Source organism: Gymnoscopelus microlampas (assembly GCF_963454915.1).
Source record: "Gymnoscopelus microlampas genome assembly, chromosome: 10".
In the NCBI taxonomy this organism is placed as follows: domain Eukaryota; kingdom Metazoa; phylum Chordata; class Actinopteri; order Myctophiformes; family Myctophidae; genus Gymnoscopelus; species Gymnoscopelus microlampas.
The window spans coordinates 43510397-43654575 of NC_139947.1; the positions used below are offsets into that span (position 1 = coordinate 43510397).

The 144179-nt window shown below is 40.1% G+C and overlaps 9 protein-coding genes across 26 annotated transcripts; 7 read left to right on the forward strand and 2 right to left on the reverse strand.

Annotated features, from left to right (window-relative positions):
• Nucleotides 1-20240: 20240 nt before the first annotated feature.
• On the reverse strand, nucleotides 20241-26713 carry LOC311054243 (trypsin; the record flags this gene model as incomplete). Its single annotated transcript, XM_084070120.1, has 5 exons — nucleotides 26623-26713; nucleotides 23342-23513; nucleotides 21985-22126; nucleotides 21042-21305; nucleotides 20241-20411 (listed from the first exon to the last, which is right to left on the reverse strand). The coding sequence occupies exons 1-5, from the start codon at nucleotides 26675-26677 to the stop codon at nucleotides 20241-20243; spliced, it is 804 nt and encodes a 267-aa protein (XP_083926246.1). The 5' UTR covers nucleotides 26678-26713.
• An 8366-nt stretch (nucleotides 26714-35079) lies between these two features.
• Nucleotides 35080-40865, forward strand: LOC311053698 (trypsin-3-like). Its single transcript, XM_084069369.1, has 5 exons — nucleotides 35080-35152; nucleotides 36252-36417; nucleotides 38898-39036; nucleotides 39128-39382; nucleotides 39687-40865. The coding sequence occupies exons 1-5, from the start codon at nucleotides 35092-35094 to the stop codon at nucleotides 39837-39839; spliced, it is 774 nt and encodes a 257-aa protein (XP_083925495.1). The 5' UTR covers nucleotides 35080-35091; the 3' UTR covers nucleotides 39840-40865.
• A 5759-nt stretch (nucleotides 40866-46624) lies between these two features.
• LOC311054244 (trypsin-3-like) lies at nucleotides 46625-50905 on the forward strand (the record flags this gene model as incomplete). Its single annotated transcript, XM_084070121.1, has 4 exons — nucleotides 46625-46797; nucleotides 48585-48723; nucleotides 49595-49855; nucleotides 50756-50905. 4 exons carry the CDS (start codon nucleotides 46625-46627, stop codon nucleotides 50903-50905), a joined length of 723 nt encoding a protein of 240 aa, XP_083926247.1.
• Nucleotides 50906-52463: 1558 nt separating this feature from the next.
• Nucleotides 52464-56559, forward strand: cdaa (cytidine deaminase a). Of its 2 annotated transcripts, XM_084069418.1 has the most exons (5): nucleotides 52464-52747; nucleotides 53156-53267; nucleotides 53654-53711; nucleotides 56099-56256; nucleotides 56424-56542. In XM_084069418.1, exons 1-4 carry the CDS (start codon nucleotides 52552-52554, stop codon nucleotides 56234-56236), a joined length of 504 nt encoding a protein of 167 aa, XP_083925544.1. In that variant the 5' UTR covers nucleotides 52464-52551; the 3' UTR covers nucleotides 56237-56256; nucleotides 56424-56542. The 2 variants fall into 2 exon arrangements, with proteins under 2 accessions (XP_083925544.1, XP_083925543.1); XM_084069417.1 differs by having other exon boundaries at nucleotides 56099-56559.
• Nucleotides 56560-58097: 1538 nt separating this feature from the next.
• pink1 (PTEN induced kinase 1) lies at nucleotides 58098-63116 on the forward strand. 5 transcript variants are annotated; one of them, XR_014601606.1, is made up of 9 exons: nucleotides 58098-58547; nucleotides 59331-59603; nucleotides 60081-60184; nucleotides 60285-60467; nucleotides 60645-60808; nucleotides 60924-61051; nucleotides 61254-61484; nucleotides 61746-62180; nucleotides 62245-63116. XR_014601606.1 is itself a non-coding variant. In XM_084068484.1 (8 exons), exons 1-8 carry the CDS (start codon nucleotides 58191-58193, stop codon nucleotides 62007-62009), a joined length of 1704 nt encoding a protein of 567 aa, XP_083924610.1. In that variant the 5' UTR covers nucleotides 58098-58190; the 3' UTR covers nucleotides 62010-63116. The 5 variants fall into 5 exon arrangements, 1 of the variants encoding a protein (XP_083924610.1); XR_014601607.1 differs by having other exon boundaries at nucleotides 61746-62174; XR_014601608.1 differs by having other exon boundaries at nucleotides 61746-62166.
• An 861-nt stretch (nucleotides 63117-63977) lies between these two features.
• Nucleotides 63978-69894, forward strand: agmat (agmatinase (putative)). Of its 2 annotated transcripts, XM_084068418.1 has the most exons (8): nucleotides 63978-64193; nucleotides 64845-65047; nucleotides 66113-66161; nucleotides 66404-66599; nucleotides 67130-67309; nucleotides 67721-67805; nucleotides 67896-67972; nucleotides 68804-69894. In XM_084068418.1, the coding sequence occupies exons 1-7, from the start codon at nucleotides 64096-64098 to the stop codon at nucleotides 67967-67969; spliced, it is 885 nt and encodes a 294-aa protein (XP_083924544.1). In that variant the 5' UTR covers nucleotides 63978-64095; the 3' UTR covers nucleotides 67970-67972; nucleotides 68804-69894. The 2 variants fall into 2 exon arrangements, with proteins under 2 accessions (XP_083924544.1, XP_083924543.1); XM_084068417.1 differs by lacking the exon at nucleotides 68804-69894 and having other exon boundaries at nucleotides 67896-68090.
• Nucleotides 69895-69997: 103 nt separating this feature from the next.
• pfdn4 (prefoldin subunit 4) lies at nucleotides 69998-76180 on the reverse strand. The gene is made up of 4 exons (XM_084068419.1): nucleotides 76127-76180; nucleotides 75035-75139; nucleotides 73615-73755; nucleotides 69998-70466 (listed from the first exon to the last, which is right to left on the reverse strand). The coding sequence occupies exons 1-4, from the start codon at nucleotides 76151-76153 to the stop codon at nucleotides 70335-70337; spliced, it is 405 nt and encodes a 134-aa protein (XP_083924545.1). The 5' UTR covers nucleotides 76154-76180; the 3' UTR covers nucleotides 69998-70334.
• A 2618-nt stretch (nucleotides 76181-78798) lies between these two features.
• On the forward strand, nucleotides 78799-92370 carry bcas1 (brain enriched myelin associated protein 1). 7 transcript variants are annotated; one of them, XM_084068602.1, is made up of 16 exons: nucleotides 78800-79113; nucleotides 79223-79323; nucleotides 79491-79569; nucleotides 81285-81409; nucleotides 81482-81670; nucleotides 83290-83469; nucleotides 84904-84963; nucleotides 85418-85453; nucleotides 86308-86523; nucleotides 87203-87241; nucleotides 88281-88337; nucleotides 88755-88793; nucleotides 89083-89208; nucleotides 89328-89408; nucleotides 90088-90279; nucleotides 91041-92370. In XM_084068602.1, exons 2-16 carry the CDS (start codon nucleotides 79291-79293, stop codon nucleotides 91119-91121), a joined length of 1533 nt encoding a protein of 510 aa, XP_083924728.1. In that variant the 5' UTR covers nucleotides 78800-79113; nucleotides 79223-79290; the 3' UTR covers nucleotides 91122-92370. The 7 variants fall into 7 exon arrangements, with proteins under 7 accessions (XP_083924726.1, XP_083924728.1, XP_083924725.1 ...); XM_084068600.1 differs by having other exon boundaries at nucleotides 78799-79113; nucleotides 81285-81670; nucleotides 90088-90284; XM_084068599.1 differs by having other exon boundaries at nucleotides 81285-81670.
• Nucleotides 92371-97875: 5505 nt separating this feature from the next.
• Nucleotides 97876-104959, forward strand: znf217 (zinc finger protein 217). 6 transcript variants are annotated; one of them, XM_084068345.1, is made up of 6 exons: nucleotides 97876-98007; nucleotides 100217-101581; nucleotides 101930-102043; nucleotides 102132-103506; nucleotides 103601-103725; nucleotides 103823-104959. In XM_084068345.1, exons 2-5 carry the CDS (start codon nucleotides 100267-100269, stop codon nucleotides 103710-103712), a joined length of 2916 nt encoding a protein of 971 aa, XP_083924471.1. In that variant the 5' UTR covers nucleotides 97876-98007; nucleotides 100217-100266; the 3' UTR covers nucleotides 103713-103725; nucleotides 103823-104959. The 6 variants fall into 6 exon arrangements, with proteins under 6 accessions (XP_083924471.1, XP_083924470.1, XP_083924466.1 ...); XM_084068344.1 differs by having other exon boundaries at nucleotides 102132-103502; nucleotides 103594-103730; XM_084068340.1 differs by having other exon boundaries at nucleotides 102132-103502; nucleotides 103594-103725.
• The last annotated feature ends 39220 nt before the right edge of the window (nucleotides 104960-144179 follow it).

A 144179-nucleotide genomic window follows, 5' to 3' on the forward strand; every position in this document is an offset into this window, starting at 1 on the left:
CACACACACACACACACACACACACACACAATAGTCCCTAAACGACTCACAGAGATATCCTCCCCCTCATAGAGAAGCCTATAACTTGTGTTTCATTTTAAGTGACCCATAGAGACACAATATAAATAGGTCTACACCTGCAACAACCAACAGAGTAATCCAGCTGATGGGAAACAATATTGGTTCAGAAACTTGAGAGACATGTTTGTTTTATAAGCCATGATACACAGTTCTACTGGGACGTAATTCTTAAAGTGATGTTGTACTTCGGTTGAACCTTGGGGTGTACACTGTAGCTACCTGGGTAAACGTAACCTCAGTAAAATTATGCCTAAATTTAGCCTTATTCCTAACCTTAACCTCAGTGAAACTATGCCTAACCTTAAACTTATTCCTAACCTTAACCTCAGTAAAATGAATACAAGAGTACAAGAACCGCTGGGGGCTAGCTGTCCGCGAACAAAATGGGGGCGACTGTGTTTTGGGGAGAGTTTTCCGGTTACCACCTTATAGCAAGAGTGAATAGAATCCCTGCTCCCAGGCTCCCAGTTCACAGAGCGCGGAAGCAACAGTTACAAATCAGTCGGCCATATTTGGACTTCTATTATGTCCAGGTATCAGCATAAACACTGCTTAATGTTTTAATGATGAGATCCTGGCACATCAAGGCCATGGTGATGTGTTGAGCTTGAAAACAAAGTGGAGGCTTGCAACTCACTTTTGAATGCTCCAAGCTTTGGAGCATTCAAATACTGTTCAGATACTGCTGATGCGTTGAGAGCTTGCACAGAGGTAAGCTAAAGTTAGGAATACTGTACATTGACACAACTACTCCAAGTGCCTCATGTACTACACAGTAATGCTGTTATCTACAGGGAAAATCCTTAGTGTCAATTTAACTTGGGTGTACAAAAGGTAACCATTAGACCCGTATTTATCAGAGTCACAAATTGATACATTATTGGGCACTGGATGAGTTGTGTTGTGCTAATTACTTTATGTTCTATGTATGAAGTTGTCAGGTTTGAGATTTTGTTTGTTAAAGCTTTCAGATACATTTTCAACATACATGAATTGAATAACCATAATTATAAACATATAAGATCAAACTTCAGCAGTAACATACATTTAGTTTCAACTAGGCCTGCATTACATATTGACAATACACACAACACAAACAATTAAAGCAAATCACAATAGCATACATTTAGTTTCAATAGCTCAGATTATATTTCATACACATCAGAATAGCTCTCTCATACACTGTTTATCAATTCTCGACCCTTCAGCGTAACTCTGAGCTTCGGTTAACTTCGTCGACTCGGGTCTTCTCCCAGCTCCTTCTCTCTGGCTACCTCTGGCGTCTGATGTGCAGGCTGCGCGAACAGCCTTTTTGCATGTAGTTGAAGCGCAAGGGGGCGGGGGGGCGGGTAGCGGGTGGGGAGAGAGCCTGGCGACACGAGCTATGTTAGTGCACTGAGTGGCAGTTGGGGCAAACGCAGTCCCCACAACATAATTTACGATTCTGTGCCTATCGGTACATAACTCGGACGGCGCTTAATAGTCGACTAGCAGACCATCAGACCATCAGCCGGTCGTCGGCGCGCCTCCGTCATGGTCCAAAACTATACTTTATCGGCGAAAAAAAGTAGTCCGCGTTGTTTGAAAATGTATTGTCTCAAGCGGGAGTCGAACCCCCACTCCCAGTGATAGTGGATTTAGAGTTTAATGATTAGCGAGGTGCCCCTCTGAAGCCAGTGCTGAATTCAGGTATTTGGGCTGTATTACATCCTAACTCTTCTAATGTAGAGGAAAGAAGACCCCGCCCCCGCGCGCCCGCCCAATAGGGGAAGCCTCGCCCCTTCCGGGCGAGGCTTCCCAACTAAATGCAAAAAGGCTGTTCGCGCAGGCTGCAGTCTTCTCTTCTCCTTCTACGTTACTCAGAAATCCTTCCTCCTCAATCCCTCTGAGGCTTGCTTGATCTTTGACCTCAACTTGTTGCTCCACGGCATGTTATTGTATTCGAACACCATTTCCACTGTATCCATACGCCAATGATGAAAATAGCTGATCTACAAGCTAATGTAGAAATTAACTGTCCGAAAGTAGCCGATCTACAATCCAAAAAATCAACTTGGGAACAGAGTTGCATATATCTCGCTGCTTGCCGACAGCACCACTGTGACAGGCATGCCACCTCCTCCAGATAGGTCCCCTCTGCGTCATCTGAGATTGGGCTCACCACACCACCACTATGACGTCAGCAAACTTAATGACGCTGGTCAAACTGTCTGGTTGCCCACTAACCACTTGATGTATGGCAGATGGGAAGTCCAGGACACAATCAACCACACACTGCAGATTCCAGTCCCAGGTCAGCCACTTTGCTTACCAGCCTGGTGGGGACTATGGTGTTAAAGGCATAATCATAAAATAACAGCCTAACAGCCAAAGTTTATTAATGGAACAAAATCATTAATTACATTTTTACACTCACAGAGTTACAACTGGATAAATTAACACTTTTCTTTTTACTGCGTCACACAGTCTAACTACAATAACTGTCACATCTAATTCACATCTTTACAGCTATTTCATTTTGTCAACAAGGTCAACAATGTGTAACTGTGATCACACATTCACAAATCTGATTCTGATTCTGAACAAGGCTCCTCAGAAAGCTCTCAACCACAGCAGCGAAAACAGTTGCTTTGTTTCTAACACGAAAGATGAAAGAAAATTCAGTCGTGCACATTTGAAATGACAACTTGGTCGTTGTGGTGATGTATGGTCCCTCTCTCTCTCTCCCACATGATAAAGGCTAATTATAATGGCGAATGGGACTGTAGCCAGAGGAGCCTCGATCCTTGTTTTATCTTTCTGCTAGTCACATTTCTGCTGGTTTGTCCTGAAACAAAGGTCATTCAGACAATACAAAAGTGTGAATAGAAAGTAAAATGAAAGCGAGGATAGAAACAGAAGAGTACTTCAAGCAACAAGGTAGGCCCACAGCAATAAAGCAGTTAAAATGTCATTTTCATTTGGTGATGAGAATATGTGCAGTTCTCATTACCAACCACACTGGATGAAATGTAACATTATTGATTGAGGGCTGTGAGACATCAGAGTCCAGCACATTTCAAACTGGCACAATATAATTGTTTCTCATGAATAATTATCACTGTTAATGCCCCAGCAGTGTAGACAACTGTGGGGATAAAATTATGTTTTGATTTTTAGATTTTGAAATGAATGCATCCACCAATTGAGGACTCAGTGGAAACTTCCACTGAGGAACATATTCTCCAACAGTAAGCATTCTATTTTCTTTACGCTCTGTGTATAGAGCACCGAAGTCTGACATCACTGCCACTAGAGGGCGCAATCTTAGATCGCGTCATATAAGAACTCTGTGTTCCAAAAATAAACAAACAACCCCAACGATTTTACTTATATGGATATGAAGCATCAACTGACGGTGAATAAGTACTAATTTAATTTATTTTGAAAGATACATTTTTTTCTACAAACACAGACGTTATCAAATGTAACTCAATATCATAAACGACACAGAGTCACATACCTGACAAAATCGCCGGGGTGGTTTGTTTAGTTTTGGAACACAGTTCTTATATGAAACAATCTAAGATTTGCCTATGGAATCCCAAAACAAAAAATAACGCTGTGACCCAGGGGGAAGTGGGAGTGACGTCCTTTGTCTGATTTCAGCACATCTATACAACAGTAGATCACAAATATCTTGGCCAAAGTATTTCAAGGATATTCAGTGTGGACTTCTAAGCTGAACCAGCAATATTCCACCCAGACATATATTTTAGCACACTGTGCAGCATTTAAAATACTAGGCCATATCCTATCAGACAACTTCTATAAGATTAAAACATTTGAAACCAAAGCACGACTCGCTTGCCTTGGGCTTGGAAGAATTAACCTGTCATTGGTCACCCTGGTGATTCACGGGCTTGCTCACCACTTGTTGGTTCCCAGAACAGCTATGTTTAGCTGCAGATGCTATTTTTGCTCCTTTCAGGCTGTCTTAGGATCTGGATCGTAGTAACTGAAGTGAAGCATGTCAAAGACATTTTTCACAACAATCACCAAATGGGCCATCCTTTCCACGAGGGTGGAGACGATTCAATCAATGGCCTATGTTCCGGAAGAAATACAGAGGCCTAAGTAAAGTAAGTAAGCTACAACTGTTGGCATGCAAAACAATGCACAACAGAGACATTAGCCTACAAACACAGCAAGTGAGTGTGTGCAAAATGTATGGTCTACAGTACACAATTTGAATACACAATAATCACATTCTCCTAACCAAATTGAGAACAATCTGAAATGCTACTTTAAAAGCCTTGATCTTCTACTGAAAAATGTGGCAGACAACAGTTGAAAGTCAATTTTGTCAAGTGGTGCGGGTGTGTGAAGGTAATGTGACAAATTAGGGGATTTGGCTATACATATACACTGTACATTAGCCATAAGTAAGCTCAAACTCTGCTCCAAAATAACTGAATTTAGCTGAAAGAGGATTTACTTGAATTTTATAGTATGTGATTATTGTCAGCTTTCAGAAAATATTTTAGTTAGACATCAAGTAAATAGTGAAAGCTGACTTGAGAACAGCAAGGTTTGTGTTTTACTGAGAAGGCTCATTAATCCTAATTAGTGTCCTGGGAAAATGTAACAGGCCTACTGTATATTAGCCCTGTTTTGTTAGCCTGGGATCCAGCCTGATTCACTACGTTCGGCGATTTTTTTTCTCTCACTTCGCTTATCAGTCTGGCCAGCCTCCTATTTGACTCGTATTTCAATTACGTAGGCAAGTCAGGAAGTGACCCGAGTTTTACATTGAACAACACTGGTCTGCCCCCCCCCCCCCCCCCCCGAAGACCAATCAGAAGCCGCAAGTCATTTTCACTGTGCACGGAGATAGGAGGCTTTCCAGACTTTATAGCGAGCAAGGGCCCAGCATCCGCCTTTGAAATTGAGTCTATATAGGAAGTGACTGTTCATATGAATGGCCTGTAGTTTTGCTGTTTTACCCCTGCTGGTGTCAGAAGAAATAACTCTCAATGCAAGTGGGTGGGTTTTTGCCAAACTTTAGACTTGATTTTATTACCGTAATAAACATAGTCATAAATACTATATGGTTCCAGTCGCTAGTTTAAAGTCTTCTTTCAATCACGATGATATGCGTTTTGTTAAATTATCGTCCCATTTATTTTAAAATTGATGATAAAGTAGGGTATGCTCTAGGAGGGGCGTGGCTACCTTGTGATGCTTTGATTGACAAGCTACACAACCAATAGCATTAATTCCCCAACCCCGCTCTGGTCCCAACAATAGCATTCATTTCCGGTTGTTTAAGATATGACGCGATATAGAAAGATGGCGGATTTGAAATTGCTGAAAAATAGACTTCATTTACGGTTTGTAGAGTCTATGGGCGTAACGCTGTCCATTCTTTTTTAGTCTATGATAGCGAGTGAGAAAAAGAAATCCGCCGAACGTAGCGAAGCAGTCTGGATCCCAGGCTACTGTTTTTTCAAACTACTGTTATGGCACTTTGTTAGTGTTAACCTATGCGGGTAGACACAACAAGAGAAAACGTCAGGCACCACGGTTTATTTTAAAGTACTATGTTCATATGTCCTTTAGTTTTGAATCTTTGTCAATAGCTTTGGCTTTCATCTAGCAGTACTTTTACTGATAATATTTATTATACTGCCACTGCCATGATGTTAGTGCTGCCTTGGTAAAGACATTTTTGTACATTTCCCACAAATTGATTCTTGGATTCATTGTGGTGGTAAATCTGCATGGCATCATCGTTTATAGTTGTGGTTTGCATGCTGCATTCACAGGAGAGATAGTTGCCCTGTAGGCTGTATAATTATTAATCTATGAAGGACCCAAACCACTAATGAATAAAAGATTGTGTTGCTTAGCTTGGCAATAGTTGTGTCCATATTGCATGTTAGTGGATAATGAAAGTCATTGGGGGAAATAAGCACTAATGTGAAATGCCCATGTGCTACTAGATCAAGTGAATGCCAGAGCATAACTTTAAGTAAACTAATTCATTCAGTACTGTAAGTTGGATTGCAATATGATGATCTTTGCGTAACCTTGTCATCAGTTCTGTGCCCCTGTACTTGCATGCAAAGCATTTAAAGGTACAAGGGGAATTATGATAACCCTGTAGTTTCAAAACAAACCAGCTCTCCTCCAACTCCCCTGCAGCACCTCCTTATGCCCCCCCCCCATGCGCCCCCATCCCCCAAAAAACCTCGCAAAGAGGCAGACTGTTTCAGTTCTCTTCTGTGATCATGTCAACTTAAGAGGTAGGTAAAGGTTACTTGCCAGTAAGGCGGGTAATTTAGTATCCTATTTATAGAAGGTATCTGTACATCAAGTATACGTTTCCCAGTAGGCTACATTAGATGTGAACTGTACATCTACAAGGAACACCCCCTGTAGATGGGTTAATCGTGTTTGTTGGAGCGACAGATAAGCCGGGCAAGGAATCAAACCCCAGTCTCCACGGTAGTGGGCAGGGGGATTAGATTTTGACAACACGTTTTAACATGGAAGTGTTGCGCAAGTTGGTCACTAACATTTTGGGCTCTATTCTGTGGCACGCTACCCCTACCATCTAGGTGTCCCAGAATAGCAACCTTGCCCCTTGCCTAGTCCTAAATCCGATATTAGTGGCTTTAGCAACTTGAAACTGGAATAGGGCGCTATGTCTCAAATATTGCACAATGCACAGCGTTAACACCCAAAAACAGTAAAGAAAGCATTTAACAATTAACTATATCAAACAAAGAAATGTCTTGTCAGTGCTTTCATCTCCGACAGCAAATCAATTGATTAGTCTAGCAGCCTATCAGTGCTTAATTTAGCAACGTTTTTTTTTTTTACGATTTGCATCTTTCTTCTAGAACACAGTCATACAGAATTTGACAGGGATATTCTCGACTGTCTTGTTGCTCACAGGTACATTGCACCTTCTTCCTCGTGGATATTGCTCTTATCATGCCCTGGCAATCAAGGGAAACTCCATCAAATAACAGCCTCTGCATCGCCCAGGGGCCTCATAGCACCTGTCTCTGTTTGGAATTGGATAGGGTCGGGCAGTAATGTGGATCTGTTTTAGATCAAACTGGTGTACTCCAATATCCCATCAGCTCCTTTTTCTCCATATCGATCGCGCCCCCCCCCTCTCCCCGCTGGTGATCACTGGCTGGGAGTGAGAGGGAATGACAGCACTATCCTACTAGATGTGTTCTGCATACGGATGAGATGCAATCTGTCTGCCATCACCAGCTGGAAGTGCTGCTACTGTTGGGCGCAGGAGGGGAAATAACTCCTGCTCTCTTACATCACTGTTTTCTCTTGGACACGGTGAAGAGCTTTTCACACACAAGGAGAACATCTTCAGTTGAGTTCAGTTGAATATACAGGACCCCAATGGAAACAAGCCATAGTGCTTTCTTGGGTTTATCCAATTAGCATCTTTGTATAAAACTGTACCTCTGTGGGTTTTTTTGCGAACTGTTAATAAAGTATTCAATCAATCAATCAAATCAATCAATCAAAAATGAGCAGCATCCACTACTTAACACAGCAACCTCAGCTAAGTGTAACTTCTTGGTCAGCATTGGCCTGGAGTTTACAAAGTTTGGGTAATGAATAATGATAATATGTTTGGTAGTTTCGCGTTGAACATCATCAGCATTGATTATACTATTCTGTCGTTTAAAGCTGCAATCCGGGAGGCCATGCAGTTTTCACTCCTGTTCATGTGTTTGTCCACTGTGTACAGCTAAGCTCAGATACCGCCGAACCAATCTGCATCAACTTTGTATGCACACATTCAGTAGGCCAAGGAAAAACAGCCACACAGAATATTTAAAATCTGCCTCATGGTGGTGCCATAACAGTCAGCCTCCTATTTGACTCGTATTTCAATTACGTAGGCAAGTCAGGAAATGACTTGAGTTTTACATTGGACAACACTGGTCCCGCCCCCCCCCCTGAAGACCAACCAGAAGCCGCAAGTCATTTTCACTCGTGCTGTGCACGGAGATAGGAGGCTTTCCAGACTGTATAGCGAGCAAGGGCTGCTTTACATTTTGGCCTATAACTCTTGAACCATAGGTTGTGCAATCAAAACATTTCCCCTTTGTTGGCGCTACTCCCCATACTGTAAGCCTTTCTGTCTATAACTAGATTGATGGAGGGGCCCGCTTTGGAAAAAAATGTAATACAATTTGAATCACACATTTAGGGTCCTCTAAAAACTTTTTTTCTTTGCAACTGTAACACCCCTGGTTCGAACCTGGGTCCCCAGTGTAGAAGACCAAACATCACCCTCATCCAAGAGGGAATTCCCGCTTATCCAGGAGAGATTATGAGATTCAGGCAGGACTACTTGTCAACCAGCAGGTGACCATTCACAATGCAAGTTTAGGGATTCCACTTCCAACCACTGCAGATGTGCTAGTTATATCGTATTAACATACCATATAAATAGGTTAGAATAAGGTTAATTCATTAAAATAAGTTCCAACTAATGCAGTTCCTGTGATCAGAGCAAGCCATGCGGAACTCCATATTTGGGAAGGCTGAACCCTTTTGTGCCCGTCATTTGCGGGCAACGGCCAATACTGGTTTTGGGCAGTACTAGTTATAAGAATACCACAGGCCAGTCTATGAAGTCTATGAAGAGGAACTTAATGTAATTCACGTACTGTCTCTTATCATGGACCACACCACTGGTTCTCATCTCAACGTTGGGTCTAAGGACCACCAGTGGGTCCAAAGGGATCCTTACAGGTAAGGGGACATTTGGTTCCATTTGTACAGAATATGATGTGTAATTCGTGCCTCAGGAACGAATGCAGTATACGCATTTTCACCGCATGGAGTTTCTTTGACTGGTATGATAGGCTGGGATTAGACAGGAACATAACATTTCTTATGCAAGTGCTGCTGAAAACTCAGATTGTGAGTTGGCTCAACTTCAAGAAGACATTTGGAGATTTCACAGCACACCCACCAGTCACTGTCGAAGCGTCCAATTTTCACTTTTGCATGACAGCCTCCTCTCCATCTCCCTCCGTGGTTTTGATGCGAGTTTGATTGTAGTTTATTCCGACAGCTTCAAGGGCAATCACTGGATATCCAGAGCGGAGATTAATATTGCTTGAGTCCCAACTGGAACAAACAGAATGTAGTGAATGCTGTATTATTAAAGCAAACAAAGGACAGTTATCGACAACCACTGAAGAACATCACTATTAGCTAGTAACACACAGTTCTCACACTGTTGCCAACTCATCTCTCATCCTCTCTGTCTCTCTCTTCTCATCTGCACCGCAAGTGCCCCTCTCCCACCATCCATCTGAGAGTTTCACGTTAATAATATTTATATTTTATTTTACTTTTTTACTTTGTACTTTGTTAGAAAGTACAATTACAAAATATGGTATATATATATATTTATTTATTGTTATTGTTTGTTTAGAGGTAATAAAAAATAGGAAGGTGATCATAGATATGAGAACATAACATTCCACAGAAAGCGAATATATTATCTATGAGATGTAGACCTCTGTTATTTTTGTAGACTTAGAAAACAGGTTGAAAACTGCATGTACACTTAATAGCGTGTCTAAAAACAACTCGGTCTGGTCATCAGGGTTTGTATTCTTGACAAATTATATTAAAGTCAGCTATATGGAGGTATGAGTGTCACATGTGTCACTGCAGTGAGTGTCACTTCCAGGCATGAGTGTCACTTCCATCTCATCAAGTTATAAATTAGTGCTCATGCTTGGCCATGATAATATATAATTAGCTTTTGCACGTTGGTACAGACAAGAGACAACCCCTCGACCGGACGTTATTAAAAACAAATTCATTAGAAGTGCCATGGTGCTAACGCAAGATGACATTTATAATAAGAACCATATCTGCTTTGTGATTGTGTGTGTGTGTGTGTGTGTGTGTGTGTGTGTGTGTGTGTGTGTGTGTGTGTGTGTGTGTGTGTGTGTGTGTGTGTGTGTGTGTGTGTGTGTGTGTGTGTGTGTGTGGTCGGGTGGGGAGTGTGGAGGAAAAGTATGTCAGTGTATGTGTGTGTGTGTGTGTGTGTGTGTGTGTGTGTGTGAGCTCTGATCTGCAGCTAGAGGGGGGTTATCAGCAATATCTTCTCCAGAGAACAAAGCAGACCATCCCTTTGATGGCAGCCCTAACTTAGGAAACATGATTAAAGTGCTCTACTTTCTGTTATTCCTCCGAGGGGAAACTTGATAAATCTACTGCTGAGCACTATAAAGGACATGGAATGAAATGGAAGCAAAAAAGAAAGATGGGAGGTGTGGTTTGAGTGGCCGAAAATTGACTTTTGCCATTTTGACTTGTGTCCTGTCACTGATAAAAAAAAGGTCCTCATGAAAGGAAGATGTGTTTGGGTAATTAATGATGGAATAAATTCAGCCAAATGTTTGCAAAAAGGCAGTTTCCTCCCATCATTGTTTCATTGTCTAAGGGTTGAAAAGGGAGATGAGATGACACACATCACGTCTCTCTTCTCAGACAGTGGTACTGTAAATGCATGAATACTGAAGTGCTGCAAATTATCAGCCTCATACCATGCCTGAACACTAATCATCCTCTCTTTTCCTGCACCAGAAGCTGTTGGGTCTGTTTGAATGTGATCTGCTTAGCCTCCAATCTCTGTTTTACTGTTTTACGGTTCTTCTTTGGGAAGTAATTATTTGCATTTGGGGTTAAACAGGCATCTTTTGTCATAGGATTTTCGGTTACATAATGGCTGTTTAAAGGGGTCAACCCCCCCCCCCACACACACACACACACACACACACACACACACACACACACACACACACACACACACACACACACACACACACACACACACACACACACACACACACACACACACACACACACACAATGTTCAACATGAAGAGAAGCACTGTTCAAACACGCAGATCATAAGCACTTCCACTGTAATGACTTAGGATAATGTGTACAAATGCAGTGGATCCACAGTGTTATTGAGAGATAACGCTTACAATGCATCCATGTCTATAATGCTTTATAAACATACTTACAATGCATTATAATCTACTTAGAACACTGTATAATTATTAGAATAAAGGAATGAGGCGCTGGAGCATCACAGACCGTTAAATGCCTTTTTTTTATTTAGGTGCTATATCAAGATAGCACCTAAATAAAAAAGACATTTAACAGTTTTTGATGCTCCAGTGTCTCATTCCTTAATACTTGACCGTGTAAGTCATTATATAATGCTTTATAATGTATTATTGTTATAAAGCATTTATGATAACTATAATTATACTGTGTTATAAGCTAATTTTTATGCCGTGTTACAGTCATCTCTTACTCAGGTGAAAAAGGCCACACAAAAAAAGTCAATCCCATTTAAATGTTTAAGTGTGAATGTATTATGTCAATTGTCTACACAGAAAAATCCTGAGTGTTAATTTAACTCTGAGAGTGTAAAAACTGACCATTAAGCTCCTTTTTTTTTTACTGTGTTTTTAAGTGTCATTTCTCTTCACTTGTCATCTGGGACAATTTGGTAGGCTGTATAAGCGTCAGCGATATGTACATCTGCACTGTCTCAGGTGTGCACTGCCAAAACTGACAGGACTTCGAGACATTCGTCTCCATTTATCCACAGTGCAAGCTTTTTCAGTGAACAGAGGAAACAAATGAGCCCATTTTAGAGGTAATGGATTACAGCGCTGCCTGGCTGTAAATGTCGGAGAGTGTAGTCCGAGAAATGAGATAAGACAAGTATAAACAGAGGACCCTGTCCTCCTCAAATAGGATCTTCGATTTATTAGCAAATGAGTTGCTCTGTCACAGTTTGGAGCATGGCAGGACAAGATTAGCATTGTGTTGTAGTTTGTTATTAGCTTGTAGTGAATTCTAATTCAGTCACTCTGTAGAAGTGCACTAGACTTAATTATCATTATATGTGCCAAATGTTGAGCGCATCAGTGCATACTTTAAACATGCTAGCTGTGTCAGTTTCACAAAAGGCCTCTTGGGTAATGCCATGCCAAAGTATAAAATACAAAATTGAGTAAAATAAAGTGCATGCATCTCCGCTGCATTGGAGATTGAAAGGGATGACAGCAAAAATACATTAATACAAAGTCTATTAGCGAGGCTTTATGTGTAAATTTAACTCTGAGTTAGAGTAACAAATGGATAAATTAACAAGAACGTTTTAGCGACTTAAAATTCCTCGGTGTCCACATCACTGAGAAACTCACCTGGGATGTACACACCGTGTACAGCACCCTGACTGGCTGCATCACTGCCTGTTACGGGAACTGTACCAAACTCAATTGCAAAGCAATGCAGAGAGTCAAGCGTACTAGTGGATGTGAGGTTCCCTTCATCCAGGACGTTGGGTCAGCAAAACTGACGAGCTTATCACAAGATACTTTCCACCCAAACTACGGACTGTTTCAGATGCTACCAAGAGGCAAGTCTAGAGAGGCTTCATTGCCTCAGAGCCATTGGCAGTAGATTGCTAAATTTCTTCTTCATTGGCCATTGGGCTGCAAATCAACATGGCACTCGTATTAAGCACCTCAGGTAGGCTACCTGAGACTAAAACTATTTTCTGTTTTATAATCATCACTGATTATCCATGTAAGATAGTTTAGGTATGAAACAATATCCTGTCTCATAACATAACTACAAGTCTAACATTTGTTACAAACCAAACTGCTTGAATAACGGCTGAGAATTCAGCGAGTTATGATTATTTTAATTGTGGAGAGACCTCCTGCTTCCATAGACACATTTACACATTTTCATAAACTGAAAAGGGGAGGAGCCAAACGCAAGTTCCTGTTTAACATGAAAAAGGAGATTGTGCCCTGAGAGGCAAAAACAAAGAAACCGAATGGGTTCCCAGATTGGTCAAAATATAAAGCAGGTTGGTATTAAGAGCGCACCATTCAAGTAATATAGGGCGACTGAATAGAACATGGTGGCCACGTCCATTGAGTTCAATGGAGAAGTGACGTCCTGTTCTATTCGGTTCCTCAAGCTACTACCCAGGGGGCAAAGGGGGGTATGCTGCATTTGCTCTGCTATAAAAGGTTGGCCACCAGAAATAATATCTATGACCCCGTAGGATCACAACCTATATGGACAACCCGGTCAATCTTTTGCTGGAAATCCAATATGGCCGCCTCAATATTGGCCCCTATCAGTACCCAGGGGCAAAGGGGGGTATGCTGCATTTGCCCTGCCATAAAAGGTTGGCCACCAGAAATAATATCTATGACCCAGTAGGATCACAACCTATATGGACAACCCGGTCAACTTGCTGCTGGAAATCCAATATGGCCGCCTCAATATTGGCCAAAATAGCTTTGGCAATAACTTTTGAACCAGATGGGCTAGAAATAAAAACTTGGTGTCTATTTCATGGTTTCAGAGCATGAGAAACTCAATGGAATACTTATCTTTATGATTGGGTGTGTCTGGACCTTTAATTTGCATATTTCCAAGATGGACGCCACGCGAAAATGAGTTTTACCATGACTTTTACAGTGACAGCTGTTATGGCAAAAAGTCAGCTTTTTAAGCAATATGAACACATTTGGTCAGTTTGAGCTTTCATTTCTATTTTGTCAATATGGCTGCAGTCACAAATAATGTATGGTATTACATTTTCCCCCAGATTTATTGATTTATAGATCTATAGTTGTGGGGATGATTGCAGAGAAAAATCGAAGAAAAAGCCCACAATGCATCTTATGTATCATTTTAATAAACTAAATACAATATAAACATACATATGCACACTCCAAGACTTGCCAAAAACTTCAACTTTAGGGCTATACAAATTAACATAGTGGTATGCATTCAAGTAACATAACAAAATATAGACTACTTAGTGACAAATAGAGTAAAGGCGGAGTTGAGGTTGCCTACAAAAGGTTAATTTTGACCTCTATGGTGCTGTCTTGCCTGCTTCTAAAGCCAATGATACTATGGTACAATGCTATTCACTGTCACTGTTGTCATGTGTTGCACTGATCCTGCTGCATCGTGTCTCCAGTACCTGGCAACGGCATCCTAAGTAGCATGGAATTGCCTTCTTTGGACAGGAACAGAGGCATGATATTGCCTTGTTCATTGACAAAGGCAAGGCTGGCTCGGTAGATGAAAGGGGGACTGCATTGCTAGCACTGAGAGACCATCCATACTCTGTGAAAGAAGGAATATCCGGCTTGGCGATATGTGCACATTTATCTATTATGGTTGCTAGAGCAGCTCTTCTCAGGTGCAGGTCAAAGGCATTCTCTGTCGGGGGCAGCAGCTTTAAGAGGGTTGATCTATTATTGAGGAACTTGTACACTCTAAGCTTACTCAGGTCAAAATCCTCCGGGTGGTCCGCTTTGGATGTATATACAGCAATTGTGAGGTCTCGTGCCTGATTGATGACGTCATATGAGAGGGAATCAGAAGAGTTTTCACCAAACTCCTCAAGTGCAGGGAGATCCAGACGCATGCTGGCCTTGAACCATGACTTCTTCCCAGTGAAGAAGGGATAGCTGGTGGTATCTCTGCCACTTAAACTATGGATAAAGGGCAGGGCACGACACTGTGCAAGCCCCAGTGCTGATACCATTTGATGGATAGGAAGGTATGAATTTTGTTCTGTTCTCACCCACAGCTCTGGAAGGCATCTGAGATGGGTTGCTGCATAGTAAAGGCACATGATGATGATGTCTGTGTCATTGGCATGGATGACAACTCTGTCAACTTTGTCATTCTGGACACTGTACAGGGTGTGTAGTATTATTCTTGTATCAGCTTCCTGTTGTGTGGATTCTAGTGCAGGGACATCTTCAATAGACCCCTCCTTGATCACCACACTCCTTGTCTCTTCTTTAAACCACCCACCCAGGTAAAGATGTGTTGGACCAAGGGCCGACTTAAGTTCTCATTTTCACACCATTCATCACAGAGGAAACTCAATAGGTTTGCCTTAGCTGACACAGCAAAAACTCCTGAGGATCTGGAGCTGTGTAACGCATACTGACTTCATATTCTGTGGTAGGTTTTGGTCGAGCATATCTGTGTTCTTGCTCAGCTGTCTTAAGACTAGGTCCACTGTACCGGTCACAACAGAAGTGAATGATCTCTGTGCCAGCAGGCACATCATTCAACAGCAGACGTTGGTATCGTTCAGCGATTGTTCCAAATGCTTCACCTTTCAGGAACGACCAATGGCGTATGGCATACATGGCATCAATAACTACTGCTGTTTTTCTGTCTTCTGTAGGCAGGTCAGGGATGCATGCAACTTTGGTCTCCTCTTTCAGGACCTTCACAAGGCTTGCCTTGGTACCTGTTCTCATCCTGCCATCTTCCTGGAAGACGGAAGGGGGGAAGCCACTGCACTCGTGGTTGCCTATAAAGTCAACAAGGTTGAGTTCTCCACCACTGGCTATGATTTGGGTCATGTGCAGGAGGGCAGTAATTTCATTGCTCTTGCCAGGTGCTGAGGTTTTCCCCTTAGATTTTTTAGATTTTGTGTTTTGAGTGTGGGACGTGTTAAGCTTCATTATGCTTGTCTTCTTCTGTTCACTGGACAATGACTCACACAGTGCCTTCAGACCCAGTTCTTTCACACTCATCAAGTGGTCCTTGACTGTGGAATCAGCACACTGTCCTGTAGATATGTTGATCGTGGATGATGTGCTCACTGTAAATGGAGGAGTGGAGGTGGAGCATAGACTTGAGCTATACAGAGACAGCTGCAGTGAGTGGTTTTGTGTAGACCCATTTTGTCCTGGCAGCAGGGCTGAGTGTAATGCCATCCAGACTGCTTGCTTCCTTGGCATCGGCATTATATGTCTGCTCCAGTAGCATGTCAAGAGAAACACTGTTGTGGCTGCCATCTGCTCGTCTGCCAACAAATACACCTGCCATCAGTGCTTCATGTACCTCTGAAGCTGTTTCTGGTAGTTTCTTCATCTCAGCTAAATACAGAGGTAAAGATTGCTGCCCGTACTTGTAGTGGCCTGCTGCAGTGAGGTAGGGCAGTATTCTTGCTGATTCACAGAGATGTCCTGTCCAGTCACCTTCCCGATCGTAGTAGATAAACCTTTGGAGAATATCTGACATCTCCAGGAAGGTTGCCCAGAGGACTGCAGTTGGTTGCCCATTCAATGATTCCTGAAAAAGCAGCAGCTGCTCTCTTAGGACTGGCATCTCTGGACTGCCATCTCTGTTGCCATAACAGTCAGCTGTCACTGTAAAAGTCATAGTAAAACTAATTTTTGCGTGGCGTCCATCTTGGAAATATGCAAATTAAAGGTCCAGACACACCTAATCATGAAGATAAGTATTCCATTGAGTTTGTCATGCTCTGAAACCATGAAATAGACACCAAGTTTTTATTTCTAGCCCATCTGGTTCAAAAGTTATTGCCAAAGCTATTTTCTGATAGGGGCCAATATTGAGGCGGCCATATTGGATTTCCAGCAGCAAGTTGACCGGGTTGTCCAGGTTGTGATCCTACTGGGTCATAGATATTATTTCTGGTGGCCAACCTTTTAGGGCAGGGCAAATGCAGCATACCCCCATTTGCCCCTGGGTACTGATAGGGGCCAATATTGAGGCGGCCATATTGGATTTCCAGCAAAAAATTGACCGGGTTGTCCATATAGGTTGTGATCCTACGGGGTCATAGATATTATTTCTGGTGGCCAACCTTTTATAGCAGGGCAAATGCAGCATTCCAAAAAAAAGGGGGTTTTGCCCCCTGGGTATACTGTATATACCAACACCATGAGGCCGATTAGAACAATGTGGGGTTGAGTCTTACTGGCAGCATGCACAAAACGTTTGGGGCCGAGACGTGGTTTCAATGATTTGTTCCACACACACAGACAGTCAGTCAAACAGACAGACACACACACACACACACACACACACACACACACACACACACACACACACACACACACACACACACACACACACACACACACACACACACACACACACACACATACACACACACACACACACACACACACACACACACACACACACACACACACACACACGCAGAAGTGACTTTTAAGAAGATGTATGTTTTAAGAAGATGAGCCAGACTGACAGTAGCTACCCTGATTCCTCACAGCAAAGGCACTTTATCCCACAAGGATGGGATTGGAGGAGAAAAGGAGGTGTATTTTCTATGCCTCATGGTATAATAAAAAATGCCCCCTAGTGGTATGAGCTAGTTGTGAAAATGTTTTCGTTTTCATAAATCCACATGGAATGTGTATAGGACTGTTTCTATTCTGTCCTATTTAAAAGATTGTTGACTAATATTCAAACATCTGCCTGAAAATAAATACATCTGTTGTCACCATGATCCTTTAATCCCACCCAATACCACGGTGCTGAGAACTGTCAGTCTTGATCACGTCATAATTTATTATTCTTTGTGAACTCCACACTGGCCCCAATATGCCATCTTTCTGCCAAAGGCATTAATGCAAACTTTGTTCTTTCAAAACAGCCAAGATATGGAAAATAATAGATGGTACTAGTGGCCTAGTTTAGGGATCTATTCTCATTTCCAAACAGCTATACAACATGCTTTGTGTTGCTAGCCACAAAGCACTGTCCTTTGGGAGACAGCGTCCAGGGAATGCGCACTTTCTGTGTACGCCAGAATCAATACTACGCACCAACCCACACGGCCAACATTTCCCAATCCTAGTTTACAACCAGGGAGCCTATAGGTAACCATGGATCAGCCATGTCAGGTGATACACCGATGCCTCCCCAAGAGGCCTTGTGACGACAAGACATATACTGTAAGCGATGAGAATCTGTCTTTATGTAACTAACCCTGTAAAATCACAGCCATAAAGGCCGAGTAACACATCAATCACAGAGGGCAAAGACACACCCATCATCACGGAGCCGTCCGACCAAGTGGTGAAACCAGAGATCCTAACCAAAGTAGGCCATCAACTATTCATTCTGTTGTGACTTGTGATGTGGCCAGGCCCTATCAGGTGTGATGCTGTCTGTACAGATTTCACCTGGCAAAATGCAGAGTTTGACTTGGCTTACTGGAATCACTGCTGTTGCTCGTCCTTTTGCCATCCTCCTTGTGAGCAGGAAGAACTCCCAGCAAGGCCCCATGAACCATTACTTAATTGCTCAGAGGGGAGACTGGCTCCATGCATATTTCATAAAGGCATTCCAGTTTGGGGATAATTCGTTTTCGCTGTTTGACTGAGGCTGCTGACAGGCAAACAGTACAGACATGGCATCTACAGTGCTTACACCAAGGCAACCATTCTGAGCTATTAAGGACTACTGTACACAGTAAAATGGGTACATTCGATTCCATTCGTAAACACTGAGTTAAATGTAATAAGCATCTTGTCTTTTAGTTAAGTAGTTCACTGTTTCACTATATTGACATTGGCCAATTGTTACAAACTTTACACAGACGCAATGGTGTAAAGTAATTAAGTAAATTTACTCAAGTACTGTACTTACAATGTTGAGGTATTTGAAAATATTGTACTTTTACTCCACTACAATTATTTGAAAACTTTAGTTAGTTACTTTGTAGATTTTGATTATTATTACAAAACGTACATTAACCACTTCAACTCAAATATACAATTCTGCCATTTGAAAATAGCCGTTCTACAATCTCACAATGTGTTGCGATGCAAAGCATTGTGAGCTTGATTTTTATACATTTTAAAACTTAATAATGAGTACTTTTTACTTTTGGTACTTTAAGTACATTTGTATACCAATACTTTTGTACTTTTACTCAAGTAAATTTTGAATTCCGGACTTATATATAACAGAGTATTTTTACATTGCGGTATTGATACTTTTACTTAAGTAAAAAATGTGAATACTTTTTCCACCACTGCACAGAAGAGTATTTCACCGGTTGTCTACGCAGATAGCTGCATGGTGTTTTTTGGGTGAAATACAGTCGCAGCCTTCCAAGCATGGACATTGGCATTGCAAAGGCAAACATTGAAAGTCATCCCTGTAGTGAAGGAAAGCTGCCACAGGAATTAATTGGTAGTGATTTATTATATAAAACAAGTAAAACAAACAAGTTCACATCATTGTTTTATAGCACACTTTACAAATTCAATTAATTTGATTCTATTCTGTACATTCACTTAACTCTTGAACTTAAAGGTACGTAGTGCTTTGTTGGTAACACTATAATTCCATAAATAACCGACCACATAAACTTGGCAGTAAACAGCTATTTACTAAATGTTCTATCATTATACCAGCTTGGGGCCTCTGTCAAGTTCACACAAAGACACCTTCCTCGCGATCACATATTCACATAACAGTTGTACACACACAAAATCTACACAATCCAAATGACCAAGATAGGGATGGCCAACAAAAAATCCAGTGGGAGTGGTTTGTTCATTACATTCAGGAACCAATTTGAAATCAATATATGTCATCCAAAACTGCTGATGTAGTGTTGATGACGGACAGGGGCATGTGCGAATGGAGTTCCATTGTACCACATCTGGTGCAGCAGCACAGGTGTTGACCAAAGCTCGGCCGATTCGGTGCGGACAGACAGATACAGACATTAAAATGCATGCTTTTTGAATGTCCCTATGGTTCCTGAAGATGAAATAAAATCTTTACCCACAAAAGACACATTCCTGAAGGAAGATCAGGCTGGTGTTGAAGCACCAGTTAGTTAGTTCCTATCTGTGCATGGACAGTTGCAGTTCTTCATAAGGCTTTGTAATAAGGCTTCGGACTGGAAAAACATAATCAGCAATTTGGCACTTAAGTTAGATTCTGTGAAGATGCAAACAATAGTTTCCTGTAGGAAATTGTTGTGGGACAGTCCATTCTTTTTTTTATCAGAAAACCTTTAAATAGCTCATCACTAACCATTTGATAAATATTCAAGCTTAAAACATAACACATTATATATATAATTAAATGTGCAAAATATATTAAAAAGACGAAAGGCTATACATTAAAATGAGAGACATTTGGTCCAAAATGGGTTGAAGAAGTACTCCAAGTTCAGTATTAGATTTGTGTTTTAGTTGAAAAAATGCAGCTGTGGTCTAAGGCTTGTCACATTTGCTGTAGAAGTTAAATATGACACGATCTATCCACCGGCGGACTTTTGACACAGCCGTGTAGACTCCAGGGTACTTGGGATCAGCACAACCTGTTCCCCAGGACACTATACCATAGACGCGGCCTTCACACACCAATGGGCCCCCAGAGTCCCCCTGAAACAGAAGGAATGCAGGGCCAAATACATATGATTCTGGATACATGCTCTAAGACAGTGATTCCCAAACAGTGTGCCGAGGTAGACTGGTGTGCCTTGAGACAAGTTCAGGTGCGCCTTGGGATTTTGTGACAACCACAAATTATTAGTGGAATATATACAACCATGTAACAAGTTGTGATTTTTTTTGTATTGTATTTTCTTTTGTGTGCACTCATACACACACCAATACAGAGGCTAATTCTATACCCTAAAAAATATGTATTGAACCTGGTGTCCCCAAAAATATTGAATTAACATTAAGGAAAACAAACATTAATTACATTTATTTCACAATTTTGTTTTTAAATAGCAAAAATAGCAGATCTACAAGCTCAAAACGCATTGCAATGCGACAACGCATAGTGAGCTTGTTATTTGGCTATTTTCACTATGAATACAGGTGTGCCTTGAGATTTTGACCTGCCCAGTGGTATGCCCTGGACACAAAACGAAAACCACTGCTCTATAGATTAGAACAGGGCAGGACTAATAGCTAGAGGTCTGAGGAACACTACCTCTAAAAACGTTATGTGAAAATATTGCATCTCAATCTCAACCCAGCCATATAGGTTGAACAATGACTTACCTGACAGGAGTCTTTTCCTCCAGCACTGAAACCGGCACAGAGCATGTTTCCAGTGATGTTTCCATTGAAGGACTCACTGCTATTGCATTTCTCTGTGGAGATGATGGGAAGCTTGACTGTACGAAGGGTCGTGGGGGGAGGACCTCCGGAGCTGGTGAATCCCCAGCCAGACACCCGACACAATCTGCCCTCCGCTATGCGGGCATCTTGTCTGGGCAGCGGAGCAATAGTTACATAATTGTTCAGGAGTATTGGGTCTCTCACCTGCATGGGGAGACAATAGAAAGCTTGAGAATTACATCATCAAACACATCCAGTTACAGATGAAGTGTAACAAACAGACATTCACTTTAAGCAGTACAGAATGACAGCAAAAAGACCAGCAGTAACACAGTAAATATTCAAATCTTCATTTCAGACCAAACATCTCCCTGGTTATCCTGTAGTGTGAGCACTGCTTAAAGCAACAGTGCAGCTCTAGGACAACAATAGAGTTCTGTGACTTCTGGATATGAGCTATATTTGATCTTACACTTTTTGTAGGCTATGCTGGAGATAAGAAAATAATTACACTGGCCTTATGCTTAGTCAAAATGTAACTGGGCTAAGTTTCGCATGATATGGCTGAAGCTGTGAATTGACAATGACAACACCAGTATGGCCATTAACCAGATAAACCCTATATACGGCATATACCGGACACCCAGGGGTCTATAATTGACCCCCTTATCCCTTTACACCAAATCTCTTCACCGAAAATAGCAGCTATTTTTGCAGAATGTATGCCCATTTTCAAAGAATGTTATTATGTTATTATGACATGGCCAGAATAGTTCATGTGGTTAAGAGTGGCACTGTCTGACAGGAAAGTTTTTTTTCACATATCACACTACTCTAGACACTGTAGTGTAGAATGTTATTACTTCTGTTAGGGATACTTTACCTTTAGCAGCATAATATCCATGTCGTTGGACGTGTTGTTGTATTGGGGGTGGGGTATCAAAACGTGAACTGGCCGGAACTGCTCGGCTCCCTCATACATGTTCAGGGAGTAATCTCCTGCTACTATCCTCATGTTATCTACCCTGAGGGTGACAAATAAAATTACACTTAAGACGGAATGCAAGAATAGCAGTATGAGGTATTAAATTAGCAATGTAGTCTGTAGCCTACTGTATATTTGCCCTTCAAAGACACACTCATTGACAGGGGAAAATAAAAGGGTAAAAAAATTACAAAACAACTGATGTGTACAGTCATTCGAAACAAATGAAGCCCATTTGTAACTGGACACATTACAAAACTGGAGGAGTGACATTTCCAGACCTGTTTTATCACTGTTGGTGCGGTGATAACAGGTTCAGCTTTATGTTCTTCACAATACAATTTCATATTGTACACCTTAATATCCTGTAAATTGTTTATATGACTACAGTACTTCCTCTTATATCAAGGGGCTTGTATTATGGTGTCTGAGGGTATTTCAGCAAATTAGCCTCAAGCCTAACAGATGTTTGAGCCAGATTTCAGTGATACAAGATTCCATACACAATGCTGAATGAGTCTCTGAATGAGTATCATTTTCATGTACTTGCTCTCAGCCTTGATAGGCTACAGAAATGATAACCTGATCTGCCCTCATGGTCTCCAGAATCCACTAATGAAACCTGCATATACACACTTGCATACACAAGATGTCAAGTTGAAGTCACCTTTGTCAATAGGCCTTTATTTTCACTTTCAACTTCACTTACAATGCTGTGACAAGAGTTCTCAGTGAATATCACTACAGCACTAACTAAAGATACTTCAAACCACTTACCAAGGAAGAACCTCTGCACCAAATCTTTCAAATCGGCCTCTTTGTGGCGCTATAACAGGCTGCTTCACGCTTTGGTCTATACAGTACCTCTTTAACCGTAGGTTGTACAATCAGAACAAAAGATTCCCTGGATTCCTTGGAACATGACACAACTTCCCATATACAGTAGGCCACATCCATTTCTGCCTGTAAAAATGTTCCGCCATTTTGCGTTTTCTTCAAAAAACACTTTTTGCTACAACTCTTACAGATTTTGTTGAAAATAAAATTGCTTTTTAAAATTCAAATGCCCTTTCATATTGTGTTTCTTAATGTGTAAAGCCTATTGTAAACGTAATTGTGCATGGGTGTCATGCGGTGAAAATAGCAGATCTACAAGCTCACAGCGCGTTGCAGTGCAACATGTTGCGTGCTTGTACTATAGATCCGCTATTTCCGTGCACAACTAAGTATAACTCAGGCTTCAAAATCCACTCACCCAATATTACAATGTGCAGCAGTGAGCACCCAGAATTTGTTTATCACAGTGCCCCCACAAATGTGTTGACTGGTGGTTCTCTTCTGTATTGAGACAATGTACTTGATAGAATGTGGAACGGGAGCATATCCTCCCACAATGCGTACATTTGGTTCTTCCGGTATTCCTCGACCTGTGATAGAGATTGAGAATATAAGATTGGATCTTCTAAATTTGTCTCCACCATGAAAGGAAGAGGAACATGTACACTGCAATCCAAGGACACAAACCAGACAGATCTTGTTCAATCACACAGTAACAATATCACAGGAGTTGCAGCAGAAGCAAGATCAGTGCACAGGTCATCAATAAAACACAAGGAGTTTATAGCACAGATGCTCCTTGCTTTACAGATCAATACAAATTTAAAAAAATTATCCCTGGAGTTCTCAGAAACAGAGACAGCATCATGCCCTTTATTTTTCTTTCTTTTCTCCTAATTTATTTGTTATATTGATTCCCAATTCCCCATGTATAGCCCTACTGGTTAGTCTTAGTGAAGGTTTGGACAAGACAACCGCGTGTCTCCTCCGATACACCTGATGTCGCCAGCAGCCGCCTCTTTCTCACCAAGTATCACCAAGAGGATGTACTGCATGTGGAGGAACATGCTATCCCTCTCAGTTACACTCCCCGCTGAACAGGTGGCCAAAATCGCTAATGTACTGACAGAGACCGCTCTCCCCACCTTGTCATTGGCCAAAGGTGTTCTTTGGAGTGCCGGATTCAACATGGATCATTTGAACCACTATAACATCATGCTTGCCTACATATGTCGGCAGTGGTGGACGCTGGATAGTAACAAAGTACATTTACTTGAGTCAGTTTTTTTTACTATCTGTACTTTACTTGAGTATGTATTTTTTGTTGGACTTTCACTCCACTATATTTCGTAGACAAATACATTTCTAGGAAGGGAAAAATTATGAATAAAACATACTCTCTCGCCATGCCTTTCGGCCTGGCGGAGACAATTAACCACCTTATTTAAAAAAAATGTGAAAATAACAGATCTACATTACAAGATCCCAATATGTTGCATCGTAATGCGTTGTGAGCTTGTAGATCTGCTAGTTTCACAAATTTGTATTTATTTATTTCTGAAATGTATTCGATTTTTTTTGGGAAATGTCAAAATGTCGATACAGAAATGCATTGATATTAAAAAGAAAATGCATTTTGTCATTTTGAATACTTAAGTATTTTAAAACTGCTCCAGGCCTTTAACTCAAGTACAAATTTGACAGAGCAACATTCACTTGTAATTGAGTAATATTTGACCAGGAGTATCTATACTGTTCTTCCTACAATTTCACTTAAGTTATTAGTGCTGGACAAAAAATATTTTTCAATTTATATTCAGTTTGGTAAGGAGTGGTTTAGAAGCAGTTTTAAGTAAATGGTTCTCTCTCCTGGTCCTCAAGGGAACTACGTAGATTGTGACGGCCAGATTTCCAGAACCTGAAGGCTACATTAGAGACATCAATACCCTTGTTACAGCCACTCACTTCACTGTTAAGGCTAATTTGTTTATGAAAATATGCAGTTAGTTCTCCAGACATAGTAGTACCTGAGGGATAAAAGAGTACTCTCTATTACCTTCTCAGACATTGATCCTGCTCTATAATTAGCGTCTGGTTTATGTGAAGAGCAGAAAAGGTAACTCTATACAATATACTGAATGTCTTGGGTGTGTGAAAGAAATGCACACGTAAAGGTGCATTTGAAGGCATTATGCAACAGTCTCTTTGAGCTCCTATTGAACGTCACAGGTCTGAAAAGTGGGATAGTACCCACTCTGAACCTATTGTAATCCTGTACGCCTCGGAAAGGGTCCCCTCTTTTGTGATCTTCCCCGGAGGTTCTGTCTTTTCTGTTCCCATCAACCTGTGTATTTTTCCTCATCAGATTGATGGTCTAAGAACAGAGGGTGTCATTTGTTCCCTTTGTTAAATGTGGGCCTGCGATGGCCTAAGTCAAGTGAAATTATGTTTAAACTTGTGGAGTGATTTGATATTGTGAATTCTTAAAATGAGCAAACTCAAAACTGCAGAAGAAACAAATAACAAGGTCTCACTCACTGCTGGTAGTGTATATTTACTTTCAGGAAATATGAAAAGTTGATTCCCAATTAAATTAGATTAAATTAAGTGTTTATGCATCAATTCTTTCCAGTGTAGTCTCCATTGTGATATCTAAGAGTTATTGTTGTCTCCAGTGAAAGTTACCAGCTCAGTTTAGGCCCAGATTCCAGACCCAGATTCTAGATTCCAGACCCACTCAAGATGTTTATCACAATCTCCTTTCTCACTTTTTTCTCTTTGTCATTTTTGTAGTTCATAAAAGGGGTGTTGGCCACAATTACTTATTGTTATTAGCTTTCCCTGTTGTTCTTGTGGGTTCCAATTTCTTCCTACAAGAACAAGTTTAATTTAACTTTAATTTCTAAGGAATCTCAATTCTGCTTTACAATACTATTAGTGTCAGAGACTGTTAGGGAATTCACACTTTGTCCTTTGTGCACATTTTAAGGTTAATAGAAAGAGTACTTTTTATGTATTTGTTATTCTCAATTCTTCATGATCATAAAATAAATACTGTTCCCAATTCTTCCCTATGTGTGTCTGTTTGCCATGATTCGATGGAATACTGACCTCAATTACACAAATGGCTTTGAGACGGAGAAAAGCTGTTTTGTTAGACAATTTCCCAAGGGAGCATCCCAAGAGGACAGCACAGCAGGGTTGTTTGTTTATTTAATAAAGGAGATAGGATAGCTATCACATCCTTTTGTATAAACATTTATGTAAGGCAATGTTTACATAGCCAAGAAGGTAAGCATTGATAAATGATATATTAACATATTGGCGTTTCCCAGAATGCTCTGCTAACTGCCATGTATGCAGTGTATCGCCCCAAATTGCACAGCAGCTTGCCTCAGTTTTTGTCCATGTTTACAATCTCAAAACTGATACCTTTTCTCCAGCTAGGCTAACATTGCACAAAGCTCTATTATACACATATAATACACATTTGTGTGTCTGGTGGCTCAGCCAGTGCACAGACCATATGCTCCTTGTAAGCACAAGGACCTGGGTTCAAATCCGACCCCTGTCTTGTCTCCCCTGCTCTCTGCCCTTGGTTTTCCTACACTGACTTGTATGAAGTAAAGCATAAAATACACAAAATAATTAAATACATATACAGTATATTTTAAATGCAAATGAGTAAAACATACTTACAGCTCACATCCACGAGCTCCAATAGTATACATAGCAAAATAGAGTGCAGATCCATGGTGAAACACTGGGGAGCTCAAGGTACACTGAGGGAGAGTTTACCTGCGCACTCCAGCCGTCTAATCTTAAACAGGAAAGGATCTCACCAGGATGCTCGGGTTTCTTATAGTTCCTATTTCAGTTTCCATGGTCACCTTGTCGTACTGGAACAATATATAATTGAAGCTGCACAGCACGCCCCCTTGCCTCACCTTCTCGTTGACCTTCTGAAGCTATACCATACCATTGTTCAGTATCATAATCCAGACTATTGTTACCTCCTCTAGTAAGCAAAAAGAAGACAGCGACACGCGTATAAACTGTGATCTCAAAACTGTACTCCAAGACCTCCCACTCCACAGAATGGAGTGGGAGGAGATGGTGCTGACTGTAAGTTAAACATACTGTAAACCATGTGCATTTGTTCTGTTGCACTATTCCTATATGCTGCTGTACAGTACATCCAATAATTGACCTGGCTCACATGCTGAAGGTTTATCACCAAAGCATGCATCAAATGAGGTGCTGTCATAAAGAAATCATTATAATAATTCAAGTTATAAAATCTCAGAAAATAGCCAATCTACAATCTCACAACGTGGTGTGGTGCAATGCATTGTGAGCTTGTAAATCGGCTATTTTCAAAATAATTTAGAAAATGTTTGGTTAATCTTTTCGTCTGTGTGCTGTGATTGATTCATTTCACTCTCGAAAAAGGTCTCAAAATCAAACAAAGCAGATTCTGCCACTATTTATTAAAATGAGTTCTGGTACTTAAAGGACCACTTCACCAATTTTCAACCTATAATTGGTCCTCATTAATGCTCATTATACGATGGCACCATTGTCTCAAAAGAGGGCTGTGGACAGTTCAGAAACCCCGCTTACCAGTGACATCATCGGTAGGCAGGTTTGGTGATTTCAAACTTTTACATTTTTTATTACATTTTGTATTAATGCTAGAACAATGGCTTTTATTATAGCATGCTAACTTTCAGAAAGCCTGCAGTTTCTATTAGCTTGGACTCCCCAGCGATATTGTCACTGGTAGGTGGGTTTCTGAACTGTCCACAGCCCTCCTCTGGAACACAGACAGAGTAGTACCATTTTATAATGAGCAATAGTTAGGACCAATTATATGAAGAAAGGTTGAAAATGGGTGAAGTGGTCCTTTAATTGTGGGACAGCAATTTTGCTGTATCCATTTTACAGTACATTACTCTTGACTGAAGGTCTCTAAATCAAAACTGCTAAGTCATCAATGTTGGTGTAACGTGAGCAACTATGTCAACACCAGTGTAGGGGAAATAGGCAGGAAAAAAAGAATGTGCCAGGATTCTGCTTTGTGGGTGTTTATCACATACATTGAGAGAGCCAATGAAATTGTACTTCCAGTTGCTTGCCCACATAGCACAGAAGCAACAGTTTAAGATAATAATATTTGAGCTTACTGAGATTACACTAGCCTATATCATGCCTAGGCAGTCATACAGCCCAATGTTCTACCAAAATTCAACATTTCTTTAATTGTAGAGTAACTGTTTTTAGTCAGCTCATCTCAAACTAGACCTGCTCCTAGGGACAGCTGTCATTAAAATAGAGCACGAATGTGGCTCATAAGTGCCACCCTCCCTTTGTGGACTTCCTGACCTCAGCTGGCTAATGGCCCTCTATGGGCCATGTACTGTTGACTAGCTCGTCTCGCTGTAGCTCTCTCGTCCCTTGGGTGCTGACCAGAGCGCTTTTCCCCCACATGACCTGCTCCTCGACTCCAGTGATGTCACTGCACAACAGGACTGCTACCGCGTCCCTGCTCTCGTGCACGTTCCTCTGCTGGCACTGGAATGATAAGTTGATATATAGCTGTGCCTCTGTGCTCTGAGCCCTGAACTCTGCACTAAATCTTAATAACATTGATTTTGTGTGAGGTACTAGGGCTGATTAATAATTGAGCATAGTCACACGGTGGGCATTTTGCTCTTACTGTACGTCATGCTCGGGGGAATGTATGACAGAGCAAATCGTCCAGAGTATAGATATGGAAAAACTGCCTCATCATTCAGCCTGATGTAGTGCTTAATTGTGCCACTAGTGGGTGAGTGACACTTCTACTTGTATCTTATAGTACCTAAGGTACTATAGTGACTATAGTACCTTAGGTAGTATAAGATACAAGTAGAAGTGTCTGGGCTGGTCTAGGTTTAGTGTAGGTTCGACTGCTGGAGCTGTGGGGAATACTTAGTTAGGCGAGAAATAATATCAGTATTTTGGGGGTCGCGGCCTGAAAAGGTTGAGAACCCCTGCCGTAGAGTGCAGTAGAACTGTCCAGTGATCACTGTCAATCACTCTGTAGATCCTGGTGGGTTAGCTCGCCATCAATTGGAACTGTCACTGGAAAAGATCCAATCCAACAAAAAAACCTGACCTGTCATCAGATCAGACAGGGTCAGAGAAATCCAATCAGTATCATAGTATCTACTGTCTGTTTTCTATTAAGTTTTTAACCATGAAATATGCATTACATGAACTTTTTAAATTAAAAGTTTAAATAAAATACTGTATGCTACACTGTACATACTGTATGCCATTGGTTCTCAAAGTGGGGTCCGGGGACCCCCAGGGGTACTTGAGGGGGTTCCAGGGGGTCCCCAGCTAAATGATGGACAGGAACCAAATGGACCCTTATGGGTCTGTAACTCTGAGAGTGTACAAATGGAACCAAATGGACCCTAACGGTTCCATTTGTACACTCTCAGAGTTAAATTAACATTGGTTTTACAATGTGAATTGGGGTCCCAGAGGTATAAATGCCATTAAATGGGTGTCCGTAGCCTAATGCATGTCAAACTGGGGGTCCTTGAAATTAAAATGGTTGAGAATCACTGCTAGAGAGCCGTGAAAACCTTCTCTTATTGGGGTCCCTGGCTTATCTTTTCAAATGGGGGTCCGCGGGGTAATAAGTGTCAATTAGGGGGTCCTTGACATGAAAAAGTTTGAGAACCACTGCTGTATGCAACACTCTGTGCATACTGTATGCAACACTCTGTGCATACTGTATGCAACACTGTGCATTTTTTTATTTTTGTACAAGCTTTTTAAACAAATGTATTTTAAACAAGAAAACGTGCTCATCGGAGCACAGGTCTCCGCCAGGTCAAGTAGGTTATTTTGGCCTCCTGGTGGCGCTATGATAGGCCAATGTAGGCCCATTGTTCCTCAACATAGTGTGAATGTGCGTGGAAAGTGTCACCGCAATCAGACGCTGCGTTCATGATTTGCTGCATTTTGTTCAAAACAAGCCACTACTGCAAAGTTTAGATGTTAATCTTAGCCAATCAGGATGGAATATGTAAAATCAAACAGATCCATCTTGATCACATGACTATGAAGTTCATGTGTACCGATTTGCGTGAAATTTGGATAAAATGGGAAGGAGTAATATAAAGAAATGTGTTTTACATAAGTCGGCCTCTTGGTGGCGCTATAAAAGGCAGATGTAAAAAAAGCAGGGCAAAGGTTTTTCCTTGGCCTCTAGGGAGTGCGCATACAAAGTTTTATACAGATCGGTGCAGTTATAGGTAAAAACACGAATTGGCCTGTTATAGCGCCACCATGAGGCTGATTTGAAAACTTGGAAGTGGCATTTCTTCCTTGGCATAGTGGGAATTTGCGTGCAAAATTTCAGGTAGACAGACAGATACAGAGATCTCCATATATGGCCACAAAGGGTGTCTGACAAAGCCCCGACACTACTCAGACTATCGGTCGGATCGGGGTTCAACGTAGGTGTGAGGGCCGCATAGCGAACCTCTAGTTTGATAAAAACGCACAATCTTCACAAAAACGTATCATAACATTTTGGGTGGATCTGGTCAACCTGCTTGGAAGAGTACATAAAAGTAATAACTATAACTCAATCTTGGCATGTAGATGTCTTCAAGCTGGGACTCTTATCAAATATGTGATCCCCAGGTTGATTCTTAGTCAGGATGGTGGCCCCTGGTTCAGACTCAGTTGAAAACCCCTGCTGTAGGAGATTGCAGGCATGTTGCAGTAGTCTCTTCCTGAACGTTGGTAAGACCAAGATGATCATGGACTTCTGTACACAAAGCAGAGGTCTTTCATAATGATGCACCTCCTGATCAACGGGGCACCAGTAGAAAGAGAGAGAGAGCAGCTTCAGCCTCTGGGAATAAACTAACCTCGCGTCACCAGGCTTTCCACCACGGAGGAAAAGAAATATTGTGTTCTGGTCGTGGGTTCCGGTTGGCATCGCATTGTTTATGTTCCCCACATGATGCGAATCAAATAGTTTAGTCTCTAGTCACGCTACGAGTTAGAATAAAAGATGGATATACCAAACAATTATTATACCAAAAGATTATACTAAACTAAACAAATTTTAAACTAGGGTAATCCTTTTGGAGGTGCGCTGCGCGTTTGGTTCAGCTCATGGGTTCCGGCCGCCTGATGAGGTAAAGTTATTTACGCTCCAGACCAGATCATAAAACCGAAAATAGTATTGATCACATGCTTAGGAAATAGCTTGTTCCTATTCTGCATCTACACACCCTCTCCAAGACCAAACAGTAGGGCTAGTAATGACAAGCACTACTGTACTGTACATTGGACATTTGCATAAAAACAACTAAATTGGGAGAAAAAGGAAAATGTATATATTATGATGAACTTAAAAAGGCTTTATTGATGGCATATGGCGGGGTATCTGTATTGCCAGCAGGAGATAGCATAGCATTGATAGGCGTTTAGTAGCAAGTGAGGTGAGGATTTTAATTCCAAGGAATTGAAGGAGATATTTCTGATGGAGCAGTTCATAAGCAGTCTCCCTTGTGAGATGGAGGTATGTGAGTGTAGTGCTTAGAAGGCCCGAAAGGAAGTTCAGACAGGTCATTTTGACACAGATAGGGAGATCACATTGCACAGTGTGTGGTAAATGACCGCACCCCCTTCATTGTAAAGGTATTTATTTCCTCCTTCCTCCTTCCTAAAGTACTGTACGTACTGACCTCTACCTTCAATCCTTGATGGTAGAGGGAGCATTGGAAATGTCTGACTATACAAGGTTACAGTGCTCCACATGAAGGGAGTGGGGTAACATAGCTGTTCCTCTCCACCTAAGATGCTGTTAGGTAATGATGTGACTGGGATTCAGGTTTGTGTTCCGCCCATACTGTGGCGGAAGCTATAGGCCTGGGCAAGAGATGTATCTGTCACGCTCATACAAGTATGTGTGTCATTGTGTCATTATGTCATTGTGTACAGTGTGTAAAGTGTAATGAATAACCTCATATTTGCATACATACAGTACACACACACACACACACACACACACACACACACACACACACACACACACACACACACACACACACACACACACACACACACACACACACACACACATACATACATACATACATACATACATACATATATACACACATACATATACACACACACACACACATACATATACACACACACACACACACACACACACACACACACACACACACACACACACACACACACACACACACACACACACACACACACACACACACACACACACACACACACACACACACACACACACACACACACACACACACACACACACACTTCTTTCCCTGAGAAAGAGGTGACAGAGACAGAATATTGTTGTGCAGGTAAGGTAATAAATCCTAGAAGGAGAGAACCTCACTGTTTGCATTATATCACATAACTTAAAAGATAAAAACTAAAAGAACATTAAACAGAAAAACTAAACAAAAACAAAAGAACAAAAACCTAAGACATACACTTGCATGATAAACAAAATAGTGGAACTGTTATAAAATGCTCATAACGGTAGTGTTGATGCCTATCCTCTAATTACCTACTTTGGTGTATAACGCTTTTATATGCAGATAGGCAAGATATGATAGCCACTAGGTGGAAATGGGCATTCCTCAAGGAGACACCTCTGTATTTGATAGAGAACTGCCCCCTGGTGGTATTACATCTGGGGACATGTAAATAGTTTGCCTGCCTAGTAACATAATTATGAATGAAGTTTGGAATTACACTCTAAGTAGGCCTACAGTTGGAAGTGGTCTGGGAGATGGACACTCGGATATTTCGTCTTAAAATGATGAAAATACATGTTTGAAGGATATTTATGTTGAAGATAGTTAATATCTTGAGAGTTGAAAATAGAGATGGAGACGGATTAGTAGGATTAGAATTTGAAGCTATTCTAACAAACCTTTTTTGGAGTATATGTCATTTATGTAGATAAGTGGGATAGGTATTGGCCCACACAATATTGAAATAGGTATGGCAAGGATATACTAAGCTGTAACATAAAGTTAGTAAACAGGCTCCGTTTAGGAAAGGACAGATTTTCCTGATAATTCCCACCGATTTTGAGACTGTCTGATATCAAGTCAACATGGTCCTTCCAACAGTAATTCTCATCACTCCCAAGAAGGGGGTGGAAGCAACTCTATTGATTCACCTTTTTGTGAGTACGGTTTATATTTGACACTGTTCTGTTGAAGTTGACTTGAACAGGTACAAATATCAGAAAATCTAAGTATTAAAATAGAAATAATGGGAGAATTTATAGAACTTTAAAATAGACACGATGGTGTGAATTGGGTCACAGTTATAGTAGGCTCTATTTTCTGCAGACAGAGAGAGGGCTGTCTTCAAGTTATGATCTTATTTCACATTTGTATATTCTCTTGTTGTTTCCTTAGACAGACATATATCAAAATGATCTTAATCTAAATAATGTTAAAGTTTGTCCTACACAAATGTGCACAGGCAGTAAAAGTGAGTCAAGTTATGCAACAGTACTGTTGCATCACTTGACTCACTTTTACAGCCTGTATGTGCTCCATTATGCTCCCTGCCAAAGAGCACCTTCCGGGGAAATCATATTGCTCCTCACCCAAACAGTGCTCCAGCTCTCTGTTACCGCTATACACAGTACCTTGTTTTGTTTGCACATGTAAGACTGAGTGACGGAAGTCATAACCGAAATTCAGACCATCATTATAACATGGCTCACTGCAAGGTCTATGTTGCATAATTAAGACACAACTTCTTATGAGCAGACAAAACCATGAATCAAGAAGATTTTATTTGTCACTAACTTATACAAGTACAAGAAACAAAATGTTAATTTCATGCTGTGTCCTGCAATGCAAAACATGAAATGCAAGCCTTACTTTCTCTACTTTTTATAATCACCGCACTTTTTGTAATTCCCCTTATACCGATTTGATTCGAAACAATTCCATTATAACAATAAAGCTACAGCATGAACTCTTATTCTGCTCATACTTTGGGCATGATGACTTTGGCGGTGTTTAGTTTCCAGCTACCTCCAGTCAACAATATATCCCAAGATATACGACCCAAAAAAAAGAAAAAAGATTATAATACAGTAGACACAACAGTAGGACACCATGGCTTTGTCACATACTAGGTCAGCAACATTGTTCGCTTGTGGGATGTCCCTAACTCATAACGAGATAAAAAGATACTTTAACAAAAGTACAGCAGATATGGATCAGTTACACTATATAAGGAACATGGAGGATTTTGGTGTATAGTCCAGTTGGAGATATCTTGAAGGTTGGTGCATGCATATGTTGGATTATATGTGGTAAATCTTTACAATTGTATCATTATAATTGTACCATTGTATCTCTGACTTTGTGAATTGCTTGACTCCTGTCATTCAATATGATTTTGATCCTTTTTGATACATTTGATTGGACACTTGATTAGCGGCATTGAACTAAAAACTAGCAAATAGGAAGGAGATGCCATCAATAGACAGATGGAAGTGTGTAGATTTGAGGCTATTAGGCAACGATTTTGTCATTTTGTTGTTGAGATATCAAGGATGAGTAATTTGAGGATGGGCTATCAACTTCAACTTTCCTCGACATGTTGAGGCCTATCCTACGTTTCTCTTTGCTGTTTGATTTATTTTTTTCCTTGCTCTCCTTGACCCCCCCCGCTCCCTGAAAAGAAAAACAAAACGATGGAGCCTGCGCAATAACAAATGTGATGTGACAACAAAGTTGATTCTGATTCTGATTCAACTTCAACTGAAGTTTATCGTCACATGACAAGTTTACAGGTGTAAGAGTGCCTGAAAATCTTTTTTTTGTACAAGCTCCAAATGCTTTACAGTTTCAAAAATACCAGTAAGAATAGAGAATAGAGTAAGGAACAAAGGAAACAAGTCAGTTAACAAGACACAATGTCAAATATACTTACGGTACATGGTAAAATTGGCAGAATATCACAGTTCCTTGTGCGAGTACTGTAGATACAACACAAAAAGATTGTCATGTTGTAAATCTATACCTACTATAATTCATGATTATTATGTTACAGGTGGACTGAAAAATGGGTCAGATAGTAAGGTCTTCATTGTTGCTGCTTTTGCCACTCTCTCTCCTTTTAACAGGTAAGCTTCTTGGTTGTGCTCAATCAATGTATTTATTTCATAATTTCTTTGCATTTTGATTTGGATGTCTATTTTTAACAAATACATTTTAAAGATGGTTAAAACAGTTTCCATGAATCAATTACCACCTAAGATATTTTACTGGTTTGTGTGAAAAATCGTCTCTAAACCTTTTATTAATCTCTGTCAAAGTCTCCTGCCAAAGACTCAGGCAGGTTTCTATAGACCTGCTCCATTGTGTTGTGCAGGATGTCGGATGATATGTTTACAGAAACAGAATAAAAACAACTTTATTTGATAAAAAGAAAAGAAAACTAGTTAAAAGGTTAAAAACTATAGGAGAAAAAAAGAAGGGGATTATGATTAGGTAGGGAATGTGAGTCTAAGTTTGTGAGTTTATACGTGGCGAGGGTGGGGGCAGCTTTGATGTGAGCTGGGAATGAGTTGGGGGCGGCCCAACTCATTCCCAGCTCGCTGGGGGCGGCCACAGAGAAGGCCCTGTCACCCCAGGTTGGTTTCTTAGTGTTGGGGATGTAGTCCAGGAGGTTGGCATGTCCCAATAACCTGAGGGAGCGGGATGGCCAGATGGGGCGTGGCAAATATGTAAACAAGAAAAGAAAAGAAAAAGGCTCTCAAAGGACATGTGACAGTGACCTACATGGGAATAAAAGCACAAACTAAAGTTGCACAATGGTTGAGTTAATGTGACTGTGGTCAGGTATAGGACATATGATGCCTGGCCCTCACAACTTCGCAGTGAGATGGCAAATATTTAAAACTATCACACCATTTATGCAGCAGTAGGCCTACAGAAACATACAGAAACTTGTTTTTGGCCTTCTATTGTTCTCTGTTGATCTCCTTCCCACTTAACCCCCTACCCCTCTTCTTTTTCTCTCTCCCCACTCTTCTTTCTACGGAATTTAACGTTGCGATGGGAGTGTTGTACAAAAACGAATTTCACCCACTTTTTTACCTTGTAAACCTGTGATATGACAATAAACCTGATTCTGATTCTGATTCTGAAACTTAACTCAGCAGAACTCACGTGAAACATGTATCCAAATGCCTGACTGTATACTCTCCTTATGGCCCATAGAGACACTTGCAAGCGACAGGATCATCGGTGGAGAGGAGGTTAAACCATACTCCATTGGCTATCAGGCTTCTCTGCAGTATGTAAGGAGAGGCGTGTGGAGACATTACTGTGGAGGGACCTTGGTCCACAGCCAGTGGGTGGTGTCTGCTGCCCACTGCTGGAGGCCGTGAGTACTGACTTATACTACTAGCAATGTGATCACTGGTCAGCGATCTGGACTGGATTTGTTTGTTTGAGAGAGGAGAAGAAAGAGAAAGAGGGTGTCATTTATTTGATAAATGATGATAGAATTTATAATATAAATGAAGAGTAACAAAATACTACACTGACAAAGGCCTGCGTGCCTTTTTAAGTATTATCTGAATCTGCACCCAGTATATTCATGAACTTTTCCAGACTGTCCTCGAGTTGAGCGAGCCTTTGGAACCTTGACATAATCAACCATAATTTATATGTTATCAACTCCCCAATCTGTATCCCCTGACATTCTTCCATTTATTTCAGCCACGCTGAAATCCTACTCCTAAAAAGAGAGTTCCATTACTTATTTTCAGAGCTATTCCCTAAAAGAGTATCAATGGCTCTCTTTAGAGATATGAAGCAAGGTGTGAATTCCACCACCCACCACTACAGCAGTCTCCTGGGTGTTCACAACTACAGGATTAAGTTTCCCAATTGGATGTAAAGAAGCCAATGACTGAAGACTCAGCCTGCTATAGGGCTCATGATGCAGCCCTGAGGGGCTCCTGTGTTGAGTGTCAGGGTGGCAGAGGTGTTGGCACCCATCCTCACGACCTGGCATCACTCTGACATAAAGTCCAGAATCCAGCTACACAAGAGGGGGTTGAGTCCTAGATTTTTAATTGATCAACCCTCCCCTCTTCAGCAGCGCTCTTCGTGACCACAGGGACAGGCTCTGCTGACTCTAGGAGGATCGTCGTATATTGTCGGCTAGCCTTCCTGCCATGTATTTTAGAACATTGCGTGACATCACCACACTGGTCATTGCTGAATTATAGATACACAGAGATGCTATGCCCTATAGTGAGCAAATGCTTTGAAGTGCATGTCAAAGAGCTGATCAACAGCAGTATGCTGTTTATAGATTACAGTTCAGCATTCAACATCATTGTCCACTCTCATTTTTAAGTCTGGGTCCCAGGGACACACCAAATGTATCTTTTGGATCTCGAGCTGAAAAGTTTGAGAACCCCTGCTTTAGAATGTGCTGTAGCCCACCCCTGATGCCCACTGGCTTTGGTCGGCTGATGAGGGAAAGTTTCAGTGAAACAGAGGTGGGTAAGTTCACCTCAAAAGAAACCATGCTGTCATGTGTTTTTCTCTCACTCCCCTTGGAGTGGATGCACTGGTGTCCCTTTGCTTATGCTATGGCCAGTTCCCTTTAGTCAAGGCTGTAACTTCAAAATTCTGTAACCCTGTAGTGTAGGCATTTCTGAGGAAAAGTTGGTATAGGCCTGCTGTATTTTCTGAAAGTTAAATCCACTGTACGCTGTTGAAATAAGGGTGGCATTTTTTAAATGTTATATATAGTTCCTCTTCCAAGTAGGTTATGTTTTTGGTGCTCTGTCTGTCTGTCTGTCTGTCTGTCTGTCTGTCTGTCTGGAAAAACGACTGGGCCAATTTTCATTTCAACTTAGTGGATGGATATAACATGGCCCCTTGTACTTGTTATATTTAATCTAACCAGAAATAGCTTCTGATAACATTTTAGACCATAAATGGGCCATGTATTTACTCAATAGGCCTATTTATCATTTCACATTGGCAACAACATCTAATTGAACATTTTGTAAACATTTGGGACCTACAGTAGCCCTACAGTGTGACTAAAATCTGATAAGCAGTTGCTTGTTGTCACTTGAATCCAGTCGCTCCTTATTTTAAGAAGGAAAGAGATAACGTTAGGTTATGCACTGGGAGGCAAACGAGCCCTGATGGAATGCACAGAATTCAATGAGAGCTGGGTGGAGAAGCGTATGAATAAACACTATTCGAATGACTGCAAACTCAAATCATCGGTTCAACAAGATAAAAGAAGACATACATATTGTTCTCTAATGTCGTTTTTTCCTCTGTGCTCAGTGCTCATTGTATAATTATTATTTCTTTAAGTTTAAAGAGCACATTGCAATTTTCTTTTTGACATCCCCACAACCATGTCTGAGGACATAGTTTAGTTCATCAATCTTTTCTCCATGGGACTAGACCTTTCAAATCAATCCACGCTTTTAAAAGCATGACAAAATGTTTCTGTGAAATTTGATTCAGCATGTTGGATTACTCAAGCAAAAGCATCTGCAAAATGACTTTCATAACATACTGAATCCAGTTGCTTTCTCAAAAATCAAACAAAACTGTGTTATTTGAATGGTCAGCAGTAATGTCAATTATACCATGAGTCATAATGAATGGGATATGGGGCGTCCACACCAAACACTATAACTACTGTATAACTATAAAGACTATAATGAAGAGTCCACACATTACAATTATAATGACAACAGTGGTGAATTACATTAGTTATAGTGCTTTGCGTGCACGTCCTATGAATATAAGACCTTTTGGCCATGTGATTTATAGTGACCTGAAAGGCTTAACCAATTCTTCATCTGGTTTGGTCCTCAGGGCCTCTCTGATGAGGGTGGTGTTGAGTGAGCACAGCCTCTCCACGGATGAAGGCTTTGAGCAGGTCCTCAATGTCACCAAGATACATCTGCACGGCTATGCGTACAAAACCTTCAATAATGACATCATGATGTTGAAGGTAAGCGCAACTGGACTATATCTGATCACTCTGAGTCAGATTCCTTTAGCATCTCATTGGTGAGCCCTCTTTGTTTTGGTTTGTGTTTCAGTTAAGTGAACCAGCACAGCTCAATAACCACGTCTGGCCAGTCCAGCTGCCTGAGGAAAGCACCGCGGTAAATTCCGGCACCTCTTGCAGAGTGAGCGGCTGGGGTGTTACGCATGTCTACAGTTACTACCTCTCTGCTGAACTACGTGTTGTGGACGTACAAATCATGGCCTGGTGTAAATACTACTACTGGGGCAGGATCACTGAAAACATGTTGTGTGCCGGTTCCTCATATGGAGGCAAGGATTCCTGCCAGGTACAGAAACAATTTGGTTAACAGCATCATGATTCTGTTGTAACTCTAACTAATGTATGTATGTATGTATGTATGTATGTATGTATGTATGTATGTATGTATGTATGTATGTATGTATGTATGTATGTATGTATGTACTGTATGTATGTATGTATGTTGCATCTCACATTTTGAATGAGATGAAAAACACATATAATTTTATATACCACACTGGAGTACCTAGAACAATACTTTACGGGGTGTTTGTTCACAAAAGGGAGGACCTCTTTGTTCATCAGGTATCCTTTCTCTTGGTTTTATACAGGGTGACTCAGGTGGTCCACTTGTCTGCAATGGGAGATTTGAGGGCATCGTCTCATGGGGCATCAGTTGTGGCAGCGCATACTACCCAGGCGTGTACACCAAAGTAAGGAACTACGTCAGCTGGATCAGATGGCTGATCAACACTGACTACTAATGACTCCGCTCCACCCAGATGGAATAGTGAGAGAATGGATCCTGGATTGAGTGCATTAGGGTGTATTTGAAAACACATTTGTTGAAAACTTAAATTTGGATAATGTGTTCAGTTTCTTTGTGTCAATAACTGTGTAAATTCTATGATATTATATGTGTGACAGACTATGGTGATTTAGAACAGAAATAGGTTGTCTCTCATTGTTACTTTATGTTATTTAAAACAGTTGATGCCTTCCTGCTGAGCACACCTATAAAGAACCAGTGGTGTTATCACTGGTTTCAGGCTTTGAAAGAATATGTTAATATTCATAATTAACTGTCATTTGACTCATCAACATTATTATATTACCAAATTATTTGCATTATTATTATTAGGCTATTAGTATTATTATTATTATTATTATTATTATTATTATTATGTATTTTAAGCCCCTATTGATTCTTTTCCTTCCGTATTTTTCTTCGCCTACAGCAATGCAGGGTATTGTAAAAGTGTCTGTTTGTGTGTGTTTGATTGTTAGCAAGATAACTTGAGATTTTCGGGGAAATTGGAGGAAATGATCAGTACGCAACCCTGAAGACATTATTAAGTTCTGGGTCAGAAAGGTCAATGGTCAAGGTCACAACTGAGAGATGTAGAATAAGAGATGTTGGTGCCAACATTTGTTTAATGCTGTTGTTCACCTCCTCCATACATCCAACAATTTCTTCACATGGTAAATCATAGACTTGAAACTTTTCACACTTATTGTTACGAAACCCTTTTCAGGTCTAGGGGTAGGATTCTAGCTTGGGGTGCATTTATGTCATAAATGCATGACATAAGGACCTCGTCAAATGTGGTTTTCACTGGCCGAATGGAGTTTTAATCATGTTACCCACTTTAAAGGCCATAACTCCTACAACTAGATTCACCATATTACATTTTCTTCTAATTGGCATAATATGTTAGTTATGTTAGTTAATACTAATAGCATGCTAATTAGGTCTTGACAGAAATCACATTAGAATTGTCATATGAAATATCAGCGGTTGTTTTGAACATAAGACAAATGTATTGGCCAACTCTGTGAACAAAAGATTGGTAATACTTTTATTTTTATCTTTTAAACATTCAATACATATTTTTTTGTGTGATTTTCTTTATTAAATAAATGTAAGCATTCAGCAACAATATGTTTTTGTTTTTTTGTTAGCTTTTGGCTGTATACTTACCAAAATCTGCCACAACAGCAGAGGAGAATGAGCCACTGTTCGCACTAACTATATTTCCCAAAACAGCAGCATCTCTTGGGGAAAAAATGGTTACATAGGTAACCATATATATGAAGGTCCACAGGCCATTGTATACAGTAGGTCAACCTCACCTAGAGGGCCAACTGAGGTCAAATGGTACCAACTAGTGGTCACAGAATCCCAGATTGACCACATTTAATGCCATGCTGACCCTCATTCATACTTCATAGTACAGTGGTTATGTAACCATTCTGTCTATTTAACTTTGGTCAACTTGTTACTGTGTATATTGTCCAACAGTATAGCAATTTAAGTCGGGAAGGTAAGAAGTGGACATACAATGTAGTCATAAACACAAGTTGTCTTATAATCAAATCAGTGGTAAAAGTCTGGAGAATAAGTGGAGAAGGTCTGAAGAGTGCAAACTGACTGTGGAAAGTGGACTGACTAAATGATCAAATGGCAGGTGAGGGGAATTCGACATGTGTGGGGAATTTGCCAAATCAAGCTTAGGCTGGGGTTGCCATGGCAATCAATTGGCTCATTTGGGCCATGGCCAGAGCCTTTTCTGGCCATGGCCATGGCAACGGCCTTTTCCGACTCGACGCCGGGTACGCCATTCCTTCAGGTCGACGGCGACACGCCGTGCCATATTGGCATCCAAAACCCTGACTCTGGCTAGTACAAGGCATACAACCATTGAATATTCCAAAGTGCTGAGCTTCCCTGAAGTGAGACCAATGCCGTGCACAATTTTCAGGTGAGGGATATGCTCTCGTCTGGAGCATCCCCATGGACAGGAGGCTATAGGGCATTGCAGTTGCGGCCACTTCCGGGTTCCACTGCAAAATACTCAATGCATTTTTCCCATTGACATTTCAAAAAATATTTATATCAATTAATTTAAGCCTAGAATCAAGCCATCCAGGGTCCTGGTGAATCATGACCATTAAACATTTTTTTCTGTGATTTATTATATTTTATATTTAATGATATGATATACTATATTTAATAAATAACCTTTGTTTTGCCGTTTTCAAAAAAGTTTTTTCACAGAATCAAACGTTTTATGGTCATGATTCACCAGGACCCTGGATAGCTTGATTCTAGGCTTAAATTAATTGATACAAATATTTTTGGAAATGTCAATGGGAAAAATGCATTGAGTATTTTGCAGTGGAACCAGGAAGTGGGCGGGAACTGCGATGCCCTATAGCCCTGACCTGATAGGTGACAGTCCACAGAGACACATCTTGAACATGTGCCCAAAGGATGAGTCAGCATAATCACCATGATGCGCTTCAATGCAGAGATGGAGATCTCACACTGCCTTAGTCGCTGATGTATTGGATATCAAGCTATTTAAAGAGCACATTATTAAGATGTCAAAGTCACTGCTGCACTTACAAGAGTGATGGCTGGGAAGCACCAAACGCATCATGTTCATGGTCAGATATGGCAGATAAACAATTTTAAAGTACTTGATTTTAGATATTATTTAAGCAATGTTGCAAGAGAGGGTGTGGGTTATCGTGAACTCAGCCAGTCCAGACCCAACATTGAGATGGCTGTGCGGAGTGTGCGCTAGACAACCTTTCCCAAACTGAACACACAGAGAAACACAACTTAACTGTTCTTTTTTTTTACATGCACAGAATAGGGATGCCCATGTTTAAGTGTGTAAAGAATGCCTTGGAGTTTAGTTTGTTTGTATTGATGGTTGGTGTCCAAAGTCAATTGTAAAATGTAAACTGCAATAAATGTGGTTCTTTTTTCATGACTGGTGTGTATGGAATTTTATATCAGCTGTATAACACTTTGCGTTGCGTATTTCAGTAATACCACTTCACCAAGTCATTGCACTTAATTTATCAGTGTTCTTATACAGTCAAGGACTTGTATGATTGATGGATAGATCTTTATTGATCCTAAGGGAAAGTCAGGTGTCACAGCAGCACCACAGTAGGCATGAAACGGCACGCATACAGGTGGGAGTAGAGATACAAAATAAATTAAGATAACAGTAATTCCAAATAAGATAATATAGAATAGACTTTAACGTCTGGCCTGGCCACATACCTGGACTGACCGGGTTATACAATCTGAACCATTAATATACTGTATTTATGTATAGTCTATCACCAGTAATATGGGCATATCGTTAATATATATTCATGGGCAGATGGTTATGATGTGAGACTGATTGTCCGCCAGTTAAAAGTTAAAAGAAAACATATGACATATACTGTAGACGTTGGATAAAACACAAAGTATTTTTTTTTGTGGTCCTTGGTCTCAGACAATTGAAACAAAACAAAGACCACTTAGACCAGGCATTGGTACATAGCTGTGTATATTCCAATATACAATCTATCAACTGTGAAAAAGTTAAAATGACTTTGAAGTTTAATCTCATGAATCTCACTTATGTGCTTAGCAGAGCAAATGGACAAAAAGATAGAACTGAATAAAATATATTAAATCACTGGGTGCCTGTACAAAAGTAGTTTCACATTTGTATGAAATGTTACACATAGACTGTTAAAAGATATGGACGAAGGGAACCGCCACGTGACCCATTGGTTTCTACAGACCCGTTTTGAGGCTACCTTTTCTGCAAATTCAAATCCACAATCTTGGAACTTCCAGTCCCGAAAATAAACAACTGCTATTGGCTGCAACCACAGCGGTAGAACCTATAGAAGCCATAGAAGCATACCCTACTTTATCATTAATGGGACCATAATTTACTAAACGCATATCATGATAATTGAAAAAAGACTTTAAACTAGCGGTTGAAAACAAAGTATTTATGACAATGTTTACTAAGGTAATAGAATCAAGTGTAAAGGCCGGCCAAAACCTCGTTCACTTGGGGGTATATTTGCTTCTGCAGCCTGTAGGAGGTGAAATAGCAACATCTGCTGGGCCACTAATGGGAACAGCAGGCAATTTCGTTCTCCCATATGAGCTTCAATTTATAATAATAACAATCATACAAAAAGCACTATTAAAGATACTCTTGCCATCTAACTTTTCAGCTGTGCACAGCCACCGTGAGAAAGATCTCCCACACTACCACAGAATGACACAAACCAGGTCAATGGAACAGCCTCCGGCCACAGGTAACTTTGCACGTTATCCTATTAACCCTGTAAGGCATTGTGTCCGCATGACACATATTTGTATTTACTGCCTCAATACAAATACAACATTGTCAGACATAATATATTCACTTCTCAGCTGAGCGCGTGAGGACATGCGGCAGAGAATGAGACAGACCCGGTGATTCGAGACTCCTCAGGCCACAGGTCTACTCATCTTTTCCCATCAAAGGTAGGGTAAGTGATTTACTTTAATAAGTGTTAAATAGCTCTATATCCTGATAGTACTCATTGCTATAGAGTGTTTGTTCAGTTAAAGGAGTCTCCCATGTCTCTCCAGCTCTTTATTAAACAGAAAATGCATTTTCAGTGCTCTCTCCTGATTGGCTTAAATGTGGTCATCTACCTGAAAATGTACTATATTCTGTTTACTAAAGAGCTGGAAAGTCCCCTGTGACCGAACAAATGCTCTGTAGTAATGATCACTATCAGAATATAGTACTTTAACCTTTTTAACTTTAATTGCCTAAGCCAAAACATGCTGTGTGTTGTCTACAGATACAGAGATACCCATATTTGGCCATATTGGTCGGATCGGCGGTGCGGCCCGAACCTCTAGTTTGTAGAGTGGAGACCATCGCCTGATTGGCTGACTGCAAATTGAAAGAGTGCTCATGCTTAGGTTTTGACAGCAGGGGAGGGTGGAAGTTACAGGGTGGAATTCTGTATAAAAAGAAAAGAAAGCTTAATAAAAACATGATAGAACAGATCTTCCTCATTGAACTTTCGCCAAAGCTTCATTCTTGTGTGTGTGTCTGTGAATGTGGTGAGACCGCACGCGCGCGCACGCACGCACGCACGCACGCACACACACACACACACACACACACACACACACACACACACACACACACACACACACACACACACACACACACACACACACACACACACACACACACACACACACACACACACACACACACACACACACACACACACACACACACACACACAAAACAATGCCTACTGCCCCAGAATGCCACTCCTGCTCTCCCCTTACGGCCTGCTGTACCACACTGCTATGTTTTATTCTTTCGTTGCATTCCTTTTGTAATGCACCTCATTCCAGACAATTCTATTACAACAATAAAGCTACGGTATGATGTTCTGCCCATATCTTGGGCATATGATGACTGTGGAGGTGTCCAGTTTAAAGCTACCGATACAGTCAACAATATATCCCAAGATACGACCCGAACATGACAAGATTGGAAATAGACAAAACAGGTGTCTGACACCATGTGACACCATGGCTTTGTCATATACTAGGTCACCATCATTGTTCATTTGCGGGATGTCATTTATGGGATGTAATGAGATCAAAGATAGTTTGACAAAAGTAGGCAAGGATGCAGTTACACTATATAAGGAACTTGGTGGTTTTGGTCTGGTTCAGTTGGAGAGACCCTGAAGATTGCTGCATGCATGTGCTGGATTATAGGTAGTAATATTTACACATTTTCCAGACAGCTGTACAGGTTGTGCTGTGGGACAATTGTTAAACTTGATAAGTGGTATTGAACTAACTACTAGCAAATATGATATGTCATCTACCATGTGTAGATTTAGAGATATGTCATTGAAAGTTTTGCTGTGTCACTGAGAAATCTAAGATGGGTAATTTGAGGATGGGCTATCAGGTTTAGATAATCGTAAAGCAATGCATTATTTTGTCATGTTGTAAATCTATACCTGTACCAGCTGCTATATGCCTATACTGTATGTTACAGGTGGAGTGAAAATGAGTCAGACACTAAGGTATTCATTGCTGCTACTTTTGTCTCTCTCTCTATCTGTAACAGGTAAGCTGCATGGTTGTACTTAAATCATTGATATTGATTCCATAATGCTTACTGGGTGTTATGAAGCGATATGGATTTAACTATAAGTTAGCAGAAAATAAATAATAGGTTAAAGGATATCTGAATTTATTTTTATTTATTGTTTGTCTCAAACGTTCAGATTTCATTGCATTTTATTTGTTTTGCTAAATTTGACACATTTCGCAGACTGGGTAAAATATTTACCATGAGTCAAATATCACCTGAGACTTGACTATTTTTCTACAGTCACTTAAAAAGTGACTCTGGCAGGTTTCTATTGACCGGTTCCATTGTGCCGCATGTCAGATGATGTAAACAACAAACATGTTAAACAAATTAAAGTTACACAATGGTTGACTAAATGTGACTGTGGTAGGGTACATATGATGCCTCATACATTTGCAATCAGATGGGAACATTTTTAAATTATTACATTTACGTAGCAGTTATTTTAGATTTTCTCACATAGACCAAGACAATTTTGCTAGTAAATTCACAGAAATCAGCAGAAATCATGTGAAAGATGTATTCAAATGCCTGACTTTATTCCGACCTTAATGCCCACAGAGACATTTGCAGAAAGAATCATCGGTGGTCAGGAGGTTAGACCATACTCTATTGGATACCAGGCTTCTCTGCAGCATGAGCGCAAAGGCGTTTGGACACATTACTGTGGAGGGACCCTGGTCCACAGGCAGTGGGTGGTGTCTGCTGCCCACTGCTGGAGGCCGTGAGTACTAATTATAACATGGGCCAGGGCATATACAGTAGACAATAGAGTAATACTTAGCACTGTGATTACAGAGCACTGATTCCAATGTTGCATGGTCTGTGTGTGTGTGTGTGTGTGTGTGTGTGTGTGTGTGTGTGTGTGTGTGTGTGTGTGTGTGTGTGTGTGTGTGTGTGTGTGTGTGTGTGTGTGTGTGTGTGTGTGAGCTAAAGATAAAACAAATTCTGTTGCACACATCTCAAAATCTAAGTCATGCTCCCCAGAGAAAATATTCTTTCTTTGCAAACATGATGTATCTCATATCTAATAGGCAGATTGCAGTATGAACCTTACTGACTTTGGTGACCCAACGGCCTTTCTTCTAGCACCACGCTTTGGCCAAATTTTCACTTGTTTTAGAGGCACACTGTAGCATTTAATGATTTTTATTTTAAAAACATCCCTCATTTAAAGAAAATAATGATACCTGGGCACTTCATTTCTTATTTAACAATTCTTCTGCTTGGATGCAATGAGTAGCACTGCCTGTAGGAAGCACTAGCAGGACTTTTAGACTCTATTAGCCTTGTTTTTAAATCACAGGAATTATTTACTATATTTTTTTGTATTCATTACAGATCTGTTTTGATGGTTTGAAGAGGTTTACAGACATTTCAGAATAGGCTCTGAGCATAAATACAGTGCCGGGTTTCCAGCTTAACTCAAACTTTACTTTTAAAGGACATTTACAATGACCAATGTGACCAAAGTCCTGTACACGGTCAAATTAAGAACCAACTAGAAAAAGTGCTCCTCGGAGCACAGGTCTCCGCCAGGTCAGGTACGTTATTGTGGCCTCCTGGTGGCGCTATAATAGACCAATGTGAAAGTTGTGCCATTTATTCCTAGGCCTTTCACGGCAAGCGGACACTGCATTCATGATTTGGGGCATTTTGTTCCAAAAATGTGTTTTGATAAATTAGACCTGCTGGTGGTGCTATAACAGGCCATTGTGAAAAGGGTGGCATTTCTTCCTCTGCCTAGTGGGAATGTGCGTGTGAAATTTCACGGAAATTGCAAGCTGCGTGCATAATTTGAGGCCTTTTGTTCAAAACGGACCAATCCTGCAAACTTTGGAAGCCAACCTTAGCCAATCAGTATGGAATATGGGAAATCGGACAAATCCGTGTTGATCACATGACTGTTGAGATGCTGTGTACCAATTTGCATGATGTTTGGATAAAATCTGTAGGAGTAATGTCAAAACAATGGATTTTGCACAAATCGGCTTCCTGGTGGCGCTATAACAGGCCCATGTGAAAAATTTGAGGCAGAGGTTCTGAATTGGCATCCAGGGAGTGTGTGTGCACAGTTTCGCAGCGACCGGGCCAACGGTGCCGGAGATTAGCTGCTAACGGACAGATAGACACACACACACACGGACGGACAGGGGGTAAAACATACTCTCTCGCCATGCCTTTCGGCCTGGCGGAGACAATAAACAAAAACAGGAGAATAGATTAAAACAAGAAGATTTGACCTGGAAACACACAAGAAGGTGTCATATGTGTTTCTAGTTCAAACACTCACTGCTAAGCCAATCAAACAAAACTATGGGAAAATGAACCGGAACAGGAAACAGGTTCTTCTGGAAACCTGGGACTACAGTTATGCACAGAGTCTATAGAATCTAGATTCAGTTAATACATTCTTTGACCATCTCCTTTATAGTGACCTGAAAGCCTCAACCAATGCCGGATCACCACATTATAGAAACCTGATTGGACTATATCCATTTTGGTCCTCAGGACCTATGCGCTGAGGGTGGTGTTGAGTGAGCACAACCTTGCTGTGGAAGAGGGCTTTGAGCAGGTCTTCAGGGTTTCCAAGATATTTACCCATGGATTTAAGTACTACAGCCTTGATAATGACATCATGCTCATAAAGGTACGCATGACTGCACTATATTTGAAAGACATCTAGCAACGTTGTTAGACAATTAATCATGGCCAGGGGTGGTTAAGTACTAAAGTAAAACTACTTTTTCTGAGAATCTTGTAATACCTGTTGTACATTATTTGTGCCTTACTCCACAAAGACAATATTTAATTTGTACTAATTGGAATTCTAAGTCAATGAAAATAATCCCTTTTTGGGAAAGAAAAACCAAATACTATACTTAGCTGTATAGGGAGATGGTCAGTACGTTATTGCTACCAAGGAAGATGGCGGCAGCAGCAGATGTAGCTCTTCCTGCCCACAACAATCATCATGGCCATATTCAAGAGACCCTGTACCGTAAAATGTATTGAAGTCAGAAGGAATTCTTATGGGTGGGAATATTGTCGTTGTCTGCCAATAGGTAATTACATTTCAGCATTCTCAAATCTGCCCTCAAATCTTAGGCAAGTGGACATTTTTAATCTGTAAGATGGTACCAATAAACTTCTGAGAGAGAGAGTTTAAAGGCTGGCTGATTTACTTTTGATTTTGATACTTACTGTAAGTACATTTGATGTGAGTTATTTTTTTATGCTTACGTACAGATAAAAAATTTACTCAAGTCTTATTCTAATGGGTGACTTTCACTTTTACTAGCGTCATTTTCTAATTTGGCATACACTTATTTAAGTGTACAGTATGCCTCTACTTTCACTCAAGTGTGGCTTTCAGGTACTATTTCCACCAGCACAAAATCCATAATGCCTTATACACCCACGCTCACATGCATACCCTTTATGCCTTCAGTTCAGTTTGATCACTCGGTTTCTCTATTAGCATCTCATTGGTGTGCCCTCTGTTTTGGTTTGTGTTGCAGTTAAGGGAACCAGCGCAACTCAATAACTATGTCGAGCCAATCGAGCTGCCTGATCCCAACACCCCCCAATTACAGTCCGATACCTCTTGCACAGTGAGCGGCTGGGGTGTGACGCATATCTACAGTTCCTACATCTCTCCTGCCCTACATGCTGTGGACGTACAAGTCATCCCCTGGTGTAAAGATTACTACTACTATGGCAGGGTCACTGACAACATGTTGTGTGCTGGATCTCCATATGGTGGCAAGGACTCCTGCCAGGTACATAGAGTCCACTGAGGGTACTCTGTGATATGATTTGGTTAACAACAATATTGATGGAGTCCTGTCATAGAATGTTTTGCCAATGGTTAGCTGTGGTTAGGACTAGAGAATTGAAACATCTACTATTCTGCTCTGACAAAACAAACAAAAAGGTTAATATCAGTTCCATTTGATCAATGAGATGAATGAAACAATTCAGGGAAACAGGCTTTCTTTCTGCCGTCATACAGTACACAGGGGCGCTGGGCTGGGCATACAGTACACAGCAGTACTTTATGCCCCAGTATGTATGAAATCGTGTGGTCGCACGCGCATCTTTAAAAGGCGCTGTGTTGAAACAATATCCTATCAGTGTCATGGAGAACAATAATAAGGAATTAACGCTCAAATGAGCAGTGCCATTCGACACTGGAGCAGCGAGAACAGTACTTTAGGGTGTGTTTGGCGTTTAGGGTGTGTTTGAATATCTCACAAAAGGAAGGACCTCTTTGTTCATCAGAAACATCTACTATTCTGCTCTGACAAAACAAAGAAAAAGGTTCATATCAGTTCCATTTCATAAATGAGATAGGAAACAATCCAGGGAAACACGTGATGCAGGCTTTCTTTCTGCTGTCACGCCGGGCATACAGGACACAGGGGCATACAGTACACTGCAGTACTTTATGCCCCAGTATGTATGAAATCGTGTGGTCGCATGCACATCTTTAAAAGGCGCTGTGTTGAAACAATATGCTATCAGTGTCATGGAGAACAATAATAAGGAATTCACGCTCAAATGAGCAGTGCCATTCGACACTGGAGCATCGAGAACAGTACTTTAGGGTGTGTTTGCATATCTCATGAAAGGAAGGACCTCTTTGTTCATCAGGTATCCTTTCTCTTGGTTTTCAGCAGGGTGACTCAGGTGGTCCACTTGTCTGCAATGGGAAATTTGAGGGCATTGTCTCATGGGGCATCAGTTGTGGCAGCCCATACTACCCTGGCGTGTACACCAGAGTGAGGAACTATGTCAGCTGGATCAAATGGAAAATCGACCAACCCTAACCCTGACAAAACACCTGTGTCCAATGTATTCTTGATTTAATAATGCTTTAGGTTGTTATTGAAAACACATTGGTATTTGGCTAACATGTTCCGGTTTGCGTCAATAATTCTGTAAATTCTAAAGGGGATTTGGGTATTGTTGAATAAGATCGAACACCTGCAGGTGGGAAGATGTTTTTGGTAAATCCTCCCCAAACAAACCATTATTAGATCAACAACAACAGACACATCATGCAAAAAGGTTTTAATGCGTTGATTTAAAATGGTTCAACTTATAATTCTCATACAAAACATTTTCACCCCAGATCCCAAGGGGGTGCTGCAGCACCCAAATTCGTATTTCTTACTTTAATCGGTCATTATAAAATGCACATTTTCTGTCTACTCGCTCTGTGTCTCATTGGTGGACGATGGACAGTTCAGAAACCTGCCTGACTCAAAAAATAAGAAAGCTCCAAGAACTGTCCTTTTGTGTTCAATCTTTAATGTTTTCTGTTAGTAAATCCCCCTGGCTCTGATGTTGTTATATTGTTGTATTAATAACTTCTTTGTTGTGTTTGGTGTTTGTATTGTACTGTATTGTATTGTATTGTATTGTATTGTACCTTATTTGTTATAAATAAACATTTGTGAAAGAAGAAGAAAAAAAAAGAAAATATAGCCTTTCTCTTCCTGGAAAGTTAACACACACAACTGAAATAGAAGCCATTGTTCTTGTATCAATAAAAAGTTGGAAATCTTGTTTGAAGTGACCAAACCTTCCTACCGATGATGGCATTGGTAGGCAGGTTTCTGAACTGTCCACAGCCCTCCTCTGAGACAAGCACCTGCCGAGCATACCTATTAAGAAACTTTTAGTGTAATTTCTGTTTTCAGGCGTTGAAACAACATGTGTAGAATTCAAGCTTTGTCATTTGCCTCATGCATATTATTCTATTGTAGGATGTTAGGAAAGTATTTGTATAAATAATTGTCATTTATTATTACTAACAATTAGTTGACTTGACTGTGTTTTAAAGGCAGTAGATGACTGCTAAAATGCATGCCATTTCACCTTTTGAGATCTTTGAAAACAGCACATTAGATCAGATAAAGCAGGCAAAGAGGGTGATAAATATCAGATGTATATTCAGCAACAATATGTTTGGGTTTAGATTTTGTTGCTTACCACCATGTTTACCGCAATGACAGCAGAGCATAATGAGCAAAAATATCAGATGTTCATTCAGCAACAATAAATATGTCTGTTTTTTATGTTTGGGTTTTGGTTTCTTTGTAAATGCTTACAACCACGTCTACCACAATGACAGCAGAGCATAATGAGCCACTTCTTATACAGCTTAGTTAAAACAGCAGCATCTCTCTAAAACTCATTACATACGCTACACTTACCCTAAAGAACTTGTGGGCCTCCCCTTTAGACCACGTGTGGCCCAGCTGTGGGGGCAGGTCCAAAAAAACAGCAACTCGTGTCTCCTAAAAAAAACTGTTTATGCCCAGTTGTAAACTCATCTCTCCACTGACTGTACTGTATATCCTTTCCCTTTCTCCCAATATTTCTTTCTCTTTCTCTCACTCTGTCCCTTGCTTTTTCCCCCCTTTTTTCTTTTACAAACGCAGGGACACAGTAAGACTAAAATGCTGTGATGGAAAACTTGAAAATCAGTAAGTGCAAAGTCACTGAAGCAGTGACAGAAGTCAGCAAGCTAACCATTGAGAAGGATGATTGGATTGAACCACTTATTCTCAAGTCCCAGAAGGCCAAAGAATTTGCGTATTGTCCTTACAGCAAATTCAGTGTAGGAGCAGCCCTTATGACAAATGATGGAACAGTCTTCACAGGTACAGTACAATCTCTGCTTGTTAAGACGCAACATTGCACAAATCTCTGTAATGCTATAGCCTACTGCTTTATATATGTAATTAATTGTTCATTAAAATATCTCAGCTCACATCTAATCCCAGTTGTTTAAGCTGCATTCTGAGATTTCAGAGTATTGCATGGCTACATGCCAATATAAACCTACTGTTTCAAAGTTCTGTTCCTCTTTGGTACTTTTCCAGACAGTGGTGCAATCACTAAACTGTCACTCACTCTCACTGAACCAGGAATGGACCCACAGTTTTATATACTAGACCCATCTAGTAAATAAATAATGTAATGTGTAATGGACTCTGTTTATGTATTATGGAGGCTGTGTGAATCTTGTCTGTCTCATATAATAGATCAATTCTCTGCTCTGTCAACAGGCTGCAATGTTGAAAATGCATGCTACAATCTTGGTCTGTGTGCAGAGAGGACAGCTATAGCCAAGGCTGTGTCTGAAGGATACAGGAGTTATAAAGCGATTGCCATCTCCAGGTACTCTGGCCTTTTACCTACAGTATATGCCTCTGAATTCAAGCAAATATTAGTGAAGCAATGTGTCTGGAACTCTGGATACATACAGTATTGATTCCCATTATCCTCATGATTCAGTTTTTAATTAAACTGAAGCTGTTCCTTGTTGCAGCTACTCTTTGTTGTTGGATATTTACATGGCCATGTGATGTGAATGAGAAATATTTTGTTTCCCTCAGGACTTGCAAGGAATAGATTGCCCTGAAAATAAATTAATCTACCTCATCTGCAGGCTAGTTACTGTTCTTATTGGAAATTGCAGCACTGCAGCTTCCATGGCATTACATTTGTGTTAACTGGAATAAATGAGAGCACAGTATGTTATAAAAAATAAACCAATTTTGCAGTGACCTGGATGAGCAGTTCATCTCTCCTTGTGGTGGTTGCCGGCAGTTTATGAGAGAGGTAATGTATATCTAATATCTGTGGCTTCTTTAATCATCAACAGGGAAGTAAATGATCAAACTGGTGTAATTCTTGCCTTTTGTACATGTGAGTAAAGAGACCCATGTGCAGACGAGAGGCGGTAGAGCAGCTCAAACTTTTAAAGGTTTATTAATTAACACAGGACAGGCAGGCCTAGTTCCAAATCTAGAGACAGCTACAAGATCAGGTCATCAATGCAGAACAGAATTTTGAGATAAAGCTTGGAAACTCAGGGTTCCTTGAGGGGGTTCCAAATGGACCCTTAGGGCTGTAATTATTAAGCCAGGTGTCCATGGCAGGGTCTGCATTTGCAAAGGACCCGGTCCTTTGAGAGCTGAGCGGTGTCTAAAGAGGTACAGATTTGACCTCACTCAGCCAGCGTTCTTTCTGTGCTGAACGAGGGCAAAATGGTGACGTGCAAAGCTTTTGACTACTGATTAGTCAGAGTCAGAGAATCCTCAGCTGTGTCAACACAGAAAGACAACAACTTCTGCGGCACATAGATTCATATTCGGTTGCTACGCCTGTTTGTTTTTTATATTTGTATTTTTGTATCTGTGAGGATGTGTTTAATTTCTAGTGTTAGAAATGCTATTTGATTAGCCTGCATTTTGTTTGCCAGTGCTGCTGACTGTTGAGATTCCACAAAGCACCAAGAACACACCAACCAACAACTACAAAACACATTGACGAACGTCAGACAAATCAATCGTTGCGATTCACCATAAATTCAGCCACCCGTTATTGTTTTATATGTATTTTGATCTTGTCAGTTGTCTCCCGTTTGTAGGAGACAACGAGTATTTGCTCTGAGAGTGTACAGACCAAATGGACCCTGCAGTCTTTCCTTTTTCTAATCCATTGTATTCATAATAATAATATAGCACAGTGCAGTAGGGTGTGAAACGCCATACAAATGGAGTATACCAAACTGCTGTTTGAATTGAATCAATTCCAATCTGGCTTCAGAACATCCCACTCCACTGGCACAAAGGTAGACTCGGGCAATACTGTGGCATGGTCATACTGGACCTCCAAAAGGGTTTGACACTGTCAATCATTCATTACTGAATAAGCTGAAGGTGATTGGTTTTGATATAACATCTGTAAACTGGATGAAATCCTACCTTGAGGGAAGAGAACAAGTGGTTGATGTCAATGGAACCCTGTCCTCATCCCTCCCAGTGAACTGTGGGGTTCCCCAAGGAAGTATAGGGCCGTTAGCGTTACCGTTCCTTCTATACATGACATGAAAGCAGTGTTGATGACTCAGCACTCCTGTTTTGTTTTTTTCTCACACCTTAACTAACGTCCATATCATATCATGTACACAGTATATCTGCTGCTATGCTCATGTACCTTTATGTCTTACTTCAGGTACTTACCGCACCTTATGTCTTACCTCAGGTACTATGTGCAAATGTAGATCATTTGTTAGTTTTTTATTGATTTATATCTCTTCCCCCTTGCCCCCCTTCTTCTTCCCTTTCTTTATTATGGAAATAACTAAAACGATGGCGCTTGCACAAAAACAAATTTCACTCACTGTTTTACACCTGTAAACATGTGATATGACAGTAAAGTTGATTCTGATTCTTGACAACAAACTGACTGGTGAAATGCTTGCACCTCTTGGTTCTCCAACATCTCGTATGTCATTCAAAACTAAGCTTCAGACCTCCCAAAACAAATTGATACGACTACTGCTTACGACTGCGGCCTTAAGCCCATGATGACCCACCTACTTCCAACACACTGGGATTGGTATTTAAGATACTTAAAGGGACAGTGCCCTCAATACCCTCATACCTGTCTAACTACTTCTCCAAAGTGAGTGACACCCACAGCACAGCCACAACACTTGACCATGATCTGGTATCACCCAAATTTAGAACAAACATGCGAAAATTCTCATTCTACTACTCTTCCACCAAAATGTGTAATGAATGACACCATTCATTAAAGGATGCAAAACACCATTAAAGGATTTCAAAACTGGCGGTAAAAAAGGGGAGGTAAATGTAATTTCCCATCTCTTTTGTACATATAGTGTTTGTATTTTGCTATGTTGATTAACTGAATACAGGACCACAATGGAAACAAGTCCCCTGGCCTTTTTTGTGTTATTCTTTTAGCCTTATTGTCTTACTGTACCACGTGCTGTTTACATTTCTGACTAATAACGTAATCAATCAATCAATCAAAAAAAGACCTTACGGGTCCATTTGGTTCCATTTACACTCTCAGAGTTATGGGGGTCCTTGGAATAAAAAAGGTTGAGAACCACTGCCTTACCCTCATTCATATGCCATGGCCTGTTGAAGCTCTGGATATTGTCTGATGTCCGTTCAAACTTCCCACTACAGTTTGGTGATCAGTGGTCTGTGTTCTTGACCAAACCTGATGGATCCTATATGGAGCTGACAGTGGAGGAACTGCTTCCCGTTTCATTTGGCCAAGACCTGAAGAGGAGAGTTTTCGACACAAAGAATGGGTCAACATAATAGACAGTAGACACTGAAAAGTAAGAAATGTTTCTATTAAAAGAAAGAAGAAAGAAAGAAAACATTTATAGTTGTTACATATTGCTTATAGTAAATGTGTTCAATGTTTAATTGTAATTCAATATCGTAGTGTTTGTTATCTAGGCCTACTGTGTATTAAATCACATCTCATCATTTCTACCTAAAGGCAGAAGAGACAGCTGTCCCCTTATAGGCCAGTGGGGCACAAACTGTCAATTGGGACCCAAACTTGGGTCACTGGAGATATTGGGTCGCAGAATCATGTACAGCCAGATTAGAATGACAATGCAAGTATTAGATGAGTTATGGAAAAATACTTTTAGTTGAATGTTCACTTTTAAACATGCAGCACTAAGTAATTGTTATGTTTTTAAATAAAATGTTCGGATAATCCTATGTTTACTGGGATGTGTTAAATATACTGTTGATTTATATTTAAGAACAGGCTTTGGTGTGTCATTAACGTTTTACCTTTTGTTTGCCTCTATATCCCTTTCTTTAGATTACTTTTTTTTAATCATGGCAGTTGTCAGCATACATACTAGTAATTGTATATTATTACCATGAATAAATGCTACATTGTGTTGCAACACACATGGATCAATATAATAATAATAATAATATTGTGTGTGTGTGTGTGTGTGTGTGTGTGTGTGTGTGTGTGTGTGTGTGTGTGTGTGTGTGTGTGTGTGTGTGTGTGTGTGTGTGTGTGTGTGTGTGTGTGTGTGTGTGTGTGTGTGCGCATGCGTGTACACTGCATTGGAAATCACAATGCAGGGTTGGCAAATTATCCTAAAAGAAAGAATAATTAAATAATTCAAGTAGAAGGGGACTGTGTCTGTGACTGTCCTGCTCTGAAAAAGTATTTTTGGGGTTCAATGCAGCCATGATGACATTCCTGAACATATATGTTGTGGAGGGAAGGATTTACATCAACTTAGACATTTGGGTTATATGGACTGGGTCGTGTGAAAGATATCACAATCCAGTAGATGGCGGTAATGCAACAACTATGGATGCCAACCTCCAGAAAAACAAACACAAAAGAAGAAATAGAAGCAGTAGTAGAAGAAGATGGGGATGTTTTGTTTACATACTAGTGTTGCCATGTCGGCTTATTATAAGCGACTTAAACCAGTGGTTCTCAAATATGTTCATGCAAACGTTTTGTGCCCAGGGCCCAGGGGAGCATTTGTGTTGACAGAATGTTTAAAAACATTTTATTGCAGATAGTGCTTTTGAAAATAGCAAATCTGCTATTTTTAAATAGCTGATAAAGTGCTCATGTGGCCTAGCCCTAGAATGTCTGTGATCTTACATACATTTCTGGACGACGCGCTGTGTAGTGACGATCTGCGCGGCCGTAAAAGTGCTCTAAACTCCGTCTGTACTCACCCAATAATTCATTCCTAAGATTTGGAGTCAGATATTGTCCTCTAGTTTCATATCCATTTGAAAGTTCTGCCAGAAAACGTGTGTTTAGTCAAATATCTCCACTTTTCCACGAGCTGCACACGGACGACTTTCTGTACGGGCGAGGGGCCTGGGAATGAGTGCAGGACTGAATATATGTAAACTTCCTTAGGACGCTGCACGAATGTTTGGGACACACAATTGGCAGATGGAGTGATTCATGGAGTGATTGAGTGATTCATTACCATTATCGTCCAGGGTGATCTATGACTGTGTATTTGGAATACATGAAATGTATGTAAGATAACAGACATTCTGACAGCCATTCTAGGGCTATCACGTGGCCTAGTTGCTTCTTTTGGGCTTGTTTTCACAGACCTGGTTGCTTGTTTCTCTCGCAAAACCTGGCAACACTGATCCTAGGTTGTCCTTGCGGGGGTTGTGTTATTGTGGACTTGGGGAGAAAGACCCATAGAGTTAAAAGGAAAGAACCCGTAACCTAACCACCGACTGGTAAAAGATGTCTGTAAAACATGCCTTAAGTCGGGGGTTAGAACTCGGCCGTTCGGCGTTCCAGCTGGGCCTCCTGAAACCCATCAGCCGAGTTGCAGTAAAGCTCCGAGGTGAACGCCTTCGTGTTGTAGGCCCGCCGGCCCGCACCGTTCAGCCTCGGGCTTTCCTGCCGTCTCGGTACCTGTATTATCGCACGTCACTGCGGGGCCTCGCGGCTCAGTTACAGTCCGGCGGGTTTAGGAGGTTTGCTATCGGCTCTCCACGTAACAGGGCTGTGTTTTTGGCTTTCGGTCTCGGCGTAGGACTGATCGAACAGCAGCATGAGGATGACAGGAAAAGTGCATCGACATGCCAAGAAATTCAGGTATGAAGCACACAGCAATTGACAGGTGGGTTGCGATTTGCGCTGGTGCGGGGTTATTAATCACACCTGTGTGTGCTAACCTCGCATCACCAGCCTATTTCCTCCGAGGTGGAAAGACTGGTGATGCGAGGTTATCACCAGCCTTTCCACCTCGGAGGAAAAGTGTGTGCCGCCTACGTATGAGAAAAAGGCATACACCATACTTAATAATAATAATAATAATAATACATTTTTATTTATATTGCATTTTACATTTGAAACAAATCTCTAAGTGCTACTGTACAGAATAAAAACAACAGTTGCATAAAAACAACACATCTAGAGTCTTTAAAAAAACATAAACCACAAGAACTCTAATGGAGACTGAAGGGGTGGGAGAATCTTTTGAAACACACACACACACACACACACACACACACACACACACACACAAAGAAGTAACATTGTAACAAAGGGACAGTTGTCGGTTTCGAAGTGTTTGTCTTTTATGTTTATTTAGTTTTTTCTTTTTGTGTTTTTTTATGTGTCTTATTTCTCTTTCTTTCCTTTCGTGTGTGTGTGTGTGTGTGTGTGTGTGTGTGTGTGTGTGTGTGTGTGTGTGTGTGTGTGTGTGTGGGTGTTAAAAAAGGAATACAAATTTTAAGTGACAAAAAACACTCACACATGGGGGCAAAAGACCTAGGGGGTAAAACCAGAAAATCTAACCGAATGCTTTATTAAAAAGGAAAGTCTTCAGTCCTCTTGAAAACATCAACACAGACTGTTGTATACTTCCACCCACAGACCCTATTTAGGAAGAAGAAGTTCCAGACACCCATCAAGCCATTTACATCAGGATACAAGCTGGAAGACTACATCATTGGGAAACAGATTGGGAAAGGTTCCAATGCGGCTGTGTATGAGGCGTCTACTCCGTTTGCCCTACGCAAGAAGGATGATAAGTCTTCCCTGGTGGAGCTGATCGATGATCAAAATGAAAAAGAGACGTCTCCTTCCCTGACATGCTGCTCACTAAGACTTGTCCCTCTGGCTGTCAAGATGATGTGGAACTTTGGGGTGGGCATTCCACACTATTCCACATATCTGCACATGCAATGATATCCAAGCTATTTTAACCCATTAAGACCTGAGGCTGATTCTACAAATGTCTTCCAAATCCTAACAGTTTTCTGAAAAACTTATGTTGCTATATCAGTGGTGCTCAAACTGTCAAGGACCATTCCAAATTATATGTATTTGGCCACGGACCCCTATTTCAAAATATTTTGTTCCAGGCACCCTCAGAAGCAAAGTTTTAAGTAAAAAATAATCGCTTTAAAAAAGTACAATTTGCACAATGTACAAGATTTTTCAAAAATTGCAGATCTACAAGCTCATAGCGCGTCACTTCAAACTTGTATATCTGCTATTTTTGAATATCCGATGCTAAAATCTAAAATAACACAGATGCTTTCCCGGTCCGAATGGGTTAAACAATAAATGGTTGTTACATCGATCGATATGCATCATTAAATTAGTCATTTTTGCTTACAGGCAGGGTCATCAAGTGACGCTATACTGACATCCATGTCACAGGAGCTGGTGCCAGCAAGCCCGCTTGCCTTGAAAAAGGAAAATGAGCAAATTACTCTGGATGGGTAAGCTTTTACTTACAGGGAGCAGAATGTCATGTTTAAGTGCAGAGTCAATACTGAAACCGGTCTTCAAGATGAACAGCTGTGGTCTCCCTTTACGCAGATATTTTGGAGAGCAGCCCAAGAGAGTGCCTGCGCACCCCAATGTGATCAGAGTGTACCGTGCATTTACAGCTGATGTCCCACTGCTACCAGGTGCCCGGGAGGAATACCCAGATGTATTGCCAGCCAGACTTAACCCTGCTGGTCTCGGCAACAACCGTACCCTGTTCCTGGTAATGAAGAAGTAAGGACTGCCATTATTCGCTTTCACTCTGATATAAGGATGTCCTTTTTTTTCTTTTTCTTTTTTTATAATGTTTCTAAGATGATGATAATGTTGTGGGACATGTTAGAAACCACTTGCAGTTAGATGTATTTCTCAATCACTGGTCTTTGCTGTAAATTGGCCACTATCTTGTAGTTATCCCCGCAACCTGCGCCAGTACCTGGAGGTGTCCACGCCAGACAGAAGGCAGGGCACTTTGATGGTGCTGCAGCTACTGGAGGGGGTGGACCATCTGTGCAGACAGGGTGTCGCTCACAGGGACCTCAAGTCAGACAACATTTTGCTAGAGCTTGACTCAGGTCAGAGACCCCACTGAGGCACATCATCTTTATCAGCAAACAAACAAGCTAATCTTCATTTTTGGATACATTGATTGTCTGTTAAGAATTCTATCAACTTCTGCACAATCTGCAGGTGGCTGCCCACGGTTAGTGATCACTGATTTTGGCTGCTGCCTTGCCCAGAGTGACAGTAGCCTACAGCTGCCCTTCAACAGTCGGTGGGTCAACAGAGGAGGGAATGCTTGTTTAATGGCACCAGAGGTAGGTAAATAGATTTTTCAGATGGGTATCTAACTAGTTGCAGTAGTGCAGTATGCCCAGTGCCTACGTTATAACTACAGTAACAAACATGATTAAACATTCTTTTGTACTTATGTTGTCCGTCATTGCAACTTGCACCTTTCTAGACACTGATAATAAATCCAACTCTCTCCCATTTTTTAAAATCATTTGATGCACAAAGGTGGCTACTGCAGTTCCGGGTAACGGGGTTGTCATCAACTACAGTAAGGCAGATGCTTGGGCTGTGGGTGCCATCACATATGAGATATTTGGCCAGCATAACCCATTCTATGGAGCAGATGGGCTGGAGAGCAGGACTTTCCTGGAAAAGCAACTTCCTCCCCTTTCTTCTAGTGTTCCAGCTGATGTTCAATTGGTGGCCCAGTTACTCCTCAGAAGGAACCCAAACAAGGTATATAGTACAGCTAGCGAGGAATAGGTTTGACTGAATGGCACCATTTTGCTTTCCAAAAATATAGTATGGGTTGGCTAAAACGGAAGTGAATACTTGACTGATGGCGCTATTCTTGTGATGTTGTTTTCTGTGTTATTTTGCCTGTGTGTACGTAACGTCGGGAAGATGTGTGTTCAAGTCAAAGTGTAAGCCAGCTAAGTGTAATGAAATGTCTTATACTGCAATCAATCATCATACACATTATTACTGTCTCCACAGCGTCCCAGTGCTCGTGTTGCCGCTAACATGCTGCATCTCAGCCTCTGGGGACGGAGGGCACTGGCCAATCAGGATAGTGCCAGCATGAAGAAAGTAGCAGATTGGTTACTGTGTCAGTCTGCTGTAGTCCTCCTAAGGGGCTCCGGCGGACCCACTGGGAACACCGTGGAGGCAGAGCTGCAGAGATGCTTCCTGTCTAACGTGGAACTGGAGGACCTGCGCACTGCTGTGGGGTTCCTCCTGTATGGACGGAACCAGCATTAAGCTTGCATCATGTCAACTTAGAACCACCTGTACTGACACAACTGGGAATAATTCAGGAATCAGGAACTTTGTAGTTGTAGATGGTGTGTGGTGAGGTGTCATAGGCTTCTAAACTTCAACGATTTAGTCTGTAGTTTGACCCTTTACTACTCTGTGTGTGTGTGTGTGTGTGTGTGTGTGTGTGTGTGTGTGTGTTTTATAGAGACAGCGCGCGCACACACACACACAGTAAAAGTAAACAGTAAAATCCTCTTAATTTACATTTGTTCACTCACAGTCACAAATTTAATAAATGAACACTGAGGATATTATGTAGGAGCAGCACACGGTGTTATGAGCGGGTGAAAATGTATGCACTTTAACAAGATCCAACATTATTGATTCATGCGTCTGTTTTGCTCATCAGAACAGGTCTATGCAGGGGCTGTTGTAGGCAGTACTATTCACAGGTACACTACACACAGGTACTAGTGTGTATCAAAAACTGATCTTGTCTCACATAATTAAAGAAAGAAAGAATTGGCTGCTAGTTGGTTTGTTTAAAGACAATGAATCAAGTGATGAATACGTATGAATGTTTTCTAGAAAGAAAATGGCACTGTGAAATAGCTCTGCGAATGTTTGCAATTCAATTATTGGTTTGTGCAGAGTATTAATCAAGCTTAGTGATTATTCTCGGTGGTTTGCACTTTGTCCAGTTTGCAGTTGCGCTGTGCCAACCCAACCTTATGGTTCATTCTCATTTTATTGATTATTTTCTAAACAGAAATGGTGTGTGTCATGTGAGTGAATGAATGGAAATACTGTATGCAATCAGGTATTCTCATAATTGAATTGTTCCTTCACTATTTCTGTCCAGAATATTTTTTACCTTAAGCCATGCATGTTATTAAATATATAAAATAATATAATCTGTTATATTATTTTAAATATAACTTTAAAGCTGAAAATAAAATGACAGCCTAAAAAGGTATGTCATACGACGGAGAATGTGTAGCCATTTTGATAATGGGTGTGAGCAATAATGTGTAAAATATTTGTGGAAATGTATTTGGCTTTTAATCTATACATGCCTATTCGGCGGTTTTAATAAAGTTATAACCTGTGCCTGGCGTGTCATGGTGTCATAAGGCTGTAAAAGGTCATAATAGCCGTTGGCCTGGTTCCAAATAGAAACGCCCCCTACATTCATCAGAGCGAGAGCAACACATTAACGGGTCGTATTCAGCGTTGCCATGTCCGCTTATTATAAGCGACTTTGGGTTTGTTTTTCTGTGAAGTTGCTTGTAATTATTGGTAGTTGCGTTTTTTTTTAGCTTGTTTCTAAAGGGTAGTTGCTTATTTGGGCGTGTTTCCTAATGTTGAACCAGTGGTTCACAAACATTTACAAATGAAGGACCCCCTTCTCATATACACTGCTCAAAACACTTTGAGCCCTTAATTCTTTTGAGCAGTTTTTGTTAGCAGTATGTGTACACAGTTCATGAAAACTCAAAATAATTAAGGGATCAAAGTGTTCCCTACATTTCTTTGAGCAGTATATTTTCGTATGTATTTTTGTCTGCGGCACAACATATTTGCTGGTACGCGGCGTGTCCAGATTGTGTTGTGAAAATATTCCACATTTTGTCCAAGTTTACTTTTGAAAATAATTTTGCGTCGCGATGCGTTGTGAGTTTGCACATCGGCTATTTTCAAATAGCCAATGAAGTGCTCATGTGGCCCAGTTGCTGCTTTTGGGCTTGTTTTCATAGACTTGTTTGCTTACTTCTCTCACAAAAGCTGGCAACACTAATTGGACTCCTTTGAGTAGTAGCGACTTCAACTTATTTTCGTTCACGTTCTAGAGTGTAGTGGCGAAAGTGCGTTCTGCACAACTGTAGGTATGTTGTCGAAAAACCTGATTAATGGTCGCAGTATTATTTCAAGAGCTCTGCGGCCGTGTTTTGGAAGCATTGCAGAGAAGCAATGCGACTTTGACGGACCGAGTCCACGCGTATTAACCCCCAGCAGAAAGTGCTCAGGAAAGAAATACAATGTGCCTCCTAGCGCTGAGTTTGTCGCCAGAGTCTCTGGAATCGCTACCATGGCCAAGCTGCCCTACCAGGAGACAGCGGATGGACTGGACGCGGCGTTCGTTGGTGTTCCAATTGACACTGGAACTTCTAACCGACCTGGAACAAGGTGGTGTAAACGGCCTCCAAACGTTGCTACCGCCTGATCGGTCAATCGTATAAGTTAACCAATCACTACTACTACTCAAATCAATATGATGCCCATAAATAATGATTTCTCTCAAAATGTCACCTGCCCGTTATGTGAAATTAACTATTCCAATTATCACATTTTTACCATTGGATATGAACCATGTTCACCCTGGTGGTGTCCCTATTTTAGGTATATTGGGCTACTTATTATAGGTGAAATGTTTATTTACATTATATACATACGTGCGTGCGTGCGTGCGTGCGTGCGTGCGTGCGTGTGTGTGTGTGTGTGTGTGTGTGTGTGTGTGTGTGAAATTGCTGATCTACAAGCTCACATTACATGCGATGTATGTAGCGTGCTGTGAGCTTGTAGGTCAGATATATATTTTTTTAAATAGGGCTTTAGGTTAACTCCATGCAGCATCCATATTCTGGGGGGAGAATAGCCAAGAAATACCAGCTCTAGAAGCCATTCATTGCATTTTCATCAGATTAAATTCTGTGTTGCATTTAAGTAGGAAATTAAAATGGAATGCAACAAAGACTATTCACAGTCACACTATAAATTCCCATGGGTGCAGCCATTCCAGAAGTACACCAAGGATATTATCCATTCTATCCACAACAGGTTTGGCCCAAGGCAGATCAGAGCAGAGTCTGCTCTGCTGAGGTCTTACAACAGTGGCACCAGAGCAGCACCCTATGAGTCACTAATGGTTGCTGATATTGGGGATGTCAACGTCAATGTGTATGACCTGAAGGACACCTGCAAACGAATTAGGGAGGCCTACCAAAAGATCCTGGCCACTGGCTGTATCCCTCTGACTATGGGTGAGAATGTCTGATAAAGAAAGCATCTTTAGCAGCTCAATGTTGATGTTTTTGGTGATGAGATTTGGTGTACATGTGTGGACCTAATATAGACCCCTGGTGGGGTTTAGGGGTTTAAGTGGTTAAATAAATGCACACGGTACAGTGTTTGATTTCTTTGCCAAACATTATGCAGACTGTTGACAATTACAGTGCAAAGGTTGCCCACTATTTGGCAAGGGCCTCTCATTCCGTACAAATATTTAACCATCACTGCCATTTTTACTTGAAGATTTATTCTGTTAAAAATTGTCAGTAAATGTTTTGATCACATAACAAGACTAGAAACAAGAGTCTAAACGCCAGAGCATCGGGTCCTCAGAGTTACTATAGGGGGGACGCCAAATCTGTGTGACTTTTGCCAGGTTTGGCGAGAGAAACAAGCAATCCAAAAAACAAGTAATCAGGTCTATGAAAAGATTGGGGCCAAAAAAGCCTGCCCCATGCGCCTTTATTATGACTTAGGTCATTCTTGTTTTTTTTACATTAACCACTTGAACCCTTGCATCTCTATTCTGTGAGTCCCTGCTTTATCTCTGTCTCAGCTGGGGTCCTTGGCCTGAAAAAAGTTCAAAGAGTCTTGCTCAGTACACCCAACTGACAATGTGGTGGTGGTGGAGGAAAAGCCATGGAGTCACCAAAATCAATAGGGTTCATCCCGGAAACTGCCTATTAGGTTATAAGATACATCTTGTGTGAAAAGTCTATATTCTGAGCTTTTTCATAAATTAATTCCCTATTATTTTATACTTCGTCGTACGACAGTGTCAAGCAAAAAGCTCACAATCTATAAATCGACAATCGATCTATAAATGACATGCTCAGAATAGAGACACCTATTGTTTACCCAGTGAAATACAGTAACAAGAGCTTGTAACTAAACAATAACTACATTTATAATAACTACATTGGATTGATTGGAACACAGGTTATTTTGTTTCATGTCCTGAAAAATAACCATTTTGGACATACAAGGTTACTGCCTGACAGTCACAAAATAAAGATGACTTGACTTGGTGTCCACAGGTGGTGATCACACAATTGCATACCCAATCCTTCAAGCTGTCGCTGAGAAGTAAGTAAAAGTCCATTACAAAGGTAGTCTTGTGTGACAAGATTCTGATATTGTTACCCAGTATTAGTAATTCATTGCAGCTCTATAATGTAAAGAATGCTGTGACAAAAATATTTGGCAAAACATACATTTTTACATACCTGCCCACAAATGTAGTCTAATCCATACATGAGAAACCAGACCCAAACTGTTTGCAGTGCAATACTGTATCATAATCCCATTAATCTGCATTGATTTGTCAGACATGGTCCAGTAGGTCTGATACACGTGGATGCCCATGCTGACACAAGTGATGTGGTCCTTGGGGAGAAGATTGGCCACGGAACTCCTTTCAGACGCTGTGTAGAGGAAGGGCTCCTGGACTGCAAGAGGGTCATCCAGATTGGCCTGCGTGGTACAGGCTACTCTCCAGATGCCTACGAGTGGAGTCGGGCCCAGGTACAGTGCCGTGCATTAGGTATTACAGTATATGGAGATCCCCGATGTCATCAGTATCATGCCCACATACGGGCATGTCGATATAATTGGCATTTCAATTGGATCTGCAGTTCTGGTCAACTGGATCTCCATATATGCCTATATATGGGCATATCGGTCGGCTCGGTGGTTCTGGACAACAGCCTATCCGATTCCGAACGACTTGACCACTTTTGCCGATGCGTGTGTGCCGAGTTTGAAGTCGTTGGTCTCATATATGACCATATATGGGGATAGCGGTCGGATCTGCAGTTCTGGACAACCGGATCTCCATATATGCCTATATATGGGCGTATCTGCAGTACTGGACAACCGCCTATCCGACTGACTCGATGCTGGGACGGGGCACTCCCATGGGTCGTTGGCCACGCGCTCGCCGAGTTTGAAGTCGGTCAGTCGGACGGTTCTCGAGATACGTGAACTACAGGTAGACGTACTGAGATTTCGTGCATTTATTGTAAGATAGGCTACTGCATTTGTGTGTTGTACAGGGGTTCCGAGTGGTCCAAGTAGAAGAGTGTTGGTTCAAATCCCTTACACCTCTCATGGCTGAAGTCAGGGCTCAAATGGGCAGTGGTCCAGTCTACCTCAGCTTTGACATTGATGCTTTAGACCCAGCCTTTGCCCCTGGGACAGGCACACCCGAGATTGCGGGGCTTACACCAATACAGGTAAGCTTGGTGTAGCTGAACTCGTTCTCATTATATTTTATTTTATTTACAGCATCATGGTTATGATATTGTATTTTGTGTGAATTCCTGCTAGAAGGTTGGCTGGTCACGACTTGGAGATGAGTATTTTGGGCAATATGGGAATTTCCAAAAACACCCAGTGTGAGAAGAAGAACTTTAGGTTACTAGCATAACCCCAGTTCACTAGAACACACCTTCCCTATGAGGCGAGGAAGCAGTTTACTTATTTGAATGGCGACTTAGCCTGCGTCAATACCTAATATATTATAACACTTACCCACTGTATTGACGTTGGTTTATGGTTCTGTGGTACCATCAGGGGGCACTATACCCAATGTGAGTCGAAGAACCGGGGCTAAGCAAGTAATCAAACATTTTGATTCTATGTAGGGACTCGAGATTGTACGGGGCTGCCGTGGCCTAAACCTTGTTGGATGTGATCTAGTTGAGGTGTCCCCACCTTATGACACTACAGGTAATGGCCACACAACATTTATCAGAAATTCTTATTTTATTGTTCTTGTGCATCAACTAATTGCGATTTTTCTTTTCTTGTTTTCAACAGGAAACACAGCACTCACTGCCGCCAACCTGCTTTTTGAAATGATGTGTGTCCTTCCAAAAACAAAATACTACTAATTGGTAACGACAAACATTAATTCAATCAATGATATTACATTGTTATATTACATAATTCAATTATGTTGGACTGTACATTTGCCAAAATCTCCTAGGTGCTAATTATCAATCTATCAGATTTGTTTTTGTTGAATACGGTGTGTAAGCAGAGAATGTAGTATGGTTCAAACAATTACAACTTTATATAATAGATAATTAATATAAACATAAGCATTTTTATTACAACCAGCGAAAGAATATGTACTATATGAGATCCAGTAAGAATGGATGGAAAATAAGTCTTAATAGACCAAAGAACTTACTACAGCATTATAATATGTTTATTGGACCGCCGGTCTAGTTGTTATAATGCATTATAGTTTGATTATAAGTCATTATAATTGGTCATTGTGTGCTTTAAACATTTTGGTGGTTCTTGCATAGACTTAAATGCTGTTTTTTCATGAACGTCTCTCCCACCCATCCCTTCATCCTTCACTAATCTGGTGAAATTGGTTTAAAAAACGACAAAGATTCGATAAAGATGGTCACTCACCATTTTTTACTTGTAAAGTTGACACACAATAAGGCCATTCATTTTGGACTGTCCCAAAGTGATATGGTATGAGATTAGTATTAATCTAATACTAATCTAATCTCATACCATATCACTTTGGGACAGTTCAAAGTCCAGCGTACTAATTTAGTACGCCAATGTCAAAGGTTAGTGTAGTCTTTGATATTCAGAAGCAGCCTCGACTTTCTGTGTCCAACTGCTGCGTACGTACTGTTTTTACTGTTCATAGATTTACAAATATGTCTTAACAGCTTCTGCATTGATTTGCTATAATTCAGGTGGTCCACAATGAACATTTGGAACAACACTGCTGATGGTGGTGTGTTAGCAGTACCACCAAGTGGTGAAACATGTGAACTGCAACAGGAAAGACTTCATGCTTCTCAGGGAGAGACACTCTTACAGGGCACAAGGACATGTCTTGGGCCTGGTAATTAGGGGCCAGATTTATGACTTGAAATGAATTGGTCCACTGTGGGTCCCCATGGGCTCTGACCATATGATGAAGGCTCTGGATATAGACAGGCTTGGCTTTCCCTCCTGTAATTTAAGATTTAATGCTGATGTAACTATGCATAGAAAATAAATACATGAAGGGAGTTTGTTTTAATAAGCTCAAAGAACTAACTCCTCAAAGATGAAATTATATCCTTTCTTTTTTGAGATACCATGATGCGCTACAATGCAGGGATCATCCCTCTTGTGAGACCAGCAGTTATGCATTGACATGAAACAAATATACAATAAATATTTGTACATTATATTACTAACATTTGCTAATCTCTAAGCACCACTGCATGTCATGTTAGTAGGAATACAGGAGGAGCCAAACAGTTCCTGTTTTACATAAACAATTAGGTGGTGCTCCCAGAGGCAAAAACAAAGGAAAAGAATAGGTTCCCAGATTGAACATTTGCCAACATCTTGAAGAGCTACCTGTATACATTTCACATTTTAAACATGACTATGCAATCATAATTGTATAATTGCACATCAAAGAAACAATGCAAGCTTGCATCAAAAAGAGGGCTAAAATATGTTTCTGACAAGCACACAGCAAGTTACATGTGCTTCAATTCCAAGAGCAGGGGATGAACTCTGAGGCACTAACCCAAACCCTTTACCATCAACTTGCCCGGGCACAAAACTCACTTTTTAAAATTTAACAAACAATTCTTGCATGTTTTATTTGATTTGACACACACGTTACAGAAGGTAACAGGCATATTGGTCTTATGCCCTTTACCTCCCAAATGTGTGAAACAGAATGACTTAGTTTCTTATCATTTGAACTGGCGTAAGATCATTCCCAACATTCTGGTTATTACCCAGTACATGTTAAAATAAGTGTAAAATATTGACGTCCTTTTGATATACAAATAATCCATAATCAACTTTTTTCTGATAGTTCTTGTCCAGAATGATATACTGCATTGTGCCGTTTGCAAGTGAATACAAAATACAAAGCTCTGCTTCTTCTGTACTTTTATTGTCCAATTGTTTAGGCGTATAACAGACACATACTAAATGACCAACTGTAAGAACATTTTGCATTTCTTCAATCTCAAGATATTAACCTTAGATGTCATTTTATGCCAAAATTAAGATGAAAACATACACATTGTGTGTATACAAATATACATCAATAAGAACATACAGTGGATGCTGCTGCAGCAAACCTCAACCATTCATGCAGAGTCAAACTTGAGGTTTTGTTTTGCCATGGTGCCTACTGCCTATGGATCTGATAGGAGACCTGCATGAATAAAGTCCATGTTGAGACAGCTATCATTGTCCGTTTTCAACCTCTCAGCTCTCATCTGCCTCCAGGTTGATGTTGTTGCCAAACTTCGCATAGAGATGCACCTTCAGATCATTTAAAACTTGCTGTATTGCAGCTACTTGTCCTTCAAAGTTCTTGACTTCCTTCTCCAGTGCTTCCTATAGATAAAAGAGAAAGCCGTAAATGATGGGGAGGTGGGGCAGAGTTTAACCTAGCGATCACTACTATTTGCTCCACTAAAATAAACCAACAATGGAATCAAACATTTTATTGGAACAAGTCAGTTCCAATAAAAGACATTTTACAGCTACCCCAGTGTTGTGTTCTATTTTTTTTCAGAAGGTATACGCTACGATACGATGCGCGTGGTCGTGGGTATACGCTCTCGCGTTTTCAATGGATGAAACAGTTTTTGAAGGTATACGGTAGCGACGAAAAAAAATCTCATGGTATACGCCGTACACAGCATCTGACGGTAGAACACACCACTGAGCTACCCCAAGTCATCGACACTGTCCAAAACTATTTTGATGACAGAATATCCTGTGCCTTTTGGTCAATAAAAGGATAATACTGAATAACATTTCCTCTGTTGCCAATTCTTTAGCTTGAAAACGTACTTAGATACGCTGTCTAAGTAGGCTAATGTTGACCTCTCCTGTGTTTCTACCTAAATGTGTTTCTACCTAAATCAACACGTGTCTTGTCAGATCACTATAGTAACATGACAACACGCTGTCAATGAGGATTAGAGATAACATGAATTGAGTTGTACGATGTGAATGTTGAAATAATAGCGTGTTTTGCTTTACATTGTGCAAGTGTGATTGCCACTTCAACTGGGATAACTCCGAAGCAAATATGTACATTCAACACTTGAATGCAGCGTGACGTCAATGGAATCGTCAGTGACACACCCTGAGAGCAATATATGTACAACGTATGGCTCATCTTCTTTTCTTTCTCTACAACACTGCCCAATAGAATATGATAACAAATTATTGCTTAAGGGGCAAGACCACTTTGGTAGAGGTTTGGGTTGTGTAGTTACCTTGCCATGATGTAACTCCAAAGGTGGACAAGAAATCAAAAATAATTGCTCAATTGATTAGAAATTGATAATTCTAAATTTGCTCCTCATTGACTTACATTGTACCGTAAAACAGCTCTCAAAGTCACTCTTTAAGCACATAAACAAACACGAACAAAGCTGATTCAGACAGTATAGAACATCACCAAAACCCAGTACTGTTTGTTTTTTTAATAAAAATGTTAACTTCCTGCTGATTTTACTATTTGAAGATCCGGATCCGGATCCGCGAATCCAGTCCGGGTTTTCTTCTTAATAAAAATGGAAAAAATCAACAGGAAGTTAACATTTTTATAAAAAAAAAAAACAGTACTGGGTTTGGTGATGTTCTACATTGTCTGAATCAACTTTGTTTGCGTTTGTTTACATGCTAAAAGAGTGACTTTGAGAGCTGTTTTACCATACAATGTAAGTCAATGAGGAGCATATTTTGAATTATCAATTTCTAATCAATGGAGCAATTATTTTTGATTTCTTGTCCACCTTTGGAGTTACATCATGGCAAGGTAACTACACAACCCAAACCTCTACCGAAGTGGTCTTGCCCTTTAAGCACATCTTGACTGCAGAGGGGTTTGACAACTCAGTTCAAAGCAGGACAGGACTTTAGATCATTTAAAGTGACAAAACTAAAGTGATGTTTTATTTATTGCTACTAATGTGCATTTCAAAAGGAATGCAGTCAGTGGTGAAAGTGGTTGACATTTCTTGCCGGAACTGACACATGCACGCGCGCGCAGCGCGCGTGCATGGGTCCCGTGCGCGCGCGCGCGCGATTTTTTTGCGGTTTCGGGTCGAAAAATGTGCGGGTTTGGGTGGGTTTTGGTACTTTTTTTCCTTTACTTTATTTCGGTTTTAGGTTTAGGGTTAGGGTTAGGTTAGGGTTACTTTATTTAATTCTCGTTCTCATAAATAAATCCTGTCCCTGGGCCCACCCATGGCTGCACCCCTGATACACATGATGAAAACAGAGCTATATTGTCCAACTTGACCATACTGTACAATATGTACATTTTCAAAAAGCCAAAGTTTAAATGGGGCTGAAGCGGTTTATGTATGTTTTGTCATAATAATTAAAATCCACAAAGTAACTAGTAGTATTAAACTAAAGTTTTCAAATAATTGAGGTGGAGTAAAAGTATAATATTTGCCTATGAGATGTATTGGAATAGAAATAAAAATATTGCAAATTGGAAATACTCCAGTCAAGTAAAATTACCTTAAAATTATACTGAAGTACAGTATTTGAGTACATGTACTTAGTTACTTTCCACCACTATCAGCATTAGATAAGATGAATTACTCACCTTCTGAAAAGATGAAAGAAAACACACTTTTGTTCCATAGCCCCACATTGTCTTGGTTTCAGAGATCATGGTTGTAAATATGTCGAACTTTTGCCACAAAGTATTTATATTCCATAATGTCCCATGACCCACGTCCGTGTTTACATTTTTTGACGATGCACGTTAGTGTGGAGCTGTGTTCCGTGAGCAGAAAGCTGTCAAGTGGCCTCCAGAAAATAAATCTGGTTTCCTTTCAAAACGATGTGCATTTCAGAATAAGAGTTTTTTTAAAACTCTATCCTTGTTTTGTTACAATTTAACACACGTTTTATTTTGAAATCATACTACTGGAAGTAGAAGTACCCAGGTAGCCTAGTTGAAACTACTTAACTTCACGCGAAAGCAACAGTTTATGCGGAACGGGGGGAGAAAAAAAAAAGAAGTCAGGGGAAATCACGGATCTGTGAGAGTGTCCCGTCGTACGCACAAATTAATGAATGGTTGTGACGCCCTGTATGTTAATCTGACGTTAGTAGATTATGTTTTATTCTTGAACATGGCCATGGGTCTCCTGGCAGGTTATTTAATATGGGATTTTCACAGCTGCCTTTGACTTTTTCTTAACGGAACGGCGTTCCGGGACCGAATCTTTTACCGGAACGCCGTTCCGGACCGTTCCGGCCCACTTTCACCCCTGAATGCAGTTGAGATTAAATCATTCTCTAATATATAACTTTAATTAAACTGAGCTTTATCTAACAATCATTCTTAGACTTAACTTCGGGAGGATCTATCAATGATCATGAACACTATCATAGGGGCCCCCCGAATAAAAAGGTGGGTGGCAAGCTATGAGTTTTCTGAACGGTCTCCTCAATCAGATGCTGAAAAACTGCAGATGCTGAGAAAATGTATGCAACACAGACGCACCTTTGCAGCTTCTAGCATCTCTTGTGTTTCTTCCTGAGTGTGACTAATAAAGACATCGCCGATTTGATAAGGGATCAACAAAGAGTCATCATCAAACATCATGAGGTCATCACTTGCATCCTGTAAATTCTGCAGAGATTTCTGAAAAGAGAGATTAGCAGTGTGTTTAAGTTGTCTGAAATGAATATTACATCTTCAAATCGTTATCACTAAGGTAATTAATAAGCACCAACAGGGATAACAAAATTATATCTTAACATGTTACGTATTATATTTATATGCTATTCTCATTGGATTTCACTTAAAATTACTTGACAATACCAATGTTACAACTGTGGTCTGTTACATAAAATTTGATTGCACAGACCTACAGTTTCAACACCCAACTACGAAACTTTGACATGGCAAATGGTAAATGGTGCATTTATATATCGCTTTTATCCAAAGCGCTTTACATAGATTGTGCATTACATTCACCCATTCACACACACAGTCATACACCGATGGCGGAGGAAACCATGCAAGGCACCATCCTGCTCATCGGGAGCAATTAGGGGTTCAGCGTCTTGCTCAAGGACACTTCGACACCAACTCTGGGGGAGCCCCCCAGCCCGGGATCGAACAGGTAACCTTGCGGTTTCCAGTTCACTCTACCTGGCCACTCTACCCCTGAGCCACTGCCGCCCCACATGAAAATGTAATTTGCTAAATCAAATTAATCATATTCAAAAACTAACAATTTTCCAGACATTTCAGACCAGAACGGTTTACTAAAAGGGCAAGAGCACTTTGGTAGAGGTTTGGGTTGTGTAGTTACCTTGCCATGATGTAACTCCAAAGGTGGGCAAGAAATCCAAAATAATTGCTCCATTGATTATAAATTGATAATTCAAAATATGCCCCTCATTGACTTACATTGTACAGTAAAACAGCTCTCAAAGTCACTCTTTTAGCACATAAATGAACACAAACAAAGTTGATTCAGACAATATAGAACATCACCAAGCCCAGTAATTTTGGGTTTGTTTTTTTAATAAAAATGACAACTTCCTGTTCATTTTACAATTTGAAGATCTGGATCCGCGGATCCAGTCCGGGTTCTCTACTTATTAAAAATGGCAAAATAAACAGGAAGTTGACATTTTTATATTTTTAAAAAATAGTGGATGCCTCTGATATCCAAAGAGATATTTCATCAAATGTAAGTCAATGAGGAGCATATTTTGAATGATCAATTTCTAATCAATGGAGCAATTATTTTTGATTTCTTGTCCACCTTTGGAGTTACATCATGGCAACGTAACTACACAACCCAAACCTATACCAAAGTGGTCTTTCTCTTTAATCATTACAATTACGGTCATTTAGCTTTTAGCAGACATAATCCAGCTTTATCCTCTCAACACATAAATCACCTTACCTTCTTTGCTTCTATTTCATCTTTGAGTTCTGTCATTCGACTTGTGTTCCTTGCGAATGTGTTGATCTTCTTTTGATCTTCAAATGTCACATTGACATCTTCAACCTGCCAGTAAGACATTTACTTTACTTTACTACCTCTGTGCTTTTCTTTGCAAACTGTTGTTTTGTATTTACTCCACTGCGCCCTCTACAGATCTGGTCAATATAAATGACCATTGACCATATCTGTAGAGGGCGCAGTGGAGTAAATGCAATAATTTCCATCTGGCGGACATATTTTATTTTCTGCCCAAAAAGTGTATTATACAGAGAAGGTCCCCACCTTCTCTGCTGAGAGACTTCCCACCCTGGAGAATAAACGTTCAACAACACAAAACAGCCTTTGTTTCGGTGAGCAGCGAAGTAGTTTTGTTTATTTTTTACTATAGTTGGAGCTCTGGCAGGGCAGTGAAAACCACTACTGCTCTGGACCAGGGCTAGGATAAAGTCTTAGGAAGCATAAGACGATTTTAAGATGTTGAAAGCCTATTTTCTTTAGCGGGAACACTCTGAGCCCCCCACCTCCCGTTTCAAATACACTTTCTGTCCAGAAAAGAAAATATTTCACCGAAAGGGGGAACGGGTTAGTTACTCCACTGCGCCCCCTACAGATCTTGTCAATAGAAAAATTCCATTGTTTCCATTTTTCCTTCCGGTGAAATGTTTTATTTTCAGGCCAAAAAGTGTATTTTAGACGCGAGGTGGGGACTCAAAGTGTTCCCACAAAGGAAAGTAAGCTTTCAACATCTTAAATCCGTCTTTGTTAAGGTTTGTTAAGGTGTTAAGGTATGCGGGCAACGGAAGGAAAGTAAAATAGCGTTAAGGAGAACTCCTTCTAACGCTATGGGCCAGAGCTAGCCTGAGCTAACCATAGACTGGAGTGATATGCACGAGGGTGTGGTCACGTTGAAAATACACCAGTCACAAAACTGGCAACCCGTCACTGGTAAAAGAAAATGCACATGTGCCATTATGAACAATGTGAACTAGAATAGCGAAGAAAGCATTCTTAATAGTAGAAACTAATATCGTATTCAAATGTTTTACTTACTACAGTTGTCTTTATGGTGGCTGCCATCTTGGTTTCCTCACAGTTCCTAGGCAGTGTTGCCGGATCTCGTGAGAGATATAAGCAACAAGATGAAAACAAACCCAAAATAAGAGGCCACATGAGCGCTCTGAAAATAGCCGATCTACAAGCTCGTTGTGAGCTTGTAGATCTGCTATTTTCAAACAAATCTTGAAAGAAACGCAAAACATTATTGAATATTTTTTGAAACATTTTAACAACGCAAATCTGGCTACCAATATTTACAAGCGACTTCACAGAAAAACTATCCCAAAGTCGCTTATAATAAGCAGACATGGCAACACTGTTCCTCGGCTGCAGGAAGGTAATCTCATCCAACTGAACAGTTTAGTTTCTACTGCCACCTAGCGGATTGGGTTACCGCATAATGTTACTGCAGATAATTAATTACAAGCATATTTGTATCCATTTTGTGTCCATTTTGTTGGGGGGGGGGGGGGGGAGTCCATTGTGGCTGATGTGTGATGATTGATTCTTAATCCATTCATATTCATAATTGAAAAGAAATTTGCATCAAATTGGAGCTATTGGACCCTTGCGAGACCCTTACCCTGACCAATGGCCCTTATGGATCAGGGTCAGTGTTGGTCAAGGAATATTTGGTCATTTTACTCAAGGGCAGACTATCAGAATTAAGCATCCTCAATGGCAAATTGGCAATGACTCAAACATGTGATTGAATCAACCGGAACTTCAGCTCTGCAAATATTTCTACAGCAAACAGGACTGCACCCAAGTTCAAATATTTACTGAATGTATCGACAAAGCTCGAGAGAAGAAGAAGATGCACAGCAGTACAATACACACCAGAGTAACACAATCAATGTTTTCAGACAGTTTTCTGAAAGAATCCCTAATCCAAACTAGAACTAGAAATGAGTGGAAAGAGGTTGTTTGAGGTCTCCTAGCTGTGTCAAGCACCACCATGTCTTGCATGAAATCAAAAGTTCACAGTACAACTAGGGGAATCCAACTCCCACCTCAACATGCAGGCTATAGGATACAATGGGACATTGTGTTCATGGATTCCAAGCTCCATAATAAAAATGTAAATCAACACTGCATTTTTTACTTTCTTTTTTTTCTTGTGAGTTGTTCTATTATTTCAAATCACTGATTGGAACAAGGTAATTCAAGTGTCAAAACCATCATGCCTTCCTTTTGGATTTCTACATGTAAAAGTATTATGCAGATACGTTGTTATACAGAACAGGGTAGAATGGCCCTGAATACTGCTGATTAGGCCTACAAGTAACACTAATATGAATTCAACATTGAAATATAATGTTTATGTATTGTTATTGTCTGTGTTTTAAACAGCTATTGTTGGCATATTTAACACATTTCACTTTGACTTTGTTCACTGAAATATTACTACTGCATATTGCATATTATTACTGCAATAGCAAATATTTAAATGAAGGCCAATATAAATTTGAAAGTAATTGAGAACAATTCATTTGAGACAACTATCTTTGCCTTGATTAACTCAGATGTATTGTAATAGTGGATGCCTCTGATAGCCAAAGAAATATTTCATCAAATGTATAAAAGACAAAAATGGAGTCCACTTTTATGGGTCACAGGTAAATAAATGTCCCTTTATTGTTTGTTTCCTACATTTTGTTAATCATTATTATTTCAAAACATTAAAAAAGCAACATCTTTCATGAATTAGAAACAAATTCAATGATTTTTCAAAAGAATGTCATTAATAAAATAACATAAAATAAATTCCATAAATTAGAAGACAAATGTAGATCTGCTATTTTCACTAGTTTTGGTCCTGGGGATACATCAAATTTCTCTTTTGGGTCTCGAGCTAAACAGTTTGGGAACCAGTGATCTAGAACTGTTATTGATCCCCAAGGGAGAAATTCTGGTAATGTAATAGCTACGGCAGTAATCATGAAACACAGGATAGGTACATCATGTAAGAGTAGAGCGATGGAGTAAGATTATAAATAAAGAATACATTAAAATAGAGCCTGACCACAGACAGTCAATGTGGCTCAGTAGGTAGAACAGCTGCTTGGGCTTCTTCAGAAGGTTCCCAGTTTGAGCCCCGGCTCCGCCTGGGTTGGTGTCGAAGTGTCCTTGAGCAAGGCATTGAAACCCTAACTGCTCTCGATGAGCAGGTGCCTTGCATGGTGTGAGTGAATGTAAAGGCACTATATACATGCACCAATCAACATGCATAGTCTATTAATAAGTATAGTGTGTAATATATCACCAGTTAATATAGTAGTATGCATGAATATAGATGTATTGTCTATGAACCTATCACCATTGGAGATGAGATTGTATAATATGTGTTGGCTGGCCCTCATCATTGGATCTGGATATAGTCAATATATGTAGTCTACTTTATTTGCAAACCAAATTCAAATCTGATCAATAATGTTCAATAAACAGTCACAAACCAATGAATCATATTGTATTTGTAATGCTTAGACTTTATTCATAAGACTTCATTCAGAAATGGCCTATAATTCCCATACTTACAAAAACTGTTGCAATGCATTCAGTCACCAGTTGTTAGGAAGTGTGCCAGGCCAAACATCAAATGACTCACCTGAGCTTTGGATATCCTTTATTCACATCCTGTTTCTTCTTGGCAAAACTGTGCTGGACTGCCTTGTGCCTTATCACATTTTACTATGTGTAACTTGGTTGGGCTATAAACTAATCAGAAACTTTAATATTTTTCTAGAGAACTCATTAGGAGAGTATAGTGAACAAATCACTGGCATGTACTGTACGGTACTTTGACAAAGTGTTTTAATTTTTGGTGACCTAAATGGGGGAATAAAATTGATTACTGAAGGCCCCACCCACTTTTGAAAACATTCTGCTCTGCTCATACAGGTGAGCATGTTGCACAAGTGATCTGAATATGATAGTCACCTTTTCTTCAGGAGTTGTTTGAATTACAGAGGGCACACAAGGTAAGACATTTGACAGACATTTGTTTATGAATCCTAATGTAGCTTACTCAATGGAAACATTAAATGGGAATATCTGTACAACCATTACTTATGTTTCTATTTATTGAAGGGAATACATCAATAACAAAAGGAACCAGTTCTGCTCTTCTCAGTTTTGCAGTCTCTGCTGGAACAAATATGGGTAACGAGCATTCCAGCAATGAATATACGGTACAATTGCTCAAATAACATATTCATATTCATGTGTTATTCATATAAGTCATGTAGTATGCATGCACCTTAACAACTTGGCTATCAGGATGCTCCATGGAGAAATATATTTAACTGTACTGTAAAGTAACTGTAGAGTAGTGAGTAACATTTCTCTTTTATCGCAGGAAGAGACAAGTCTTGGGAAACATACAAATGGAGGGGTGAATGGCCTCGCTGTAAACATCTCATCCAATGGCTTGGATGGTAAGCATCTAGATCTCTATATAAAAATAGCACACTAAGACATGACAGGAGTAAATACTAAGACATACAGTAAATAGACTCACAAACAGAAGTCAATATAGAATGTGAGAAAGCAGGCCAAGACATCAAGTTAGAGGAGCATGCTCTGTCAGTGCTTAGAGAGTACATACATTATTACAACCAACAGTCACTGGAAACACATTTTAATAAGTATTTCTAATTAGTACCCTTTTGTCCAGTGAATGAAACCTTAATGCAACACCCAAGATGACATTTGATAATTGTGTGCTTCCAGTTTTGTGGCAATGTTTGCGGAAGTCCTACCTGATCAATGCAATAATTATGTATATATATCTTTACCTTGTTCATGTTGATACTATACAGTTCTGAGCTCAAGGTTAAATCGTGTGAATTTAGTAAGGCATTCATTCACATGAAGTTAAATTGAACAAAAAATTATATTAATATTTAACATGTGAATTTATCTTTTATTTGTGTTACTATTCATTGTAGCAAATGCATTAACAGTGCAGAAAAGTGTTACCAATCAAACTAATAAACAGTTCATATAAATTTAAATAAGGAAGACACTACTTTATTTGAATTCATGTCTACTTAAAGGGATATTTCACTTTTAAAAAAATTGGGTCATTTTATCGTTTACTCAGGCTTATGTGAGGCCCCAAAACAGTTTTTAGGTTGCTTGATTCAGTATTTTGATATTCATTTTATCAGACACGCCCCCTTCCTATACAAACCCATTATAACTTCAAACTCCATTTTCAACATGTTAGATTAATCAAAAACACCCGTCCTTGGTTCTGGTGACGTTTTTTCCATTACTTTTTTCATTTATTTAATTTAATTTTGTTAAAAAATAAATTGAAAAAATAATTGAAAAAATACGGTCTCCTCACGTATTAGAAGGACCATATCAGTCACCAGAACCAAGGACAGGTGTTTCTGATGAATCTAACATGGTTAAAATGGTGTTTGAAGTTACAATGGGTTTGTATAGGAAGGGGGTGTGTCTGATAAAATGAATATCAAATATCTAAATACTGAATCAAGCAAATTAAAAACTGTCTGGGGTGCTCACAAAAGCCTGGGTAGATGATAAAATGACCCACATTTCAAAAGTGAAATATCCCTTTAATATGAGTGCAGTGTTATTCGTTGTCACAATGAACTAACATTTCCAAATTAGTGTATTATGTTGAATTGGACTTTGATAATGCTCTCACAAACAGCAGACTCCCATTTGCATTGGGTATTGCGTCTTAAAATGTAAACTATAGGCGTTGTCTCAGACATGGACATGGTACTACTATCTGTTTGATCTGTCATAGTGTACAGTAGTTTGTTGCCTTGGATGAACAATTTCACTGCTGGGCTCACAGTGGCTCTTCATGGCCGGGGTTTATCTAAGACATAATATTGATCTCAGACTTTTGAAACTTGCGTCACTCTTTACAGAACAGACTAGCCCATGTTTGCTTGTCATAATTAGGATCAGTTTGCAACGAGGTTAACATTAACAACTGGAAAAAAGTATTTGTCAGTGTTGTACCAATACTGTAGGGAACTCCTTTAGCAAATCAGAGTTTTGATCAACAGCATATTGCAGAAATTACATATACAAATTCAAATGTTTTAGTTTGTAATTTATAATCATGATCAAGTGCTATATAATAACTATGGTTTCTCATTTGCAGTCACCAGCAACACAGGTACGCAACAAAATGGTGAGCCCCCCTCATTCATCTCTAACAAAGAACCAAATGAGGGTGACTGTGTGATTATTGAACCAGAGAGCCAGATTGCTGAAGCTCAAGCCATTTCCGGGAGTCCTGATTCCACTGATCAGAAGAACATTGAACCAGACCCCCAAGATTCTGAATCTCACGCCACCTCTGAAAACCACAAGTCTACAGCTCAAGAGGTAGAGCCTCAACAAAAGAAAGTGAAAAAAGTTAATTTCTTTGGTAACATTTTCAAAAAGACAACAGAGCCTCCATCTAGAGAGTGTGATGTTGAACAAGATGAGAGCTCAACTGTAGATCAGACCGATGCAGGTGCTCCAGTTACCGATTCACAGTTTGTGAGTATAATCTTTGTTAAATTTGATGTTGGGGGGACAGAGATTGTGTGTGTGTGTGTGTGTGTGTGTGTGTGTGTGTGTGTGTGTGTGTGTGTGTGTGTGTGTGTGTGTGTGTGTGTGTGTGTGTGTGTGTGTGTGTGTGTGTGTGTGTGTGTGTGTGTGTGTGTGTGTGTGTGTGTGTGTGTGTGTGTGTGTGTGTGTGTGTGTGTGTGTCTGTCTGTGTGTGTGTGTGTGTGTGTGTGTGTGTGGGGGGGGGGGGGGGGGGGGGGGGACTACTGGCCAAATCAGCAGCAATCTTTTCCTGTCAGTAGGCCAAGGAAAACTTTTGCCAATCTGTTAAAGACAACTATGTTATTTATTTTTTTTACCTCCCACCCATTGTCCCTCCAGACTACAATAAGAAGGAGATGTCCCAATTTCACTGATTGATTGATGCTTTTACAGACGAAAATTCATATACATGAACATATATTTGTACATATCTGTCAAAAGGACACAACAGAGGGCAGTTATGGTGGATGACCTAACCGGGTGGTTCTGTTGTCCTGTACAAAGTTGAGGGATCACAGTTCAGTTTCATTACCTGTCACAAACACACAATATGCAAAGGAATGCCTTTCAGCCAGAGGATGATGAGATGCTCTTTAGTACTGTTGGAGTATCCTGTACAAATAATTATCCCTCTCTACCACTTCAGCAGCAGTGGCCAGAATGGGGATAGAAGCAGAAATTCACAGCAGGGCAAAATAACATCTTTGTTCAGACAACTTCTCTCAGCATGTTCAACAGTTGTGTTGCCATTACCACCAATGTATCTCAAAACGAAGAACTGGATTTCTCTAAAAATGTCTTGGGAAATTTCCAGCTTCTTTGATGCATATCTTTGGATATGCAATGATAACATTCTTGTTTTTATTCTCGACTTCTTTAAAGAGTTTTAAATCAATAATTACAATCTAATGATTTAACATTGTTATATTGCACCATTTTGAAACTAAACATCTAAACGTTATGCTGGAAGTTTTGGCTTCTTACTTTAGTTTTACTTCATGGTTTATAGTGTTTCAGCATCCCTGTCATCAGTGGAGCTTAATTGTGATGGCAGGGCTGTATTTGATGAAATAAACAAAATGACCTTTGTGCATAGAATGGTCAAATTGTAAATTTAACATGCATAACATACTAACATACTTTCCATATTAAACGTTGGGATTTCAGGTGGGAATATAATTCGAGTGTAACCATTTCCAAATGGTGAACATTAACACTACTGTTATAAAGTAGTATCTAGAAAGAATTAGCTTTCTTTTTTAAATGGCTACAATCAGGTTTGACTGTTTTTTTTATTCTAAAGATGTTCTCCATCCCCATAAAGTAAGGTATTTAATTTTCCTGGCATTTCTCATAGCATAACTCAGACATTGCTGAATATCAATGAGTGTGGGGGGGGAACGCAGACATTAATAAAAGGGTGATTGTTGACAATGCCCCGAGTAGGCAGAGGCATGGTTGGAATTGTGCACCCATCTCAATGCTGTGATTAACAGACTCGCTGCTTGCATATCAGCTCCACAGCTCCACCACATTCTCAAAGACATATTCTTTGTGGCTGTGTATAGGAGGCTGCTGACATAAAGCAAGACGCAGAAACATTTAAGGAACCAAAAAGTGTGTCTCTAGACCCTAGTCCAGAGGAAGGAGAAACTCAAGATACTGGCAAAGAAAACAATCAGCTTGTGGAAAACGAAGAGGAAAGTCACGCAGAAGAGAATCCAGTTATGAACTTCTTCAAAACACTAGTAAGTCAGCTATATTTAAAGCAAATTCAGTGGTTGTTTGGCTACAATTAATTTATACCTGATGATAAATCATATTTATCTAATAGAATTGGGCAGTTAATGTTTCAAACTGTGTAACAGTTTGAAAAATAGTTTGAAGTCAAGTCACCTTTATTTGTATAGCACATTTAAAAACAACAGATGTTGACCCAAAGTGCTTTCCATTCAAGATAACATCATAAAGACCTCATAAAATACAACATAGTAAAAGCAACATAAAATAAACACCTCATACAAATACAGCATAATAAAAGAACATAAAAAGCAATACAATTTAAACACAAAAGTTAAAATACATTCAATGATCAAAGTAGACCATAAGTTAGTTGCCCTCAGACTGAGCCAAAAGCAAAGGAGAAGAGGTGAATTTTCAGGGAGGATTTCAACTTTTCAATGGTGGAGTTGGACTAATGTGCAAAGGAAGATTGAACAATCTTGAAAAAAGCACTAACGCCAGTACATAATATAGCCTTGTTATTTTTACACATTTTGTGCCTAAATAATTTAGATCAGTCAGAAAGCTGAATGGTCAACTAGAAAATAAAGGTATTAATGTTATTAATTGATCATGCATTAAAATGTATGATTTTAGAACTTGATTAAGGCTTGATTAAGTTTCACACCTTGGGGTAGACATAAATTGGGGCTCAAAGATGCCGAAATAAATGACAGGACCGTATCAGTGAGGGTTCTGTCTTTAAACAGTGTCTTAAGTCAATGATTGGGGTTATTCTTTGTGATGGTACGTACTGTATGAGAACTTCAGGGAAATGAAAGCATCCATTAAAAAATCTGTGTGGTGACAGAGCCTGATGGAAAGTGGACAACAAACAGCTATTGTTTTGTCCTCTTCATCATGCCTTCCTTTGGAATCATTCTTCTTTAAAGACCATAGCCCCCCAGCCCCATGCTAATCAAATCTTTGAACATGCGGGAATGTGGTGGCCTTTTGTTTAGGCCATAGTGTGAGCTCACAAGGGAGGACTGTGCAATTGGAAGTTGAGATGTGTGAAGATAGAGCGAGGGAAGGCCTACGCCATCTCCAGTGCACAATGGCTGTCACAATGACAGCGCATGTACTGTATGTGCTCTATCAGGGACCTCAGTGTGCACTCTGTAACTCTGTTAGTTTGTCATAGAGGCCTACAGTACGTCTACATTACTGAATGGCTTCTTTTTCATCAACAAAATCATTTCTCTGTTGCTACAGCAGACATAATTATCTTTATTTTGTTTTATTTTGTTATTCATTTAAGCTTTCATCTTAACTGCTTGGTAGTTCCAACAATACAATGCTCATTAATGCTTACATAAAAGTTTTGACTTATTTTTCTACTATCTTTTATCATGCTAAGAATTAAATAGACCATTCATTTTGCTTCCTTCATTACACAGGGGAAACCTACTAAGACACCCAAAACAGAAACAACCACGCCTGATGCTACAAAAGATCAGGTGAACATGTGGTTACAACATATCAGAATATGAGAACAACATACTAAAAGCTTCATGTTTGTTTTTTTTGTTTTTTTTGCCAATGTCAATTTGTGTTGCTCCTGAAAGCCTCAGATTCTCTCTTGACACTTAACTTCACTTATTCAATTTGCCATATCTTTGTTTAAAACTACACCAAATGATACAACGTCTCTCTCAAACTGGACCATTATTTATTAGACAACATTTTTATGTTATTGAGGGAAAAAAATAGTAATTAAATAATATAGATAGAAATAGCATAACAATTTCAGAGAGTTGTTGTAATGGCTTCAGAAAGTGTATTTTATTATTGTTTGTTAATTTCTTTCAGCTTCTCTCAAGCATATTAGATTTGTTTTTTTGGTAGATCCACATTGCTCACTCTAATCTTAACTAGCACATCTAACAGCTTCCTTTTCTTGTTATCAAATAGTTGCAGAAGGAGATCCAACCAGCAGCAGCTACTACTGTGAGCACATTGCCTGTTAAAGTAGTATTTTATTTTATATAATTTTAATTTTGTTTCTCATTATGCTTGCTGTAATGAATTGCACTAAAATTGCAATTGCAAAGTTGCCCTGTTAGCTACATTATGATGCCAGATTGCCAGATTGCCAGTTGGTCGGTCGGTCGGTTGTTCTGTCTGTCAACACTTTGGTCCCAATTCAGATATAGGCTCTGCGCTTAACTGTAGTCCGGGGTTTCCAGAAGGTGGTATACCCGTTTCCTGTTCCGGTTCAGTTTCCCAGCTTTGTTTGATTGGCTCGGCAGCAGATTTGTACAGGATATGAAATCATACTTGTGTTCAGTTATTTATTTATTGTTTATTTATTTATGTTTTAATCTGAGGAGCTCTAAAGGGGTATTCACTCCAGACACTACACAATTTTGAGAAAGGTGACTCAATATTAAGTCAATGTAAAGATGCAACATCGAGTGATAAATCGAATGTGCCAAAAGTAATGCGAATACTAGAGCAGCACAGCCTCTAGGGGTCGCTAGCAAGGCTTTTAGACCGTTTCTTGTTATACAGTTGTGTATGATGGTAAACCCTAACTCTGATTTACTCATGTGTCACATTATTTACTGTTTAATTTGTCAATTATGCCAATCTACTCATTCCAAAAGCTTTTTTTGTATTTGAATTTTGTAAGAAGATATGATTAAATGATTAAATTAATTGAATGTGAATTGAAGCTATTTAAAAAAAAAATAACATAACATAAGGTACATCCCTATAAAATTGACATGAAAAGTTAGCATTAAATCATGTGATGATCATCTGCTGTTATTGCCTTTACATCAAATCTCTCGATTCAATAGACTGCACAAGTAGCCGATCCCCCTGCAGCACCCAAAGGAATGTCTATCCCACCACCACCTCCTCCAGAGCCACCAAAGATGGAAATCAAAGGGGAAATAGCTGCCAAACCCGTAATGGCCTCGCCAAAAGCAGAACCAAAAGCTGCTGCGAAGGAATCTAAGGCCGCAAAGGGAACATTTTCCGTGGATACATTGACCAAATTCTTTCGTCCAAAGGTAAATAAACTATATTACTGTCTAATGGGGTGGCTTAATAGAATATTGACATTGTGTCTGATTATAACATAAACATATTGATATGAATTTGAGGCACTGTTAGGTAAAAGATCTAAAGCCAAGGGTGTCTCAACAAGTGGAGCCAAAGTCCCAGCCAAGACTGCATCAGGGGTATAGTAGATTACAATACTATAGTCATCTCAAACTAACCGGCTGTGGCTCATCCTGGCAATCATTTAATCTGACTTGTGGTGGCAGACACTACATACAGTCGCTGTCTCCCTTTTGTAAGATAATGGTCATTCCCTCTGTACAAACTATAAGATGTGAGATTAAGTACAGCAAGTGCAGTACCACAAAACATTCTCCCCAGTAAGACATCTCCAAACAACAACTTTTCTGAATTGGTTTCATTGTGGAGTATCTGAAGTTGGCAGCGTTGTGTCGCGTTGTCTACCACATTGCTCTTCAAACTGAACATCCTTTTACAGTCAGTCACCATTCTCTCCACCTTGCCATTATAACAGACCAACCATACCGCACCATACCATACCATACCGCACGTACCATACCAGACCAGACATAAATGACATCATTTCATGTGTGTTTTGTCATTTATTATTATTCTGTCTTGACGTGTGAATCAGAATAAAAATAAAATCATTTCATTCTCCCATAGGAAGTCGAGGAGGTGCTTCAGCCAGTTGTAGAAGTTCAGGTAAACCAGTGTAAAATGTTAAAGCTTGTTAGAAGCTTGTTTTTTTCTTTTCAGGGAATGTTTGCGTAATTGTTAGGTGTAGAGGACAATTAGCCTGTGCAGACTTCAAAACTGACTTCCTTTTTTCCATAGTGTGATTCTTCTCTTTGTAGGTCTTATCATCAGATTCATCATCCATCCAACCAACGGCAAATTCACATCAGCATAGCCCCAAATACTTTCATTAATTTGTTACTTCTTGAAGTTGACCAACTTCAACTTCAGTTTATTGTCAAATCACAAGTTTACACCAGGTCTAAAAGAGAGGGTGCAGTTCGTTTGTGTAAGCTTCCCACAAATTGCTGTTACATTTTAAATAAAGAATAAGAATAAGAGTGAACATAAGAGTACAAATATCAAATGTACACACAGTACATAAAATATATATAATGTATGTGTTCCGCAGTCTCTTTGGAAAATAAAACATAGATATTAAATATGCATAAAATGTATGGGAATGAGAATGTATCTACAGTCATACATCATCACATTCTTTCTCGCCTCATCAGTTACTGAATATGTTATAACTTACTTAGACTTTTAAATTCCCTGAGGAACAAAGGCCACAGATGAAACGCCCTAGACGACCCAGTGCGTCCGAAGCTCCTGACCCCGACTGTAGGGGTCAAAAGCTTGGACGCACTGGAATATATTATAACCTGCTTCATACAGTAAATTGTCTCCCCTACAGTTGAGCTACCAATGCCAGTTTTTTAGTGAAAGCAAAATTTACAGGAACACTCATGGAATATTCCATATTTTCAAGATTTAATATTTTGATGGCCCTTGTTGGCCTATTGAAAAAGATCTAACTTCAAACTAGACTTCTTTCAGTCGGATGACATCTCCCCATAGTATATAACTAAGTGGAAGGCCAGGTTGGCAGCATTGACTCTGCCTAACAAATAATCTCCTTCGATCAAGTTCTAAGTAAACAAAAAGTTACTCATTTCATTTAATTCATCCCTCTCATCTCACCTCATCTCACATTCTCCCACAGCCAGTGGAGGCGGCAAAGCCAGTTGAGGAGGCGGCAGAGCCACTTGTAGAAATTCTGGTAAATAGGCGGAGAATGTTCACTCTTGGAATCTTTCAGTCTTTTCAGACAATTGTCGCTCAATCTTTTGACTTGAAGGCCAATTGCCTGGTACAGAATATCACAAATCATCAAAAGTAAAATCTCTCAGTGGTATAGATTTCCTCTCTGTAGTTCTGTTCATCAGATTCATAATTTGAGTTAACATAAACTATACAATATTCCCAACATCACAACACACCTATATTTTTTATTTACTGGCTTAATACTTCTCAACCCTTAGGCCTACTGTATTTAAGTCTAAAAATGAATTGATTTTGTAGAATGATATGGTGGTCAAACTACAGTATACATTTAGGTTTTACCCACAAATTCTACCAGTTCTAATTCTGCTTAATTTGAATTGATCAAAATTAAATTGATTTTGTTGTCCTTCAGACAACTGAGGAGGAGCCACTTCCCGATGTAGAAGTTCAGGTAAATCAGCAAAGGACAATCTTAAAAGATCTTCCGTTATAATATCGAAACATTCTACCTCTTCTAAAGAAACACTTTTCATTTTTCTGGTTTCAGGGTGGATCTGACATTTCTCTTACACAGATCTTTCTGCTTCTCCTATCTGGTGCTGGTGTCTTTCCTGCCCAACGTTATTTCCTCTTTGTCTTTTGCAGGTGGCAGTTCTGCTTCACAGTGGCCATTTTTAACTGCCATTAAAACTATAAATAATTAATTCTATAATTATTCCTCTTTTGCTGTGCTCATAAAGAAAGCAGATGCCTCTAAAGCTAGCACTCTGGAGGCTGCTGCAAAGCCAGAGGTGGCGCCCACAGTTCAGGAGGACAAGAAAACCCCCTCAAAACCATCTGCCTTCCTTTCCTTTTTCAAACCAAAGGTAAGGAATCTATTTGTTTAAACTTCATCCACCCATAATGTGTGATCTCTGAATGAGTGAAATACAAATTTTCCAAAGACGTCACAGAATTGAGAGTAACAGAGTAATGTGAATTTGAGGTACTGTTAAACCAAATGGCCACAAAAGTCAACGCAGCTTCTACCAGTGGAGTTCAGCTGCTCAGGAAAACTACTGGAGTGGTAAATATAGAATAATTGCCGCCCAATCAGAGTGATTTTTTTTAACAAGAGTGATTTTATGAGCTCATGCTGGTATTGTTTTTTGTAGCCTACTTCATTATGTGCTCTAAAACAGTGGTTCTCAAACTTTGTCAAGGACCCCCAAAATGATATGTATTTGGCTGCGGACCCCCCCCCCCCCATCTCAAAAGTATTTTGTGCCAGGGATTTTTCAAAAGCATATCTACAAGCTCATAGCGTGGCATGCTGCGCTATGAGCTTGTATATCTGCTATTTTTGAATTGCCAATGTATGCAATCTGGTTAAAGTGGTTAAAATCATTGTGACGCTATATTAACAAATTTAGCTGGGGACCTCCTGGTACCCCCCCACGGACCCCTGTCCCTGGGGGTCCCCGGACCCCACTTTGAGAACCAATGCTCTAAAACAGCTGTTTTGTCTGAAGTCTTTTCAAACCTCTGTTATTCGTGATACTCACAACTAGATGCGCAGCGATGCTTGATTTGTCATTGCTTATACAATAACTAAGAAATTATGTTGACTGTTTTCCTAACAGCAGTTAATGTGTCACACTGTCCAACTAAGCTTTTTAAACAGAGCAAATTTGATGACAAAACTGGCTAATCAATTTGCAATGTTGCTCTAAATATAATGACATTTTCTACCACAACTCTGTCAGGCTGCTGAGCCCAAGAAGAAAGACACTCCACCTCCTCCGGTGGCAGCAGAAGCGGCACAGACAGTGAAAGCCAAGGAGGACCCTAAAGCACCAGAGGCTCCTGCGGATAAGTCAGGGCCTTCCCAGGAATCACCAAACGTCCCGAGGAAATTGGAGAAGAGGAACTCCATCCACTTGTTCTTCAAAAATCTGGTAGGGTGAGCATCTCTTTTATTCACTGCTCCTGGGTCCTGCCATGAAGAATTATTAGGGTGCATCGCCATGCATACACAAATAAAATCTTTCATATGATGATCATCAAGATTAAAGTAGCTGATATGCACAGGGTGACAGTTTTGGTACCATATGTCATTCTGTTGTTCACCTCCATCTCCACTAGATGGCATAAAGAATTAATTGTTGTGCCATGAACAAAGAAACTTCAGAATCAGAATTTTATTGTCACATCACTGGGTGAAATTAGTTTTTGTGCAAATTGAATGTGTACTGAAAAACAAAACTGGTTTATCCATAATATAATCACACACGTTGTGGAGGAAAGAAATCTTGAACGATTTATTTCATTTTGGAATCACCATGATTGAAGTTTTACTTTGCGTGATGTCACCCAGACAACACTTACTCCAATGTGATGTTAAATGCAGCTTAGTGAAATGATAAAAAGTTCAAATATAACTTGTCTTAATAATAATAATACATTTTATTTGTAACACACTTTATATTTGACAAAAATCTCAAAGTGCATAATGTAACTACCACAGTGGGTATGGCTTTCTTTGGAATTCAGATGACAGACCATGAACCAAAAAGCATAAATCTATCTGGAAGAATCAACTGAAGGGTGGAACAAAATTTAGATGAATTGTGTGTGCTGTGAAGCATACCATTTCACATAATACATGCGCAAATAACCCATTTACTAAACATCCTTTATGTTTTCTCTTCAATTACAGAGTCAGAAGCGTAACTCCACAGATGCCGGAGTCCAAACAGAGCAAGTGACCACTGCACCAGCAGCTGAAAAGGCCAAATGATTTTTTTCATTTATACTTCATCATGATCCTATTGCTCGTGACACGGATATATAACAAAGTTTTGCCATAAGTTTCCCTGTCCCACCAGCCCCAACCCACACCTCCTCCTCCTTCCCACCCAACGCCCACCCATGCCACCATGAACTATGATTTTTTTAAACTATAATTTCCAACAGTTACACAATGGAAAAAGAAGGTTGTTTAAAGGGTAAAACCGCAAGTGAGTACGGTAGTTTAAAGGAACAGGAGCATTTTGCAGGTAGTTCATTCGATTGGTGTTTTGAAATAGTTTAACCACTTAAACCCTTTGTAAACTGGAAATGAGTTGCCTCTGTACTTAGTGCACTCTTCTTTCCTTCTACACCAAATCTCTGCAAGAAAAATAGCTACAAGCTACAATATATACAAGCTCACAATGCATTGCTATGTGACGCGTATTTTTCGCAAATGTTCCCCCCGGAATAGGGGTGCTATTGGGTTCAAGTGGTTAATAGCTTCTTGGTTGTGAGGATGTTTAAATATATATTTTGGGTCATATATATGTCATGACAAGTACAGTATAGGGATGTGAGTTAGAAACCTTTTCTATAGGTGGCTGTTAAATGTGACTTCTCTCTGTGACTATGATTATTTATTATTGGAACTTAATAAACGTAATAGTCTAATAATACAAAGCTTTGCTTTTAGATGTTAATTTGTCTGAAGAACATATTGCAATGGCATTACAGTGTGGCAATTCAGAGGATATGGTGATTTTTGTTACGGAAACGATAATTACGGAAATATAACATGAACATTCAACAGCAAATATAGCTTCAATATTAGTCATGATAGGTAATACTGATTAAATAGGGAAGCATGTTCATAAAAGTATTTGGCTGCACTTTAACTTATAGGGTTTTAAGTTTAAAGTAGTTCATACAGTACTCATACTGAGGGAATTTACAATCTTTACAGTCCAGAATCAATGGCAGTTGATAACTTTAGGCAACAAACAATTACATCACAGATTGTAAAATAGCATAACTTTATGTTTCTTTGTGGTATCTTCCATAGTCATAAATCACAGCTTACTAACTTTCAATTTGACTGCCATGCTTTGTGTCATCTTATGATAAATGTTGGTTGGCTTGGTTTGTTATTTTTGTCTGCCATATGTGTGATATTAACGTTATTCTTTTTGAGTATATTTCTGTAACCTTTATAAAGACAATAAAGACTATTTGTCTCCAGTTCATGAATACATGAATGGTTGTGTTGCATAACTTGTATATAAGACATGACTGAACATGTTTGGCAAACATGCAATAGGATATCTTACTCAAATCATACACCATGTTAAACATAAACTTATGCTGTTGTTGTTGTTTTTTACATTGCTGGTACACTTGAACACCAAAACACCAAACCTAGTGAATTAGACAGTGGGGTTGTAATCATAGCATATGGGACAGAAAGCGACAACTCCCTATTGAAATTTGCATGATGATGTGAACTCAGTGAAAGCCCAAAGTCACTCCACAACCTGTTGCTCAGGTTGGAAGAACAACACCTTACTAGTTGTGGAAATAAGCAGCAATTCTTACTCAGATAGCAAGAAATGCATTAAGTCTTTGATAGAGGTACAAAATAACTGTAAAATATGACAAGATTAATTCAAATTTACTCACTAAAATGCTGTTGCAGGATTCATTTATATTCTGAGATGTTTTCATAGGTTCACATGGACACACTTTATAGAACGCCTTGTAGATGAACAATGTAAAACTAGATAAATGCATCTAGAACTGTGTGCTTCTGCTATGGGTCACCCCCTGTTTACAATATGATTTTAGTGATTGATTCTGTAGTGCGCTATCTTCGGGGGGACGTGTTTTAGATTGTGATGTCTGAGATCACCCGCCATTAAGTGATGAGTTTCACTCCCTGAAGGCATAACTCACACTGCACCTTTGTTATCAAGGAGGCACACTGTTCTTGCATTGCCCTCTGTAATAGGTACGATCACTTCAATTTGTGCATCAAAGTAATTGCCCTGGTACTGCATAGAGAAAAGGCGGTAGACTAGTTGTACGGTACTAGACATTTATTTGGTCCACTGTCTGTCCTTTTCCCTGAGGATAGTTTCAGTTCAGGATTCAATATCAGGTTTTTGCTGACAGTAGTATTAGTGTTAGAGAATAGGGGAGTTTGTATATTCAAATTCATTACCAGAGTAAATAGTGGCACTGAAAGACCTAGAAACTGTTATTTTGATGAATTAGATCGAATGTGTTAACAACACTGAACTACAGTAATTTCACTGTTTCTCCGGTTAAATAAAATGCGATTTAACATTTTACACACAAAACATAACTGAAAATCTGACCAAAAATGTATGCCATATACCAAGTCGATAGCTTTTCATGTCACTGTCTTGTACAATTCCAAGTACACAGTGAGGGGAAAGAAAATTAAGGTCATACAATATGGACAACCTTCTGGTAGTTATCATCATGTATTATGCTAGAAGATGGGTATATCAGTAAATTCAATAAATCAATTGCCACTGGTTACTCATTCTGGCAAATCCTAGGAAAGTAGTGTAACCATCCATTAATCTCTATATGGAGAATATTGCTGAAATCTAAACAGTAGCTACCAATAGAATGATGGAAAGACTCTTCACACTGCTCAACCACCCTGTTGCTCCAGTTCATCGTAGGACAATGCATGTGACTGTGTGAATGCACCCAGTTCAGAGCAGAGGGGGTGGAACAAGGGAACAGTGGGTAGGGAGGCCTGTCAGAGAAGCCTGCTGTCAGCACTCTGTGTATCACAGCCAACCATGCTCTGTTAGCAGTAGGTCTACAGTGAGAACATTGGGGGGAAATGATTCTAGGGACCTAGAAGACAGTGTAAAGTCCAAATCCTGGGCCGCATAATGGCACGTTAATTGTAATATCCAGCCTCTGCAGGACATTCTGACTCACTGCGACCTGTTTTCAAAGGTCATCATACAGGCAGAGTGTGTGCATGCGTGCATGTGTAGGGAATTCAGAATACTCTGGAGTGAGTCAGTCTTTGAGGTGTGGCACCTGAGATAGTTTATTTTATTATCTGTTATGACCTGAAGAAGATACACAGCCGATCCAAATGTTGTCAGTTTTGTAATATCGAAGTATCTTTTACAGATGTTAGAAGGCTCTACCTTTAAAAAAAAAAAACTCTTTAGCCCAGCACCCACAGTCGATGTGCATATAGCTAAGTTTCCTTAGTTTATTTTATTGCCATAGATTACTGGAAATGAATAAGCCTTTTAGATGCTTGCAGACCAATGTTGAGCTGATGGAAGGTCAAACACGTCTCTGAATGTAGTGTGATATTGGAAAATCTATTGAAGACTAAGCTAAAATAATGATATTCCAAACGTTGAAACATTTCCATTATATTATAATTTATATTTTCAGTTCAAATATTCTTTAAAATACTATTATATTTGTAACTTGGTTTTGTTATAGAATTAAGTTGAATGTGGATAGGACGAGGCAAACCATTTTTCTTGCAGTATCTTCTGAAAAGAAGTGAAGAGAACATTGTAACAAAATGTCATTTTGAAAAGCTGCACCCGGTGTATAGGGCATCTATACGGTAAGCAGCAACATTTTTTTTTGTACTCCCAGTAGAGCTAGATGTGGTGATGAATAAACAAACCAATCTATGGGAGTGGAGAGATCATATATTATCAGTGTCTTTCAGGAGCCACATCATGGTTATAAAAGAAGCCAGGCTGTGAGTTTGGGGGAGAACAATGCAGTCAGCTGCTCCTGACACACCAAAACAAGCCCACACAGTCTGAAAGCCTCGCCCATTCCTTCATCCAATTCTTATCAGGAGTGTCTGGCTACTGAATACAAAATTATCCACTAATTAAACTAGTAGAAATGTTATATAACTAGGTATACAACCTTGTGTGTGTGTGTGTGTGTGTGTGTGTGTGTGTGTGTGTGTGTGTGTGTGTGTGTACACTATATATATATATATATATATATATATATATATATATATATATATATATATATATATATATATATATATATATATATATATATATATATATATATATATATATATATATATATATATATATATATATATATATATATATATATGAATGTTTGTATATTTTCTGTAAATTACTGTCTTCATTATAGCCTTCAATATAGGATTTTTTTGAGAAGAAACTTTACAAAAGCTAACAGTTTAAATTTGCCGTTTCATTTAACATCCTCAAAATTAATCCTAAATAAGTTTGCAAATCATTGTACTTGATTCAATAGATTCAATAAAACATTGCATTCATCGTTTTCTAAATGGCAGTTATAAATATGCACAAACTCATACAAGCTGCAAGTATTCTTACTACATATCTTCATCTTCAGACATCATAATGCTACTCCAGATTGATAGCTCTGCACAAAGCCTTTGTGGAAACAGAACAATAGGAAATGAGCGGGAGGCTTCTGTTCATCACATGTGGTGCCTTTGATTAACATTCTAGACTTGTTTGTGTAACAGGATCTCAGGGCGAGACAAGAGGATATCATGAGAGTGAAACAAAAAAGTAAGCAATATGCTGGGCACATCACATTCTTCAGTTCAATAAAGGACAAGATAATCAGTAATTTTGCCCTGCATGGAACCCAGGCTAATGTATTATTTGTTACGTTTGTGCTATGCAAGCAAACATAGTCCATAGTTTCAGGAAATCATGGGGTTGATGAATTTCCCATTTTGAAAGAAATGACAACCTTTCTGTATAATGAGAAATGAAAGTATAATCCTTCATGGGGTTTTTCAGATATTTTCTATGCTTGCTTTAATGCTGTGGATCTGCATGTCATTTTCTTCAGTCAGCGAACTTGCCACGGCCAGGCCTGTTTGGTATTTTCTGAAAACCAATTGTACTAACATCTAGTCACCAAAGTGTGGTCAAGAAGAAGAGCAAAGTTGTGTGACAGCACTCCAGGCAGATGCTGTTTTGGCAAAGCGTGCCTTGCCTCTTTGTTCACTGTTCGTCACACTGGACAGCTGTGAATGGCTAACTGATATTTTTTTCCTTCCTCCTAGACACTGCCACACTGTTATATTCAACCATTCCGTGAGAAAAAGTCTCAATAATTACAATTTATGTATGGGTCTAATGAAAGACTTCATTGATTAAAAGCCTTCATTACTACATTTTAATGATTAGGAAAACAATAGGAATCACATCTCATAATGAAAAACAAAGAGTGAAAATGCATCCAAATATATGGATTATATATGGCATAAGATTACACATATTAAGATGGCCTGACCTAGAAGACTGTATTGCATATTGTAATCTCACAACTCTGCCTGGTGTCTGTTTGGAAGACTTTAAGAGTGGGGGATGGGCTCTTACTCAACTCAACAGTAGGTAGCTACTTTTAAGTGAGTGATGGGCTGTGCACAGGAAAAGAGAGCCACATTGTTAGAAAACCTAAATAAAGTGGCAATTTGTGTTATAGTTTATATCCTCCCCTGTGTAGATTGGTAAGCACGGTGGGACAAATTATACAATTTAATAGGCAACTCTAACCATCTTAAAACTACAAACTGTATACCCCCCCCCCCCCCCCCCCCTTGTGGAAGCCTAGAAGATAGGCTACTGCGATTACATTTGCCAAATTGTCTTGTCTGACTTTATGTGGTTTAAATCAATATAATATATAGTTATATCCTCAATGCATGAATAGTGTTCTCAAACAGTGTTCCAGAGAAAGGACAAGTGCCAAGTAAGTAGCCTAGCCCACATGTATTTATAATGGTGCAACTTCCACAATTCATAAACCACAGATTATCCACAACAGCCAAGCTTGCTATACAAGTCGATCTACACGCTCAAAACGCGTCGTACAGCCACCGGCGCCATGCATTGAGAGCGTGTAGATCGGATAATATATGTTTAACACGCGACACCGTTGTACTTCAAAGTATGAAGACCATGCTCGTCTGTTTGGCACATGTGAGCTAATCGGAGCTAATCATTTTCTGTTATCCGTGACCACGTGACTCTGCCCTGCTGTGGGTTTTTTGGGGGCCGTTGGTTGTCGGTAGTGAGTGGTGTAAAGTAACTTAGTACATTTACTCAAGTACTGTACTTAAGTACAATTTTGAGGTATTTTTTACTTTACAATAGTACTTCCAATTGTCTGTACTTCTACTCCACTACATCTCAGAGGCAAATATTGTTATTTTACTCCACTACAATTCTTTTAAAACTTTGTTAGTTAGGCTACTTTGTAGAAAACAAGATAACATACATTAACCACCTCAGCCCACATTTCGGCCATTTGAAAATAGCAGATCTACAAGCTCACAATGCCTCCATCGATGCATTGTGAGCTTGTAGCTTCTGCTATTTTCAAAATACTTCTAAACATTTTATACATTAGAAAACTTGTGAAATGGGGCATCCTGCATAATGACTCAGTAAGCTACTTTCTACATTTGGTACTTTAAGTATATACCAATACTTGTGTACTTTTACTCAAGTACATTTTGATTACCAGACTTTTTACTTGTAATTAAGTGTTTCATTGCAGTACTGATACTTTTACTTACGTAAAAAAACATTTGAGTACTTTTTCCACCTCTGGTAGTAGTCGGCTGTGACGTGCCCGCGCCTCCTGCATCTTCTTCCCTGTGAGAGAGAAGAGAAGAAAGAGAAGAGTCGTTTATGACGAGAACGCGCCCCAGAATTCAACAGCTGCAGACAGTGTGTGTGCATGGAGGAGGATTTAAGATCCAAATAATGATTCAACAACCTGATCGTCTTCTTTGAGTTGAATAATACTCAACTCACACATGATCACACCGTTGAGTAAGTAGGTAAACTGAACAACAGCCGTTTGATCAATGGAGGAGAAGAAGCGAGTCACATACACGATTAGATAGGTAGTTATTGAACTCAAAGTCAGTGGCGTTATCAAATAAGTTTACATCCCGGAAACTGTGCATTTGGTGGTGGGTATTGTTGCTGGTGAGTTTCAGACATCAGATGAGAATGTGGCTAGTTGTTGTTGTTGTCAGATAATAACGTTTAAATTACACGATATGACCCTCTGCTGCTGCTTCTTGGAGTTAACACGACTAAACGAAGTATCTCACTTTTGAAAAGTAACGTAGATTGGCGATATCTTAATTTAAAGCAATGCGACGTGATCAGCGTTAAGTAACGTTAACTCGTCACGAACTTTAAGTTACGTTAAGTTAGACATGTGTGTAGTAACGTAACTTTAAAACGTGTTTATAATTACGTTTTTTGGGGGTTCCTTCCCAACTGAATCACGGTTGTTCTTAAAGGGCGTAGAACATTGTAACGTAATTTATCATTTAGATTTTGAATTAATTAATTAATCATTGAGTCAGCGGGGGTTGCGTTTATTATACATATATAACGGTAAGAAATACTTGTTCACCAACGGCCAGAACGGCCAACATAACTAGTATAACGTGATTTTTGTTTAACCATTGTTGCGTTTAATCATACTAAAGCCACGAGACGCGAGCCACACAGCATAACAAGTGGCTGGAAAATGGCAGATCTACAATCTCACAACGCGTCGCGACGCCACGGGTTGTGAGCTTGTAGATCTGCCATTTTCGGCGAGAGACACCGTCGTACTGCGAAGTGTAAACGGGCGAACCCACATCCTTTATCTCACAGATGCATGTGAAACAAATCACTCCTCATTCTCTGCAGCTGCTCACCTGGCTGGACGGTACGTTAACTTAACGCCTTGAAATGTGTGAATATCACATACATCCGTTGATATAACCTAAACTATGGATACATGAGTGAAGAGTGAAAATGGGGAAAAGATACTTAGTCATAAGTTTTATTTGTATTTATTTGGAATGGACTTCATTGACAAAATAGGGAACCGACTGTTAATCATCAATGAACTGCAACAATCAGTTCCAAGTAGGCCTATGTAGTCTTATCACACTGTTACAACTGATATGACTTATTCATTCTATGGGCATTTTAAGTTGTTTAGTGTGTGACTGACTTTAATGAGCTATAGTGAGTGCTTCTTTCCTTATGCCATCAATCTGAAGACTTTTAACTCGTTGGTCCAGTTACTCCACCTTTTTAAAGTAGTGGAACTTGGGGAACTTGTGAAAGAACAATATATGTCCCAGGGCAAATTGGAATAAGGAGTTGGCAAGGCTTTATTTAGTTTATTTTCCTTTATAAAATACAATGTACATAGTGATATACAATAGCTCATACTAGGTAGACTTGAGCCTGTTTTAACCACAAGAAACCTTCTGTCCATATTCTCAACATTTGGCAAAAATAGCAGATCTACACAATGTGCCTAGTATTGACCCCTGGAGGACTGCGGTCAATGACATAATGGGTTTAAGTGGTTGTGAAGCTTTTTCAAGAGTTGGAGAAAAATGACAGGAAACGTTTTAAGGAGCAAGTGTGCATCACGCAACTACAACTTGAGGTCATAGTTCTTTAAAGAAGTTATGCCTCTGCCCATATAGTGAAGATCAGTGTATAAACAATTGTATCATCTATGTGAACAATTTCAACTATTAAAGAATGACAAAAATCACTAAATTACATTTAGTATGTAGATATTCTGATGCTTTTTCAAAGACTTCAAAGTGATATTCATGTGGGAATAATACTTTAATTACAATTCATGATATTCCAGTCAATTTCCAGGTGCACACTTTAAGTGTAGAGTGTGAAAACTCACCTTGTGAGAACCATAGACATTAACGTTGTAAAAAACATATTTAACCAAAGTGAGACATTTCATTATCTACATCAGTGGTTTACGCAGAGGAAATGAGTCTTCTATGTTGTTGATTGCTAAAAGGGAGACATTTCCTGTTTCAACATTGGCAAAAAAATAGGGAAAAAACGTTACTTCTACATGGTTTAAAATCCTTGCCTTATTTTAATGTTTTGTCTTGAAAAACTTGCTAGGCTTAGCTCTGACATTGGCTCACCCAGGCATCTTTCGATACTAACGACCAGCAACTTTTTCTTCTCCAATTGTTTACAGGTTCGCATTAATCTGGAGATTACCAAAGTAACTCCACCTTTTGGAGGACAATGCCGACTCATCTGTTGTTACCCTTTGTGGAGATCCCTGATGGGCTAGGCCAAGACAGCCTGGTCAGTAGCAGTGCTAGCATGCCTGGACTTGGCTCTAGCATGACACCTCACAGCACAACTGTAGAAAAGGCCATGCCAATAGCTGGAGAAAGTGTGCCACTCCCCTGCATGTTCTGCGAGCAGACCTTTACTCATCAGGAAGAGCTTGGACCTCACGTCTTAAATGAACACCCCACCACACTCTTCGAACCAGCTGTGCTTCGAGTGGAGGCTGAATTCCGCATCCCAGGAGACAGGGCCCGAACGAAACCAGGTAGCCTCCCTCTTGAAAGGGAGATGTTCACCTGCGTCGTTTGTGGTCAGGTATCACAAGATGCCACCGAACTGGAGACTCACTTGAGGAAACACAAGGACTACTTCACTTACTCTTGCAACATCTGTGGACGACGCTTCAGGGAGCCATGGTTTCTCAAGAACCATATGAAGATGCATGGAAATAAGCAAGGAGCCAAGAACAAGGCACAGCAAGATTTGGAGACCCCAGTAATGATCAATGGTGTTATTAAAGACCAAACCACTGAGCCCGTAGTCACAATTTACAAAATGTGCATGGTCTGTGGATTCTTTTTCCCTGATCAAGATAGTTTAGTAGAACACAGTAAAGTACATAATCGAGAGACAGAGCCAGACAAAGAGGAATCCAAGGACAACCAAGATGCTGTTACTAAATCCCTTGTCGGACAGGAAACCTTTCTGCAGAGTCTCAAGCTTCAGCCCTGCTCTGAGGGAAATGATTTGCAACTTAAGAGATCATCCAAATGGATTGCCCAGCTAGATCCTTTCAACACATACCAGGCCTGGCAACTTGCTACAAAAGGCAAGATAGCAGTTGGTCCAAATAATGCTAAAGATATGGCCCTCGATGCCAGCACGGACAATGAAGATAGTGGCTCTGACAAAGAAGAACTGAGTAATATTTGGTCTGAAGTCCATGGGGACAAGGCTATGAAAGAGGACTTGGGGAAAGAGCTTAGGCCCCAGCAACAGACAGCAGTAGCTCCAACACCTGAGCCAGACGCGAGGATGCTGATGCAAAAAGATAAGGACAAGGAAAGGCCAACCACCTGCGAGGATTGCGGGAGAACTTTCAGGACCTACCACCAGTTGGTGCTACACTCAAGGGTGCACAAGAGGGAGAGAGGCGGAGGGGTGAGCCCGACTGCCTCAAGCGAAGGGAAGTTGTCAAGAGCAGGCTCACTGGACCATGCAGAGGAGGGCTCTGAAGACGGTTCTGAAGAGACCTTAGGTTCAGGTAATTATTTTGTCTATGGGACAAACGAAAAGACCACCTTTCTGTTATGTTTCTGGAACAATTTGATCAAAATTGAAAGGAATTATTTTGTTGCTGTAAATGTATTTTCTGTTCACTAATGAGATAGAGACCCCTCATCACTTTATAGCGATGATAACTATGTGAATATAGTGCTATTTAACACACTTTTAACAAAACAAAAAAAATCACTTCAAGCACCCTGAATTTCATAGAAAGTGTTCTTGGGTTACATGTGCTCCCTCTGCTGTTCAGTCTGAGCCTTTTCTCTTTGCTCTGATATTCTGTTCAATCCTATACATAGTGAGTTTTCTTTTCTTTTTTTCACAGAAAAAGGCGAAAAGGGTTTTGAAAGATCAAAAGTCAAATCCAGAGAATGCAGTTACTGTGGCAAGACATTCCGCTCAAACTATTACCTCACTAATCATCTGAGGACTCATACTGGTATATTAAGCAATTATCTGCTACGGTACATGTATTATAATTAAAAAGCTAAATTATGATGTATTCTAATTGATTTCTCATATTTCAGGTGAGAAGCCATTCAAGTGTATGTACTGCACCTATGCTGCTGCCCAAAAAACATCACTGAAATATCACGTGGTGCGACGTCACAAGGACAAGCCTTGCCAAGAGATCGTCAGCGGACCTGTGCCATTTCTTAACAATGAAAAAAGTGTTCCAACTCCAAATAGATCCAAACTATGGGTACCAGGACCCAAATTATGCACCACAGGAAAACCAGAGGACATATTTGATGGTTCAAGTGGCAAGCTTGCCAAACCACTCACCCAAATGAATGCTGAGTATGGGACATTAATTGCTAAGCATTCCTACTCTCTAGCTGATGATGTGCACATAAAATGCCCCATACCTGTTAGCTTGAAGATGGAACCGAAGGAGATAAAAGATGAGAGCTCTGAGGCCCCATTAAATCTGTCCTTAAAAGTGTCACTCTCTCTCTCTGCCAACTCAGAACCCAGAAATGCATTAATTCCTATAGCCTGTTCGTCCTGTGCATATAAAACCCTGTACCCAGAGGTCTTGATTATGCACAAAAAGCTGAGTCATAAAGACAAGTCAGACATTACTAAAAAGAATGGATTCAGAGGCAGTATGAAACACAAACGTTATACTGGCTGCCCACCTGCCCTTAATGGGAAGGACGTCGCCCCACTTCCTATGATTGACAGGAGCCATCCTCGTCGAACCCAGTCTCCAACTCCTCAACCCGCAAAGTGCCAAGAAAGGACTCACTCCTTCAACCCACCAAATGCTCTGAAACGGTCCCCTAACCCTTTGCCCCAGAATGAGGCTGCCCAGGAGACCCAGCAATATAGGAAAATGATTGATACATTTGTTCCTAAGGGATCTCCTGTATTTACCAAACTGGTTAAGAAATCCACCAGCAGCAGCAAGAATGTAATGGACAATCTTAACCCACCAGATAAAGTCGGGATTGGAGAGATTATCTATCCAGTGAGAGGTGGTGTCGAATGGTCCTCGGATGCTGCGAGACTGTGTCTCTCCACCCGATTTGGAAGTCTCCCCCACATGGACCTGGGTGAATCTTCCAACAAGAGACTGAAGTACACTATGCCTCTAGGCAGAGAAACTGACAGCTCTGAGAAGCCTGGCTTTAGGCATCCAGGAGGGGATGGATCCAACAGACTGCCTGCAATGCCGAGAAATGTGAACGCTGCATTTCCACTTGGGTCATCTTCCACAGTCTCTGAGGCCTTGGGACATGTGAAGACTACAACCTCTACTATTGGAGGCAGTATTGACACAGAATGGAACATGATGAACATCCTGCGCTCATATACTCACAGTGACCTGTCATCTCTCTACCATAGCACAATACCAAACTCCAGTCATGGAGGGCTATCCAACTCAAGAGCTGGTGAGTAGTACCCAGTTAGCTGGCTCATGGAAATGACCTTTCTATTTCATTCTGAAGCCACCAGTTTAACAGTCATATTGTCTTTTCTCAGGAAGCAGAACTCTATACCAGCACTTACCTACTCTACCCAACCTACAGATCACATTAGGGAACGACCTCACACGTCCGTTCCCTAATGAGCGTTATGGACCCACAGAAAAAAGTACCTGAAATGGCACACATGGTAAGGTAGGATTCCATTTTAGAGTGCCTAGCCATAAACAATCTTTGACAGTCCACAAAGTATGATGTATTAAATGTATTTATTTGTGTCTTTTTAGGTTTCAATTGTGCTACTACCACTTTTGGAGGCCTCATTTGGAGGATTTATTTAATTGGTTGATTTAAGAAGCGTGGTGGACTGCACTCACTGACCTTTTTTGTATTGTTTTGTTGTTGTTTTTTACCACAAAGAAAACAAAATTATTATTATTTAAATATTTTCAGAGTTTAGGCCTTTATCGTTTTCATAGGGGATCAAAGCAGATCCTCTCTTCTTTAAATATAGTGCTCCACTTGATAACAGCGAGTGACTTTTTGAGAAATGAGTCCATGGCATAACAGTCAAGTTATGTTTTACATGGAATAAAGTTTCCTGTAAAGAGAACATTTGTATTAAGTAACAGAAAACATTGTTCAAAGATTAATTTGTGATGATAGTATGCTCTGTTAAGTTATACAATTGTGCAGACGGTAATCAAGAACTCCCTTTGTTTTTCTTTTTCTGTTTTTTTCGCCCCTTTTAGTATTTCTTCCCTTAAGCACTGAAGGGTGGGGTTTTATCTGTCAAATATGTTGTCTAAGGCCCAGTGGTTTAACAGGCCACAGTGACCAGCCTACTATATATGTTAAAATGGTCTACCTCAATTTATTGACTTAAAAACACTGTTTTCTTTTGTAAAGCTGCTGTAGCTATCATTCATCTGAGCCGGTCTACCTAGCTGAAACGAGAACCAAAAGTCTTGTGTGACTTTTAATAGTTAACACTGGATGGACATATTAAGTGCCTCAGATTGAACTGAACTGGTAATATTAACTGACCACTTGTCTGGTCATGTTTACTATCTGACTTGTGAACTGAAAGTTAACATGGGATTGAGGATTCCTGAAATGCTTCATAATTATAGATCCAGGTCTAAAATGGGGCTTTGTTGTTTTTCCTGGATTGATTGAAATAGTTACCTCAAATGAGGAATGGCTCAATATGTTGTACACTGTGAAATAATTTTGTCTCAGGTCAAGCAATATTAAAAAAAAAAAAAAAGTGGGTGCATACCTTTGTGTAATTTGGTATATTTCCATCTTGAGAGACCCAAGTTATTGCCTTAGTTTTTTCTCTCGCATCCATGTTTTTGTATGTAAAATTGAAAATATTGTTTGAGATTTGTATGACGCATTACAATAAAGTGAGTCAATGAGCTTTGTGGCATGAGTCTATACCTAAGTGATGGGAAACTGATGAATCGTGGATTGTGTCATCCACACTACCATTTGTTTTTACAACCTATGCAGTGATGGAGCCAGCACAAAACGGTCTATGATTGTAATTTCATGGATATATACTGTTGTCTAGACTCTAGAGTTAAATTTAACTTTTGGTTTATATCTGTCAAAGATGTGATCACTACTAAATTACCTTGCTTATTTTACCAGTTTTTCCATGTTTCGCAGAGTTCTGGGAATGTTGGATTTTACAAAAAGAAAAATTGGCCTTAGGCTTACCACTGGTCATTGAACTTGAGGCCAAGGCATTCATAAATCGCACAATATGAAAACCGGTTCAATTCTATTTTGAAAGTGCTAAATGTGCATAATTCTGTCTGCAACAATGTTTCAAGCAGTCCAAAGATGAACTGAGATAATCTTAAAGTTTAATTATTGTCAACTACTGTATATTTGGAGGTATACAACTGAGCACTAAAACGAAGAGGAAACTGGAGTCACCCAAATTTGTTGTACTACTGGCTAGTATCTTCAAATCTTGTTTCAACTGTTCAACTAAACATGCATAAACCAAAAGTAGGCCTCTATAAAGAAAGGTTGATACTAAACTGACAGTTTACCCTTTTCCTGCAAACATCCAACTAGCTTTGCACATAGTTATAGGGCTTTGCATCCCAAACTGAGCAGGAAATCATTGCCTAGAATTTGCAGGTTTTGAGGAACATCTGTTCATCCAGCCTCTACCCACTAGATGGCAGTACATGCAAACTCCAGAGTACAGCTTCCTCACACGAGGTGGCTTTCGCAACTTGCAATGGTTTATGTTGGGTGCTTATAAAGTTCAGTTTACATATCTAGATGTGGCTGGTATGAGTTATGAATGATCAAGTTGATGAGCCTTTAAGGACATAGAGAAGACAAAGTGAAGTGAGAGAACCGAAGCATAAAAAAATACTTTCTTTCCCAAAAAATGTTATGTTCCCAAAATGAATAAAAACTCCTATAAAAAATGTGTGTCTTAAAAGGTGCACATAAATAGCCTTTACAATAGCAGGAGAGTGCTGCGCTACTGTTGATTTTCTCTAATAAAATAAGGTGACTGACAGAGCCTGTCATAATTTTGGATTCTGTCCACTGAAGTACAATGGGCATTCTGCAGCACAATGAACACTTTAAAGTTACCCCCCCCCCCCCTCTCTCTTCTCTCCTTTTGACTGTACCACATCTGTTTGCTGTCTGTTCCCCTGGGCCAGCACTGTGTAATCTATTGCATTAGCTCACATTAGTGCATATCGCCCATGGGCCTTGGTAATCACAAACGCAAAATGAGCATTTCACTTAGCATCACCCTCATATTCCCTCACACTGTGGCAAACTCAGTACAGATGCATGGCAGAGAACAGAGGCCGACTACACATTGTGACATGCGTCCTGTTATTCTCAATCCATGTCCAGAAAGATGCTCTTGTAAGATTTTCCGCTTATCAAAACTTGCTGCAAGGGTTTTATGTCAAGAAGTCCCTTTAACAAGCAAAGATACAGTATGCATTTTCACACTGTTTATTTGGGTTATGTCCTTTTTCCTTTCCTTGTAAGCTAAAGGGTCTCTGCTAAATTGATGTTCATGTGTATGAGTGAACATGAACAGTGTTTAGTCCAAACCTTTTCTACATCTTGTAGGCTTACCTGTTGTATCAAATAACAGTGTTTCCTTGTAGCAGTCTAAAATAAATGTATTTGATTCTCAGACCCATTTTCACAGAGATCCCATCCCCTCATTGAAGTGTATCTCTCTTTTCTTGTGAAGAGAAGAAAAACAGGGGTCTCTGATAGTCACCTGTAATCTTAATGTATTGTATAGCCCATGCTGAACAGTTTTGCGTGAGTATATTCTTTAGCTAATTTTGATAGAGAATAGTGACATTATGTACGTCAGTGTAACTCTTTTAATTATTTGAGTTATTTGTTTTCAAAGAATGGACTCATTAATCATTAATGCAAAGTATTATCAGTGCTTAATATTTTCACAATAGACATGATAAACACCTGATTTCTCAGGTTCTATCTCAGTTTTTTGTCATAAAGATTCACTTGAGCACTCAGCAGTCATTTTAGCACACAATTCAGCACACACATGTCATTTTATGCTTGCATTGCCATCCATTCATCTGTTCAAAGTGCTTTAGTAGAGGTTGTGTTCAGCAGTTGTGGACAGACTCATTTCTGACTGATAGAAAACACAGATGTGTAGCTGCTTTAGAACTGTTCTCAAACACAGCTCTTTGTGTGTTACCTCCCTCCTCACTCTTATAGTAAACTTCATGTTTGTTTCTCCCCCTTAAGTGCTCTCTCCTGTTATATTATGTTCTTTTGTCACTCATAATTGTTGCCTCCAGATTGTCAACTTGAATGAATTAAGAATCGGGCCAGCAAAGCGGATACGGACAATTGTTGTATATCCTGTCAGAATTTTGAGGTAGAAAGTCTGTGGTGGCTGTGATTGCTCATCATCGTCACCCCATCCCTCTGAGGAAGAGGAGCAATGTAATGGTTCCCACAAAAACAGCCCCTGGCCTCAGGAAAGGGATTTGGGTGTCTGGAGACAACAGGGGCCATATGGAGCGGGCTGAGATAGCAAGGCACACGTACAGAATAATGGATGACGTGTCATGTTTCATGTTGCCGAGAAGCCATCAAGAGACTTGGTTTGGGGAAATCAAAAGACTTACATACAGCAAAAGCGACTGTTGGACCATTTAACATTTTCTTGCTCATTTTTCTGTGATCCTTAGTGTTTGGACTTTTCATTGTAATAAGAAAAAAATAAGGTTGCTTTCTTTTTTCACAGTTTTCTTTCAGTTTTTGTTTTTGTCAAAGTATTGTAATAAACCTGGCGATCATTCAGAACAGGAGATACCGCTTAGTTAGCATATGTGTGCCTATGGGACCATAGTTTTACTTCCTACATTGTTCTCTTATTGATTTCAAACATGTATTCATTAATTTAATTAGGTACGCATTATATTTAGCTTTAGAATCATGATTAACCAACCACCTGTACTATGAATTTTGAAATATACATTGAAGTCAAATATGAAAAGCAAAAAGTAAATAAACAAAAACAAAAAACAGATCAGTTATCATTCCAAGAGAATGTGGACTATGATTATATTTTCCCCACCATTCAACATAAAGGTTAAACACCAGGGTGGACAAAAATGGAAATCTACATTTATGAAGATTTTTTTTTGCCAGGGGTGCATTGTCTACTTAGCCCCCTGCCCCCCCCCTTCCTCTATGTACTCTACCTGCATGTGGAATAAGCCAAGCACCTCACCTCTGTTTTTCTCCCAGTGTCAGAACTACACTTAAGTGCTGCTTCCGATACCCATGAGTAAGCCCCATAAAAGCTGCCCCATCGCCGCAGCGTTATTGTTTCTTGCGGATGATTGATTGATGGATGAGGGCTGACACTTCAATGAAGCCATTTCCACTGGCATCTCTATCCGATGATGTGCAGCGTATATTTTCCATCCACGCCTCATTGCTCGCCCGTGTCATTCCTGGAACTTCATTTACACCATGTTCCCTGAAGGACCTTTTTTAGCCCCATCTCCCTTTTTCTCCCTCTGACTGCTCTTTTTTTTTATCTCTTCTTTTTTGTTTTTTTCTCCATGCCATAAAATAATGCTATTTCTTGTCGACTCTGGAGGGGCCCCCAGAATAATTTGCAGGGAATGATAAAACCAAAGGCATGGAGGGGGTTATTTACAGGAAGTGGAACACTGACAGGGTCCCACTGCTTCTTTTTCTTCACTCTCTGTCAGATGCCAGGTCCAAGCTGCGACAGGGCAAGGCTGTGATATACATTTCCAAAGCACTCGACCTACACAGAACATGCACGCTCGATCATTTAACGTTATCTGTCCGAGCCGAATAGAATTTCTCAGCATTGTAGATTCTCGACGTCATATAAATGTTACAGAAAACATGCAAACGTATATTAGTTCAATGATAGCGTGATTGAGGTCCCTTCTCTGAGACAATTGCCTGTTTTTTCGATCATACGGGGAGCAGATGGTAAGCAGGCATCAGTGCGGCAGGCTTTCTGGGATGACAGCCATGAGATTCCCCCTCAGGTGCCATTGGAGCCCCTTTAGAAGAGGAGAGTGATTGGTAGGACATGGCACCTCCTAAGCAACTGCTTTCTCCTAAGTTAGCACTCTCCAACAAGCTACCATAGATACGTATACAGTGTGGCCTAGAAAATGATACATTGTCACGGTTTTCTAGGCTTCCAGCAGCCTTTTAGTCTCACCGGTATTATTTTGTACTTTGGTCAGGGCATTTTACAACACAGTCTATTTTCTGTAAATATTGATGCATTCCTGTCGTACAGTTTTCTGAAAGAAATAATTATTCAAGGTGTAGAATACCCAGAATAGAATTATCCAGGTGCCTGCTTGTGTTCGCCTCACCGTACTTCACTGCAGCCTTTAGACTTATTTTTTGCTAAGCTCAAACAATACATCACTGGGCTGAAATGGAACTGAGAAAGTTGTAACGCTGCATATTGGCCCTGTTGTATGCATGTATACATTTGAAGAATTAAGGATAGTCTGCATTCTGAAAACAGTGGCTTGAAGCGTAGGCTTACACTATACACACGGGGGCCGAAAGAGCATAATGCACTGTTGGCCACTTCATGTACTGTATTTGTTGTGGTGGTGTAGATATCTTGACCTCGCCTGTCACTGGATATTTTTGGTACATCAGAAAAGATGATTGTTTCCTTTAAAAGATATTAGGATGCCTGTGTCTAAATGAGACTGACATGGGTCCCTGCATCACTGATGGTTTCCACTTTGTTTTCTTTATGGTGGCTCGATAGGTAAGGGAATAGTGTCCCCCTGCCCAGCATTTATACATTAGGCTGGTTTCCCGCCACAGAAACAAGAGCTGAGAGGTGATTGGCCCCCAGAGTGCATTTTCCCCCATGTGTCTATATTGGCGTGTCATTCTTTATCAATAATCGCCTCGGAGAGAGTGCTGCTATCATTATGGGGGGGCAGGGGGATTGACCTCTGCAGTGATAAGAGTCCATGGGTGAGGGTCATCTGTTCCCTGCTGGTCTAGGTCCTATTAGGTCCAGCATGACTGCAGGGGTGGGGGAGACCCTGGGGCGGGGGTGCACCCTGACTGCCCAGCCATGGAGTGGAGCCACACGGGAGCCTTCCTAGCCCCGGCGGTCACCACTCCACTAAACCCATCCCAGATCTGTCACTTACCCACCACATACCTGGTGGTAGGACAAAGGGACAGGGTGCACATATCAGATGCATTAAATACTATGCAGGATGGGATATTCTCTACGGTGTGCCACAATCATGTAGTGTCCTTTAAACTGCGTTCAGCTGATGTAGGTCATGGGTGTATGAGAGGGCCAGTGATGGATCACTGTATATTTGCATTTGATCTGAGTATCTATCACTGATTTTGTTTTCCTTTGTATACGGTCCAAATGAATGTAATGTACAGACATGTGTAGATAAAGCTGTGGAAGGCCAGGGTGAGGCAGTTACACCTCTATTTCACAAAGCAATAGCCCTCCTTCTCTAATGCAATGTGACACTGAATACTACACACAGAGAAACAAGTAACCTCAAATTGGGTTATTCTTCCTACCTGCCAGTAATCCAGTTGATAAGCACTATACATGTAGATTTCTAGGGAGGAGGGAAATCAGATTACTCCGAGCTGAACTGGGATTTTCAGTCTAAATTGGCTGACGTTCCTTGGGTCCCTCATTCTATCAGGATGAATGAGGGGAAATAAATGATTTGACTTTGCAACAGATAAATAGTCTGTGCAATAGCCTGTATTAAGGTAAAGAAAACAATTCTAGAGCTATATCGGGAAAGGAATAGCCTTTGAAAATATGATAAGCCACTGTTCACATACAGTATATTAAAATTCAAAAATGTGAAACGAAAAAAGAAATATAGACGATCCATGTAAGCATTGCTTTGGTTCCCAGAGATTATCTTGTACAGCAGTTCCACATTGTCTTGCCTCTCAAAAGATTACTAATTTGTTAAAGGACCATACCGGTGGTCTGGAATGTTTACCCCATTGACTGTGACTCACTGTATACTTGACATTACGGCCGACCATTTGCGAAGGCATACCATGGTTTGTTTTATTTTCAAGGAAGCCACTGGATGCAGTTCATTTTAGTGGTGCGAAGATTGATTTGCAGAGACTTGAAACTTGTATAGCCAAAAATTGTTGAATGAAATTCAAACGCTCATGACTTCTTAACCATGCATCGAAGTTTAGCCAACATTAACTAAATTATTCAGGTACGTTCGGTACCGTTTTAGTGACTGGAGAAAATATGTAACATCTTAAAATGAAGCCATTAAGAAAATGTTTTATGTCTATGTATAATATATGGCCAAAGGTGTAAACAGACAATCGCATGTACTGTACTGATGCTGGTATGGTGCTTTAAATCAGCGGACCCCACCAGAGGTCCTTAAAGGGGTTCTAGGGGTCCATAGCAAAATGAGGAACAGTTTGATTCCAGTATTATTTTACCCACTAGAAGCTAGTCCATAGAATATATAACAATCACTATTCAGATCATAGGGTTCTCTTGCCCCACCTACAGCATAGACAGTTAAATAACAAAAATCTTCTCTTATGGGGGTCTCTGAGACTGAATCTTTTCAAATGGAGGTCCGTGGTCTAATACGTATTTGGCGCTCCTTGACATGAAAATGTTTGAGAAACACTGCTTTAAACGGTGGTTATGTTAAAGGGTAACCCATGTGAATGTCCTACTGTTAGCCAGGTCTTTACTTATTAACACAATATAACTATGCTATATTGTGTTATACTTCATGTATATTTCATGTTCATGTGATGTCTGCAAGCAGTTCAAATGTTTCCCAAGAATTGAAACTCGACTCTTAAATGATCTTTTCCCACTTTGTATGTATGAAATACAATAGCAGCACTGTAAGAACACATTTCTGGCCCACAAACATTGGAATTCAAGGATTCATGTGGCCCTTACATCTGTGCATGTGACTTGCATGTAACATTTCAGTATGATTTATGTCCTGAACAGCATTTTCTTGCATTGCAAATAGCCAGAGTCTCAGCCTCTCCTCTCCTGTTTTTGTATTTTCTGACGTGACACATGAATCCCCGGTGGCCCTGGGAATCAGACAACCCAGGTGCAACACTAATATCCTCCCAGTATCCAAACATTTCCTTTAAAAGTAACTGGCACATTGGGACCCATAAATTAGAGCTGAACGCTGCTCAAGATGTCTGGCTTCCAATAAGACCGTACCCAGAGCAATAAACTTTGACATTGCTGCTTGAAAAATGCCTGCCCTTTTTCATTGTCAAGTGTTACAAATTGATGAAATGAGTTCATCGATGTTCCCTGGTCATTATCTCTCCAGTGGCACTTTGTTTTACAGACAGTGGGGAAAGGGACAGTGCAGATTAGAGGCCCAGGCACAGTTTATCAAACAAAATCTAATATCATCCATAAGAGAGGAATCTGGAAATCAATACTTCATTACTAAATTGTTAGTGGGGATGAAGAGTAATTGTGTGAGTTCAGAGATGTGTCTCAGCGGCCGGGGCATGGGAAGTTCAATGTCACCCGGGAAGTGATAAGTAAAGGCACTGATGGGAAGAAACATCTCTGTAATGGGGGGTGCAGGAGCAGGGCAGAGGACTGAGCACAGAACAGACAATAGACACTGGTTTGCCATTGATTGGACTTCAGCAATAAAGACAGAAGGGTATAAAGAGAGGAGAGAGGAAAAAGGGGAGAGAGAGACTCTATATGAGTTAGTTTCTCCTCTGAATTTACCCTTGTCTTGTCATCGTTTTTGTGCTCCTAATACGCATGACTGTGGCAGTACCTTGTGATCTTTGGCATCAGCGCAATCAATCCATGCTCAAAAATAATCTGTAACAGACAGAGATAAATGAAATGATAGAGGAGTTTCTCCACCATGAATGCACCATGCCGGGACATCATGGTCATTACTGACTGATGGTTCTGTTCCTTTCGGATGGCTTTGTGTTTGTTAAGACAACGGCAGTGATCACCTCTTGCTGTTCGGCCACCGACTGCATAGGTTGCGTACCTCACAATGTCGTCCATTCCTCTGTCTGTTGGGTTTGTGATCTTTTCAAACTCTTCTCCCTGCAATGTAGTCAAGCTCTGTGTGTGTTGGGGTCAGAGCACATCACCTCCGTGTGGTTTGGCACGGACTTATCACTTTAAAAGCTTGTGTCTGGACTCCTGCACCCTTCTAACATGTTCCCCTGCCACGCTATGTGATCTGAGTTGCCTTTAATTTGGAGATTCATAAACCAAAACCTGCCATTTGTGTTTCGGGTTTCCAGTGGGAGTCGGTGTTGTGCAGCCGGATGCAAAATGGGTGGTCTTTTCATTTTTAGAGCCATATTATCTGAATGGATAGAGTTTGAGATGTGGGTGGGACATTTTAAACGGCCAGGGTGAGATCATTGTCTCCGACGCTCTCCGCCAGGCCGAAAGGCATGGCGAGAGAGTATGTTTTGCCCCCTGTCCGTCCGTCCGTGTGTGTGTCCGTGTGTGTGTCCGTCCTGTCTGTGTGTTAGCAGCTAATCTCCGGCACCGTTGGCCTGGTCGCTCCGAAACTGTGCACATACACTCCCTGGATGCCAATTCAAAACCTCTGCCCCATGTTTTTCACATGGGCCTGCTACAGCGCCACCAGGAGGTCAATTTGTGCAAAACCCATTTTTTTACATTACTCCTACAGATTTAATCCAAACGTCATGCAAATCGGTACACAGTATCTCTATAGTCATGTGATCAACACAAATCTGTCCGATTTCCCATATTCCATCCTTATTGCCTATGGTTGGCTTCCAAAGTTTGCAGGATTGGTCCGTTTTGAACAAAAAGCCTCAAACTGTGCACGCAGCTTGCGATTTCCGTGAATTTTCACACGCACATTTCCACTAGGCCGAGGAAAAAATGACACTCTTTTCACATTGGCCTGTTATAGCGCCACCAGCAGGTCTAATTTAGCAAAACACATTTTTGAAGCAAAATGCCTCAAATCATGAATGCAGCGTCTGATTGCCGTGAAAGACCTTTTCACATTGGCCTATTATAGCGCCACCAGGAGGCCAGAATAACGTATCTGACCTGGCGGAGACCTGTGCTCCGAGGAGCACTTTTTCTAGTTTAGGATATATCTGTGCCTTTATGATTTCCTTTAACTCAGAAAGAGTAAAATTGCACCTGTGGTAAATTAATATAATTTAATTTAGTTAACTTAACATGCTCACAATGCTGCATAGACGCAATGTAATGTTGGAGTCATGTGTACTTTTGTGTGATGGATCATAATCAGAATGAAATAGCAATGTGTGTGTGGATAGACTTTGATTATGGAACATTGTGTAATATGTAAATACTTTTGCTCAGCTGTGTATGTCTAACTGCCACCACATTAAAACCCCACTCTTTTAAACACTAATTTATACTGGGGATACAACATATTCAAACCACCTGCTGTCCATGAAATAGACTGACCAGTGACCAGAATTCATGGTGAATTCTATGATCCTCATTGATTTGAAATGGGGGTACAAAGGTTGAACTCAACATGAGGAGAGTATAGTCTTGTGACCTCCCGTGTGAGTTACTGCGTAAATAAGCCCCCGCAAATTGTAGAGAAGGATTGTCTTGCTAATTAACAAAAACACCACCTTCGCTTACACATCAAAAACTAGCAGTGGGAGTGTTATAACAAGCTGCTAGAATCCAGATACTCCTGTTTCATAACATGTCTGAATGTTCAGCAAGTACTGTTCCATTTTAAAAGAATCCTTTGCCGTGGCTGACAGAGATAAATATTTTTTCTTCTGTTTTTTTAACACAGGCTTTGACGCTGGCGAAGTGAAGTTGACAGTCCAGTTACAGGGGCCGTTTGCTAATGATTTTTGAGCAGCCCCCAACTGAGTGCTAAATGTCTGCAATATCCATAAACAACTCTATACTGTCCAATTAGGCAGACAGAGATGTACTGGGCTGTCAGACAGATTTGCATGGCTAAGCACCTGAGATCCAGAGGATGATGAGGGGGATGGTTCACCGACCAGGGAGAGAATGTGCACAATGGATGACTTTCATTACTGCATTACCGCTTTACACTCACACACTCATCCAATTACCGCCTGGATTAATTGATCATCGTACCTTTCTTTCCCCTGCACCAAAACCAATTGCCGGTGTGGCGTTTTTCTCCTCTCCACCAGCCACACTACACGCTGCTGCTTTCATCCTTCCCTGTCCCTAATACCTTCTCTCCACCGTTTACACGCTCTTAAAAGAAAAGAAAAGAAAAGAAAAGAAAAGAAAAGAAAAGAAAAGAAAAGAAAAGAAAAGAAAAGAAAAGAAAAGAAAAGAAAAAGATTTGGATGAAACATTGAGAGATGGGTTTTGTTATGCCGGATTTATGCTCTGTTGTACGACGGTGTGGTGCACCAAAATAGCCGATCTACAAGCCCACAACGTGTCGCATCCGTGACACACAGTGAGCTTGTAGATCTGTTATTTACGGTGTGCGACACCATCGTACAATGAAGTATAAATCAGGCTTTAGAGGGGATAGGTTCATTGGCCATACACCACTGTGAGGACAACCATTTGCAGGATCACATACATTGGGAATAATTAGAATTTATGCATGCTCGTGCTCGTCAACTCCCACCCCCTCCTTTCCTCTGCTGTAGACCCGTCACTGGTCAGAGGGGTTACCGGAGCATGACTCATCCCTGAGTGCGTTTGATCAGAATGAATTATGCCTTTTAGATTCATTATGGCACTTTATTTCTCCTCTCTGTCCTCCTCCCTTGTCCATTCAGCAGCAGGAATGACATGTTCTAGACAGGGTACATATTTTATTATATACATGCTGTCATGCAAGCATAGTTAAGGGTGTAAGAGGTAGGCTAAAGTGTTTTGGGCCTAACTACCCAATAATCATATATTCTGATCACTGTTTGCTATATTTCACCAACCACTTAATGTAGGTTAATATTGTACTATCAATTGTGTGAGAAAAAGTCATATTCACGAGCAATCACTGCCGTGGATTCTTGTAGGGCTTAAGGACAGAATCTGTCCTTTCCATTAGTTTGTTCTGAACTGAACCAATATTTAAATGTTTCTGTTCTTGCGTTCACATTTCAGTTTATAAAGTTGCAGGCATGACAGACAGTATTTCTTTTTATCATATAAATAATTTAATATTTCAAATAATAACTCATCTAAATGACTGAAGAGACGCTCCAATTAGGATTCATTTTTGGGTTAGGGTTAGGGTTAACCCAGACTGTGGTACATTCTGCAATAACATCTGTGGAATTTGCAACAACAACACAAGTGTGTGTGTGTGTGTGTGTGTGTGTGTGTGTGTGTGTGTGTGTGTGTGTGTGTGTGTGTGTGTGTGTGTGTGTGTGCGTGCGTGCGTGCGTGTACATACAGTATTTGCATATTTTTGTATGATAAAGAAATGTCATGTATCTCATTGACAAAACAAAACAAATTATTTGCAGTTTTTATTAGTGCTAGAATGCAGCGCAACATTATAGACAACTTGCGTCTAGTAGGAGCGTGCACTGATACAATTAATCCTATATTAAAATTGGCTAATGGGAGGTCGGGCTGGCGCGCCGGCGGACCTCTACACACTTTGACACAGCCATAACCAGTTCCCAATGCAGCTACGCCCAAATATGGGGTGTTGTGTAACCTCAATGTGTCGTTGTGGCATTAGCCGCAAACAAATCATCTCCATATATGGGCTAAAAAGGGGGGCATGCCCATATATTGGCATATACTGATGACATCATCGATCTCCATATATGGGCATAAAAGGGACAAGGACTGACAGATACAGAGATCTGGTTGTCCACAGCTACAGATCCGACCGCTATGCCCATATGGTCATAATGCATATATGGGACTGACTGACTTCAAACTCGGTGCGTGCAGCGGCAAGGACTCGAGGGGGTGCGGCGTCCGCCGTCGAGTAGTTTGGATATCCAGTTGTCCAGAACCGCCGATCAAACCAATATGCCCATACATGGGCATTCCAATATATGGGCATATACCGATGATATCAGGGATCTCCATATATGGGCATAAAACGGACAAGGACTGTAGATACTGATATATCCATATATGGGCACAGACAGATAGGTACAATGGTTACTCTGACAAAGCCCCCAACACTATGACTCAGACATATTGGTCGGGTCGGCAGTGCGACGTAAGTGTGAGGGCCGCGTTGCAGCCCGAACTCTAGACTCTGTCAAAACAAACTAAACAAAAAAAGAAGAAAAAAATACTGACCAGGATACTGACATATAGCATCACAAATAATCAAATATTAGGCTTGTTTGACCATTTATGGGTCTGTCTTTAATGCATATATGGACATTTCCACGAGGCTTCATTCACTAGTTGAGGCAAGGTGATACTGCATTTAGTGTTTCTCAAGACCCGCCCTACTCTGCCTCTCATTTGTGGTTGAATTTGTTCTGAATGTGGGTAAGCCAATCAGAGGCAGAGTAGAAGTGACATCGCACATTGTGTTTTTTTAATGTATTTATTCCACAGTACAAACCTGTGTAAAAGGAATCAATTTGAGAATAAAATGACATAATAACAATTATTTTATGTATTTAAAATACAAAAAATACAAGATTTGAAAGTATCTTGATACAATGACATCTCATTTGTTTTCGTCCCAGCTAAATACAAATGACAAAATACAAAAATGTTTTGTTCGTGCATATAAAGCAGACCATACTACTTTCGGAAATGACGTAATTGCATCAAAAACAAACACACTCCCTTTCCAAAGATTTTTTTCCCACTTTTATTATTAATTACTTTATTAGTCCTTTTGGGAAAATTCAGTTTTCAGCATCACCCAGCTGATGGCTATACTCAGATGGGTATGATAAGTGCTCAGGGGGAGCAGTTAGGGGTTAAGTGCCTTGCTCAGTGACACTCATAAACCGGGCCGGGAGGTGAACTGATAACCTTCTGATTACCAGACGGACTCTCTACCCTCTTTACCCACTAAGCGATAGCCGCTTAAAGAGCTCACTTCTGGCACCTTCAAGATTTTCTAACTAGACAAAATCACTGCACAGACACCAATGCGAACATCGGGTGTGATTGGTCAGAACTTCTTATTCCATACGGAATAAACAGGATCTTAAAGGAGTAGTTCACCCCAAAAAAAAATCTTATTTTCTATCAATTACACTATCAATTATATATTTTTTTGTCTTGATCTTTAATTTTACTTCTCCGGTAGGAGACTCAAAGTGTCTGAGTCTCCTATTGACCAATGACCCGGTCATAACATTTTTGGCTTAGGAATGCGACAAAAACTAAAAAATCTCCATGAATTCAAGGCTTCATGGGGTGTGTAATAGATAGAAAATAAGTCATTTTTGGGTACTACTCTACTCCTTTAACTACTCCTTTAACTATAATAGAATGTTAAGCACTCACAGTGAAACTGTATCCAATAGGCTATAAAACAATTTTGGCCGGAAAGAGCGTCTTTGGTTTCGACAAACCAAACACGTATTTTGAATAATGCTACCCGTTTTACTCGATGCGGTTCCTCTTTGAATACTGAATGTTCCATTAGTTAAGACGACCCTGTCTATTTACTATGGAATATGAATTTCTGACCAATCACACAGGATGCCATCTGGGAATGCGTTTTTCAGTTTTCTCTGCATTTCATGTCAATTTAATTCGTATGACCTTGCCGCATGCCATTTCCGCAAGAAGTATGCTGCAGATTTAAGTCTGCAGGCCTAAAGGCTCATTGCCTGGGAGAGTGGTACAGTTTGTTGCAACTGGATAATTTGAACGAACATTACTGGAAGACTTCAAATGTAGCATCATAAAACCGCTTTAATATGACAAAAATCTAATTGAACTCATGCTGTTTAGTGTACACGAGTATGACAAGTGCTAATGGGATCATTTAAGATCATTTAAAATACAAACGAGTCTTCACTTTCTGTTCATTAATTACCGCTAATTATACGAACAGCTACCCTTGTCAGGGTAGAGCATTTGGTGCCTTTGAGTTGTGAACATCAGGTTTAAGCTGAGAGGTATCCTCGTACCCTCCTCGATGACTGGATGAAAATGTGTGACCATGGTGAGATGAATGCACACGATTGCATTATAGCCTATACCAGTTGATATTTGCATGGCCCAAAAAATGTTTTTTGAATGTTTCATGCTTATTACAGCTTATTACATTTATTATTCCCTCCATCCCCCTTTTTTTTAAACTTAATATCCGTATTGGCTCTCAGGAAACCCTTCTCTGAAACACAGATGATGCAGTGAGATATTTGACATTTCATGAGAATGAGTACGGAGAACATTCAGAGAGCATATTGCATCGCCTCATTATTGAATATTTAATTGTCGTCTTCTTCTTCTTCTTCTTCTTCTTCTTCTTCTTCTTCTTCTTCTTCTTCTTCTTCTTCTTCTTCTTCTTCTTCTTCTTCTTCTTCTTCTTCTTCTTCTTCTTCTTCTTCTTCTTCTTCTTCTTCTTCTTCTTCTTCTTCTTCTTCTTCTCCCACTGCCCTCTTTCCCCCAGGAAAAATGCCCAGTCTAACAGAAAGGTTAGTATCTATGATGCAAGCAAGCTGCTAAGATTTCAGATCATGCCCCCCTCTCAAGTCTCCCTCTGTTAGCATTTTCACCATAGTAAATAATGCAGCCCCCTTTCCCAAATCATTTATGCATGTCAGCATTACCTGCTGATATTCAGTCAAAATGTGATCTCTGAATTAATGACCTTTACCAAGTGGTCAATCTAATTTTCTCTTTCTTTTATTTTCTCTTTTTTCTTTTTCTTTTAAACTGTTGTTTTCTGACTCTCTGCTCAGAGCTTCATCAGTAATCAAGGGTTAATTTCACACCTCAGTGGATTGCCTGCCTTAATCTCTATTCAGTGTAATTAAATCTGTCCAATAAAGTGAGCTCTTTTCCTCTTTGTTCTCTCCCATCTCCCACTTTCTTTTCTCTTTTTTTATTGTTTTACACCCTTCACATCTCATCTCCTGAACTACGGGGCCATCCACTCTTGCTTGACAGGCAGAATCTATCCCTAAAATTAAAACATTCCTGACCTATCTGAGATGACAAGACAGTCAGAGGGAGAGAGGGAGAGAGAGAGAGAGAGAGAGAGGGAGAGAGAGAGAGAAAGAGGGTTTGCTCAGCTTAAGCTTGGTGCGACAGAGAAAGGAAAAGGAAGCTGACACATTCAGGGTTTTACTTTCGTTTTTCTCGTTTCAGCAGGGTGGAATGTGAAGATTTGACCCTGTCAATCAGGCCTAGTGACAAGTTTAATCACGGTGTGCCCTCTGCAAAATCGTGGCTAAATAGGAATGCAAATAATAGAGCGATGGGGCCCCTTATAAATGGTAATCAAGAAGACTAATCAACTGACAGGTCCACAGCTCTGGCTCGCTCAAGGAGTCACTCAAACAGTCTCTCTCTTTCTAAATTTTAAAGCCTTCATCCACTTTTGTGACCACGTGTACAGCACGTGTCAGAAAATTACGTTTTCCTCTTGAAACGGCTACTTCCTTCCTATTCTTGGCTCCTTCTAAGTCTTGTTCAGTTCTGACGTATTAGTACACACATAACATTTCAATTGATCATGATGCGTCTGGGTATTTACTTTTCATCTTTTGCCCTGACGTGTGGGAGAAGAAAGGTTTTTATCTAAGCCTGGTAATGGGTATCTTAACTTTCCAGGAGAGACCTAACTGCCTATCTCTCTAAACTGTGTAAATGATGTCATGCCAATCCACTCCTCTGTGATCCGCCACAAAAGTCATTGGCTCCATGAGGACTTTGAAATGTTGATTTAGGCAGGTAGGACTATGGTGACTTCACTTTCCACCTTTCAGAATTCAATTGATCTAAGTTTTATGTGCACTTCAAAGTTGTGAAGGTTGCCTTTCTCCCCCAATTGTCAAATATGTCAAAGCTAAATATGAAATTCTGCCCTGGCATGGCTGCATCAGGAGTCAGTGCAATCTTTTTTGAAGTCCATAGCATCACAAAAGTTGGAACAAAGCATAACACATTGCCATGTTTTTGGTTTTGTTTATTTTTTGTTTTGGGATTTCTTTGTTCAGCTTCACCCAATCAAACCAAGGAATGACATGACAACAAAACTTTTCCATTCTTTGTGGAACAGAAGTACACTAAGGATGTTACAGATTGGATTGAAGAAATATCCTTTGTATGCAGTACTCAGCCCTGTTATGTTTAAGAATCTATAATTCATTTGTATAGAAAACCTTTTATTCAAAAGGGGTAAATTAGATTTGCTTCAGCATAATTATACATGATTTCAGATGGTTTGGTGTGTCATCGGGAATAGAGGGGGTTACGTAGGACATCAGTAGGATCTAACATCTTAAAGACTATCCTTCTATGCTTGCTAATGACGGTTTACAGGCCAATTCTCAGGGGGCAGTCTGAGTGCTTCCAAGATATCCCATCTTCACAGGCAATCCACATAACTTAGTCTGGCAATGCCAAAGGGAGGTTTAAAGACACGCCAAGAGCATGAGTAAGAGTTGTGTCAGAAAATGGCACCACACATAAATCTCTGCAAAAAAAACTTCCTTCTTTCCTTCCTTTCTTTCTTTCTTTCTTTCTTTCTATTTCACCCCCCTCTCTCTCTCTCTCTCTCTGATTGCACGAACACCAACATGGCACTTCAGGAACACTAAGGTCATTCACTGTGTTGATGTCTGAGCTTAAGGCCATGTGATGAAATATGGTTTACACCAGGGGGAAGGACATATTGTATTTGCTTATTGGGAACTTGTGAGACTTCATCTTGCTAATGATACCTTTGACTTGTTATCTTTCAAGCTCACATGAACACCTCATCCACAGAGCCACGTTGAAATGTTGTAATGTTCCATTATAATGATGCATCATGCGTACATGACTGTGATATTCAGCCTGTTACTATGTCCAGTAAGAGAGAGAGAGATGAACAGGCTGCTCCCTAGCTCACCCTAAGCAGGATCAATATTCATACAATGGAGCAAGAGAGACCAGGCACCATTATGGGAGTTAACGCCTCATGGCAGACAGACAAACTGACATTCATTCAATCTGGCCATTGGCTGAGCATGGCAGCATGTCATCTGCAACCTCACTGTGTAATAACGAATCACCATCCATCCAACGCATCATTTACTTGCTTGAAACACCAATATTGTTGTTGATCTATTCAACATAATTTCAATGGATCCAGCTTGGCCTTAGCATACAGTATGTTTATTTGTCTCTGGGGTCGGGGTGGGGGTGAGGGTGAGTGGGCTGAATGTGGACAGATGTATATCGTCACTGTCGGACAGAAACCTTGTATCTCCATATGGAAATTTGTAGATACAATTTCTGTGGAAAATTATATTTGCTTATAATGTGCAATATGGGACACCTGGTTGAAAGTGGTGTTTTTTTTAAATACATATTTGAGCTTGAGATTAAACAATAGCTATATTGTTGGAACCCATTTATTTTTTTCCATTTACTGAAAAGTAACAGTTTTGCACATACAAGATTTCTGCCCGACAGCGTCAATATCTTGTGTACAATGTGGAGAATTGTACAAAAAATAAAATAATAATAATAATAAAAAATTGTGTAAATCCAATGTAGGTGTTTAATCATTGGCCTATCAACTTGACCATTTTGTCCATATCTGTTAAAAAACAAATGGAGGAGCAATCCGGAGATCATTTGGCACCCTGCAGACCATTCTGATGGTCTGGATGGTAGGCAAGAGGACGATATGAGGTAGGAAAAGGAATATGAGGAGGAGAGTGATGCACGGTATTTATAGCCTCCAGATAACACTAGGCTGGAAATTGACAGGCCCACCTAATGATGTTCCTCAAAGTGGCATGGATGCAGACGAACGGACCTCTTCAAATGGGAGGCCAATCCCTGCTGACACAGGGGATAATAGCCCAGCATTGAGTCCATTGTCTGGGCACCCCACACCATGGCATTTGGAACTGAGCGGCCCCTGTTCCTGCGGACAAATGATCCACACTCTGCCAGGGAATGTCAGCCATCACGCCTCTCAGTCACTCCATTCATATGAGAGATGATGGCAGAGGTCACTCTGTCTTAACCCTATTAGTTTATGAATAATTAGCTTAGTTATGTGAAAGAGGAGTGAATGTCTCTCTTAAATCTATCTATCTATCTATCTATCTATCTATCTAAATTTAGTGAAATACACCGTGTTCATAAACACACCCACTGCTGCCATTGGGACCTCCATTATGCCCAGTGATCCCGAGATGCTGTGATCTTATTTGATTCATCAACAAGACGTTGGTTGGCATGATTTATCTATGCCACTTACTTGTTTTCATTTTGCCTGGGGGCTGCTGCCAGCGTCGGGGGCTCCTTTTTACAATGTGACAGCTCCATCTCAAGAGAAAAGACTCCCCATGCAAAAACAGTGCATCAAAACAAATAAGGCCTGAGCTACTTAAGAGACGTGGCTGCGATCAGGACCCATTTTCACAACATGTCAACCGCATGATGCAAGAGCACGCACAGAAGTGCATCACTTCCTTTCTTATAGGAGCTAACCATGTGACCTTAAACTGTGTTCTGTAAGTCCCATGCATGTGCCTTGATATTTGATTTGAAGAAATCAAGTGCATTTTATGTAGAATATACTATTGCATATTTGTTCAAATTGTCTATATACAATTCCAAATGGATCCCAAAATTCAAAGTAATTATAATAACAATGTACACTACTTGCATTACATTTATGCCTAATGTTTCAAATCCCTCATCTCAGAGAAAGACTCTGAAATTCTTTGTAACCCCTACCGTCACCAGCATTCACTCACCCACCCACCTAGTCCCTTCCCCTCCCCTGTTCCCCAAATCTACAGGCAACAGGACGCTCTTGTACATTAAATAAGAACTGTCACCCTGGGCAACTTGCGGCAATGAAGCATTTATTCTGCCTCACATTTCCTGGCACTTAGAATTATTTCCTTCATGCCTGATAACCAAATTACAATATGGCAGGTCTCCCTGGAGCCACAGGATTGTTAGTGCCAGCTCACAACATACTTTCAACTGATGTGGCATTTCATGTACAGCTGCCAATCAAAGCCAGCGGAAGGGAGAGATGTAAATGAGGGCGGGCACGACGGTGTTCAATTACTGCTCTGAGCTCTGCATAATCCCCTTTCCCACTGACTGACTGACAGCTCCACATTCCTCCTCATCTCCAGCTTTCTCCCCTAATTTCACTACCTAGTTTTGGCACAGATTGGGACATATCCTAGAATCAGCCATTGGAGGGAATTTCTGTCATTACCATTTCAATTTGTAACAGCATAAAGAGGGGGCAGGGGGAAGGGTCATCTTATCTGACATCTGATGGAATGTATGAAATGGATATGGGCACTTAGAATGGAAATAAATGATCCCAACCAAAAGTATTGTACACAAAGCAAAACATGTGCAGTTTTAAAGACTCCTCCATTGATTGCTAGTATCATCATGGTTTCCTCAAATTGATACTTTTTTAGCTGTTCTTAGGCCTACAACTTTGAGACAAAGGAAATGTATCCATATGAGTGGGCAAGGGGCACTAGCCTCAAATACTCTAATTAAGAAGATCTGTTATACAGATGAGGTCTCTTTTAATTCTTTCTGTCATACAGAAAACCTTAGACTTTCCTCCAGAATCCCTGTGTTATAGGTAAAGCCAGCAGAATGGCTTAATGGTAGGGTGACCAGACGTCCCGGATTGTCCCGATTTCAAGCAGCGTGTCTCGAGTCCTGACAAATATCTCTAAAACACTAATATGTCCCGGTTTTTAACATTCACTACAAAATTGCCCCAGTTTTTGCCAGAATTAAAATAGTAGTCATTTTCAGTGGTTGCATAGACACTTATCATGTACTTTTTGTTGTAGTAGTTGTAGCTAGATCAGCTATGTAGCAACTCATAATGTAATGTCTCTGCCAGGCCAGGTAGTAGAAGTCAATCAGGATAAAATATGAAAATTCGGACAGGTCTGTCTTAATGACATGAATATGTGTACCGATTTGAGTGATGTTTGGACAAAATCTGTTGGAGTAATATCCAAAAATGTGTTTTGCAAAAATCAGCCTCCTGGTGGTGCTACAACAGGCCAATGTGAAGTTTCAAGGCAATCAGAAAGTAGAATGGAATTATTTGAGGCATTTTGTTCAAAACGGACCACTCCTGCAAACTTTAGATCTTAGTCAATCAGGATGGAATATGAAAAATCGGACAGATCCGTTTTGATCACATGACTATAGAGATAATGTGTACCGATTTGCGTGATGTTTCAGCCTGTTATAGCGCCACTGTCAATGTGCTCAAAATAAACAAATCAAACTAAATAACTAAACAGAAAAACGGGACTGAACAACACAACTGAACTGAAAAACTGAACTAACCAGAATGACACAGGAGGTGGACATATATAGGGACGGGTCAGACCACTTTTAACAAAAAGGGGGAAAAGACAAAGACTACCATTGAAACACACACTCAAAACCCCTGCCCCACCCCATGGTACAGAGGGACTGTGGTGCAGTTCAATTTCTCCAGATTAGCTGTAGATCTGGAGCAGCTGATCCCCATTGCTTTGGCCAGCCCATCATGTCCATGTATGTCAGTCAGCAGAAAGCAGAAGAAAACTCATAAATGAACTCATAGAAAACAACTAAACAATAAATTATGTCATTTCAACTGGTTAATAATGAACAACTGAAAATAAACACTCTAAATATATAAAGCAAAAAGGAAGATTACCATACATTATAGTCTATGTGTGGCTGCTGAGTCAGCCATGACAGCCACCATGAGCTTGGTTTAAAAAATGTAGGTTGGCATTTCCTACTTGGCTTAGTAGAGATGTGCGTGCACATTTTCACGGCAATCAGACATGATTTGAGGCATTTCATGATTCAATGCATTTTATACAAAAAGGGCCACTCCTGCAAACTTTGGAAGCCAATCTTAGACAATCAGGATGGAGTATGAAAAATTGGACCGATTCGTCTTGATCACATGACTATAGAGATTTGCGTGATGTTTGAATACAATCTGTAGGAGTAATATAAAAAGATATATTTTGCAAAAATTGGCCTCCTGGTGGCGCTATAACAGGCCAATGTGAAACATTTGGGGCAAGGTTCTGCTCTGGCCTCCAGGGAGTGTGTGTGCACAGTTTCACGTCGATCGGGCAAACGATGCCGGAGATTAGCTGTGCACAGACAGACGGACGGACGGACACACACACACACACACACACACACACATGCACGAACGGACGGACAGGGGCCAAAACAAGTCTCGGCCACACCTTCTGCCTGGTAAAGACAAAAACTGATTTTTGGATAATGTAATATTGTATTACATTTTGAACCTAAACGCATAATGTAATAACAGTTTATAATGTAAATGTACTAACCTTGATACTGACATGAAACTGACCATGATTCTGACATGATAGATACTGACATGATAGATACTGACATGATACTGACATGATATTGACCATGATACTGACATGATTCTGACATGATACTGACCATGATACTGACATGTACTGACCATTATACTGACATGATACTGACCATGGTACTGACATGATACTGACAATGATACTGACCATAATACTGGCCATGGTACTGACCATGGTACTGACCATGGTACTGACCATGGTACTGACATGATACTGACCATGATACTGACATGGTACTGATACTGATTATTACGATGTAACAGCCATTTTTACATTATTAACTTTTCATGTAACGCATTATTACATTATACAAAAATACATTATTATGCTCATGATGTTATTACATTATGAGCTCATTATTACATAATGAGCTTTTATTACATTTAGGTTATTACATTAATATGAACGGTTATTACATTATGAGTTGCTACATGCAATTTTCACTATTTAACTTAATTTACAAAAAACAACTTGTTATCATTACAGCTGCCACAATGTTGAGGAACTCAAACAAAAGAATGTAACTCTTGTGTACTCCTGTAAGATGTAAGATGTAATAAAATCTTGAATCTTTGTCAAAGTAGGGTTTAAGTGGTTAAACATTCACTCATTCATTCAATGTAACACTGCATGCATTTATGTACACAACATTTTTCGAAGACAGGGGCAATCTCTGCTAATGGCTAGAAGTCAAAATTAGACTGGTATGGTCCTTTAAGCAATGTTCAGCAAGTGACTGGGAAATGACGCCATTAGACCTGCAGGATTCAAAACGATAAGTGTCGCAGAGGCAAGGTTTTATACCACAATGCATCACTGGACACAGTTTCAGCTCGCTTGACTTAATTCAGTTTAATTGTTTTTTTCTTCTTCCACTCAGTCACCTGATTGTGTCTGCTCTTTCTGTTGTCTTCATTTTCTTCATCTTGTTTTATTTATTTATTTATTTCTCTCCATCCGTCTCTCTGAAACGGGCACTTTTGTTGCATTCCAAGAGGTTGATAAATCAATCCATCAAAATATTCTTTGCGGTGAAACTCAATCAAGAAAGGTCATGTCGGCGGGAAAAGAACAGATTAAATTAGCATTGAATTAGACATGGAAAGTGAGCTCTGTCAAAACCATCACTGTGCTCAGCACAATTAGAATATGTTAATTATGCATTTCATTAAGGGGCCTCTGCGCTCTTTGAATGTGAGATGAAATGTCACTGGTGTAGGCAGCCGAAAAATGGAAGATTGCCAGGCACAACTTTCTTTGTGCAATGTGTGACACCTTCATTAACATCAGGGATTGCTGGTGTGATTAGACTTTTTGTATTAGTTTAAGCCTTTAGGCCTTCAAATGCTATGGCTTTTTTTCTCCATTTTGATGTGGCAGCTAAGACCCTTCTCTATTTCCAAGCAGATATTGTCTATCGTTCGATTCTTTGTAGAAAATTCTCCACCATAATGCCATGACACTGGATGTAACATCTCATTGTCTTTGTGCAGATGACGCCATTTGCCATGCCTTTGTTTCATCTTGGGTCACTTTAACCACTACAAGAGCGCATTGCACATCAGTATATGTCAGTACTGAGAATATTCAGCGGGTGCCTGTTTGTAGAAGCGTACGAGGATGATATGAAATGTGGATGGTTACATTCTCATACAGGTTCAGCTTTCAACGTATCTAAAGTGCTCTTGTATCCACCATTCTAGTCCAAAATGTTTTGATCGCTGGTTCCCTTGAATATTCTTGTTGCTGTCTTAATAATCAAAGATTTTAAATCAAGTGTTTTTTTTAGCTCAGTGTGGATGAAAAGAATGTCCCAATTGGATATTTTTCCAAATAAATAAATAAATAAACAAACAAACAGATAGACAGTCATGCAGACAGACAGTGAATTTGGCATAAAATAGGCATATAAAATTACTTCTTTGTCGCCCCCCCCCAATGTGCCCATGATCAACTTTAAAGTGAAGTTTAGGGAATGGCAGTCATATAGAGAATTAATGATAGTAGAGTAAAAAACTTGGACTGGCGCAGCTTACATTACAGATCAGTCAACTTTTTAAACTTCATTAAAACAAAATGAAAGTACTTCCCTGCACACTTAAATGAAATAGAAATGAGTAAGAAAGGGATGATGAAAGCTGAGAGTGGGAGCTGTCTGACAATTTCAGTGCTCACATACTTTCATGACATAAGATGATTCTTGCGTGCTGAAAGTGAATCGTAGAAATGATTGTCTCTGGAAGAACCCATCTCACAGATGTAATATAGATGTCGTGAATGAGTGACTACCTGCTGGTCTGGCTATGTACCTATAAGATTGAGATAGAGAATATACAATACAGTACCTGCAGAGTGTGGCTCTAGCTGTAACTTCTGTACACGAGAGAGTCGGAGAGACTTCCTACGACATAAGTGTGAGCACAGAGATAACGGTGAACTTGTAGATCGAACTTTTCTAGAACTTTTAAGAGAATTTTGCCTGATGACATGCCCAAAACAGGGATGCTAGGTTGAAAGTGGTCTATGGGTCATTTACTGCGTAATTTATACTACATAATACAACTTAAAATTAGAAAAAGTGCTCCTCGGAGCACAGGTCTCCGCCAGGTCAGGCAGGTTATTGTGGCCTCCTGGTCGCGCCATAATAGGCCAATGTGAAAAGGGTGCCATTTGTTCTTGCCAGCAATCGGCAATCGGACACTGCATTCATGATTTGAGGCATTTTGTTCAAAAAATGTGTTTTGCTAAATTAGACCTGCTGGTGGCGCTATAACAGGCCAATGTTAAAAGGGTGGCATTTGCTCCTCAACATAGTGTGAATCTGGGTGCAAAGTTTGACCGCAATCGGATGCTGCGCAATCGGATGCTGCGTTCAACAGGCCGATTCGTGTTTTTACCTATAACTGCACCGATCGGTGTAAAACTTTGTAAGCGCACTTCCTAGAAAAACCCTTGCCCTGCATTTTTCACATCTGCCTTTTATAGTGCCACCAGGAGGCCGACTTATGTAAAACAATTGTTTTTATATTACTCCTTCGGATTGTATCCAAATTTCACAAATCGGCCTGTTATAGCGCCACCATGAGGCTGATTTGAAAATGTTCAAGTGGCATTTCTTCCTCGGCATAGTGGAAATACGCGTGCAAAATTTCAAGGAAATTGCATGCTGTGTTCATGATTTGAGGCATTTTGTTCAAAACGGAGCACTCCTGCAAACTTGGGAAGCCATTTTTAGGCAATCAGGATGGAATATGAAAAATCGTAAAGAACCGTTTTGTTTAATTACTATAGAGATACTGTGTACCGATTTGCGGGATTTTTGGACAAAATCTGTAGGAGAACTGTCAAAAAATATGTTTTGCACAAATCGGCCTCCTGGTGGCGCTATAAAAGGCCCATGTGAAAAATTTGGGGCAGAGGTTCTGCTGTGGCATCCAGGGAGTGTGTGTGCACAGTTTCGCTGGGAGCAAGCCAACGGTGCCGGAGATTAGCTGTACACAAACAGAATGACGGACACACGGACACACGGACACACGGACGGACGGACGGACGGACGGATGGACGGACAGGGGGCAAAACATACTCTCTCGCCATGCCTTTAGGCCTGGCGGAGACAATAACCAAGAATCCGTTTGTTACATTTTCTCCAAAGTCATAAAAACTTTACTGAATGTACCTGAATAATACAAAGGGAGTACAATGTAAAACAACGAAGTCGATTGGAGTAGTATTTCACACTGAAGAACGCTGAAAGCAGATATAGCACAGTTCTAGATGACACTGATGCAACCAGCACTTCCAGGGGCCAAGCAATTGGTCCGCTCTGAATGGGCCCAGATGGGACAGATTTAGTGCCTTCAAAAACTTTGCCACCGGTGCGTCATTTGCCTTGCTTGTGACAATGTCTCTGAGGACAGCAGGGACTGAACCTGCTGTGGGGACCTCCAAATAGCCATGCGCTCCAAATGGCAACGCCCCCGACAATGGTGCAATATAATAGGCAATGTGCATTTAGTCCTGGAACCTAGTACCTGCCTCTGATTCTGGTTCTATAGTGGACTACAGTTATGCACAGAGCCTGTCCTCACCGGTCGTGTGCTCCAATTGGGGACTGGGCTACTTGACTCAACGTTGGATGAATATCGTTGTACAGTTAATAAGTCGTGGATGTTTGCATTTACCCAATTATTTCTGCATTAATGGAAACATTTCTATGGCTGCGGCAATGTTTTTTGGTCAAGAATCATACACACACTTTCTTAGATAGTAGTGCTTATCTTCAGCTCAAACAATGCATTACAGTGTGTGGCAGTTCATATTGTGTATGTGTGTGGCTACTTTTCCACCTAGCATGGTCAGCATTATGTTGCACATGAGAGATGGCCCTCAAGCGTCTACAAGGATGGGGGTTCTGTAAACGATGAAGTCACATCACTCACTGTCTCGGCTCCATCTGTGATTTGGGTTTACGAGGGTTCTGTGGTAGCACTGAAACATTTGACACGTACAGCACTGAGTGCCCAGATGGGACAGATTTAGTGCCTTAAAAAACTTTGCCACAGGTGTGTCATTCGCCTTGCTTGTCTCACTGTCAAGTGTTTGTCACATTAAAACCTCAGCAGCCCTGACAGTTACATTCCTAGGAGAAGCATAATAATTAAAATATATCAATCACTCCTTTTAGTACATAAAGTTACTTTTTTTTCTCTCTCTCTCTCTCTCGCTTTGATTTGATATGGCCAGGCAATAACAAAACAAGCGATGAAAGGTGCACGTTAGAAAATAATCTACTTACAGGTCCTGCTCTGCAGGAAGCACTCAATCAAAAGAGAAAAATGAAGGGCCGTGTCCAAGGCCTAAATGTATTCCATGGCCGGAGAATGAACTTGCTGCTCATGTGACACATGATTTACACAGGAAAAGGCCAGTGACTCTCTACAATGATAGATTTCCACCTTAGCCTGCTCAGGCTCATTCTATGACATATAATCCTTCTCTTTTAAGTTGTAAGATAGAGATAGATAACAAAATGCTGTATTGATTTCCCTGTCTGCACAGTGGCTGGGTTTTTAAGATTGCACATGTCCATGTCTGAATCTTGGCCGCAATGACAAGACAACTGTTAGCTGCTGCTGCTGACATTTACACATACATTTTCTTCTGTTAGATCAGCAGTTTATTTTCTGTGATTGCACATATGCTGTATGCATTATGGATTTGTTAAATGTCTTATAGCAATCCAAGTGTGTTATGTGGTGTATTTCTATGATCAAATAGTTCAAATACTGTACCAATCTCTTGACCGTTATCTGTATATCTTAACCTGTTCTATTTGTTCTGTTCTCATTAAAATTTTTACCTTTTTTTTTAAAATCATACAAATATATTATATTTATCATTGTTATTATCTTGTTTAAACCCATATATAGCTTTGAAGCTCTAGTATGTCTTGTATTCTAATCTGCATGCATAAAATACGCTTACCTGTATGTCCACTTCCTATGTCCTATTATATTTCAAAAACGATAGAAATGCTGTAGTGCTTTCTGCCTTGTGAGCATGTAGTAATATTTGTGACTCTGCAGTGGTATACATGAGGAAAAGATCTCATGAATTCTATAATTTTCTCCAAAATCGATAATTTACCGTTAATAAACTGTAGCTCTACTTCATGAATAAGCATGCAACTATATCCATACGTCACAGACATTAAACTTTAAACAAGTGACATTTAACATTGGCACTTAACCTTCCGAAATAAACCAAAACCAAAGGGAACAGTCAACAGTTGCTATGTATCCAGGTAATTTGAGGATTATCCGTTATTTACTGCTTATTCATACCAAATTCACGTAATACTATATTTCATTGAATCTTATTAAGAAACCTAATGTTCTGGAGGGCTATTTGAAGATTTCTCAACATGAAATGTAGTACTGTGTAACTAAGTATGTACTGTAACTAGTTCTGGTCTTTTATAGCTACCTTAAAAGAAATGCTGTAATAAATGCAATGTAAATATGTTTTCTTTCACACAACGCTCCAGCTTTTTATGACATAACAATCATTTTATTACCTTGAAACTGGTAATAGTATAATGCATTGCAAGGTAGCCTAAAAAAACATTGGCTACTCTTATTGAATACGTAATTATGAGAGCAAACACAATAAGGTCTGGAGGAGGACAACCCTTCAGGTCTTGGTGAGGATTATTCACAGCAGGGCAGGCAGGGGGAATAATCTTCATGCCCAGAGAGCCTTACTCTCTCTGGCGTCTGTGAAAGTGGACTGCAACATGCCATGTAACATCAAAACAACTGGAATCACCATTCCACATTATACCAAAGTTGTTTCGCAAAAACACATCAATGCTGATTCATGTCACTTTGAGTGACGCGTGACCTGGGAGCCGGCGGCCAGACAGTGAGACGGATTACAAGTGAGCAAAACGCCAACAACCTCTGGCCTGCTGTGGGGCAACAGATGACAGCAGAGGAGGGCAAGAGGTGGATAGCCCTGTACTCAACCCCCTCCGTCCCTTCATCCATCCATCAACCCCACCCCCCCTCAGCTGGTATGGACTCAGGCTGCCTGATAGACAGGAGGAAAAGGAGAACATTCTGTTGTATAGAATACAATTCTAGTTAAGGATTTTGGACAGATTACTGTTCTGCTTGTTTACTGTCCCAGCACAATACAATTTCCATAGTGATTACATTGCACCTGGTTTAGGACTCAGGTCAACATTAGGTCAACATGTAATATTGCTATATGTAGAAGATCCTTTTTTCCACTATTATATACTTACAATAATAATTACACAGTAGAAGAGGAACAAGCACTTATGGATTGAGGGCCAACAAGTAAGACAGATCAGATAATAGGAAGGTATGAACAGTACACTGTAAAATCCCAAGAGTTGATTTAACTCTGAGAGTGCAAAAATTGACCCCTTTTCGGGATTTTATTGTGCATGAAAATACGAAACAAGGAACACACAAATGCTCTACATACAGTTCAGATGTAAAACACAATCCATTCATGTGCCCTTGTAGACTGTTATCTGAGGGTTCCAAATCCAGGTCCATCAAATTTTGGTCAATCATTTATCACATGGTTGACAATTTGCGCTGCACTGACGCATTGCATTGAATTTTTCAGATTGGCCTGTTATAGCTCTTCAGCGCCATCCGAGTTATGTACCGATAATCGTAAATCATGTTTTGGGGCGAGTGTTTGCCCCAACTGCCACTCAAAGTGACTACTGGCCAATCACAGCGCATCTTTTCCCGGACTTGTCAGAATCTAGTTGTATAAAACTATCACGCTCCTATGGTGCTTCCCTGTCATCTATGGTGCTTCCCTGTCTTCTATAGTGCTTCCTATGGTGCGTCCCTGTCTTCTATGGTGCTTCCTATGGTGCTTCCCTGTCTTCTATGGTATGGTTCTTCCTATAGTGCTTACCTGTCATCTATGGATGGGGTGCTTAACGTGTTCGTTTCACTGAGCCAGCCCAGCCCTGCACATGAACTCTGCGGCCGCACTGAGGCGCCTGCTGGAAAGCATCCCATCCCAAACATTAACGTAACTAATAATTGGGCCGCGCGACTCGGATATGACCGTAATAACCCTAAAATATTTTTAAAAATATATTTTTCAAAAAAAAAAAAAAAAAGCCTTTTTTTGGCCCAGTGGCCCACTGGCCCAGCGGCCCACCGGGCATTTGCCCGGTACGCCAAATGGCCAGTCCGCCGCTGGAAGTTAGTATACAGTACGAACAGGTCAAAAAGTACCTCAATGAAAAAGAAACTAATGTACAAATTCCAATCTGGCTTCAGAACATCTCATTCCACTGTACATGCCTACTCTATTTGACCGACTACATCAAACGTGAGGTGGACTCAGACGCAAATACTGCAGCATGGTCATGTTTGACCTCCTAAAGGCATTTGACACTGTAAATCACTCCATACTGAGTTGAAGGCCATCGGTTTTGATAGTACATCAGTGGGCTGGATGAGATCCTATATGGAGGGGATAGAAGGTGGTGGAGGTGAACGGAACCCTGTTCTCCCCCCTCCCAGTGAGCTGTGGCGTTCCTCAAGGAAGCATAGGACCTTTACTGTTCCTAGTGTACGTAAACGACATGCCATCAGCATGTGACTGCAATCTGTTCTTGTTCACGGATGACTCTGCACTCCTGGTCTCGGGCAAGGACAGATTGCAGCTTGAGGAAGCCCTTGGCTCTGAACTCGGTAGAATCTGCACCTGGCTTACTGATAACAAACTATCATTACACCTAGGCAAAACTGAATCCATTCTTTTTGGGTCTAGAATAAACCTCTGCAAGGCCAAAGACTTCACAATCAAAGTGGGCGACAATGTCATCACTAGGAAAGATGAATGACCTACCTGGGTTGTATCTTAGAGCAGTGGTTCTCAACCTTTTCAGGCAGTGACCCTCCAAAAGACTCATATTTGAACTGGGGACCCCCCACCCTGACAAGCACTTGCAATGTAGGAGTTGATAGTTGCTGGTGGTCCACGGAGGTATTGCAGGTGGTCCCTGGCCATGCATTCCAAAAAAAGATATGAAATGTGAGCTTTCCATAATCACAGTAATCCTTAATCATATTCCATCATATTCAAGGGCTTTTGCTGAGAGAAGAGACAGACCCCAGTCACTTTCAAATTAGAGCACTGCAGAGGGCAGGTGTGTGTGTCTGTGTCCAGCTGACACTCGTTGACGCTCGTTAATGTTATAGGCATAAAAGCAATTATGCTTCTGCTCTCTCAAATAGGAAACATCTAATCTTAAGATTAGTGGGGCTCACCATTAAGTCAAAATCACTGTATTTTTTTAGATATTATGTTGATATTATAGCTATCTTATTTGATTAGATATGTGATGTTCCTGACAATTAGTTGACTTTTGGTGAAAAAGACCGCATATATCGGTATCGGTTGACATCGGTATCGGAAATTAGGAGTTGGACAATATTGGAATATCGGATATCAGGGAAAAAGTGGGGTGGGTCTATGATGGACCCACCACGCACAATAGTGGTGGTCCCCAGGTTGCTCTTTGTCAGGATGGTGGTCCCTGGGTCAAAATCAGTTGTTCTATGGTGCTTCCTATATGGTGCTTCCCTGTCTTCTATGGTGCTTCCTATTGTGCTTCCCTGCCTTCTATGGTACTTGCTATGGTTCTTCCCTGTCATCTATGGTGCTTCCATGTCTTATGGTGCGTCCTATGGTCAGAGGTGGGCAGTATTTGAAATACATGTATATTAAAGAATGAAGCTGTTCAGAGCTATAGACTGGCAGTCTCCTCATCCACAGCGGCCTTCGGTCATAAAGTGTACAGAGAGCAAGGGTGGCAGTTCACAGTTCTTTATATAGTATTGCACACACAGGTACAGGTCAGAATAGTAGTATCTGTAGATAATAACAAACAAGAATACAATGGTTCACTGTAAGCAATCACATAACATACAGGCACATCATATAGGCTAGCATTAGCTTAGTGATCAGACATGTGCTAAACAAACAATTCAGCTAGCATGGTCCATGTGCTAAACAAACAATTCAGCTAGCAAATAAGGGTAGCTGCTAGAATGAACTAAACATCCACAGGTGACAGAAATAATCAATAGTGCTTTAACAAAAGCATACATGTAACTCAACAACATACATGAGCATTCACTCATCTGACTGCATCTGCCTGTCTGATGCAAAAGGGTGGGTCAAAAGGTGCAGCACCTACTTATAGACTAAGCAAAGGCCCCTTAGGTGTCCTACACTCTGCCTGACTGAAAATAACATGACATACATTGCATCACACAACACCACCTACTGGTGGGAAGGTGGAATTCTGCACAATGTATTTCAAATACGTATTCCAAATACACGAAATTTGGAATACGTGAAATGAACACATTTTCAACATTTACACAGGTTTATACAGTGGAATAGATTAATAAAACAGAATGTGAGATGTCACTTCTACTCCGTCTCTGATTGGCTTACACACCCTCAGAGCAAATTCAACCACAAACTAGAAAAAGAGCACAGGTCTCCGCCAGGTCAGGTACGTTATTGTGGCCTCCTGGTGGCGCTATAATAGGCCAATGTGAAAAGGGTGCCATTTATTCTTAGGTCGTTCACGGACACTGCATTCATGATTTGAGGCATTTTGTTCCAAAAATGTGTTTTGCTAAATTAGGCCTGCTGGTGGCGCTATAACAGGCCAATGTGAAAAAGGGTGGCATTTCTTCCTTGGCCTAGTGGGAATGTGTTTGTGAAATTTCACGGAAATCGCAAGCTGCGTTCATGATTTGAGGCATTTTGTTCAAAACGGACCAATCCTGCAAAGTTTGGAAGCGAACCTTAGCCAATGAGGATGGAATATGGGAAATCGGACTGATCCGTGTTGATCACATGACTATAGAGATACTGTGTACCGATTTGCATGACGTTTGGATAAAATCTGTTGGAGTAATGTAAAAAAAAAAAGGGTTTTGCACAAATCCAGGTGGCGCTATAACAGGCCCATGTGAAAAATTTGAGGCAGAGGTTCTGAATTGGCATCCAGGGAGTGTGTGTGCACAGTTTCGCAGCGACCGGGCCAACGGTGCCAGAGATTAGCAGCTAACACACGGACAGGACACGGACACACAGACACACACACACGGACGGGCGGAGGGTAAAACATGCTCTCTCGCCATGCCACATTATGTTGTCCAAATTAAAAAACATAAAAATGCCATGCTACATTACTGTACGTGTATGCGTTTCTATGAGAAGATGTGCAGTCACCCCCCACCCCCACTCCACCCCCTTTGGTCAGTCTGTGTGAAATGTTTATAATTTCTTCCTTGCCCAGTGACCAAAGTTTCCTCAAAGTTTCATACAAATCGGATCATAATGTTTTGACATAATCTTCTTCTGTTTGCAGGTTAACAACAGAAGTTACCGGATAAACACAATGGAGTGAAAACATACCCTCCATCCATCTCCATTGGCAGGCTTGGTAGAAAAGTCTATAAATAAAAACATAGGGTAATGCTAGTATGATGCTGTGTGCTATATGACATTTCTTTCATGTCACATCGTGTCACAAAATCCAATGTCAAATGCACTTTCTGTGCCCAACTCATCCATGAATCACTCGAGGTGGAAGCCTCTCTTTTAGTCTCTTTTAGCAGCACACGATCATACCACCGTATTAAAGGCTTCTAATAAGCGTAGGTGTCACCCCGTCTCTGGCGCCTGGCCATTTTGCGTTTGGCCTGTGAGTCCAGAGATGCTTGGGAGGCACAAGCAGCCAGTCGGCAAGAATTAGAGCAACGTCCATGATTGTGCTGACGTCTGCAAGGGGCTAGGCTGGAGATTAAGCCCAATAAAAATGTGTGATTTGTTGCTTTCATATTTGGGAGATGTCAGCTTCAATTTGAGCAAGCATGCTGCCTTGAGGCAGGCTGGGTGACACGTTTGAAGGATGCACTGATGAACTGCTGGCAATCAAGTGTTAGTTCTGTCAACCAGTATATGATGGTAATAAAAGCCTCCATGCATTCTAACAAAGAGATTTTGTGGATAATGCTAACTGGGAAGAAAAAAAAAACCAACAAAAACAAGAACAGCTTTCTTTCTTTGTATTAGAAATGTTATCACATTATGTTTTATAGTTTTGCTTTTTAGATTAAATTAAAATAATGGTGCCAAACTTTCAAACAGGCTACCTGCCCTCCTATCTAGAGTACCTTCATAAATTGTCCTTTCAGTCACATGGCTTTCACTCATTACATGGCTAGGCAACCCTGCACAGTTTTGCAAAGACGTTCAGTGGGTCGGACACTAGCCTATCAATTACTAGCAATAACAGTTGGGAAAGACCTGTACCACTGACCAAATGACAAAGAATAATTTGCTGATAAAGCAGTGCCTTGCAGGACACTCAGTAATGTATGACAGTTTTAGAGAATGTGTCCATTACTTATGATTCTTTTTCTCAAAATAAAATGCTACTCATAGCTTTGTATTCTGTGCTGACTGTGCAAATTACTTCATTGTACTTCAAACTGGTAAAGTATTTAAATGAAATACTGTTAAAAATACAGTAGCTATGACATCACTCAGTCATGAACCTTTTAAAAAAGGAAGAAAAGGAATAGGGCATAATCATTATTTATACATCAAGTGACAAAACACGGAAATGGTAAGTATGATATATGAGGGGATAAATACTCACTTCAAAAGTATCACAATGTTTTCAAAGTGAATGTTTAGGCTATTCCAGTTTCTCAGTAGGACGTTTGTGGCTCTGTTATTGACATGAATTAGTCCGACTAAGCCCTTTGAATATACAACAAGAAAAGCTCAGTTAATAACACAGAGGTTCTGACACGGTGGTTGCTAGTGTGTCACACTTTGCAACTATAGTATGGTCATTCTTTGTCCTTCGGCCCTTGTTTTCGTCCCCCATTTCGACCTGAAGCCCCTTTCAGTTAGTGACTTCAGACTGCACATGTTCTTCAGTCACATCCCTGAAGTAATTTTTTCCCAGATTGGCTCCTAGAATGATAATGAAACAAGAATGTCGGTAATTAAACACAATTATTACACATTTTGCAGGTTAACCCACACAAGTTCTACATAAAAGTTTGATGTTCCTACATCTTTCCTCCACTTAAGTGGCTAATGTAAAAATGTTTCTCAGGATAAGATGCAAGCTGTGCACTGTAATGCTACTGTCAAAGGTCAAGGAAAAACTTAGGCTTACATAGAAAGAAATATAACTTTTAAATAAACAGAAACTTACCTTAATTGTAAGCTATGGATTGTCTGTTTTAGATAATGGCAGTTTCAAAACACCTCAACCAAATCTCCACCTTGTTTTGTTGAATATTATCCTGCTTGCAAGTACTTCATCAACCTTGAGACTTCTTTTTGACAAGACAGAGATTTCAGCGTGTATGATTAATAAGATACAAATGTGCAATAGATATTTGATGAATGACTTGGGTTTCATATTCATGATGCACAATGAATATGCAGTACCAGGGGCTTAAGCCTACTTGATTGATCAAATATATTCCATTCATCACTTGTTTGGCTTAATTAGCATATTTGAAGCAACGCTGTTATCTACCAGTTGAGAGCCATGGGGTATTTGTGAGATAAGATGTATCTAATAAGAGATAAGATGTACTTGTATTCTTCTATGTCTTATCAAACATACCCTGAATGATTCTGCTGTAATTCAATGTTGAGAGTGAGACACTTAACGAAAGGGTTGTTATATGAATAGTTTTTCAAATTGAAGCTTACCAACATACAGTATATTCTTAAATCCAAGCATCTGCTCTCTGTTCTTATAGTTTGTAGTCCTAAAACCTTGTTTTAGGACTAGAAGGACATTATCACAATACCAATACAAAATACTGCTCTGAGAAAAAAATGTTTTGCTACAAATACGTATTTTGCATTCTGAAAATACATTTAATAAAAGCTGATGAAATGATTAGTCAATTCATAGATTGATTGCAAAATATTAAATGAATTGCCTATGTCAGAATTTATAAGAATAAATTGATCATACAAGCAGAGTGTTTTTCATGGTGTTTGGAGCAGGCAGCCAAAAAAGAGCGCAGGCCAGAGTTACCATGTTATTGTCGAAAGCTAGACAAGAACTATGGCATGAGGCTGATCATGCCATTCTTCTTACACAGAGCTACACAGAGCAGAGCTCCCTCTACGCCTGACACCAGGATGCTGACCACTATATTGACCAGGATACTGACACAAGGATACTGACCAGGATACTGACACCAGGATACTGACAACAGGATACTGACACCAGGATACTGACACCAGGATACTGACACCAGGATACTGACACCAGGATAATGACACAAGGATTCTGACCAGGATTCTGACCAGGATGCTGAACAAGGTGCATCCACACATGTACGTCAAGTTGTCGTACGGAAGTCGGAAGTCCCATCCACTCCCATGTTAAGTTTAAAACCGTAAGTTCCGTCCCGATCCGCGTCCGGAAAAGCACATCCGGGTTCCGGTTTTCATTGAGTAACGGCCAAAAATGGCCGGAACCGGAACAAGGGCTCGCAACCCTAGCGTCAACTTGACGTACATGTGTGGATGCACCCATAGGATACTGACACCAGGACACTGACCAGGATATTGACCAGGATACTGACACTAGGATACTGACACCAGGACCTTGATACTGAGCAGTATACTGACACATAGCATCACAAATAATCATATATAAGGCTTATCTGACCATTTATGAGTTATGCTGTAATGAAGTTATGTGATGCAAAAGGACATTTCCACGAGGCTTCATTCACTAGTTGAGGCAAGGTGATATGAAGTCTGTCTCAAGACCCGCCCTACCCTGCTATTTGTGGTTAATTTTGTTCTGGGGTGGGTAAGCCAATCAGAGGCGGAGTAGAAGTGACATCTTACATTGTGTTTTATTTATTTATTTAACCTGTGTAAATGTTTAGATATGTCAATTTGAGAATACAATGACATAATAACAGATGTATTTTATGTATTTAAAATACAGAAAATACTAGGTTTGAAAGTATCTTGATACAAATAACGTCTCATTCTTTCCTTCCCAGCCTAATACAAATTACAAAATTAATAATAAATACATGTAATTAAAATACTGCCCATCTCTGATAACATGTTCCCCCATGATTATGAGCCATAAGCCGCTTTTAGTGCAATTTAGCAACGTTTTTGTGTGTATGACATAAATTGCGTTAAGATTTCAAGATCTCAACTATCAATTGATGTTATAATGTTGTTGTTTTTAAGTCTAATGCATGTGTGGTTCCGAAAATCATTTAAAGCGTTTTGATTTGTGGAGATGAAAACGTGTGAATGTCATGCCTTTGTTTGCTACAGAGCTTCTTTTTGTATCCTTTATTCATTTTGTTACAACTTCACATACAGAAGGGGTGGTAGGAACCCATGGCGGCATAACTTCCGGGTTGGCCTACAAAAAGACAACATGTAACACTCTAGCACCTGTTCTGTAAAACCAAAGGCAAAGGGACAATAAAAAGCTGTGATACTGTATGTGCAGATGCGATGCTCTATCTGGGTTATCTCTCACAGGGACTTGGTAATGTATAGACTTTGAGAAGGACAAATGGAAGAACGGTTGTTGTTTTAGGATGCTGCCTGTGGCCATGCTAGCTACAAGTTCTAAATACCTTCAATGAGCACATGAACTACTTTGTCACCCAACTGCTGTGTGATGAACCTTTTTAAGCCTGATTTATACTTAGTTGTGCTTGTGTGTCTCACACCCAAAATAGCATATCTACAAGCTCACAATGCATCACAGCGCAGCGTGTTGTGAGTTTGTAGATCGTCTATTTTCGGTGTGCGACACCCACGCACAACCAAGTATAACTTACATTCTCGTTCCGCCTCCCTGGTTTACAGGCCAGATGATGCAAGCCATGCTTGTCTACCATAGGACAAAGCAAAGTCAGGCACATTGTAAATGTTTTGTGTGTATCCAAGCAGGAAAATTCTGATGCACATTTGCCCTATTACAGCACATCAACATCAGGGGGATGCACGCTAGTGCAAGCAAGGAGTGTACACGTATCATTATTTGATAGCATGTTTAATGACAGATTGACAAAGGATTTGCAAATATGACATGGCATCAATTTTGCTATGTTCAATTGTCACTGCATTTGTGTACTTAGATGCATAATTAAATTGTTCAACTAAGCTTATCAACTAAGCTATTAGGACAGTTTTATAAAGGAACACTAACATGGAAAATGTAAGCGGTTTTGATATTTTGAACCAGACTAAATGGACAAAATGGCATTCATGAGTCTTAAGGTTTTTTTTTTACAACAAATGTCATGACAAAAGCCCATGTTCTGTTTAATTCTCTTCCATCCAGCAGAATTTGTATGTATTAGAGTATAATCATGAAACATACAATCAAGTTTCATCCCTGTGTCATTTGTCAGATTTCGTGTCTGGTGCACAGAGCTGGAACATAAAATGTCTGCATTTTTTTCCCCTGTGAAGATTGTGTGTCATATAAGCATGTGTAGGTACATGCACGTGTTAGCATGTGTTATTGTATGTGCATAAAATCAATCAATTAGTCAATCACTCAATAAATCAATCAATCAATCAATAAATCAGTGCAGTATGTATGTGTGTGTGTGTGTGTGTGTGTGTGTGCGTGCGTGCGTGCGTGCGTGCGTGCGTGCGTGCGTGCGTGCGTGCGTGCGTGCGTGCGTGCGTGCGTGCGTGCGTGCGTGCGTGCGTGCGTGCATGTGGATCTCACTGTGTAATTAGCCATGACATGTTAGATACAGTATGATTAACTGTTGATATGTAACATCCAAAATGAATGAATATAAATCAGCAAAAGAAAAAAATGCTTAATTACCTGATGTATATTAATGTAACTGATCATCATAACATTGAAGTGGATAGTGCATGTTTGAACAATGTCACCAAACCAACAACACCGAATTTCCTTTTCTATTTTGACCCACAACATCTTCTACACTGTTTAAAGATTTAGTGATTGTGTGATGATTCATATTGACGTCATAGATTGTTTCTTGTCCATATATAACATAATAATACACAACACATTGCTGTGACTTATATTAGGCTAAATGAACACAAAAAAACAAAAAACAATTTCTTTTTGCAGATTGTACTGATGTAGCATTGTTCTTTTGATAGCCTTTTGCTGAATCTTCAAAATGAACTTGTAAGCTTACTCTATGAATAATAATTAAAACATATAGGACAAAACTTCAAAGGAAGAGGAAAAAGACAAACTTAAAGTATAATTGTTAAATTCTGAATTACAGTATAGAGCGATATACAGTAGCATATTGTATATCCTTTCAATAATACAGCTAATCATCACTTTTAATTACAATTACTTAACATAAACGGCCAAGGATTTTGCAATCTTTTTAAGCCATTCTGCCATATCTTAGACCATTGCTTGCTTCAATTTAGAATAAGTCGCTATTCTAAACCATAATGGCTGCACAGACAAATCAGAGATCCACTGGTGAAGAAAGGCACTAAATAATTTATAGCTTTAATCTGCTCACTGAGGTGTGTGGTCTATGACAGTAATTATAAATGCAGAGAGAAATTATAGCTGAATACTTTAACTGCATTAGGAGTCATCTGATGAACAACGTGATTGCCTGCTCATTTCCAACAATAGGGGGCAAGTCGGTGTCACAGTATTCAAATCATCACAGTGCCCATGTGCTTTTTCCCATTTACCATCAAATGTCAGTTGCCTGTTATAAAACAGATCTGATGGGCGGAGGTAATTGGAGACTTGATTGCTTGAAAAGAGATGAATTGCATAAAATGTTTATGAATTTAGCAGGCAATTATTTTTAATAGGTTTGAAAT

Coding starts and splice junctions, on each gene's coding strand:
- LOC311053698 (XM_084069369.1), top strand. CDS start 35,092: ATGGGTCAGATAGTAAGGTCTTCATTGTTGCTGCTTTTGCCACTCTCT. Junction 35,153..36,251: donor ACTCTCTCTCCTTTTAACAG/GTAAGCTTCTTG, acceptor TATGGCCCATAG/AGACACTTGCAAGCGACAGG. Junction 39,037..39,127: donor ATGACATCATGATGTTGAAG/GTAAGCGCAACT, acceptor TTTGTGTTTCAG/TTAAGTGAACCAGCACAGCT.
- cdaa (XM_084069417.1), top strand. CDS start 52,552: ATGGAAAACTTGAAAATCAGTAAGTGCAAAGTCACTGAAGCAGTGACA. Junction 52,748..53,155: donor TGATGGAACAGTCTTCACAG/GTACAGTACAAT, acceptor CTCTGTCAACAG/GCTGCAATGTTGAAAATGCA. Junction 53,712..56,098: donor GCCGGCAGTTTATGAGAGAG/GTAATGTATATC, acceptor TTCCCACTACAG/TTTGGTGATCAGTGGTCTGT.
- pink1 (XM_084068484.1), top strand. CDS start 58,191: ATGTCTGTAAAACATGCCTTAAGTCGGGGGTTAGAACTCGGCCGTTCG. Junction 58,548..59,330: donor CGACATGCCAAGAAATTCAG/GTATGAAGCACA, acceptor TTCCACCCACAG/ACCCTATTTAGGAAGAAGAA. Junction 59,604..60,080: donor AGATGATGTGGAACTTTGGG/GTGGGCATTCCA, acceptor TTTTGCTTACAG/GCAGGGTCATCAAGTGACGC.
- agmat (XM_084068418.1), top strand. CDS start 64,096: ATGGCCAAGCTGCCCTACCAGGAGACAGCGGATGGACTGGACGCGGCG. Junction 64,194..64,844: donor TCTAACCGACCTGGAACAAG/GTGGTGTAAACG, acceptor TATCCACAACAG/GTTTGGCCCAAGGCAGATCA. Junction 67,310..67,720: donor CGGGGCTTACACCAATACAG/GTAAGCTTGGTG, acceptor GATTCTATGTAG/GGACTCGAGATTGTACGGGG.
- pfdn4 (XM_084068419.1), bottom strand. CDS start 76,153: ATGGCAGCCACCATAAAGACAACTGTA. Junction 73,756..75,034: donor ATGAAATAGAAGCAAAGAAG/GTAAGGTGATTT, acceptor CTCTCTTTTCAG/AAATCTCTGCAGAATTTACA. Junction 70,467..73,614: donor AGATGCTAGAAGCTGCAAAG/GTGCGTCTGTGT, acceptor TTTTATCTATAG/GAAGCACTGGAGAAGGAAGT.
- bcas1 (XM_084068599.1), top strand. CDS start 79,291: ATGGGTAACGAGCATTCCAGCAATGAATATACG. Junction 83,470..84,903: donor TGAACTTCTTCAAAACACTA/GTAAGTCAGCTA, acceptor TTCATTACACAG/GGGAAACCTACTAAGACACC. Junction 90,280..91,040: donor ACTTGTTCTTCAAAAATCTG/GTAGGGTGAGCA, acceptor CTTCAATTACAG/AGTCAGAAGCGTAACTCCAC.
- znf217 (XM_084068344.1), top strand. CDS start 100,267: ATGCCGACTCATCTGTTGTTACCCTTTGTGGAGATCCCTGATGGGCTA. Junction 101,582..101,929: donor TGAAGAGACCTTAGGTTCAG/GTAATTATTTTG, acceptor TTTTTTTCACAG/AAAAAGGCGAAAAGGGTTTT. Junction 102,044..102,131: donor TCATCTGAGGACTCATACTG/GTATATTAAGCA, acceptor CTCATATTTCAG/GTGAGAAGCCATTCAAGTGT.